The sequence below is a fragment of the Pteronotus mesoamericanus genome, unplaced genomic scaffold, assembly GCF_021234165.1.
Source record: "Pteronotus mesoamericanus isolate MK-2021 breed Mesoamerican mustached bat unplaced genomic scaffold, CSHL_Meso_final contig_24, whole genome shotgun sequence".
Lineage (NCBI taxonomy): Eukaryota > Metazoa > Chordata > Mammalia > Chiroptera > Mormoopidae > Pteronotus > Pteronotus mesoamericanus.
In genome coordinates this window covers 24583721-24727899 of record NW_026555100.1, presented here as the reverse complement: position 1 = coordinate 24727899, position 144179 = coordinate 24583721, and the positions used below count along the sequence as shown (strand labels likewise).

The following is a 144179-nucleotide window of genomic DNA, read 5'->3' as shown; positions in this document are numbered from 1 at the left end:
TTTAAGGAATCCTTTCCCTTTCAGGGTCCAGTACATTGAATGACATTGGCTGTAGAGCAAACTAACCACACCCCCATCCAACTAGCACAAAGGGGAATTTAGTTCTACGGGCTGGCAGGGAGAGGGAGACCTACCATAAACTGTTTTAAGAAGCATTGGTTAAAAATATAATAATTATTTTTAATGTCTTGATTCTAACGACCTCAGAGGGAAGGCCCAGAAAGTCTCCAAAAAAAAATGTATTGTTAAAATTTTCTGATTAATATTACACATAATGAATTATTTATTGAGCCCCTACTGTGAGCCAAATATGGTGTTTCATGCTGCCAGGGATTATATAAAGCTATCCTGGGTTGAAAAGCATATGTTCATTCTGCTCTATTCTAAAAGAACCTACTTGATTTAGTGATTGCTAGAAGTGAACATATATGATATATGGAAAGGCAGTAATTTAATCTTTTAGGGCTCTGACTTAGGAGGCTTTCTAAGGATTTGCTAAATGAAAATTATGTCCAAAAGGTATAGGTAGGTCTTTGGTTTACAGCCATGCCACAGGAAAAGGAATGAGCAGCAGCATTTATCTGGGGTCAGGTAGATTCTTTATGATCAGTCTTGATTACTTTGTCCAACAATTGCTATTCCTATGCAATCATACCCCAGTATTAGGCAGATGAATTGAGACTAGCTGCAACCATATTGGAAGTTCCACTTCATTCCAGAACTCACTCAGGATGTCCCTAGTAGGGTAACTTATTCCTTATGATTTGCCTGAGACTTTTTCTGTTTTAGCACTAAAAGTCCTATGTCCCAGAAACCCCCTTAATGTCAGACAAACTGGGTAGGTTGGGCACTGTGGTCCTTAGAGCAAGGCAGGCGAGGTTCTTAGTTGACCTAGTTTCACTCAGTGAATGAAAATCCATTACCACCTTGAATTTCTCAGCTCACTTTCCTTACTAGATTACCCTAGCAGGCCACAAAGCATAATGTTATTTCCTTCAGTGATTTCTACCTTTTAGTTCTGTGAAGTCATATTCCCATGAGCATTCAAAGCAATCATTCTCAGATTGAGAATAATCCCAGGGACACAGGAGAGAATATCTTCCAAGAATTCTAAGACTGGTTTACCGGTGGCTTGTGTTTTTTTTTTGGTAACATTGTTCAGGTCTCATAACCATCCTGTTTTTCACAAAGTTCTATCTTCCTCTCTAAATAATCAACCTAGTAGTATAATAATATTTTTTAAAATTATACTATTAATATCAACACACATATAGAGAAAAAGGCCTGGATGTAAAACATGAACCACTTAGAGTAAATTCCAAAATGGAATTTGACTCTTGTCAATGACTCAAATAAATTTTTAAACATTCACATATCCCTAGTCATCTAAAATTATGATTTTGTCATTTCATGGTCTTACCTCTTTCACCTAGATTTTAAAATTTAACTGGTATTAAATTACTATCTCAAAGAGAATATGTAAAGTGTAGGGTTTCAATTAGATCTAGGTGCCAATGAAATTTTGCTGCTTATTAGATGTATAAATTTAAGAAAGTTTATTTAAGTTTAAAATGTGCCCATCTATAAAAAAGAAAATAAATACTATTTTAGAGAACTAGGTTTTTTTTTTAAAGGAATTTAGATTATGGATACGAAGCACATAGAAGCATATTACCTAACACCTAGTACTGACATTCAATAAACTGTAGCTATTACCCTCACAACAGTATCCCAAGCTTGCCAACAACAACGGCATTCACCGTATCCAACGATCATGCTGCCGAATTTTAGCCATCCAAGATAATGCCTAAAGCAGAAAGGCACAGGCTGCCTTTCCTAGGAGGGTAGGGAAGGAAGCCTCATCACGTCTGTCTCACCGTCTCTATCTAAAGAGCTGGTTCTTATATCTGCGGACAGTGTCTAATGTCGTTTCGCCCCTGGCAGTGTGTTCAGGAGGCACTGGCTTTCAAGTTTGCTCCCTTGGGACCTCTTGTGTCACGTCTCTTATTCTAGAAAGGGGAAGGGATTAAGAAAATGGGAAGTCACCGAAATGCAAAACCTGTCCTGTCCTTTCCAGCAGAAAATGCCCTATTCTGTCCCAACTCCCAGGCCCGCCTGGGTGGGCTACACAAACATTTGGCTATTTTCAGGCGTCACTCCCAGGTGTGTTTCAGCGCAGATAGCGAGGAGGAGGAGAAGTAAGCTCACCCTAGTTACTGAAAGGCAGATGGTGAGGGTTGGCCATGCGCGTCAGCGCTTTGGCTGAAGGATAGAACAGCAGCGTGCGGGTTTGCATGAGGGGCGTAGGAGAATGAGGAGCCGGAGTATGGATCAAGCAAGAGTCAGAGAACTTCTTTGCGGAGACACAGAGCATTTCTTTGCACTCTCAAGAAGGATCCCCTATTTGTCAGTGGTGCGCCCAGGGCCCGTGAGCAGGACAGGGACTTTGTGTGACAAGAGCCTTCCCTAATTCTAGCTATTTAGCTAGACTCAATAGCTAAACTTGGAGCTTTGGCGAACGGTGCGGGTAGACAAACACACCAGCTTCGCGGAAAGCCTCAGCGGATATGCCTGCAATGCATAAGCAGCAGGTGCTCGACCCCGTTCCGGCCCAATCCCGGGACCAGTTCTAAAACGCCGAAACGTGCCCTTTACGGCCGTCAGTAGCGGATCGCGCATGCTCGGTGCGAGGGGGCGGACCGCGGCCCCGGCCGGAAGCGTTCTCTCCCGGGCGGCGTTTCCTTCCCGTGTGATACTAGTTAAGGGCTCCTGCTGCCGCTGCATATGCTCGGAGGTGAGTAGCGGGGCCCGCGGGCCTCGTGGGAGGGACGCGGGATTCCGCTGAGCTCCTTTAGGCACTGGCTCTGGACTAAGGAGCCCAGAAGGAAAGCTCACCTTGGCTACCTCCCATGTCCCATCTAAGTGTCGCCCCCAACTTCCCCCAGCCCTTGTATTTAGCGGATTAACCTCCAAGGGCGTCCTGGGCCTCCCCTTGGCCTCCCCTTGGCCTCCCCTTGGCCTCCCGCCCGGCCCAGGCCCTTTGGTCTGTGTTAGCGATGTTTTCAAGAGTTATGCCATTTCCTGTAGGGAGTCTCTGCACACAGCGGGGTCACTGCTTGGGTTTGGGGTCGTCCAGGGCCACCGCAGAACCTGGGTCGTAGGCGAGGGCGGCCGGAATGAACTGGGTCTGATTGTTGCACTGGCACTGCTACTACCTAGTGCAAAAGCAGAGGTGTTTTTTAAGGCCTGGGCACACTTTGGCAGAGGATGATGCTAATTACAACTTGTCGTTTCTGTGAAGGTTGGCAGTCTTTCATTGACAGAGCCTGTGTTCATAGGACCTTGATGTCTGCGAAACTGGGACTTTGGGGTTGAGAAAAACTTTGTAAAACATTGCAGTGAATCAGGAGAGAAATAATACAGTAGTGTGAGAGTAGTAGTATACTCTCAGCCCTTAACCTGTCAGTAAATTGCTCAATGACTAGGTAGTACGATTTCAAAGTTTTCTACCCTGAAATAGGGAACTCTTTTTAAAATAAAACTTCTTGGCGTTGTGTTTCCCTAACAAATAACTGAATTACAGTGTTGTGTGATATTTCTTAGTTGTATATAGTACCATCTATGTTTATGTACATAAATGTGTGTTCATTTTGTTGATCCTAATGTTTATACAAAGTTGAAGTACATCCCCTACTGTGTGCACATGAAGCTTTTATTGTATATTCTACTGTAATGGTATTGTTACTGTAATGACCTTACATTGCAGGCATATCAATGTCATATGAATGATAGATGAGTGTACAATAAAGTATATACAGTTACAACCTACAAGTAGAAGTTTCAGTTTCATTTCAGGATTTTTAGGTCATCTTAAAAGAGAGTACAAGGCATTATTTGAAGGTGAGACCTCATCTCCCAAAGTATGATAGTCACATTGTCCAAAACAAACTTACTCTTCTGGGTAGTCATTGCCTTTGATTGGGGTGTACATGCCTCCCATAAGCCTAGCTGCGACTGATGTTGCTGTTCAGAGATAATGTAAAAAGTAGGCACATTACTTTCTTTTTCCTATCTTGGGTGTGTGCTGTATTATTGTGGTTCAGAAATGTGTGAAGCCTCTGTTCAGATACATCTGGGTTGTTGGAAACAATAGTATGGCTCAAAGGAATAAATGTTGCCTATTAAGGAAATGGATGTTTAAATTTAAGCAGGCTTTGGAAACCTTTAAAAGTAAGTATGAGGAAATAGTTCACAATTTGAATTTTACTAAAAAATTATCTGGTTTACATTACACTTAATAGAAGAAATTCTTACCATCACATTAGTAAAGAATTTCATTTTGGGGCTGCCTCTCTTCATTTAGCTTAGTGTTATAGCCAATATTTTTCGAGACTCTGAAATAGTTATTTTAAAGCTGTTTGAAGAGTAAATGCCTTAAAATGTTTATTGCATTTTTCAAATAGAATTATTCTCTACTTCTATGAGCTTTTAGGAAAGTTCATTAAAAACTAATATATTCAGTTTCTAATCTGTCCCTTCAGTTTCCAAGGGGAGCTTAAAATGTGTTTATCTAACATTTAAAAATCCATTTCTCCTCAAAATAAAGTACTTTTTTAAGGTAGGTGATGTTGAGTTCAACTAGTAGTTTTTGTTGCTTAATTTAAGGTGCTTATCAGCCTCCCAATTTTAATGACTAGATACTACCTAGTGACATTTCTGTTTGTTTTTTAAGGATACTGTCAAGATGGTACATGCTGAAGCCTTTTCTCGTCCCTTGAGTCGGAATGAAGTTGTTGGGTTAATTTTCCGTTTGACAATATTTGGTGCAGTAACATACTTTACAATCAAATGGATGGTAGATGCAATTGATCCAACCAGAAAGCAAAAAGTAGAAGCTCAGAAACAGGTATGACTAAAGTATTTGAGGATTATTTTTCTTATGCCTAGCGGATATTTTTCCATAAAACTAAGGATATAGTAGAATTATAAGTTAATGAGAAGTTCTGTAAGATTCACATTAAAAAATTATGTCATATTTAATTTCATTTCATTTTGATGTATTAGCAACTTAGAAGAGAAAATGATGAAGAATAAAAATATTATAGTGTTTGGTTGTGAACACTCTCATTAGATTATTTTTGTCAGCTATTTGTACCTGAAGAAATCTAGGTAAAATTTTTGAACAACTCAAACAAAATTTATCTTATTTAGGTATACATTTTGCTTAGTATGACATTTGAAATGTGGATAATACAAGCTGTTAGTCTTAGACTTACAAACTATACTAATTTCCAATTAAGGAATTGCTTAAAAATGTTGTTGTTAATATAAGTCGTTATTTTATTTTTCAGCTACTGCCTCCTGTGGTGTTTTCCCCATTAGGATGATACGTTTATTTTGGTTCCTATTTTTCTTTAAAAAACCAAAGCCTTCAAGGAGTCTATCAAATTTTCTCTTGCTATCTGGGGGCAAGATGTTTTTATTCATGGATTTTTAGATTTCTTCTGTGACTTGGGACTCCTGCATTCAATAAACCTTTATTAAGCTCCTAGCAAACACTTGGTGCCAGGATAAAAGAGGAGTAAATCTTGTTCTTCCTTCCTTTCTGTTTTTTTGTTTGTTTGAAAGTATTTTATTTTTTTTATTGTTGTTCAATTACAATTGTCCCCATTTCCCCTCCCCCCATAACTCTCCCCTGCCCTAACTCACTCCTCATCTACCTCACACATTTAATCCTTACCCCCCCTCCCCCGTTATCTTTGTCCATGGGTCCTTTATACATGTTCTTTCAAAAGCTGTAGGCTGATGTAAGAAATTGGGATGTAAAGAAATGACTGCTTTACAGGGTTGTGCATAGCTCTTAAATCAGTGAAAACTGTAGTTTCATGAATACTGTTTACTGTATATATGTCTGAAAAGCAGTTTGGACAGTTGTGAGTTTATTCCCTGAATTTGATTATAAAATAACAAACTTGGGGTCTAGGTTATATTATCACATCAGTCAAATCATAGTTCTCTATGAGTCTGACTGGTATAGATTTTTTCAAAAAATGATTTTGAGCGTATCCATGTGTCATCGCAAGTGTAGCAATTCTCCCTGCCCCACCTGAATTGTGAAGGCCAGTTTAAGTCTGAGGTCAAATTATTGATAAGTTACATATATTTTTATTTATTGATTTTACAGAGAAAGAGTGGAAGAGAGAGAGAGAAACATCGGTTTGTGGTTCCATTTATTTATGCATTTATTGGTTGATTCTTGTATGTGCCCTGTCCGGGATTGAACCTGCAGCCTTGGCATATTAGGATGATGCTGTCACCAACTGAGCTATATGGCCAGGGCTGATAAGCCACTATGTTTAAAAAAAATTTAAGAGTAGAATGTGACTTTAAATAGGATTTTTAAAAAACTTTTTTTAAAGATTTTAGTTTATTTATTTTTAGAGAGGGGAACAGAAGGAGAAAGAAAGGGAGAGAAACACCAATGTGTGGTTGCCCCTTGAGTGCTCTTCCCACGCCACACTGGGGACCTGGCCCACAACCCAGTCATGTGCCCCAACTGGGAATCCAACTGGCAACCCTTTGATTCACAGGTTGGCACTCAATCTACTGAGCCACACCAGCAAGGGCTAAACAGAATTCTAAAAAAAAAAAATTTTATTTTTATTTTTGATTTTAGAGAGAAGGGTGAGGGAGAAAGAAAGGAAAGAAACAGCGATGTGAAAGGGAAACAGCGATTGGCTGCTTGCCCTATGTGCCTGACTGGGGACCTACCCTGCAACCCAGGCATGTGCTCTGACTGGGAATTGAACCCGCAAACAAACTTTCAGTTTGCAGGATGACACCAGCCAAGCCCACACCAGCGAGGGCTTTGAACAAAATTTTGTCATTTATTTTCTTGGTTTTTAAGAGCCCTGGAATACCCATGTGGAAGACATGTAGAAAGCCAAATATAGACATTTAAGTGATACATAAATACATTACATTAGGCCTTTATTGAAAACTATGTCTGTAGTATTGTCCAAAATAGCAGGTATGTGAAATATTAGATACCACATCTGTCCTCATAGTGCTCATGGTAGGGAGAAAAGACTTGTTCATGACAATATAAATTATAATCATAAATAAATTATTCTAATTGCCTAATGAGTACTGAAGGCAGAAATTATGGCATTTAGAGAAAGCACTCACTGAGGGTTGAGGCAGTTGAAGATGACTGCATGAAAGATCTTGGCCTCCAGAATATAGAAAAAAATCATGAACAGAATCATGATGGAGGTAGAAATAAGACCTGTTAAAGACACAATAAATAGACCAAGTCAGGTTGGAATAGAATGTTTATGCAACTAATAGAACATGGAGGGGGAAGGAAGGGACTAAATGATAAAGGTTGCTAAGTATAAAGTCAGAACAAAGTTCTCCTTTTTTCTTACTCAGTCTTTTTAATGTTTTGGTGAATAAACAGTGCTGATAAATGCCACAGCATAAAGTTCATCAACTAAGAAGGAGGCGTGCCTTCTTTTTGGCTAGCGACTTAGCTTCTCTGTCACCCTTTCTTTTCTCCTGCCTTATTTCCCTGGCTAACTATTGAAATATGCAATTGACCATTTGAAGTCTTCTGTTTAGGCAGTGCTAAACCATTAAAATTTTTGAGTCAGTGGATGATACGGAAATAGTTCTGGCAAAGACCTAGGTAGAGTAAGGGGGTGCGAAAAGGAGTTAAATGGGTAAAAAGAATAATAATAATGAATGCTGCAAGGACTGTAATAATACGGGAAAAGAAAAAAGACATCTTACAAATGAAACCAACATTTGTCTGGAGTCCTCAAAGGCTCATAGTATCTTTTTTTAAATTATATTGTATTGATTATGCTATTACAGTTGTCCCAATTTTTCCCTCTTTGCCATCCTTCCACCCAGAAGCCCCCACTCCCTCAGGCAGTCCCCACACCATTGTTCATGTCCATGGCCATGCATGTAATTTCTTGGCTACTCCAGTTCCTATACTGTACTGTACATCCCCATGGCTATTCTGTAACTACCTATTTGTACTTCTCAATCCCTTCACCTCTTTGCTCATTCCCCCACTACCCCCTCCCATCTGGTAACCATCAAAATGTTCTCTGTATCCATGATTCTGTCTCTGTTCTTGTTTTTTTAGATTCAATTGTTGATAGATATGTATTTATTGCCATTTTACTGTTCATAGTTTTGTTCTTTTTCTTAAATCCCTTTAACATTTTGTATAGTAAGGGCTTTGTGATGATGAACTCCTTTAGTTTTTTCTTGTCTGGGAAGCTCTTTATCTGCCCTTCAATTCTAAATGACAACTTTGCTGGGTAAAGCAATCTTGTCTGTAGGTCCCTGCTTTTCATGACTTTGAATATTTCTTGCCAAGCCTTCTACTCTGCAAAGTTTCTTTTGAGAAATCAGCTGACAGTCTTATGGGAATTCCCCTGTAGGTAGCTAACTTCTTTTGTCTTGCTGCTTTAAGAGTCTCTCTTTATTTTCAAACAAGATGAATGCAAAGAGGCCCAGTCCAAGGCACATCATAATTAAAAAGCCAAAGGTTAAAGACTCATATCTTTATAGAGGTTTAGAAACTGGTAGATAGGGCAAGTTTGTGTGAAGATGATGATTTGGGCATCTTACCCAGTAACTTTCAGAATACGTATAGCAAAATCGGAAGCAAGGGATATACCAGTAAGTGCACTAACCCTGAGGTGATGGTCTTCACATGTCCAGAAAAGAATATTTTTTGGAATTCTAATGTATATTTGTGATAAAAGCTGTAACTAATGTATGAAGACAGTTACTCAAATTCTTTGATTTTTCCTATTTAAATGTATTTTTGAAAGCTTTGTGCCAGTGATTTCGTCTATCTACACTTATATTGGAGTACTATAGCTCTGACCTCTGTAAAAAGGTTTTTAACTTACATTTAATTAGGTCCTCTCTCTTTCTTTACTCTTCATCCATTAATTCTGTCTCTAACTTTTTTCAAAAAGAACAATTTTAGTAATCGAATGAAATGAGTGTTTGTTTTATTCTGCACCTTTTCTCCACTTCCTCTTTCCCCAGTATAGGCAAAAATATTGGTTTCCTATTTTCTACCCTGCTTCTTAATTTTTTAAATCATACTCCCCATGGAGAAAAAAATGAAATAGCCTGAAAGGATAAAAAACCCTCTGAAACAGTTAAAAGGTGTGTGTATAGTAAAATGCAAGCTTCCCTCCTACCTCTTACTCCCCTTAAAACCCAGGTCATTTTCCCTCCATAAGACAACCACTTACAGAGACCCAGTTAAAAATCAAGCAAATGTTGGTGACTAGAAAGTGTGGTTGTTATTAAGCTGTGAGTGATAAACCAACACATGAAAATAAGCCACTTTTAGAATAATTCAATCATAATTTTGTTTTTCCAGTTAAGACATTTTAGAAATAGAGGCTTAGTTAAATGTGTTGAAGCTAGACAATTGGGTAACTTATTCTTGGAAAAGAGTTTGGTAGTGGTATGGTGTTTTGGGGTGCTTTCTTTTCATTTGTTTTTTTAAACCATGTTTAGCTTTCCCAAATGAGGAATATTACTAGTATTTCAGATGAATGTCAGCTTTGAAGTTAGACAACTTAGGGTTTGAGCTCTGGCAATGCCAGATTCTAGCTTTGTAGTCTTGACAGTTTTAATTTCTTTGACCCTTGAGCTTCTCATCTGAAAAATGAGAATAGTAACAGCTGTTCTCAGGATGGCTTAAAGGGTTGATTGTAAAGTAACCAGCACAGTACCAGATGCTCAATGAACGTTAACTTTGCTTTTTTTCTCAATGTTATTAATGCAACCTGAAGACATTGTTAAATGAGACTGCTGCTGTGAGAAAAAGATTCTAGGAAACTTGACTAGAACAATTTCTGTTTCTGTAGAGTAAAAAACATAGCTGATGATTTTTTTTTTTAAAGGAAACCCCAGATATAAATAAAAGTTATTATTTAAAGCAAGAGATAATTTTGGCCTGGAGTAAAATTTTAAGGTCAGCTACCTAATGGGGAAAAAGGCAGCATTTCTCAACTTGGCACTAATGACATTTGGAACCAGATGATTTGGTGGGGAGAGTTGGGACATGCTATCCTGTGCCTTCTAGAATGTTTAGAAGGATCCCTCTCTCTGCTGACTAGATACCAATAACACCCTTCCCCTCACCCAAGTTGTCACAATCAAAAGTATTTCCAGACTTTGCCAAATGTCCCCTTGGGTGCAAAATCATCCCCATTTGAGAGCCTAAAAAAGAACACATGTGGGATGGCTTCACATTTATAGAATCATAATGAAAAAGAAGAGTTAATGTTATTATAGATACTAAAATAGGACACCTTTCATAGCTGACACATTAAAGATTTAAAGGCAGTGAAAGAGAAGATACAAGAAAGAAATAAAAGGACCTGGGTAAGGCAAGTTTTTTATAATTTTATAAAAAATTTTATAAAATTTTATAGGGGCATGGCTAAATAGGAATAATGGTGTGGTTCATAGCATTTTAAAAAATGTTATTATTACCTGGATATGGTCCACACATTTATCCTAGTTTTTAACCAGTCTGTAAGCTCATAATGCTGTGTGATTTGAATTTCCTTTTAGAGCAGCAATACATGCCCCCGACAAACAGCAAGATCTTATATAATCACACATATTTAGGAAAAGGTAACAAAAATTTAGGTAGATACGTCATTTAGCAGAGCACTTTGATTTCTAAAAATGTTCACTTATTTGAAATTTGAATGTTATTTATAGGTCACTAAGGACTCTTCTGTGGTCTCAAACTTCCATCATATACTTTGGGAAACAAGGGTAATAGGTGTGGTGGTTAGAGTATGGGCTCTAGTGTTGGACTGGCTGGATTCGTATTTTGCCTCTTTCATTGACTAACTTTTAAACTAAGGCAGTTACTTAATCTGGGCTGAACTTCAGTTTCTTTTTCCATGATGGGGAAAAATTGTGCCTAACTTACAGGCTCATTCTTGGGATTCAGTGAGTTAATCTGTTTATTGTATTTTGACATAACATTTGGCACACTCAGTAAATGTTTATCATTATTTTCATGATTCTTATTTTAATTGAAAGCTTTGTTGCATTGTTGCATTGTTAGAGCTCATAGGTTTAAGGTTAGTTTTGCCCATCTCTAAAAGTATATGTAAGTATGCTTCTAATTCACAATCATTTTTATTATATCTGATTGTCTGGCCCCAGGAATTGACTTTAACTGAAAGGGACAGCATCTCAGAACAATTTGAAATTAGATAGGTGTGAACACCTGTCCTTTTCTTGGTATCTTTAATCCGTCAGTCTTTCATCTTGAGATTTAATCTATACCTGTATGATCTTCCTACTGGGAAAGAGAAATCAATTAGGACCTTAGAATCTCATTGGAGCAATGTGAGACTCTATATATCTCTTCAATCACATACCTATTTTCTCATTTCCCCTCATTTCCCAGGAGCTGGTTTAAATTGCCCTTGTTTCTGTGGAGTAGATCCTCAAATTTTCCTTTACCTAAGGACTTACGATGGGAAAGGAGGAGATCAAGGGGCCTAGGATATTCCTGGAAAATTCTTGTATGTCTGTTCATTGCTTTTTAGATTTCACAGATACCTGTTTTGAAGTGCCAATATCTAAATATCAAAGTAAAGAGGGTTGCTTGTTTTTTCTTTCTAGGCAGAGAAATTAATGAAGCAAATTGGTGTGAAAAATGTGAAGCTTTCAGAGTATGAAATGAGTATTGCTGCTCATCTTGTAGACCCTCTTAACATGCATGTATGTATCTTTAATCTTTTTTAATGCAGATTTTATTTACTTATTTAAATGTCAAAATCCATTATATCTCTAATTTTATTTAAGGTTTTTTCTCCTAGAGTTTTGTGTCAGCGGTCTCACAGGCCATAACCAGGTTTGATTATTCTCTAAGGATCATAGGACTCAGCATAGTGTTACTCACGGATACGATTCATTGATTATTGATTGATTGATTTTTAATAGTTTATTTTTTATTACATTTTGTTTCCCATTGCCATTTATTCCCCTTATGCCCTCTTCTGCCTCCACTTCTTCCACCCTGGATATGATTTATTACAGCAAAAGGATACCAGGCAAAATCAGCAAGGAAAGAGGGTCATGGGATAAAGTGATAAAGTCTGAAGGAAATCAAGCATAAGCCTCCAAGAATCTTTTTTCAGTGAAGTCACATGGGATGCACTGATTCCTCCAGCAACAAGTTTTAAGAGCACATGTAAAATGCTCTCCATCAGGGAAGCTCATTAGAGACTTCATGCCCAGGGTTTTAGTTGGTATTGGCTATGTAGACTTTTTTTTTTTTTTTAACATCTACCTGAATTCTGAAGGAAAACAAGTATTCACCACAAACCATATTTTTCGTTGAGGCACATACAGTGAGCTCTTCTTATCAGGGGAGTTGGGAGCCCTTCTAAAACCTAAGTCCCCATACTCAGCCAAGGGCCTGCTTGGCAAGCAGGGCTTTCTAAGGATGATAACCTCAGTCGTGCTATGTTAACTTTAATTCTGTGCACATTCGTTACACTGGTACTTTTTTTATATTTACCTTTGTGGCATATAAATGTATTGCTTTAAGTTATGTGGATATTTGATTTGGAGTTTAAATCTAGATTTTCAGAATGAGGTATGGTAGGCAATGCAAGATTCTGAATCCTGGTTTTCCATTCATGGCCTTGGCAAATTATTTCCTCTTTGAGTCTCAGTTCCCTCATGTATAATCCAGAGAATTATACTGGATTAGATATGTATAATGTCTGCTCTCTCTACTTAAGGGTTATTCTGAGGATCAGACTAGCGTAATTTATGAACTCTAATATCCTATTTGAATATTTTGTGAGAAGAGGTATAAATAAATTTTATAACAGGAAATATGAATAAATAGAATGAAATACAATATTCTATTCCCAATACTACAAAATAAAAATCTACAATGTCTATTATCTGTGTGCACAAAGGCATAAATACCCTCAGAATTAATCCTCCATTTTAATTTGATTTATAGATTTCCAATGATACCTTTTTGAGGCCATTCCTATGTTTGCTTTTGAGTAAAGTATACTGATGGACTCAGTTTTTTGTTAGAGCTACAGTGAAAGGTGATTTTTTTTTTTGATTTGGCTGCAGTTTTTCACTTTTTAAGTTGTAAAGACAGTAAACCTGTTGTAAATATTGCCTCTGCTTGGTTCCACATTCAGCCCCATTGCTTAGCCGTGTTAGAGTTAGGTTGACTTTTTTTTTTTAAGTTGTTTTTTTTTTTAAGTTAGTTTTTTTAAGTTAGCTTATTTTTCCAAAAAAAGTTTTTTTAAGTTGAATCAGAAGTCTTTAAAATATATAAGCTGTGTCTATTTTGAAAGTATTTATGCCCTATTCGCTATTTATAAAGACAAGTTTTAACACAGTTTACTTTTGATTCAGAAGTGCAGTTTGGTGGATATGGACTTTTTTTCTAAAATCCATTCCTATTATGTTTGACAACCTTATATATGAATTAGGCACATTCTGATGAGCTCTTCCCAATCAACAGTGCTGAATTAACTGTGCTGGTTGGTTCTTCATCTTCTTGGCAGGGGACTGTATTTACTCCTCTTAGATGGAGTGAATTCAGCCTAAGTCCCTGCAGAGTTTTGAGTGCCAGACCGAGTGCCTTTTTTTTTTTTTAAATACTAGGGAGTTGACTATTAATTTTTTTTTTCAGTGTCATGGTAGTTTAATTTCATTATTGCTATGAAGAGGCTTTACTTACATTAATATATAACTTTAACATTTTATTATGTCTAATCAGATTAAATGTTGCCATTTTAGGGGGATTTTTTAAATTATTTTTTTTACATTTATAAGTATACATCACCTGTAAAATTAATGTTGACTTTTTATTAGGTTACTTGGAGTGATATAGCAGGTTTAGATGATGTCATTACGGATCTGAAAGACACAGTCATCTTACCTATCAAAAAGAAGCATTTGTTTGAAAATTCCAGGCTTTTGCAGCCTCCAAAAGGTAAAGTGAAAGTTTATATTTGCTACAGCATTAATAATCTTGGAAACATTGAAACTTTCTGTCATTAAAGAACTGGTGGTTTTGAAGTTAGATTTTCAAGAGAATACTGAGATCTGGTAAACTTTATAAATAATAGTTTTGATGTAATTGCTTATTCTTCAGCTTCCCAAATGCAGATTTTTCCCCCTATAGTTATGTTGCAAAATTAATTCCTTTCTTTCAAACTCTTCTGTTACTTCCAAGTAAATGAAAATTAGGGAAGTCAAGGGTAAAAAAAATTGAAAGTCAACAGTATGGGTTTTTTTCCTTTTGTTTTCAAGATAAGACTTTTTAAAAAATGAAATGTATTGGGGTGACATTGGTTGGTAAGATTATGTAGGTTTCAAGTGTACAGTAAGACTTGTTTTGTTGTTTCACAAATTCTAGTGATTTTTCCCCCCCTTAATGATTTCCACTTAATTATTTTTTGTGCAGTGATTTTGTTTAACAGAAAATACTGAACTACAAATGAACTAGAAATTAAATACATCTTATTTTTAAGGGAAATTTTTTTCTTGTTCCTAGTTAGTAATCACTTTGAAAGCCTTGGAACTCAAGAATTGAAAAGGCTTATAATTGCATCCTTAAGTGTAATACTTTGATTCTTGTTCATTCATATATTAATCATGTTTAAACCTTGTTAAATGTGTCTTAAATGAAGCTTAAGTAATACTTGACCTGAGATGGAGATGTGTTACCATGGCTTTCAGATACCAATGCTACAGTGTAGCTTATTTATTTTCACCTAGTGGAAGCAACTCTTTATTGCTTTGCCAAAACTAGACAAGTTTGATTTACGTTGATAATTGAGACTGAACTCAAATTATTAGGCAAGTGCATTTTTCAAAAAATAGGTTCTTTAGAAGTATCGAAATAGCACTTTGTGTAAGTTGTAGTTGCTTATAATCTTATTTTGCAGCTATATGAAAAAGTGCATTAATTTATATTTCAAAGGTAATTGAAGCTGGTACCTATACGTTTTAATGAAGTAGATTTTTGTTTCTGGTAAATAGAAGATGACAAATTATCACCAAAAATATCATGTTCTTTTCATTAACTAAAGCAACAAAGTTGTTTATTAGGTATTTCTTTTTATTTTCTGAAGCAACAAAGCTGCTTTTATTCTCCTAACAGAAAACATTTAAGTTTATTGTGATTTTTTTTTTCCCAAAGAAAATGTCTAATGGTTTATCTGAGCCTAGATCAAAAGGGTAAGGTAATTACTTACTCAGTTTCACAATACTAGTAAATTTAGGACAGACAAATGTTTTTTATATGTTGTTAGAGAAAGATCCTTTTCTCATCAGCAATGTCTTAGTCCAGGTAATTGGGTGACTTCACCAATTGGACTTGGTTTAAAGCTCCAATCAGCACAGCAGATACAAAATTATGAAAGGATACTTCAACAGTTTTGTGTAAATCTGCTTATTTTGAAAGCTTTATCCAAAATTAGAGGTGGCTTCTATGTGTATTTTAAAATTTTTAAAGTTTACATGAGTATTTCCTGATTATATAATCTGAAGTTTTACTACTTGAGGTTTTTCAGCTTTGCATTTTTGGAAAGCTTTTTTTTTTTAATATCACAAACAAAGGTTTGAAAAATCATTGATTTGCTTTGACCCACAATATAAGTAGAATATTAGTATACAAAAGCAGAGTATAAAATCCGTTGTATACCACACTTGTTCCATTTTTGGACTGGAAGCAGGTTACCTAGGTTAGAGTCATTGCTTTATTGCCAACTTTGTTATTCTTAGTTCATCGCTATCTATGCTGAAAGTGATAACTGCCTCACAGACTACAAAATAATAATTTTAGAATTGACTTGCTATGTATTATTCATTTAGCATGTGAGATCCTAATAAGATCACAAGAAGACAAAGTTGGAGCAGTCATGCCACTAATTGGTTATAAGAACATGCTATAATATATTAATGGTTGCATAAAAAAATATAACCCTTATTTCATCCAAACATTTAAAAATTTACAACAGATGAAATCACATTTGAATACCTGGTGGCTCCCTTTATAAACTCTGAATTCAGTAATTATTATTTTGGCACATAAGTTTTATGTTTGTGAATGTCATCATATTTCATGTTTCGATGCATTCTTAAAAGTGTAGAAAACCTAAAAGAATTTTTGAAAAACTGATTTTCTAGGACCATAAAAGTGTACAGTAATTTCCCCCTTCTTGAGAACATTATATTAAAATAGATTTAATTTTTACAGATTATTTTTCGACCATTTGGACAAATTTTTAATTTAAAGCTTGAAAGTCAATAAACTAGTCCAGGAAAGAAAGATAATATATTTGTCACTAATAAGGATTACCTCAAATTTGGATCTGTTTGTCCCAATGTGTGTTTTCTTTGTCATCCTAAATCTTTAATTTGCAAGCAGTACTTATGACATAAAGCCCTTAACTAAAATCATCCATTTTAAAAATGGGTTTGAATTTTTAAGTGTACCTACAGCACAAAATAATAAACACATTTTTACTTTGTTGAGAATGGTTCTAAAAGTATCAGACTAAGCTCAAAAAACTAATTAAAAGGTTGCAAAATTACAGCTAAATGCCTCATATTCATTTGCAGAACCACTCATTCATCACTCTTCATAAATATAAACATGTGGAGTCCACTTCCAGTAATAATATTGCTAGACTCACTGATAACACATCCGATAAGACAGCGTGAATCTTAGTGAAATTTAACCTGCATAGGGAAATGGGGATAAAGCAGTTGAATAATTATAAAGCTCACACTCATATAACTACCATCCAGTTCAAAAAGTGAACATCGACTGCTCCACATGTGCACCATATCTGTCTCAGCTAGGTTAGGAAATTCAAAAGCTGTCGTTGCCTGTTAAATTAGTAGATAACTACTTGATTAATAACACATTTTATAATCCCTGAAGAAAAATAATTGGAAACATTTAATCCTGCTAAGAAGTACCAAAACTAAACTATTATTAGGAATAAGTATTTAAAGTGATAAATAAATACTTTGAAACAAATATGACATTGTAAGAGTACTGCATAAAATTATGAAGTGATGGTGTAGCTGCACAATCAAAATATGAGAATTGTTGCATCAGTCGTTAGCTCCGAACACCCTGAGATTCAAGTTAATATGTAACTAAAAGTTTGCTAATAGATCTCCATTCCGTATTAAACTGTTATCATCAAAATGGTAAATGTAATAATAATTCCAAGCTTCTGCAGTCATTTCACTTTCAGTTTTGAATTAAATGCAGTCTGTATTCTTTATACTGCTAATCTGTATTCTTTACATGAGACATCCAAAAGAAGAGTATCAATATTTTGCTTCAAGTTACAACTGACTTAATGAATGAAATTTTTAGCACTTAGCTAAATGAATTTAATTAAAAATGGCAAAGACTGCTTGAAAATATTAACATGTATTGGTAAAGGTTATGGATTTAAGTTTTAAAATAAGCTTTTAATATTTTATTTTAAAATATTAAACTTGGTTTAGTTCAATCTTGCAGATTCTTACAAAGAGCACTAGAAAATTCTGTGTTTGAGGAAAAAGTTTGAACATTATTTTGAAATGCTTCATGTGAAAAAAATTGTTAGGTTTATGGAAACAAACTCAAGTTTATCATTTTTTTAAAAAATGAAAATTTGAGGGAGGATTTTATGTAATATGTCTATTTTCTTTCTATTGTATTTCGTGTTTTATTTTTATTACATAAGAATATTTGTAATCCTCTTCATCTAACCCTAGCATGCTACCTATAAATATCATCATTATTTAAGAAGCTGAATTAAGCAAATACTTAAAGAAGTCTGCAGTTTACAATTTGTGTTAGGCCTGTCAATAGCTGGTCTGTAGACAAGGCCATAATTTTAGTGTTATATTAGCCTAGGAAAATGCTACCTCATTTTATTTGAAAAACAGTTGTTGATGATTCCCAAAATGCTCAAGATACCAACCTGTTTAGAAGTACCTTAAATTGTACTTAGAGCAAACTGCTGTCAATGGCGACTATAGATTAATAATACAGTTTTATTTCTTGGGAATTAAAACAGCAGTGACTGGTCATTTGTACTTCTTTAAGAAGAAATAATTATCTGTTTGGAAAAAGGCACATGGCCTTTTGGGTAAAACCTAAATTTCTGAGCAATAGCAAAACAGTGTTTGCTATAAGCTGTTTTGAAGCTGATTTTCTCTGGGCTGTTAGTGTGCTAGAGTGCTGTTAGCTTGTGATGGTAGAGAGTGGTAGATGATTTTATTTGTCAGTCATTGATTGAGTGTTGTGAGTTTGGATGTCAAAATGATTGCCTTTAATATCCTGAACTGAACCTTTTCGTGAAGGCAGGAAGCACAGGGTGCTATAATCCCAAATACTTGTCATCACGGACACTGAATGCAGAATATGGCTCTTTTTTCTATTAAAAAATATTAATGAAAACAAGTGAATTTCGGGAAAAAACTTAATGTGGGCAGGTTAATACTATGTTTATTATTACATGATCTAAGGTAAATATCTTGTTCTTTTAAGGGAAATAATAAAATAACATGTTAATTTCCAGGTGTTCTTCTCTATGGGCCTCCGGGCTGTGGTAAAACGTTGATTGCCAAGGCTACAGCCAAAGAAGCAGGTTGTCGATTTATTAACCTTCAGCCTTCAACACTGACAGACAAGTGGTATGGAGAATCCCAGAAATTAGCTGCTGCTGTTTTTTCCCTTGCCATAAAGCTCCAGCCTTCCATCATCTTTATAGATGAAATAGGTATGCTATGTTTTTTTATGGGAACATGTTAAAACACCATTTTTAAGGGTGGTATTTAGATGACCAGATTGAGTGTTAAAAATTTTTTAGGCCAAATAAGTAAGACAAAAGAGATAACCAACATCCTAATATGCTATGTATAATTTCTGTGTTGGAGAATGAGTCTGTTTGTTAACCTACTTGATTAGTTTTTTCTGTTTTCCCTCTTACAAACAGAAAGCAGAAGACATCCGTGTTCATGTTTCCTCACGCACACATTTGTCCAGGATAGACACCTGGAAGTTGAACCATTAGACTGTGTGTTGTGTTCATCTTCAGCCTCACTAGAACTACCAGTTCTTCATAGTGGTGATACATGTTTTCACTTTGCTGTGTAGTTTGTATCCCCAGATACTCCCTAAAATTTGTTTTTTCAGACATTATTGTTACTTTTGCCAGTTTAAATAGCATGAATTATCTCATCATTGTTTTAATTTGGGTTTTACTGCTTACTATTAAATTTGAATGTCTTTTTACATGTCGATTAGTTATTCGTTTTCCTTTGCTTGTAAATTGCTGTTTTGGGGGGGTGATTTTTCTTGGTAATTCTTTGTTGATGTTTGTTACAATTGCCAATATTTTCTAGGCTGGCTTGTCTTTTCACTTTCATAATAGATTCTTTTATAGAGATTTAAATTTTAATGTATGTCTTGGTCAGTGTGGTCAGTTGGTTGGGACATCATCCAATGGGCCAAAAGCTCACAGGTTCAATTCCCGGTCAGGGCACATACCCGGGTTGTGCATTCGGTTCCTGGATCAGGGTGCTTGCTGTATGAGAAGGCGACCAGTCGATGTTTCTCTCACATAATTGTGTTCCTCTCGTTCTCTCTCTCTAAAAGCAATGAAAAGCCCTGACTGGTGTGTCATCTCCCCACACAACAAAAAGGTTGTCCGTTCACTTCCTGGGTTTGCAGGCCTGGTTCCCAGTTGGGTGCCTGCAAGAGGTGACCAATTGATGTTTCTCTTCCTGTATTTCTTTCTCCTTTCCTCTCTCTCTAAAAATAAATAAAAATGAAATCTTTAAAAGATAAGTAAATAAAAGCAATGAAAAAAATGTCCTGAGGCAAGGATTAAAAAGAAATTGAATGTAGTTACATTCATAAGTCATTTTTCTTTATGATTTATACTTTTTGTGTCTGGTTTAAAAATCCCTTCACTATCTTCATAAATATTCTCCTTTTAAAAAAAATGTAGCCTGAAGTAGCAATCTAATTTCATTCTTTTCCATATGGACTCACAATATAGATCATCTTTTCGTGTATGTCATGACTTTATTATTAGTGGGCTTTTTCTGTGTTTTATGGATCATCAATATTTTTGTTCTGTTCCTGGTATAATAAGTTTTATATATAATAAAAGCTGTAGTCATTAAAACTATAGCTTTGATACAGCTTTGAGTTTAATTATACTGTTATAATAGGCTATATAGAAATACAGAGAAAGAAAGATCTAGATAATATAGTACTTTGATTACTTGTTTGCCTTATGTATTTTCCTCATCAGTCTACTCCAACTGTTTTGGGTTTTTGTTGTGCATTTTGCACAAAAGAGCATGTCGCTGGATTTTCTGAAGTTTTAATTTAAGATTCTTTACTCTGGAAGTTTGCCTTCAGTTTGCCTTCATTTTGCGTTCATTTTGATAGCTGATATCTTTAGATTTATTTCTGCACATTACTGTGTGCTTTTTATTTACCAATCTAGTGGACTAGTTTGCTTTCTTTATTCCCCTTTCCCTGCTACAGGTTTAAAAATTATGTATTCATTTTCTTTTAGTGAAATATTTAGCGTACCTACTAGTCTTAAAAGTCTAGGCTAATCATTTCTACCTTCCTCCTAAAAAATACAAGGACCTGATGGGAACTCTTGAATACTAATCATTCTTCTCATCTCTTCCATGTTTTTGGTAACTAATATTTTTTATTATACCCTCCATATCTGCTGTTACTTTTGTATTGTCGTTGCTTGTTTAGAGACCCATCTTTTCCAGGTTTTTTGCTCACTATTGCTTATTGCATCTGCTTTTTCTGTGGATTTAATTTTCTTCTTGCAGAAGTCTGTTGAAGTTCTTCAGCAAAGACTGTGAATCCTGTCTTTCTGTAAAAAAATTTGTTAATCCTGCCTTCATTATTAAATAATAGAGAATTATTTTCCTTTAGCATTTTGCAGCTATAAGTTCATTGTCTTCCAATCTTTCTTGTTGCTTTTGAGAATTCTGTTTGTAGCCTAATATTTCTTTGTAAGTAATCTCTCTTTCCTCTTCATTGCTATTACGTTTTGCTCTTGTTCTGCTCTTTGTGGTTTATGTAGGTCTGTATTTATTGTAATTTTTCTAGGACTTAATGTGTTTTTAATTTGAGAATGTGTGACTTTTGTTATGGAAAATTTCTTGCCCACTGTCCATATGTTTTTCAGTGTTGCAAGGCTTTTGTTTTACATATAAACTATATTCTTCAACTCTACTTAATTTCAAGTCATTTTCACAGTTTATTACCTAGTCCTCTACCATATTTCATCGGTTCTGAAACATACTGTTTTCTACATTTAATGTCCCTGAAATTGGGATAGCATGTTATAATTTAATGGGCACAGTTTTTTCTTTTGCATCATAATTTAATTGGCAGCATTTATTTGTATTATTAGCACATAAAATAATGATGCAACTCAGATACCAATTTTTTTAAAGATTTTATTTATTTATTTTTAGAGACAGGAAGGGAGGGAGGGAGAAAGAGAGAGAAATATCAGTGTGTGGTTGCCTCTCATGTGCCCCACACTGGGGACCTGGCCTGCAACCCAGGCATGTGACCTAGATTGGGAATCGAACCAGCAACTCTGGTTTGCAGGCTGGCACTCAGCCCACTGAGCCACACCAGCTAGGGCTCAAACACCAATTTTTGAGTAAGTTATAAGAAACAAATCTTTGCTTGACTGTATTTAATATCACAACCATTGGGTTTTTGTATACTGTTGATTATATTTAAACTTCAAAAGTTTTATTTGGTTTCTTTTTCAAATTTATCTTTTTTCAGTATAGTGTGCTCTTTTTCTAGAATTTCAGTCCCTTTTCTGTCTTCAAAATTTTAAACATACTGTTTTTGTATAGTTTTGGGTTGTTCTTTTGTCAGAAGTTCTAATTTTCCTTTATATTGTTAGCTATCTTTTATAGTAATTTGTTTCCTTGTGTCCTTTCTTACATTAGATGGCTTATGGCTTGTTTTTATTTGAGAATTTGGTGTTGCCTGAGAAGATCCAGAATGGTTTTCTGTCATCCATTTAGACCTTCTGGGGTCTGATCACTCAGGACTAATTTTTATGATAATTTCTGAATTTGGATATTCCTAGGCTTGAATGGCAGTACAAATTTAGATTTCAAGCTTGTTAGAGAACCCCACCCCTCCTTAGAACCCAGGCTAAGACAGACACGCCAAGCCTTCTTAACTCCCTATAGTAGGGAGCAGAATTTTTTTTCTTTTTCATTTTTTAAAAAAATAATTTATTTATTTTTAGAGATAGGGGAAGGGAGGGAGAGAGAAAGGGAAAGAAACATTGATGTGAGAGAAACAGATAGGTTGCCTCTCATAAGCGCCCTGTCTGGGGGCTGAACCTACAGCCCAGACATGTGTCTTGACGGGGAATCAAACCACTGACCTTGTGCCTTGTGGAACGATGCCCAACCAACTGAGCCGCACCAGTCAGGGCCAGAAGTTTTTTTTTTTTGGTCTGCACTTTCTATAACTACATCTTGGCTTCAGCATGGATATTAACTCCAAAGCAGAACCTTCTGATGCTACACATGCATATCTGTTGTGTGTGTGCGCGCGCGCGCACACACACACACACACACACACACACACAAAATGGCATAACTTTTTTGTTTTGAGATCTTACAACTCTTACTTTCAGTTCCCTTATCCCTAAACTCTGGAGTTTTTCTTCTTTCTTGCAGGATCATATTTTGTAACTTTTTTTTCAATTATTAGACTTTATTTTTTTAGAACAGTTTTAAATTTACAGAAAAATTAAACAGAATGGCCAAAGTTCCAATATATACCCCTCATACAGCTTTTCACCTACTATTAATACTTGGCATTAGTGAGAGATATTTTTTGCAATTAATGAACCAGTACTGATTCATTATTAGTAACTAAAATTCATAGTTTACATTAAGTGTTTTATTTGTGTCGTACAGTCCTGTGGGCTTTGACAAATGCATTATGTCATGTGTCTACCAAAGTAGTATCATACAGAGTAGTTTCAGTACCCTAAAAATTCTGTGCTCTACCTATTCATTCTTCCCTCACTTCCTCCCAAACTCCTGGTAGCCACTCTGATCTTTTTACTATATCTAGTTTTGCCTTTTATAGAATGTTATATAATTGGAGTCATATAATCATTCCTGACTGGCCTTTTTCACTTAGCAATATGCATTTAAGTTTCCTCTATATCTTTTTATTGCTTGGTAGCTCATTTCTTTTTATGACTAAATAATATTCCATTATATGGTTGTACCACAATTTATCCATTCATCTGTTGAAGGCCATCTTGGCTGCTTACATTTAGGGTGATCATGAATAAAAGTGCTAATAACAATGACATGCAGGTTTTTGGGTGGATGTAAGTTTTCAACTCAATTTGATAAACATCTAGCACAATATTGCTGGATTTTGTGGTAAAACTATATTTAGCTTTGTAACAAACTGCGAAAATATCTTCCAGTGTGGCTATACCAGTTTCACTAGCAAAAAATAAGAGGTTTTGTTGCTCTGTATCCTCATTAGCATTTTATTGGATTTTATTATCAATTTTTTGGATTTTAGCTATTCTAATGAGTTTGTAGTGGTGTCCTATTGTTTTAATTCGCAGTTCCATAATGACATGTTGTTGAGCATCTTTTCATACCCGTATTTGCCATTTGTAGCTCCTTTGGTGAGGTCAGGTCTTTTTTGGGGTGGTTTTTCTATTGTTGAATTTTAAGAGTTTTTTTTTGTATATTTTGAATACAAGTCCTTTATCAAATATGTGTTTTGTGCATATTTTCCCTTAGTCTGTGCCTTGCCTTTTCTCTAAACAATGTCTTTCACAGAAAAGGATTTTTAATTTTAATACACTCTAACTTAACCATTTTGTCTTTGATGGATTGTGCTTTGGTGTTGTATGTAAAAACTCATTATCATACCCTAGATCAGCTAGATTTTCTCCTATACTCTCTCTTTAGAGTGTTTTACATTTAGCTCTGTGATCCATTTGGAGTTAATTTTTGTGAAAAGTATAAAGTATGTGTCTAGAAGGGTTTTTTTTGCGTATGGATGGATATCCAATTGTTCCAGCACCATTTATCAGATATGCATTACATTTCTACAAAAACATTCTGTTCAGCTTTTAAAAGTGTTTACATATGTCTTTTTCCATTCTTTTCAACATTCTGAGCCCTTATATTTAAGTATGTCTCTTGTAAGCAGCACGCAACGGTGGGTTAAGTAAGCAGTCGAACTTAAACAATTTATCTTTAGAAAATAAACAGTTTAAAATGATTAGATTTTACTTATTTATTTATTTTGATGAGTTGTTTTGATACATAGTCCAACAATGAACAGATTTGACAAAATTAGAACTGTATAAGAATATCCAAAATAGGTTTGACCTCGCGAGACTGTCATGTCATAGTAATGTGTTTTCGACTGTTTGGTTTTTGAGGGTTTTTTTTTTTAAAGCTTGGACCTAGAATATTACAAAGCATTTGGTGTCATTTCAAGTTCTAGTTTTCAAGGCTGAAATATGAAAGTTACTTAGAAATGCCCGTATTTTGAAGGGATATAATACAAAAACATTGGAAATAGGGATTGCATTAGAAAATCTGGGATTGATTTTTGCTGTCTTTTTTTATTCTTAGGGTGTACCACTTTTCACTTTTTTCATTACCACTTTTCACTTTTTTCATTCTAGAAGGAAAGTGTTTCCCCACTTCTTAAAAACATTTCGTGATTATTGTAGATAACTTGGAGGAAAAAATAATCCATAACAGGACACTAAAGTTGTTCTTAAGTCTATCATTGAGCAATAACCAAAGTTATTTGCATTTTTTTTACCATGATATACATACATGCTATCTTGTATGTTTTAAACCATTTTCTGTCCTACATTTTCCCACTTAATAGTGTTTTGACATTTTATAATGTCATTTTATTTATTACCAGGGAAAGTGAGGAAAATATGTGACCCCATAATTAAGAGCACAAAGAATGCAGATAATCTGGAAAGTTAGGGGCAAAATACACAGATTTTCCTCCAAGATGCTACTTGATCCTTCTCTAACCTCTCAGTACTGGATTCTTTACTTCTATTACAATGTGTTGGCATAAATTTATTTTTAGGAAAGAAATGAAGATCGTGAATTGATTGTTTTTTTAAAATTTTCCCAATAATTTGCCAAAATTGTTAAATCAAAATAATATGTGAAAAAGCATAGTGGAATCCCTTTCCTTATAATTTCTCATGAAGTTGTCAGCTTTAGGTTAAATACTTTGAAATTACATAAAAAAGAATAAATAATTTATTAATTTTTAATGTTAAGAACTTTTTCTTTCTAGACTCCTTTCTACGAAACCGTTCAAGTTCTGACCATGAAGCTACAGCCATGATGAAAGCTCAGTTTATGAGTCTCTGGGATGGTCTGGATACTGATCACAGCTGCCAGGTATCTGAAAGAAATGTGCCTTAAACTTGTAGTGTGGTGGTGATGGTGTTAATAGGAAATTTTTGGCTTTTTTTTTTTTTTTACAGAAGTCTTTTTCATAACTAAACTTACCCGAATGAATATGGTTTATATACATTTTCATCTGTTTTGAGGGCTTCATGTTTAACAAAATGTTAATAGATTGCCTCAGTGCCCGAAACAAATGTAACAGAAGAAGCCTCTCCTTGGAATTTTTAGGACCGTTATACCAAGGGGGAGAGGAAGTGACAGTGGCTCTGAGTATGTTTCTTTAGTGTCTTTTACCATAAGTCCTTGCAGTCTTTATCCTCAGTTCTTAAGTTACTTATCTAATTTTTATTTTACCATTTACTTTTAAAAAAATATTTTATTTATTTTTAGAGAGAGGGGAAGGGAAGGAGAAAGAGAGGGAGAGAAACATCAATGTGTGGTTGCCTCTCAGGTGCTGCCCACTGGGGACCTGGCCTGCAACCCAGGCATGTGCCCTGACTGGGAATAGAACCGGTGACCCTTTGATTTGCAGGCTGGCGCTCAATCCACTGAGCCACACCAGCCAGGGCTATTTTACCATTTTCATTAGCTACTGAAACATAAACACTTTCCCACTTCTGTTAAGTGCAACTTCATTTAAAATTCCAATTTTATGTAAGACAGCCTTCTATCCTAGGCTTTACCGCTCTTTGCTCCAAAACTGTGAAAACCAAAGCTAAGGTACCTTGGTGTTCCCCAATGGAGAAAGCCAGCTATTATTCTTCAGTTTACCTCTTTGGGTTCCCATTTTTACTTAAATCTTCACCTGTGATTATGTCATACTTTCTTGCCAGATCAATGATTTATTTTAAAAGACAACTAAAATTAAAAATAATTATCTGGCATGCTTGTTTTTTTTTGCCATATTGCTGGAAATGGAAGTTCTAGAGCCTTTTACTCTTTTTCTTTTTTGGTGAATCACCTATTTATATCTCTTGGAAAAGTTTTGAAAAATTTAACACTATTGTTTTGTTGCTTTAACTCTATTAGGTATTTTTTACTTTGTAATCTGTTTTGCCCTTTTTTAAAAAAACTATATTTGGAATCACACTTTTGTTACTTGTAAAAAATTATTTCTTCAGTTATTGTTTCTTCTCCATTCCCCATGTGCTCTCCTTATGGAGTGCCAATTGGATGTACCTTATTTATAATCCATATGTTTTAACTTCTTTTTCATATTTCCTTTTTCTTTGTTGTGGTACAATTTAGGTAATTTCTTTACCTCTTCTAATTTGATAATTCTAAATTCATTTGGCTCTCTTATGTTATTTAACCCTTACATTGTGTATATTATTTCAGTCATTACATTTTTGAGTTCTAAAAATTTTCTTAGATTCTTTTTCAAGATTGTCATATTCTTTCTATGGGCTCTTGCCCATCAACTCATGTTTCCTACTGAATTAGAAATCTAGAGCCCTGGCATCAACTCGCTGTGTGATTTTGACCAAGTTATATAATCATTCTATCAATAGAGGCAGTTAATATCTGTAAAAAGTGAAAAATAGTATCCACCTCAGGATTATTGTAGGGTTTTAAGGAAGTCACACAAGTAAGGTGCTTATATAACAATGCCTTGTATCTATTTACTAAATATATTTTTGAATGTGATATTTTTGATTCCTCCTTTATTCCTTTACCCATGTTAATATATTTATTTTATAATCTACATTTAATAATTGTAACATGAGTTTTGTGTATCTGTTTCTGTTATTTGTATGAGTTTATGGTGGTTATGTCCTTGAGTGTTTTGTTATTTCATGGGGGGTGGTAAACATCATATTTGGTAGAACTTTGTGTGTGAGTTTTTGGAACCTGTATTGAAGGTTGGTTGCTGTAAGAGGATTTTGTGTTTGTCTTTTGCCAGACTTTTTTTCCTTCAACACAAACAGGTAAAATTGGATCTTCAGGTCCAAGATCCATGTTAGCTGACCAAGAACCACGGAATCTCAGGGATTTCATGTGGGTGTATGTCTTTATATGTCTTTCTAAGGCTAAGGCTTGACTCTGCTGAATAGGTTTTCTAATATTGCACCACTTTTTCCAGCTGTAGTACTTCATGAGTTCCAGCTCTACGTCGGGTGGCCTCTCATCGGGCTCTCTGGCCTGCGCATACCCCACTCTGGGATCTATACATTTTCATAATGTGGTCAACTTCTACCCTTGCTTCCCTCTCTTATGCATAGGCTTCACTACTGGCCTCAGCTTAATTCCTGTAGTTTTTTGCATATTTGTTGATTAATTTATGAGTTTTTAAAATATTTTGTTACTTGCCTTGGTTGGTGTGACTCACTGGATTGAGTGCTGGCTTGTGAACTGAAAGGACACTGGCTTGATTCCTAGTCAGGACACATGCCTGGGTTGCTGGCCGATCCCTTCCCCTCTGTCTCTAAATAAGTAAGTAAGAAGTAAATAAAATGCTTTATTATTTCTGTATGTTCTGTAGACAGAGAGGTAAAGGATCTCCTTTATTCATCACATTACCATGAATCGAAAGTAGAAAACACATTATTCTCAAGAGGAAAATTAAGCCACATACCCTCCTTCTATACCACCTTTATGAAAATATAATTTCATTGAAGGAAAGTTGCCTATAGTGTTTGTTAGATAATTAGAGAAGATAGTGCAACAGATAAACTTAGGCAACATTAATAGAAACCATTTTTATAAATTGATTCTAACTCTCTTCAATGGGAGTAATTTACAGGTTTCCCAAAACTAATATCCTCCTAAGCAACAGAATTTAAAGTACTTAGACAATTGAATAGTTTAGGCCATGTAAGAGAAAATAGCTTAATATTATATCCTATCACATTATAGTTTCATTTTTATTTTTTTAAAGATTTTATTTATTTTTAGAGAGAGGGGAAGGGAAGGAGAAAAAGAGGGAGAGAAACATCAATGCATGAGAGAAACATCGATCAGTTGCCTCTGACATGACCCCAGTGGCCTGCAACCCAGGCATGTTCCCTGACCAGGAATCGAACCGGCAACCTTTCCATTTGTGGGACGACGCCCAACCCACTAAGCCCACTAGTCAGAGCAGATTATAGTTTTAAAAGCCAAGGAAAACGACAATTGGATGTAGTTTATACTCCAAAGCTACTTTATTCAGATCCCCACAACATGGTTCTGATAAAACACAACCTAAAACTGAATTTCCAGAAACATAGTTCCTTATTACACTAGTAGTACTTGTTTTCATTATAACAGATTTTTATTTAAGGGAGCAAATAAGGATGTTACTTTTTTATTAAGCCCCAGCAACAATTTTTATTACCTTTTTTGTGTTGAAGGGGATAAAATTGACATTATTAATTTGAGTAACAGTCTTAGACATACTCTTCTTTGATATGAACCAGTTAGTTTTTCTGTAAGTGTCTGTTCTGTGACTGTGGATGGAGCCTTGTGTGCCAGCAAGCTTTCTTGTATGTCTGATACGACCACAAAGGAAACAAAAATAGTTGAATGGTTCAGTTCAACCTGTCACCACTACTGGAAGTCTGAGTTAACTGACAGACATCTTCTTGACAGACATGCAACATAAAAGAAGTGTTTTTAGCATAGTCATTGACATAAAGTTTTAAGGCATAGATTTAGATCTTATTATTTTAAATGTGAAATAATAAAAAGACTTTATCTTAATATTTTATCTTAAAGATTTTTAGAAATCTCAACTAATACCTAAAATGTGCATTAATTTTGTTGCTTAAATACTAAAAAAATATTGTTGCAGCCCATTTTGAATTTTAGCTCATTTACACTAGATAAAGATAATGTATGTGTAAAGGTTCCTTTTTTCGCTCCTGAAAATTTGCTTCTTGCCCTGGTTGGTGTGACTCAGTGGACTGAGCACCAGCCTGCAAACCGAGAAGTTGCTGTTTTGATTCCCAGTCAGGGTGCATGCCTGGGTTGGGGGCCAGGTCCCCAGTTGGGGGCGTGCAAGAGGCAACCGATCAATGTATCTCTCTCACGTTGATGTTTCTTCTCTCTCTACCTCCCTTCCTTCTCTCTAAACATAAATAAATTTTTTTTAAGAAAAATTTGCTTCAAGTGAAACTGCAAATAGTTTCCCTCTTGATTTTTCATAATGAATATCTACTATTATCCTATATGTATTCATTAGACCATGTTATGCTAGATTTGTTTGGATTTCTTGATCCTAATTTTAAGCATTTCATCTTCCATACTGGCTTTTTGTTTTGTTTTGTTTTAGGCTGTTTGTTTACTTAGAATGTTTCTCACAATACAGCCTGGTTCCTGTTGTTGTCAGGTACTACCTCATCCACAGTACCTTTTGTGAGTCTCTACTACCTAACGTGGTCAGTCTTCGACCTGCTTCCCTGTCACTTTGCATCTCTCTTTAAACACTTAGAGTCTATCTCAAAATGTACTTAACATTTATCCTTTACCTTATGCAGTTCACTTGATCACTTTAAGACTTTTTTTGGTTTTACATTGAGTGGAAAATTTCCTTATTAATTTTATAGAGTTGCAGATAGTCAATAAAGAAAACAGGTAAGAACATTAATATTTTGATTGTTTTAGGGACACTTAACCCAAACACAAAATGGCATTGTAGAACTAACTTCTCAAATTTGTATTTGTAGTTATATTTTTTCCCTCTAGGTGGCAACCTCTCACAGTTAATAGAAAGTAATTTGGCTCTTCAATATTATTAAATGTAGAATAGAAATAGAATATAAGATTTACTAGACCTTTCAGCATGTTCTGGAATTAGACTTCTGGTGATTTCAGAAGTCGAAGACCTCTTAGGCTGAAATAAAGTAATATTAAAGAAATAAAACTTTCCATTAGAATACCAATAAATTTCGTTTTGGATAGCTAATGTGTGCTGTTATTGGACTATTTGGGAATATCAACAGTAATGGTAATATTGAAGCCTTTCAAAAATTGACTTGTTTGTACTTCTTTGTCTTCATTTGTGTTGATTTTTCATTTCCACATCCTTTATAAATAAGGGACATCGACCCACAGGTTGGCAGGGTCACTAGCATTTAAAAAAAAAAAAATTCTACCCAGAATTTCGATGTTTACTTTTATTCTGTTGCCCTTGTTTGAAGCTGGATTGCTTGAGGCTTTATTGGCATTGAGAAGATGTCATCTGTAGTGCTGATATGCGCCATGGGATGATGATGTGAAATGTAGAGAAAAACGCACATATCTGTTACTATTACCAGTATCCTTAGATTTAGGAGAAATGATTCTTTCCTTAATATTATTATTAAGGGACTTGAAATATTCTCCTGTATATATTCCCAAGCTATAACCTAAATGGCTTTCAATTATTCAATGTGTAGTCATTGAGTATGTAACCATATTTTGCAAAATACAGTACTTAAAAAAAATCTTAAAAGCTTTGTTATCATCTGATCTATGTAGGATTAACTTTGATTTGTATCTGTAAATATTTGAGTAATACATACTGGATTAATACCTGATTTCTTATAGAAGATTTGGTTTAAACGCCACTTAATTTTCTATATTTTCTAAGCCCTTTTAATAACAACCTAAAGGGAATGTTATTGTTGGATTTAACACCTTTGTTTTCTTTATATATTTAGGTCATAGTGATGGGAGCTACTAATCGTCCTCAGGATCTTGACTCAGCTATCATGAGAAGAATGCCTACAAGATTTCATATCAACCAGCCTGTAGGTGGTTTTGATTGATGTTATGAACAGTGAAATAGCCACTTTTTTAAGGTCTTTTCCTGTGATTTCAAGAAGGGAATGATTTTTTAAATGTACTTATTTATGATGGGCAGGGAAGGAATAGGGCAAGAATCCACATAATTGCTTCTATGTTCATTCTACTCTCTTGCTTTTTTGTCTTACTTCTTTTTGTTTTTTCCTGAGATCAGTATTACTTGCTTCTCCTCAAAGTATATAACTGTTTTAAGATTGCCTAGACACTTTAGTGGCTTTCTTTAGACTGTAGCAAGTTATCTATGAAAGTTCCATACAAAAATCTAAATTATAGTTTTGGTTTAGCATAGGATGAACTTTAGGGGCTTTGGGGCCTGACAGGATAAACAGTTGGGATTTATTTGATTAATTATTGATGGTTATAATCAGTGCTTTCCTTTGACAGGATTAATGATTAAACAGTAGCTAAGATATTATTCTTTAACTTAATGGGAATGTAGGGTGAGCCTGAACTAGTACTATCTTATTTCTAGCATTCCTTTGTTAGTTAAGAATTACTTTCAAGTAGATGATTATAACTTATTTATACTCTAATTTTTGCACAGAATAATCAGAACTTGAATTTTCTCTGCCTTTAGATAGAAGAAGAAAGAAAACAGTTAGTAATAGAAGATGTGTGCTATACAATCGGCATGATACATGTATAGCTATGTAGAGAAACTTCTGGAGTTGTTCCTTTCAAATTTTGAATTAAATATATTTAGTAAACTTTACTAAAGTTATAAGTTTAATATGGTGAGTTATCAAAATCAGTTGTAACAGATTTAACAAATTTGTGAGAAATCTGAATACTGTTAATGTACAAACTGGGATTTTGCAGCCCTCTTCTCATTTTGTTTTTAGAGAAGATGGTTGTTTTTTTTTTATTGCATAACTATATGATTAACTTTTCCTTAAAACTCCTCTCCAAGTTAAATGTTTATTTTTTTAAAAAGTAGTTTTTGGTGATCGCTTAATACACCAAATTAACCTTCATACTTAACATATTCAAGGTACAGAAATGGCGGAGTTTGATTTTGTTTTTGAGGTCATTTGATTTGATATTTATTGTAATTGGGTCTGTTTTTTCAATGGTTGTGGTTACAGGGATGAATTCAGCCATAATTATTCTTAAAAGCATTTATGTTTACTGTATGTAAGGCATTCTATAACAGCTTCTATTCTCTGGTATAATATGAAGCACCATTGGGGGGAAACATACAAGCATATGAACAAATGTATTATAAACACTAAGAATTCACTCATGTAAATTAGTGAACATGGAAATTATATTTTAAAGTGAAGGAACTGAAGGTGTATTGTTGCTGTCTCTTACTGATAAAAATTTTATGGCAGTGGTGTTTTCAGAAGTTTCTGTTATGAAGAAAAGGATATTTGCAGAGTGGTAGGGGAATGACGTTGGTCGTTACAGGTATTCGTCCACTCACTCATGAAACATTGAAGGGCATGTTATCTCCCAGACAATTGTTCTAGGCATTAGGGATTCAGAAGGAGAAGATAGTTGAGTAGGACAACCGCACACAATTACTATAGAGGCTGGAATCTAGACCTTATTTTAGTCACTAGCTTCCATAACCTCTGTTACAGTGTCTGTCCCTATAGGGATTGTCAGGCAGTTCACAGGGAAGGAAGAAATATTGGGAAACCTAGTTGATCCTTATTTATTTATTTACTTATTTGCTTATTTGTTTATTTTTTTTAAAAAAGCTAACTGGAAATTATCCTGGTTTTAGGCTCTAAAACAAAGAGAAGCAATCCTGAAACTCATCTTGAAAAATGAAAATGTAAGTAGAAAATTATATTTTTTCCATCCTATAAATATCATGTTTGTGTTCATTAGAGAGAAATGGAAAAGTAAGTTGAGAATAATGGAGCTTTGAACTTGACTTAAATTATAAAACTCTTGGCTGGATCATGTAATTCAACAGCTATGGTATCCTCGAACTAATTAAAGATAATCTGATCTTTAAAAAGCCATGTGTTTTCATATCTACAGTTCAAAATCATCTTTGACATTTTTCAGGCTGTTTTCCAGTAATATAAGATGTTTATTTTTGTACAGAAATATGAGGGTTTTGTTTTTTTATTTAATTGCAATATATTTGAAGGTGGAATTTAAATTTTAAAAGATGTGGTAATCAAAATCTTCAGTAGTCTGTGTTTTAGGTTTTTAAACATACTTTAAAAAAAAATTGATTCCAGGGAGAGAGGAAGGGAGGGATAAAGAGAGGGAGAGAAACATCAAGGCGAGAGAGATAATGGGGGAAAGAAGGGGAAGGATTGTCCAGGAACACGTATAAAGGACCCGTGGACAAAGACAGTGTGGGGAGCGCTGGAAGGTAGGGTTGATTGGGAGGTGGGGTGGAGGGGAGTGGTGGGGAGAATATAGGGGCAACTGTAGTTGAACAACGATAAAAAAAAATAATAAAAATAAAAAAAAACATTGATCATATGCCTCTTGCACACACCCCAACTGGGGACCGAACCCGCAACCCAGGCCTGTGTCCTGACCAGGAATAGAGCCTGTGACCTTCCGGTTTGCAGGACATCATGCAACCAACTGAGTTATACTGGTCAGGGCTGTGTTTAAGGGTTTTTTGGTTTTAAATGTAATATTGTCACATGTTTCAAAAATTAAAATATATGTATCAAATGGTATGCAGGAAAAGGCCTCTGTCTCTCCCCCGTATTTCTTCTGTATCCTTTGAAATGGCATCATGCTTATATGAGCAAACTAAAATATACTGTTATTTTTCTCACCTTTCACATGAAACATATTAAAAACCCTTTGTACACTGTTCCGTGCATTGCTTTTTTCACTTGTCTCTGAAATCTTTCTATATTAATAGGTAGTTTTCTTATTGTATTCTCTCTTTCACTGCATAAAATTCCATTGTATGGATATACCGTAGTTTATTTAAACAGTGACGTGTTGGAGGACATCCTGGTTGATTCCAGCCTTTCGCTGTTATAAAATGCTGCATCGAATAACGTTGTACATGTGTCATTTCACACTTGTGCAGGAACATTAGTAGGGTGAGTTTTCTGGAAGAGGAGTTGCTAGACATTAGTAATTTTGGTAGCTATTGCCAGATTGTTCATGCCCAGTTTATTGTTGTACCAGCTATATTAGAGTCCTTCTTTCCCTGTAGCCTTGCCAACTGAATGTTATGGAACTTCCTGCCAACATGATAAGTAGAAAATGGCATGACATTATAGTTTTAATTTGCATGCTTTAGGGATGAGATGAGCATTGTATGTTTAAGAGCTACTTGAGTTTTTTCTGTGAAATACATATTTTTATTTTTTTATTTTTCTATTGCAATGTTACTTTTCTTAGATTTTTAGGAACTCTACTATATTAGGCTATATTAGCGAGTTTGCCCTTTGTCTATATGATTTGAAAATATTTTTCCCAGTTTACCTTTTGATTTTACTGGGGTATTTTATTTTTCCCTTTATGGCTACTGGGTTTTGCATCTAAAATAAAAAAGACCTTTTCCACATTTACAAAGGAATTTTCCAACTCTTGCTACTTTTTTTCCAAAAACTCTATTACCAAATAGATTTTAATGACATGGTGTTTTTCTCACTATCCTAACATTCTTAGTTAAACTCACTATTTTAACTTACTATCCAAACTAGGAAATAAAGTAAGATTCCCATGGTAAGAGATGTTTGTTTTCCAATCACCATCAAATCTATGGCCAATTTTGCTCCATACATAACATGCCTACTTCCTCACCTCCTGTGTTCCCCATCATAGCTCACCTGTAAATATTTTAGTTTTATCTCTAAAAGACAGAATTTTTCTTTTTAACCTAAATATCAGTACCATTATTTTATATAACCTAAAAAATGACAGTATTTTATTATCATCATTGAATATCCAATCTGTTCAAATGTCCATTTGTCGTCTAAATGTCTTTTTTTAAAAAGACTATGTATTTGTTTGATTTAGGACTCATAAAGTTCATAATTTGCAATTATTTTATAGTTGTAAAATCTCTTTTAATCTATAGGCTATGGGGTCTTCATCTCTTTTCTTGCCCCCTCCTTTAAATATATTTGTTGTGGGGGTGAATCAGGTTAGGATTGTCCAGATTTTTCACCAGTCTGAATTTTGCTGATTCACAAGGAACAGTTAGTTTTTCCTCCAAAATTGGTAGGTGAATCAAGACACTAGATGATATTCAGGTTCAGGTTGTCAGGAAGGGGAAACGGCTATTTTCTTACATAAAATTTTATTCTTTCATCAGAAAAAACATATATAGATGTCCTTTATGGTTTTATGTTTATCTTTAAATCTTTATTTAGCATTTATTTGGATATACCATATACAATCTGAATCATACTTTGCTTTTTTTTAGATGGATACTCAGTTGTCCAAACCCCATTTATTGAATAGGCCATCTTTTTCTCAGTAGAGGTGCCATTTTATTATATATTAAATTCTCATGTACTGACTATGTTTCTTGAATACAGCTCATTGGTCTTTTGTGTCTTTATGCACCAGTACCACAATGATTTAATTATTGAGGATGTATAAATTTTAATAGCAAATAGGGCTGGGCATCCTGTATTTTTCTCCTGGCCCAAAGTTCCCTGGTAATTTTTGCTCAATTATCTGTGTAAATTTTAGAAATAATATGTTGTACTCCAGAAAAAACAAACACTGCTTTGGGAAGATGATAATTCAAGAGAATTAAGATCTTTTTGATGTTGAATCTTTCTACTCAAAAGCATGTATGTTTTAATAGCTGTTCACATCCTCCCTTGTATCTTTCAGTAATGTGCTGTTCATTTATTTCTTTAAAATATATCAAAATAGCATATATGGCATTTTGCAAAAGTTTAAAGAACCTAGCAAGTTGCAGAGATCAGGTCATTGTTTATTAACTATTTTAAAGATCTTAGAGCCTTTAAATAAAGCAATAAAAGCTATGTATTCTTTTCTTAAAAAGTATGAGTTTTTTTTTGTTTTGTTTTGTTTTTACAATTTCAGGGAAAACCCTCCATGCCGTCTAGGTAAAGGCACTCCTGTCATAGATGAGCAAGAAATCAACAGGTTACATTTTGCCTTTTAATTGAGTATTTCAAAACTGCTTTCAAAAAGACATTATGTAGTTGTACTACTGTTTAAATAAAACACACTTACTTGGTAAGCCTTCAACAAGGATAATGTTAATGAACAGTTCAGAGAAGGAAACAAGGGGATAAAATCATTTCCCAAGTTCTTTTGAAGTAGAGTGGCTATGATGTGGCTAGAAATGTAATAGGTATTAGAAAGTATTTGCTGACAATTTTGTAAGGACTTCAAGTTAACGATTGCTATTGTTTAATTTAAAATTTTTAATGAAGGATCGTATTACATGACTGGAAGTTAACATTTTCAAACCACTTATATACAGTCCAATGTAGATATAGATGATTTACGTAAGATAATGAATATAAATAATGAGATTTAAGTTTTTGTCTCATAAAATAGTCATACTTTACACAGACCATTAAGTTTTCACATTTACTTACACTGTTCATTGTGTCTGATTTTATCTTTGAATTCAGTATTCTGCTATTTAAAACAGTAGTTATATTTGGGAATTTTTAGAATTATATTTGTCATGGGTACAGGGAATTTTTAGCATTCTGTTTCTTATTCATGAAAGCACAAAAGATTACTCTCTAATCAGTTTTATAATGCAAAGTATGAATGAATGCTCTCTGGATACCTGCTGACATGGGAACATCTGATTTCCCACTAGCTGGCATTTATGTGCTGAAGGGATTTTGTTACCTCAATAGAATATGAAAGAAATTAATGTAATTTTGCTAAAAGATGCCTCAAATCAATAGTACACAGATTTATTTTATAAAATGAGCACCATCATGTATATACATGGCTGAGCAGAATTAGGGTTTTTAATGCAAATAGACTAGCAGACTTTATATTTTATGAGTTTTTATTCTCTGAAGAAAAGAAGCTTTTGAAATGATCGTATTTTCTGACCTTTCACAATTTATTTTTTAAATCTACTTTATTGATTATGCCTTTACAGTTGTCCCAGTTTTTCCTCCTTTGCTCACCTCTACCTGGCACCCCCTTCCCTCCAGCATTTTCACGTTTTAGTTCATGTCCGTGGGTCATGCATATAAGTTCTTTGGCTTCTCCATTTCCTATACTGTTCTTAATATCCGCCTGTCTGTTTTGTACCTACCAATTTGTACTTCTTAATCCCTGCACCTTTTCCCTCATTCTTTCCCTTCCCCCTCCCAGGTGATAACTCTCCAGATGATCTCCATATCTATGATTCTGTTCCTGTTCTGCTTGTTTGCCTAGTTTGTTTTTTTTAGATTCATTTGTTGATAGTTGTAAATTTGTTGCCATTTTAATGTTCATAGTTTTGATCATCTTCTTTTTCTTAAGTAAGTCCCATAACATTTTGTATAATAATGGCTTGATAATGATGAAATCCTTTGGCTTTGTCTGGGAAGCACTTTATCTGCCCTTCCATTCTAAATGACAGCTTTGCTGGATAGAGTAATCTAGGTTGTAGGTCCTTGATTTTAATCACTTTGAATACTTCTTTCCAGTCACTTCTTGCCTGCCAAGTTTCTTTTCAGAAACTCACTGACAGTGTTATGGAAACCCCTTTGTAGGTAACTCTCCGCTTTTCTCTTGTTGCTTTTACGTTTTTCTCTTTCTCTTTAATCTTTGACATTTTAATTATGATGTGTCTTGGTGTGGTCTTCTTTGGGTCCAACTTGTTTGGGACTCTGTGTGCTTCTTGAACTTACATGTCTATTTCCTTCACCAAATTAGGGAAGTTTTCTTTCATTATTTTTTCAAACAAGTTTTCAATTTATTGCTCTTCCTCTTCTCCTTCTGGCATCCCAGTGATTCGGATGTTGGCCCTCTTGGAGATGTCCCAGAGTTTCTTATTCGCTCCTCATACTTTTGAATTCTTGGTTCTTCATTTTGTTCTGGTTGAATGTTTCTTTCTTTCTTATGTTCCAAATCATTTATTTGAATCCTGGCTTCCTCCCTTCCATTGACGGTTCCCTGTGAATTTTTCTTTATTTCACTTAGTGCAACCTTCATTTCTTCCTTTATGTTGTTGCTGTACTCAATGAGTTCTTTGAGCATCCTGATCACCAGTGTTTTGAACTGCATCCAACAGGTTAGTCATCTCCGTTTTGTTTAGTTCCTTTTCTGGGGTTTTGTTTTCTGCTTTGATTTGGGCCATATTTCTTTGTCTCCTCAATTAGGCAGCCTCCTTGTGTGGTTTTTTGTTTGTTTTTTTTCCTGTGTATTAGGAAGAGCTGCCTTGACTTCCTGTCTCAGTAACATGGCCTATTGTAGAAAAGGCACCTTTAAATTATGGGAGCAGAGCCTTAGGTAATTGCCAGGGTGGAGCAACCTGCTTCACCGCTTTGTGGCTGTGTGTCGGGGGAGGGATGAGAGAGGGGACAATGCCACTGCCTGTCTTCTGGAGGTTTGCCTGGCACTCGCCCTTTATAGTCACTTTGCCCACTCCCCATGTACGATTAGCACCCTTTAAGTTGTCCTGTTGGTGAATCCCAGAGTGGGTGGGTTTCATACATTCTAAGTTTACACAGGCCCTTTAAGCCAAGTCTCTTGAAAACCCAACTTTTTCTTCTCCTCCCCTAACCCCCACTGGCTTTTACAGCCAGAAGTTACGGGGATTTATCTCCTTGGCACTGGAACCCTGGGCTTTACGATCTGGCCTGGGGATGGGATCACTTGCTCCCAAGGATCCCTCCTGATTTTTATCCACCACATGTGAATGTGGCATCATCCATTCATTCCACTGTCACCGCTGCCTCTCCATCTCTCTCCGTCACTCCACCCTTTCAATCTGTTTGGATTAATGTGGCTTCTTTAAATCCTTGGATGTTGGACTTCCATGCAGCTCAATTTTCTGACAGTCCTGGGTGTTATTTGTTTGAGATCTAGTTGTAATTCTTTCTGTAGTTGCATGAGGAGGCAAAGCGTGTCTACCTCTGCCTCCATCTTTACTGGAAGTCTCCACAAGTCTTTGTTGATAGATCGTTAACATACTTGCTCATTTAAAAAACATAGTGTAATGGTTTTGACTTACAGTTTTAAGTACATAAAGAATTAGAACTAATACAATGTAGACCTTATACAAGTATCATGTTTTGCTCAACAGGAAAGAGATAGGTTTTTGTTTTTACCTATACATACCAACCTAAATTTATGCCTTTTGGATAACATAGCAGGAATGGTTAACAAGCATGGACTTTGGAGACAGACCTGAGGGTTTCACATTCTAGCTTGACCATCCCCTGCTGTGTGACCCTGGGCAAATATTATTTAGCATCTTTATGCCTAATTTTTCTCACTTGGAAATTAGAGATAATGCCAACAATCTGATAGCACCATTTTGAGAATATAAAATGCTTATAGCACCATGCAAATATGCAGCCAGTGGTAGATATAACTTTATACAAGTACTATTCTTTCAGGTTATTTTAGAAGTTTGTTAACATTCCAATATTGTTTTCAGTATTTAAAACCTTTTTTAATTTAGGAATTGCCTTCATATTTGTGTATAGAAAACAATCCTCATTACTTCATGGTTTATCTAATAACTGTTATCTTTTTAAATTAAAAAAAATCCTCACCTAAGGATACACTTATTAATTTGAGAGAGAGAGAGAGAGAAACGTTGATGTGAGAGAGAAACATTGATTGATTGCCTCCTAGTGCCCTCGACTAGGGATAGAACCCCCAACCTACATATGTAGCCTACTCGGGTATTGAACCTGCAGCTTTCTGGTGCATGGGACGATGCTCCAACCAATTGAGCAACCAGCCAGGGCTAACAGCTTTTACCTTAGGGGATTCTCTTAGAGTGTTTGCTATGTGCCAGGCATTGTGGTGAGATATTGACCTGTGAACAACATGAGTTTGAACCGTGTGGTCCATTTATATGTGGATTTTTAAAAATAATTACATATAATGCTGTAAATGTATTTTGTCTTCTGATGATTTTCTTAATCCTTTCTTTGGCTGGCTTTATTATTCTTATGTATGTATTACATATAACATACAAAATGTGTTACAGAACTGTTCATGTTATTAGTAAGGCTTCCTGTCAACAGTAAGCTATTAGTAAAGTTTTGGGGGAGTCAAAAGTTACATGTGGGTTTTTGACTGCACGGGGGTTGTTGCCCCTTAAACCCTCATGGTGTTCAAGGGTCAACTGGACATTGTTTTATTTAATGATCAGTTCATATCAAGAGTCCATGTTAGTACTATTTTACAGTTGAAGAAAGCGAAACCCAGATAAATTATATTAAAATATGAGTTGCCCAGGCTCACAAAACAAAGCAGTGGTGGAGCCTTTCTCCTAGATGTTCCAGTATGCTACCTCTGTTAGCTAATCTTGCTTCCGCATGACTGGAGTCTTCTCCGTTTTGTTCTTTTCTTATACTTGTTTTGTTTACCTTTGTAACTTTATCACCCTGTCATGCACAACATTTGTGAGTGGTTAGAACATAGTGTGGTCCAACAAAGGAGGCTTCAAAGGATAGGGTGGAAGTATTGATTCATGTAGGGATCAAGACAAATTTTTAACATCTCACGGCATAATTTGGGAGATCTTTCTAAGTAGTTTTTTAAATTTATGAAAGGTTTGAAACATAATACACAAATAACCTTATGTCCACCACCCAGATTTAACAGGTAATCTTAACATGCTTTGCTTTGCATCTCCCTAATCACCGTCATTGGTAGTCTGCGGTCCTGAAGTTGGTAGCGTGAGTTCCAGTGTTGGGTATGGATAGACGCGTTAACGCATGTGTAGGTGTAGGTTATTTTTACTTGTTCACTCTTACAAACAGTAGGGAAATTAGATCACTAGCATGTGTCTGATTTCAAATGTACACTTGTAAAAAGAGTTCCTCAGATACAAAAATGTATAAATTATAATTGAAAAAGAAAAAAGTGAAAGGACAAGCTCCTGGGAAAAACATTTGCAACCCTATAACCAATGAAAGACAATATTACATAAAATTACTGTAATCAGTTTGCCAATTTTTATTTGTACATTATTAGATCACAGGTGCTAACTGTAACTTTCCCTAGGGACTTATTGTCTGCTATATCAGTGTATGAAATGTAAGTTTAAAATCTCCCGGTATTTTTGTGGACTTGTTCATTTTTCTATGGAATTATGTTAATTTTCCTGTGTATGTTTTGAGACCACATTATTACATGTGTACCAGTACAGAATTGTTATATTTTGCTGATGAATTATTTTTTATCATTATGCAATGATTTCTATTCCAAATTATGCATTTCGAGTAAAAAAATCTGTTGATCTGATGTACACGGAATTACATTAGCTTTCCTTCCTTTATGTTTGCCTTATACATCATTTTCCAATCTTTTACCTTCAACTTTGGCTTTCTTCCTTTCAGATGTAACACTAAGCTGGTTCTCTTTTACATTTTGACAAAATAGCTACATTTTTTTATACAGTCTAATCTTGTCTTTCACCAACCTGGTTTACTCTGTTTGCATTGTGATTACTCATAAATGTAGATTCATTCCTTCTCATTTTAGTGCTTTCCACTTACTGAGCTTTTCTTGGCTTTCTCTCCACATAACACACCCCTAACCTGTGTTCTTTAGTTTTGCTCTTATAGTCTTTATTCCTCTACTGGTTTGGAAGTTACACATTCTCTTCAGTTGGGTCCCTTAAAATTTAGTGGTACCCTTAAAACTTTTTGACATACATACTTAAAGTTGAAGGTAATAAATAGTCTTTCCAATAATTTTAAGACTTCAGAGTGCCTTAATGTACGTGTCCCCTGCGTATTACATTTTCTTACTGTCTAACATTTTAGTTCTACATGGTTTCTCTACCCCAAATTATTATTAATACTGCTTATTTAGATATATCTGTGTGTTTATTTTCTTTGCTTATCTTCACTGTTTGCCTCTCACACCTCCCTTCTGTGTTCACTTTTCTTTTTTATCAAAGGCTGTGATTGCTCTTTATTTACCCCCCCTCCCCCCTTAGGAATCAGAACACTGTCATGTGAAGTCACAGTTGCAGAGCTGACCATAGACCCCATGTCCTCTTAACCTCCAAGTCCCTTGTCCTTGTGAAAGTTGCTCTTCTTTCTGAAACAGTGGGTTTTCCACAAAAACAAATGGGAATTTAGTAACTAATAAAGGTGGCATTTCAAATCAGCAGGGCAAAGTCAATGTTAAGACAAATGGTTAGCTCTATGGGGGGGGGGGATATAGCTGGGCCTCTACTACATTGTGTTCAAATCATCCATCTGGCAATGGTGTGGCCTTGGGCAGTTTATTTTGGGCACTGTTCTCTGAAAATGAAAATGAGAATATTTAAATGGCAGGATTAAATGAGAATAATACATGTAAAGTGAATGACACAATCATTTAATAGATGATAATTATAAGTACTTTTTTCCTTGCCTTTTTTCTCTCTTCATCTACATACAAGTTTGGTATGATTATATTTTCATATTATCCCAAGTCTATTATATGCCCAGGACAATCACTTGATTGGCTTGACTCTGTAAGTGTAGGTTGGAGAGCAAGACTGTACGTGCTTAATTAACATTGAGGTAGTAGAATACCAAAGCATTACAGTTAAAATGGATGTTAGAGTATTTCAATGGAATATCTTTTTTGTAGTGGACTTGGGACTTAAATGACACAGGCTATTTGCCAAGTGCTTTGAATATATTATAGAAGTGTTAACTCGGGATCTTCCTAGAGTTACTGAAATGAATCCAACATTGTCTGATGTTTCTTCACTATCACTCCATGATATATATATATACTGAGATTTATTTCACTCAGTGGTCATAATGACAATTAATAAAATTAGATGTAAAATTTTAAGCTTTTATGGTTAAAAAAAACTTCTAGAAACTGAAAATACTCTTTAATGAATGTTCTTGCATGCTGTCCTAGTATGCTTACCATTCTTTAATTCTTAAGGAGTGTGTTTGGATGTAACCTTTGCAGTGTATTTTATGTGGGTTAAGTGTGTTTTTTGCATATTTGTTTAAGGTGGATAGGCATGTGGACCTGCTAGAAGTTGCCCAGGAAACTGATGGATTTTCAGGAAGTGACCTAAAAGAAATGTGTCGAGATGCTGCCCTCCTCTGTGTCAGGGAGTATGTTAATTCTACATCAGAAGAAAGGTATGTGTATATAGAGTTGATCTCTAATATTTATCAAATCCTTTTAGAGCTTATAGGTTAGTTTCTTTTATTTTACCTCACAATATCAAATCTCCTTATGGAATAAAAGGTAAATTGGAATTAACAGTCTCCCCAACTGTATTTATTGTCCTTTTTTAAAGGTGAGTTCTGAAAATGATTTTGGGGGGAGCGGTCTTAAAGGGGGTCTAGAATGAAGAGGTAGAAATAAAAGCTAAAATTCTACTGAAAACCCATGGACCCAAATCACAGAAAGCTGACTGAAACTTAGGTTTGTGCATCTCCACTGGGAAAACCAGGTCCTCTGGTACACCTGCATTGCTTTGCATCTTAAATCCCTCCGTTTCACTTCATATGGAAATGAGTGCCTTGTTTTCCAGAAATTTTTCACGTAACTGGGTAGGCCTTGCTAAGGACTAGATTTCAACTAGATTTCAACTAGATTTCAATCTAGTAACTAGATTGTTACTAATGATGTATTTACTAAATGAAGAAGCCATTTGTCAATGCAGCGAATTTCACTTGAAACCAGTTTCAGAGTATGAGGAGCTTGAGAAACCAATGTTGTGCAAACCTTATTCCAGCAAAGAAACTACTGAACTTGAATAACTCAGCCCTGACCAACCACGTCCCTTACGGAAATTTTCTAAAAGGCTGCTTGCTCTGAGCCAGTATAACACTGCATTTCTAAACCCCTGTTTCAAAGTATCAACCTTCTTAATGAAGAATTCCTATGACTCTGGCAGGCTAGTGCTCTTTGGGGGCTTGTGTTAAATGAGTTCTCCATCTCTTGTCCTTTTGTTTCTCAATCTCCCTTCACCTGGCTGAGGCATTCACTCCAAGTGACTTGGATTTACCTCTTATATTCTTGTGTTTAATTACAGCATATTGCTGTACCAAACGGCTTCTCTTGGTACAGAAAAGTTTGCATGAAAACTACCCTTTTAGCCCTAGCTAGGTGCATGCAAGTTCTAGACCTTTCTTTAGTGTTCCCTTGAGCCCTGTCATGCAGAGGGCAACTTCTTTTATTAATTGCCAGGTTGATCCAACTACTACGGTGCTAAAGTTGGGAATACTTTTCACCTCTGTAGCCAGTCTATTTGCCAAAGGTTTTTATTCTTGTAAATAAGATTAATAGGAGAACAGCAGAACAACTTATATATAAATTTTGCTTAAATAAAATTATTAATGAAAGTTCTGTTTTTCTGCTGTCATCAAAGCCCTGAAAATTCTATACAGGGTCTGGCACAAGTAACGCTCCTTTTTTATTACAGAATCTTTCATTACAAAATCATAAGTTTGTAATTCTGTAACATAATTATCACACTCAAGTACACCATATGCCATTTTAGGTGAAATGTTCAAATTAAAACTATAAATTATTACACCCATTTTATACCCCACCAACCACACTCAAGCAGGCGTCACTTCTGCGAGACCGTGTATTTCTGTGTTAAAAATCTGGCCAACAGACTTGGGTTATCAGAACTTTTTCCCCAAAGGTTTTTCCTAAGTGTCTGTAAGTTACAAAGGAGACACTATATACTGTGCTTTGTTTTTCTTCTTCTTATTGAACCGGAGAGGACTTAGATTAGTTGGTTTTTATTAATAGCAAAGAGTTTTATTTTCAGTTTGTCAAAAGCTAAACATACATGAATATACATGTAGGAAAGCTACTTTCTAATTCCAGTTTTCATGGGGATAACATGTGACTCCTTGATTGGAGTTAATATCTCCACTTCGGTAAACTGACACACCTTTATATAACATTTTCACCACGTGGTACTATACCGCACTTACATTCTCAGTGGAAAGTGTTTGATTTTCATCACCATAGCTGTAATGTTTACAGCGGCCACTGTCGCTTCCTGACTTTTAGCAGCCAGTGCTTTCTAAAAACCTAAGACTTGTGTGTGCATCGCTAATTCCTGAAAAGGGTTCACCTGAAGCTTTTAATTGTGGTGGTCTTTGGGGTCTTGGATGGGAAAGAGATTTTATTTTTTAACCATGGTAAAGTATTTTAGGAAGGTGTTTTCTAAAGTTATTTGAATATTTGGTGGTTTTGTTTGCATTTTAGTCATGATGAAGATGAAATTCGGCCTGTGCAACAACAGGACCTGCATCGAGCAATTGAAAAGATGAAGAAATCAAAGGATGCAGCATTTCAGAATGTTTTAACACATGTTTGTTTAGATTAAGAGTAAAGGTCATTTGTACAGGTCAGTGGTTGGTGTGCCCTGTTATCATTAGGGAAACAGAATGGAAACAGGAGTGTTCTTTAAACAGTAAGGGAGTTGAATGACACTGGTTTTATACTCTGAATTCTAAGTTATTGAGATATAGTTATATAAACGGCATTACCACTTGTCAGAAATCATGAGGAGGAACAATTTAATCCAGCCTGAGTGTAGGTGCTTGTGTTTGACCTTTTTAGCCATATGTTGCAGCCTTATTGCGTCTAAGCCGGTCTTAAAGTAACAGATGATTCACTGAGTCATTAGTGAGAAATGGAGATGTGGTTAAGTGCTGCTTTCTAGATATGTGAGAGAGAGTGTGTGTGTGCGTGTATTAAATGTATATATTCACACATTTTATATTGACATTCTGTAGATATGTTTGAATACAGAAACTTTTTTTTTTTTTACCCCAACTACTGAATCAAAAAGTACCAAATACTATATAGAGAAAATAAGATTGAATGTTGTGTCTGAAAGGTACAGCGATTCAGCCATTTTCAGTTGTCACTTTTTTCAGCTTTTTTTTTTTTTTTAAGATGAGTGTTTCTCTGCAGTTGAAGAGTTGAAGTCAGCCATAGCTGAATATTTACATGTGGCTCAATTATTATGGTTGTCAGGATAATAACTGTTCAGGGGTCCGCATTGAATGGCATCGAATGGTTTTCAGTCAGTTGCATGATCAACACTGATTCATCTGTCAGCAAGCACACTGAGTATAGACATTTTTAAATTGATAGACATAAAGGTGATTGAAAGCCATTCAGAAGAATGGCTTTAAAAATCCTCAGTGCCATATGATATATGTAAGTAACTTTTCCTTTCTTCATTTAATGTTGCATAGTTCTGTTGTAACCATGGTTTTTTAATGTTATTTTAAAGTTATATGTTCTTTTTTTTTTTTATGGTCAAATATAATTTGGTCATCAAAAATAAAATGGTAATTTAAAACAAGTAGCTTTTATTAAATGTGCTAAAAAAATACTCATTTTGTAACTGAAATTTTAAAAGTTTTCTCAGCCTATTACAAATTGTGCCCCAATCAGTACAAATACACACATAAAAAAAACCCATATTGTGTCTGTAATCACTGATGCTATGTGCACTAGAATTCTGTTATAGGCACTTAAACACACAGCATGAGGAACATGGCACACTATGATATTCAGGCGCCTTCTGAATCATCAGAAAGATTAAATTGTGCTTAATATATTTTTGTTTTATTTCTTTGAAAACTCAATCTTTATTCATGATTACTGGATTAATGTCTTTAATAGTAAGTCTCTCACTAGAACCTATTGAATAGTTTGCTCTTGAGTTGTGCTTTGAATGGTGGGTGGGGTAGAGGTTGTGGGAGAACACTTTGGATAACAAAAATCAAATTTTGAAAAATTGTGAAGATGATTGGAAAATTGAATGCAAAACACAAGATACCAAAAAAAAGTCTCCATTTTTAATAATTATATTATACTATTATTTTATAAATGTGTAATAAAGAAGTCCCTCTTAATTGATTTTTCTCTACTTACGCCTTGTCTTTTTCAGTTATGTAAAATTTTCTGGGGTCGTTTTGGTTTATAGAACTTGCCCTCAGACTGTATATATCTTGTGTAGCTTTCACATTTTTATAGCATACACACTAGTATTTGATCTTTATTTTTGTTCTAGTATGAATTTCAGTAATCATTAATTTTAATCTGATGACATATTGATAAAAAATGAGGGTGATATATTCCGTCCCATGTCCTTTCTTTTTAGAGTCTCTTAAATTCAGAATATCCAGTAGTAGTAGTTACTAAATTTGTCATGGTTTTAAGCATCAAATAAAGTTAGAGAAATAGACTAATACCAGCAATTATGACTCATCTAGGCATCTTAATGCCTTAAAGTAATTGAGGAAACTTTATTATTATTTTGCTGACAGTTTCTGGGTGAGAACATGCATCCCCTCAGGTGATAAATGTTGGGAAAGACCTTCTTATTTGTTTATTTATATTTGTTAAAATATTTTTGGGTGCAGTATTATATGAGTTTCAAGTGTACAACATAGTTATTCAGTATTTATATACCTTACGAGTTGATCACCATGATAAATCTAATAACCATCTTCCACTCTACAAGTTACTACAACAGACTGTATTCCCTTGTGTTGTATATATTACATCCTTGTAACTTACTTGTTTTATAACTGGAAGTTTGTAGTTCTTATCCCCTTTCACCTCCCCCATCCCCTGCAATCATCATCCTATATGTACGAATCTGTTTCTGTTTTGTTTTTTAGGTTGTGTGTATACGTGAAATAGTATAGTTTTTTTACCTTTGCCTGTATTATTTCAATTTAGCATAGTACCCTCTAGGTCCACCCATGTTGTCACAAACAGCAAGATTTCATTCTTTTTAATGGCTGAGTAATGTTCACACACACCACACCACATCTTTATCCACTCATCCATTGATGGATACTTAGGTTGTGTCTACATCTTGGCTATCGTGAATAATGCTGCAATGACCACAGATAGGGGTGCATATGACTTTTCAAATTAGTTTTGATTTTCTTTAGATAGATACCTAGAAGTGGAACTGAGGAAACTTTATTGTATACTTTTGAAGAACATTTAGTTTATATGGTTTGTTATTCTGACATAGGCGTGCATGTGGGATATGTAGTTGGAGTCTAGGTTTTTTCATTTTGGGTATCGTTAGGAGCACTGGGTCTAGAGTTGGACTAAGTTTAAATCCAAGCTCCCCATTAACTGCGTGTCCTTGGACTGGTTATCTAACTTCTTTGAGTCTCAGTTTCTCATTTATAAACTGTAATGACAGTGGCACCCACCTCCCAGGACTCTGTAGTGAAATGATGTATATAAAGCACCCAGCACAGTGCCCGGCACAGTTAGACCGCCCAGGTGTTAGCTATCACATTATTACCTTTACACACTGATGTACGTGTCTGGGGACCAGGCTCAGATTTTGAGCGTTCTCCATGCTTAAATCAGTTCCATGGTCCTGAAGCCTATACGTAGGATTGAAATGGAACATATGTAATGTTTCCCTAAAAGCCTCACTGTTAGAAGACTTCTGATATGTCTCAAACTTTCCCCTTTTAAAAAATATATAGTTTAGTACCTCAATACCTGAATCAATTCAGTATCTCCTTTATGACTTCTCTCCTTTCTATCTCATTCAAACCCCTTCCGCCCTCAAACACACAAACCTGCAGGGTGACCCAGAATTCACCATGTTATCAAGCGTGGGGCTGGTATAATCTAAATGCTCTATGTGGACTATAATAGCCTCATGTTAGTAGCTATAACTGCTCCTAGGTTTGGTGTTAGGCGAGGCTGCCTCAAGCCTTGAGTATACCTGTATAAATATGGCAGGTACCTCATTGGCAAAGGTTTTGTTTTTTTGTTTTGTTTTGCTGCATTTGTGTTGTTTGTGCACAAATGGTGGAGTGTTCTTTTGGATAAAGAAAATAAGTCAGATGGTGTATATTTTAGGATACTCTTTTTTAGTTTCTCTTAAGGTCACTATCAGAATACTGAATATTCTGATATGCTGAGCATATATCTTGCATGACTGAAACCTTTAGCACTAACTAGAAACCTCAAATAAAGCCATTGAATCATTCCATTTAGAGCTGACAGAAATCTTGAGTGCCTTCATTATTAAATATGTTGTTGATTTAGTCATCAAAGACAGAGTTCCCATATTGTCTCAAAAGTTAAAGCTCTCCTTACATGTACAGATGCAAATAAGATCAAACCTAAAAGAAACCATTTAGCAGTGAGTGCAAAAGCAAAGTATTCTCAATACACTGGTGTAAAATTTACACTACTATAACTTTAACAGCCTATAAAGCCCTCATTACTCAAAGGCTGAACTGGGAGTATATTTTTTTTTGATTGTCTAACATTTATAGTTATAAATCTGCTTGGGAATACTTTTAAATATAAGTTTTTGTGCTTTGAAATACGACAGTGCCTCATTAGCTTCCAGAAATTCCAAGAATAATAAAGGTACTCAAATAGAGGATGATACTACATTACCCAGTGTAACAGAGTCTTTTACAGACATGTCTGAGGGAAATGAGCTTTGTCTGCTGGGCCGTAGTGTTGTAAAGAGCACCAGTGAGGGTTCTGTTGCAAGCAGGCACCTCCAGCTGACCTGAGCAATAAAGCATTTATTTGAAGACTGTTGGGAGCTCATAAGATCAAAGGAAAGCTAAAGAACTGGGTTTAGGCTGGAAACTCAGAAAATTCTAAAAGGTTTCTGTTTTTTTTAAAATCAGAAATTGCGTAAGAATCTTGCTTTTATTTCTGCACTGGATTAAATGAACTCCCAACTGTTCATCTTTAAATTAGCCATTCAAGATTCAAAATCCTGGAAGTCAGCATGTAAACCCAGGTCGGAAATCACCCCCGGCAGTCCTGGAGCTTTGGGGGAATGGCCCTCCATGAACTTGGCTTAAAGGGTTTGAGAGCAAGTATCTGGATTTAGTGACTCATCAACACTAAATGCCAAAGGAGAGCCATACTTTCACCCAAAGGAAACTTGAGTGTTGTGGGGAAGGTGGCTGGACACACAAAAAATGACAAACGACCAGCTGGTCACATGGAGCCATAAGCGTATGCTAAATGAAGGACAGTATTGTAACTCAAGTGCGCACGCTGGAAGAGTGAGCAGTGCACACAGTTTGTGTGGACAGCTTCAGGGACAGCTTGACCCCATCCCATGAGCTCTTAATGATGGTGTGCTGTTGGGCATGCCCAGCTCTTTAGCTAGGTGATCAATTTTTAACTTGTAATAAATACGGTTCCAGGTAGTGGGTATAAAAAAGAACAGTGGAGATGGAAGCATAACATTGGTTTTTGTTTTATTTCCAGGGAATGTAACTCCTTTCCTCTAATAAGCAGAGTGAAGGGCTGATTATTCCACTTCCCCCTACAGTCCAGTTAGGCTGGCTCTGGGCTGTAGGTTTAACAAGGTTGAGGTGACTGGGCATACTCCAACCCCTATCCTCACATGCAGGTGCCTTTTGATCTTAGCAGTGTTTGAGCTGGGAGGAATTTGGGTTGCAGGGGTATACGTTTGTGGTTCTTTTTGTTCAGTTATGACAGGTTTCTGGCATCCAGTCGTCGTAAGAATGCACAAGACTTCCAGCCCCTCTTCTGTCATTTTCTCTGCAAAATGCAGGGACGGGGGATTGTCTAGCCTGGCAGCTTGTTTTTGAATGTTTCCAGGTTTCAGTCTCTGTTGTCTGAGTGTTGGCTGAATTCTCATCCCTGTTGAAGTCTCTCCTTCTAGTCAGGCCTGTTCTTCCAAGTGCTACATCCAGACTTAGGAGTCTACCCTGATATAAGCAAGTACCAAGGTTCTCTGCTCACCTCTGAAGGGCTTATTTCTCCCTGGAAGGAAGTTGGTGAAGAATTCTTTGCATCCACTGTTCCTTGCTAACCTCATAGAAAAGCACTCTTTTTATTTTTTTCCGGATTTTTCTTATTACTCTGGGAGTGAAGGTTTTTCACACTCTTCTACATTCTAGCAGAAGAAATTGTTTGGGTATTCATTATGTCTTCTAAAGTTCATTTTCAGCTGTCTAGGTTTCAACCCCAGCTGTGGACTTTTAGTATACATGGTAGTGTGGCCTTAGGCAAAATTCCTTCTGTGGACACCTGTTCCCTTATCTGTAAATAGGAATCATAATCCGTACCTTCTGGGATTGTTTTAAGAATCATATGAAAGGGTTTTGGAAGCTAGGAAGTGAATAATAAGGCTATAGGTTATCATGTCCTTACACAAGTCATCTTTGATTCTGGGCTCTGTTTCTTTATCTATGCAGTAATGGAAATGCTGAAATAGATGTGCTTTTCACTAAACAGCACACTAGTCATATTGATAGGCAGATGTAGGGCCCTTAGCAGTACTGACCTGATCATCAGGACTTTTAAACTGGATGGCTTCCTTAGCTACTGATGGTTGTCAGCCTTGGTAAATAGACTTGTTTTAATAGTGCAAATTATGAAACATGCCATTAGGTAGATAAGTCATAGATATTCCATGGACCTGGGGTTTCTGTTTATTAAACTCATTTATTTCTTTTGCTCTGTTGGAGCTGTAAGTTTTTCTTTGGTATTAACCTTGAATATCCAAAGATCTGGTACTTTCATAATTATTTTTTATGATTTGAGGATAGGATGGGGGATATAATTTACCTCTGTAATGGTTGATGGAATTAATTCCTTTCATAAATGTAGGTTCTTGGTGAATATACTTAAGCCAATCTTTTAACTAATTTAAAATATCAGATCACTATTGGAGTTGTTTACATGGAAATAGTCCATTATTTCAACCCGTGCTAAGCTGAACTTTACCTTTCAACTATTTATGGAAAGCAGGGTTATGCAATAAGGATAAATCAAGATCTTTCTTCACCCATAAGTTCTTATAATAGACTGCAGTTTATAAGAACTTTCACATTATTTTAGTAAAATAGGTGCAGAGCAAGTTTAAATTCTGAAACAAATCAACCATATTTAAGAAATGTACCAAATAAAGTGTGTATTATTGACACCAGCAATTACAAATACATACTATAACATTAAAAGAGCAGTGCCCATCAGTTAGTTGCTTATATTTTTGAAGGTAATAAAACTACTTTTTAAAACATTTTATAATTTAGATGTCTTACTAATTGAGACTGGCTTTCCCTGCAATTAATTCAAATTAGGAGGTCTATGGAAAGGGTAATAGGCTTGGGTGGTGGGAGGGGGAATAAGGGTAGCTAGGGGGGAATAGGGGAAGCCACCTCACTTACAAAAGATAAGCCACTGAACAACTACCAGGGCTCACCTACGAAAGGCTTCTTCCTTAGTTCAAGACTTCCTTCCGCCATTATTCTTCGCTAGCCCCGTGGAAAAGCATTATTTGATTTTGTCTTGGTTTTTCTGTGTCAAACTAAAATGTCTAAACTCTAGCTAGCGACCTATTTATTTTTAGTAATAATTTCAATACAATTACAATATAAACAAAAAAAATTAGGTAGCTCTTTGGAGTGTATATTAGTGATTTGGTTGTGTATCACTTTTCATTATTTGGTCTATGTGTATTATGAATGGTCCAGTACATAATAGTTAGTATTGACCAAGGAATTAAATGCATGCTAAGGGGAAGAAAAAAAATAAGAGGTTACTCTTTCAATATCTATACAGTCAATTTTGATAACTTACGCATTTTTGGTAATGGGGATATGCTTAAATAATAGAAACCTGTATCATTGAAAATCTCATAGGCTAAAGCTGTGCTGTTGTTTCATCAAACCTTTAGAGCAGCGATTTTTAACCAGTGTGGCGCAATAATTTTTAAAACATGCAATACCTGACTGGTCAGGGGCACTGACGTCTTCCCTTAGCTTGTCAAGTTAAAAAATGACAACAGGAAACACAATAGCCATCTGCTGGGAGTGAATCAAAAATACCTTTTTTTTTTGTCAGATTGGCAAAAAATATATTTTGGGGGGTGCTGTATAATTTTAGTAAATAGTTTATGTGTGCATGAGATAGAAAAGGTTGAAAATCGCTTCTTTAGATATAAGAATAGTTGATCGATCTAGTGACCATCTGATTTCCTGATAACCTGCCAGTGCTTGACCTAAAAGTCAGGTAATAACAGAAAGGAGGAAGATGAGGAAAAAACAAACTTTGCTGTTCTCAAGTAGCCAAGAGTGTTTCTTCTTGCAGGGACTGTGGGTTGGAAAGAAATCTCGTGGCCTTATACAGTGTTGATGTGTTTATAAGTGCACCATTATCTGACCGAAGGATTTACATAGATGCCTTTCCAGGATCTTCTCTCACTGCCCTGTCGAGTTGGGCATACCCCCTCAGCACCACTTACATCTTCCCGGACTTACATAGTCCCCTGCCCTACTCTGGCCTCTCATCGTCACTAGGATCCAGCAAGTAAGGATCTGGGGAGAAGGAGGGAGGGGCAACAAGTGGTAGCTTTGAGTTGGCGCTCACACCAGTCTTGTGTGGAGTGAGGGCTGCCAGCAGTCATCTTCATTCAGCCTCAGGACAGAGAGGAGGGGACTCAAGGAGGAAGAAAACCAAAATGCACGCTTTTCGGAAGGTCACTGAAACAATGGGTGGAAACAGGCATCCTTTCTGCATACAAAAGTAGCAGCTGCTGAGGTTAGTGAAGATGTGGGTTACTGTGAAAAAAAAAAAAAACAACTGCTTCCAACCCTGCTGGTAGTAAGTACTCTTTGATGACACTTTGGGAAAAAGGGAGCAAGTTAGGAAAAAAAAAAAATTCAGATCTTCATGCAGTGCAATCGTGGGGGGAGGTCCCTGAGGAACCCAGTCAACCTCTGAAAATACTACTGTAGTGCTGTGTCACTCACAGCTAGAGCAGTTGCTAAAGACATGGGTAAGGTCAACAGCCCAGTAATTATAGTCTGAAACAGAGTCACTGCTGTTTCCGATTATATGAAGTCACAAAGCTCTCAACGGTCATGTGGTCAACCCACACTCTGTTATAGGCAGAAAAGACTCAGCTTTCATTCTGAGAAATTTATTAAACTAAGAATAAGCATCAGTTATACATACCACTAGTCATTTGCACTGTGTGGCACTAGGGCAGAAGGGCAGTTTTAAATATTTTTAAAAATCACAAAATACATGGGTTAAGGCACTACTGGTTGTCTCATGTTTTCAATAAATACACTTTTTTTTTAAAGGCAGTTGTGAGTACCTCTGATGAAATGAATATAGGCACTCTATTATTAAAGAGTTACACTTTTGCTGTGGCCATTGTATATTATTCTTAAAAGAACCTTCATTAGCTAAGATTAGCATTTTTAAAAAACAATGTTTTTAAAAAATCACAGTTTTCTCTTCCCAGTTTAAGTCTCTTCCAGAGAGACCTATGTATATAAGGTACTGTTTCTTCAAATATCCCTTAGCACCAGGAATTATGCATAAAGTACAAAAATTGCCTCCCAGGAGGTAAAGTCATTGAGGTTAGATGTCTCAGAACAGCAGTAAGTCTTTGAAAAAAGAAATTTCTTTTCCCCCTAATAAAATCAGCTGGATTTAAAACTCTGGGCCTTTCAGCACCCAAGAAGGCTGCTGCGTAAGTGCCCTCTATTCACGGAGCTTCAGTAAGCAGCTGAGGCAAGTCAGACCTGGCTTTTGGGTTGTACTAGCAGATGGAGGTCCAGACAGAGTCACGTGGCCTGGTCAATGCCACCAGCATTTCCCAACAATGCCAGTTTTGGGTTTTGCTGCAGCACTCAGTAGCTCACAAACATATGCTTGTACATTGTCTTAGTCTGGTCACCTGTAAGGTGAAGGGGTTGGATTTGGTGTTTTCTGCGATCTTTCCCAGTTCTAGCAGCTCACGAGTCTGGTGGTGTGAATGGTTTTTGGTTACAGCTGATGCCGCTGCAGTCTATAGGCACAGCTTCTTCACAGGACACAATGACCACAGCAAAGAGGAGAAAAAGTCACTTTCCACAATATTGCCAGATGGTCCTGGGTGGAAATCTTTCATCAAAGCACTCTATGCTATTTAATGAAAAGGCACTGTTTAACTGGAGTTATATTATTCACAGAAGTGCAATAAGACTTCCCTTATTAGATAATGTAACTTCAGTGCCATAAGTAGGTTGCACAGATCTCTGAGATTACATTCACATTGTCACACATTTGGTTTCTCCACTCAGGTCATCCTTCAGCATATAAGAGACCTGAGCAGTAAGACTGGACAGAGCATGAGGTGAAATATTAGGAAGAATCTTGACATGAGCCACACCTCATTCGGGATGAGAAATTTTTTTTGTCATTTGTATAGAAGAGGTTGCTCTAATGATTTATTTTTTTACTGGTATGTGACATTGGGAGAGTGTAGGTTGGCAAAACTTAACCTGGAAAATATGCTTTACTTCCTAGCAAGTAAATGAGACACATGGTCAGAACTTTACAAAATCTGGGGCCTACCTGCTCAGGTGCAGTAGACAATACAAATAATTTCATTCTAAAGTGATAACAATATTGCTTTTACCTGCTAAGATTTGGTCTTCGGTTTGACATTTTCCTATATATATATTGACGTTGACTTTAAATTTTAAATAATTTTTACCTCATTATAAAACACTAAAATCAGTTATTGAGAAGCAATTGGATGTGAAAGCATCTGATCACAAAAATAGAAGAGGGAACCAAAAAGCACGTGAGAAAGAAACTCTGGGGCATTTAGCTGCTCTTCTCCAGGGACCTGTAATAATCTGTCAGGACCTTCCATGCTTTGGGGGCCATGAAGCCATCTGGGGGGTTCTCTCCTTCCCGGGCCAGCTTCCTCATACGGGTTCCTGAGATGAAGTCAAACTCGCTGTGCCTGTCACAGGGTGGGAACAGAGAACTCCGTGTAGGTAAATAACATCTTCCGTAAAGGTTCCTGGATTATGTTATGGGTTCTAAGACCACATTTTCTCCTTCTGTAAAGTGCTGCATCTTCTAAAGTGGAAAGTTGCTAAATCTTCAGCTTAGTTAGGGAAGTTGCAGAAGAAGGGGAAATAATGGCAGCTGTGCATTCACTATTTCCTCTTTATCTGCTCGTGGGAAGTGTCTCCTGTTGCTCGGCCCACTTCTCTGAGCTCTGAGCATGGTGAGTACGCCCTGACGCTCATTAAAGTCTTTTTCTGCATGGACTTCCTTTCACTTAATGTGCCAGGCACACAGTCCTGGCGCTCAAGAAATGTATGGTAAAAAAGAAATATTTATGGACCATCTACTCTATTCATGGGCTGTGCTACAACTTTAGGGAACACAAAATATGTAAGACCAGGTCTTGGCCTTCAAGGCATGCCCACTCCAGGTAGGAGCATTAGGAGCATGTAGAGGTGCACTGGAGTCTTCCAAAGGGCCAAAATTTTGCTTCAACATTCCAGTTGTACAGATGTGGACTACAGAATCTTCCTTTGAATACCTACCTTTCTGGATCGTAGAAGTCCATTGCCTTTTTGACTTTGTTGTAGGCAGCCACCCGGAACGGAATGATTTCCACAGAGGTGAGGCCAGGGGCCATGCTCAGGACCTTGCCCCCGTGAGTGGCTTCATACAGGTCTTTCTTGGTCTCAGGGTGCGGCATTCCTGCAGGGTCCCGGCCCACAATGTAGAAATTGGCCCCAGCGATCATTCGGGACCTGCAGTGCCACTGGACCTAGGAAACATTACATAAGGGACATGCTGGTCATCACTGGCCAGGTCTGGGGGTCCCTGTTTATACCTTTATTCCGCCTTAAAAGTAATTCAGTAATGTAATAAATTCAGAAATAATTCCAAGAAACTCAATGAGGTGTCTAAAGGCTCAAAGCTCTCTTCACCTGCTTGGTTACGTTGGGTAGGACGGGAGCTTCAAAGGTCAGAATACCCCCTGTTAGAACCTGAGATTACATTTCCTAATCTCTCCAAACAGGCTAGCAGACCAGGAAAACTCCGATCTTACTGTTCTACAGAACTGTGAATTTTACCTGCCTGTCTCTCTCTATTAAGAATAAATCACAGTTTAAAGGAAATTACAAACTTCACTCTCTCTTATCTGACTGCCAAGAATGAGCTAATTGCATTTCATATGCAGATAATGACTCTAGTTCAACACAGCAATGGAGTTTCAAAATGAATGGTCCTTAGATAGAAATACAGAGGATGGAGAGGAGAGCGAGGAGGCCTGAAGCTTTGATCTGGTTGAAGAGAATTAATTTGTTAAACTCAGTTTGGCGCATTCCAAAGGGCTGAGACCCTTTCTATTCATCATACTTCCCACAAACGTGTTCAAATCCACTACACCCGTGGTACGGTGCGACAAAGAAGGTCTCTGACTGATAGGCTTGCTGCGTGATTGAAAGGAAGATACTAAGCTTTTAAAGGCATACTCTCCATGAGCTTATAATGCAGCTCACAGAGCATGGAGAATCACTTAGAGTCGCTGGAACTTTGGACATTGAATATTAGGTTAGACACCACTTGCATTGTAAACCAGTTAACTTGCATTATCCACCTCATTTACATGCACCTTCTGTATTCTCAGAGGCAGTGTATAGCAGACTTGATTTGATGTTTCTAGCACTTTTATAAGCGCTAAGTGGAAACATAATTAAATTGGATAAAGAAGAGAGAACAGAAGATTTCAGAATCTGCTCATGATGAGGAAGGAGCCCAAAGACTCCTTTGATCTCGTAAGTATAATTGGAGCCTGCGCTTTTGAGTCCCATAGCCCAGCTCAGGGAACTGCTCACCTCTGTGGGGCCAGCATACAACATGGGAGATGGGAAGATGGCAACAATGGTTGACTTGGGGTCCAGGACCCCTTCCTCCAGCACAGCTGCATGCTGCTTCATCCGCCAGTCCAGGGGCACGTCGTCATCCTTGGTCCAGCCACCCAGAGGGTGGAGCAGAAGGACCGGGTTCTTGTAGCCCCGCTCCAGGAGCCGGCGACGGGTGTCCTGCATCAGCAGAGCGTGGCCATTGTGCACAGGGTTGCGCAGCTGGAAGGCAAACACCACATCTGGGCAAGGGAAACATAAAAGCCAAGGTCAGAGATGCAGTATCGTTTGTCTTCAGGAACCGAAAGGAAAGGTGAAGCTGTATTTATTGTTCAGTGCGTTCATTATAGCCACTTGATTTTATTATCAGCTGGAGAATCCACCTGGTGGATCTTTAGGGCTGTCACTCCAAACGTGCCAGCCAATGCCAGGCTGCTTACACAGGACTCAGAAGCAGGGAGCCCCAAGAGGGAGAGCCTGATTCAGAAATGAAAACATTTGTTGCCAGTATCTTCCCTGCAAACCAAGGCTCAGGCAGGTACACACCCACCTTCATCCTCTTGGCCCCTGTTCCAGTCTCCCTCCCCCAGGGGGTGAATAACGATGAGGGACATTTTCTGGGGCCTCTGCAAGGTCTCACCAATCCAGAGATAAAAAATTTATTTCATCTTCAAAACTACTTAGGGCCCTGGTCTCGTAGCTCAGTTGGTTAGAGCATCATACCAATTTGCCAAGGCTGCGGGTTTGATCCCTGGTCAGGGCACATATAAGAACAACAAAATAGAGGTGTTCCTCTTTTGCCCTTCCTCTCTCTCTCTCTCTCAAATCAATTTAGAAAAGAAAAAGAAAAAAGGAAAAAACCTACTCCACTTAGTGATGGATACCTGAGAGTCTTAATTTTTCTTCCTGGTTACAAAATAATATATAGCCATTATGAAAACTTGGAAAATACAGAAAAGTCCAAACTAGAATATAAAAACCATCCATAATCCTATCATTTTTTTCTCTCTTTTTCAAAATACGTGAAGTGAGAATCTTCCCCTCCCCTGGGCCCAGCTCTACCCTCAAGTGGCAGCTGCTGCAGGAGATGCTCCTGCTTCTAGACACAGAAATAGCGCAGCATTTTAAAAAGTTACTTTGTTTTCCAAAATTACATTATACATATGGTTCTTCAAGTTGCTTTTTCACTTGATAAATATACTCGGTATCTTTCTGTGTTGGTGCATGTTTTTTAACTGCTGGATAGTATTCCAGTGTATGGATGTGATTCAACTTTATAAGCTGTTTCTGTATCAACAGACATTTTGATAGATGTTTCCATCTTTTTAATACCATAAACATGCTGTTCCTGATATCCTTAATTCTATAACCAGAGGGTGGGAAGCAGTAGTAACAAATGCGTCAGAGCCAGCCTACATACCAGCATTCATTTCCTTAAATTTCTGTTTGAGCTCCAGAGGTGTCAGGCGATACTGGTCCAGCCCATCATTCCACCTTATTCTCTCCAGCACTTGAAGGTCTCCGCCAACCAGCCAATCCCCACTTTCCATCACCATCTAGAAAAACAATTATTAAAATTAGTAAATGCTGATTTCTGTTTATCTGAAAAATTTTCTCTTTCTGGACCAGTCTTGGGTTACTGTTGAAAAGCTGCCTTGAGTTCTTCAGCATTTCTAGCAGGGTATTTATCAAACTTTTTGGTCTCTCAACCCCTTTATACTCTTAAAATTTATTGAGAACCATCAAAGAGCTTTTGTTTATGCAGCTTATAGGTATCATTTTCCATGTTATAAATTAAAGCTGAGAAGCAAAACAGACCCAGAGTGCCTTCCTGAAATGGGTCAAGGCCACGCACAGAAAGGGACGGACGGGTGGTGTGCCAGCCAGGAGCCAACTTTCCACACCACCGTGTTCTGCTGCGGAACCAAAATGCCTAAATCTGACCTTCCAGATTGTTACCAAAACATAGTTGTCAAAGTAGAAAGATAAAAAAAATTTTTATTTAAGTTTATTAGTTAGATATGTAACCTTTAAAGATAATATGTGGGCTTCCGTTTGTATTTCTACTGTGGGACCCACAAATACGAGGTGTGAGGAGTGGGCAAAGTAAGGAAAAAGAAATCCGTGATCGCACTGGATGAAAGGAGAGGGGGTCAGCACTCTCCTTGCGGGGCTGGAACGAGCCCTCGGGCCTGACAACACACAGTTAAGGCATTGCCACCTACCTTGTGGCATCGAAGCATGGTTTTTACCTCTACAGTCTAAGCTTACACAATGTATTATGTCAATTACATCTCAATAAACTCACACAAAAAAACCATGACAACCTTTGTTTTTTCTATAAACAAGTATGTTGCAGTACAATGAATTACAACTCAGAGCAAGTGTCCATACTCAAGCATTAAGACAAAAGAGAATCTTATTCCTCAAATAATGGTCTTAACAACCCTTTGTCTGATCAGATTCCATAACTGCCTTTTGCCCTCCACAAGGACGATGTGGCCATCTGAAATGTCACCAGAGGGGAGGGAGGCAAGAGTGAGGAGAGAGCTGATTTGATTGCAAACAGTGGTCAGAAGACACCAAGGTGGTGATGGAGTACCTCTGGTTCACACTTCCTGTCATGGCCGGATGTTGGGTTTACAATGACTTGCCTTCCACAAGGGTTCAGGGAATATGGATGAGAATAGAGCCACAGTTCTCAACAGTGGGTGGGGAGGGTTGGCATCTCGTGTGTAGAGGCCAGGGGTGCCACTCAATATCCTACATTGCACAGGATAGCCCCTCCCACAACGAGGAGTTGTCCGGCCCAAATGTCAATAGCACTGTGGCTGAGAAGCCCTGGGTGGAGAGAAGGTGATTGTATGAAGGATTTGGTTATGTTTTCATGGCCCCTTTCAAAACTCGGTGCTCAGAAAAATCACTGAACAAGAAGATTTTCAAATAGCTATGCCTATGCATTTACTTTCTCCTCATTGCTTAGGTTAGACTACAGATAAACTTGTGAAAATTCTAAGACTCCAAATCCCTGAGAGTGTAGTAACTCATTCTGGACACGAGGGGTCCACCCTATACTGGTTCTGTGTGTAAGGCAACATTGAAGCAATTTTGTTCACTACCTAGCCTAAAGTGTGCCTGTTTGAAAAGCAATGCTGAAACTATGTTTTTGGTTTTAATGGAGAGGTATCAAGGTCATCTCTCTCCCCAAAGTGATTCAACGGTCCACAAAACTGTGCTTCTGCCTTATTTCCTAGAAGTCCCACCTCCTGCAAAAGACAGACAGGAACCACAACCAGCTAGAGAGTTTGCAGAACTGTACACACACAGGGAAATGAGGAACAGGCTTTCAGGGAGGCTAGCGAGGCAGTGAAGGGGGAATTGGGCTCGGAATCACAGACAGCATGAACGCAAAAAGGAGGAGAGGGTGACTTCAAACAGTAGGAGGAAGGCTGTGAAGGGGTGAATGTGCTCAGAGAGGGTAAGGAGAGGAAGACTTGAACGGGACAACCTGGAGGAGAAGAGGGAACATGCAAATCAGAGAGGAGCAGCTGAGGTCAGGAAGGTGCAGAGGTCAGCATGAAACGGGGAGAGGAGAGGAAAAAAGCAAAAGGAAGGGAAGAAGTGGTGAGTTCAAGAAAAGAAGGTCATGATGACAGTGTTCGGAAAACAGAATTGAGAAGAAAGAGTAACGTGATATAAGTGGAGAATATATATTCTTTTCTGCGATACCTATCTTAGTCATGGAATTCGGCGCTGCAAGGAACTTGTGGAATTAATGCCCTCACTTTCGGAGGAGAAGGCAGTTTTACAGAGGGAAATGGCAGAGTTCAAGTGCAAACAGTTGACTCCTTCAAACAACGCTCTCTTCCCACTGCACCCACTGCCCCTCATCAGTGGTCTCCATGCTGATATTCAGTGTGACCTTCAGAGGCATCTTCCGTTCATCCTCCATACAGGCAGCAATTACTATGTGCCAGGCCCTGGGCTTGCTGGTGGGGATTTGATGGTGAACAAGACAGATCAAGATGTGGTCCTTGATCTCATGGTTTGGCAGTCTGAGTGGGCTGACAGAAGAGTAAATACTGTGGGACAGGTGTGGACAAAGGCAAAGTACTCTGGGAGGACAAAGAAGGGACACCCAGTCAGGCTCATAGGTCATGGGAGTAAGACCAACTTCTTAAAGGGGAAAGGAGTAACAAATAAGGTGAGGAGGCAGGGGTGAAGGAACAGTGTCCTAGCTTGAGGGACTAGCATGTGCAAAAGTAAGAGAGAGGACGATGAGTGGCGAGAATGCAGGAGGAGAGACTATGTTGAGTGTTGGTGGTAAGGGGTCGTATGAAGTCATATCTTTACAAAGAATTCCCAAATAAAGCTTCAGTCGTTCACGCTAGCCAAAAGATGGAGAAAGGATCAGAGAGGAGAAAGGCAAGAGACAGGGAAGAAATGAAATGTCCTGGCACAAGCTGAAACGGAAGAGAAGTGGACAAATTCAAGCAACACAAGAGGCAGAGACATCCAGATTGGTGGCTGAATGAACAAGGGAGAAGACAGAGGTAAGAATGACATCCAGGTGTGGGACGTGGCCAACACTGGGGTGGCGGAGCTGCTCACTGAGCTGGGGGACACAGGAAAAGAATCAGGTTTGGGAAGAGGGTGCACATGTGCAGTGTGAGGTGCTTGGAGGACACGGCCAGGAGGAGCCGTACAGGACAGAGCTCCGGATAGGTATCTAATGTGCTGGTTCTTGGCCTTCACAGTATGATAGAATCACAGGGAACTTTAACCCCCAACACCCAGAACTGACCCCAAGGCAATTAAAATCTGTGAGGGCAGGATCCAGTGATGGGTGATTGTTAAAGCTCCCCAGGTGACTCTGTTGATGAAAGTGACCATACGGTCTTCACTGCAGAGTTAAGGGGAAGTCATACCCTGTTCTCTTGGTTTCTACATCTGTAAAATAGGAGTAATGATTCTTAGCTACTTCACAAGAGTGTTGTGAGAAATAATCAGTTTGGAAAAGCTTTGAGAGCCATGGATGAAAGGCAACAGGTCTCCTCTGAGCATTATTTTAGTAAGTTTAACCTGCTCCTCTTCATGCTTTCATCTGCCACCATGTCACATGGTTCCATCTTAGTGACCTGAGAGAGGGTCTGGATGACTTGGATGGAAGGCCAAGGTGACTTCCATGGGGAGCAATGCAACCGGGGCAGACCATTTCCCTAATGACTGACCATTTTTCCATGGAAAAATCATTCCCAGTGCCATGTGGAAATACAAGAAGGCCTATGATTACTTTGGGAAGAAACTACTTTTGGAAGGTTTGGGGTTCTCAAAAAAGAAAGATATTTAAGCATTATGTGAATTTCAAGGTATTAAAAAAAAAATGCAGTTTCTTTCCCAATAAAACCCATATGTTGTGAGTGTGGTAAACTCACCTGCCTCACGTCAAGTGTAGTGTGTACAGGGGGAGTGGCTTTCTCTCTCTGGTTACCCATGGACCATTTCTCACAACCAGACAGCACACTGGGAATGTTTACAGGGTCCCCCTAATAACCTCATGGTACAAAGTCACTGACTCTATTTTCAAGGCCACAATCACATGACCGCTCTCCCTGGCTTCTCAGAAATTCTGAGCGCCAACTGCCAGCCCATATGACAAGACAAGATGAAAAGAAACAATTGCTGAAGAGTGTCCTTAGGTTCTGTTTGGTTGGTGGATGTCAGGCCCATACAGTGGAACTATCTCAGTGGGCATGGTGACAGGCAACCATTCCTTAGGTCACTAAGTGAAGATGAAACCACAAACCTATGTAGGATTATAATCAGGGAAGGAATGAAACAGGCATAAATTAAGGCCCAGAACACAATTCCTCAAATAGCACTTAGTGTCCAGCCATTTCCAGGACAGTCTGCCAACCTCTGGAAGAGCGATGGTTCAGATGGCTTTGAGCTGGACATGCGTTAAGATTAGAGATGCTTATCTGCAGGGTGGAGAGTTGGGTCCAATAAATGAGAAGCCGCTTTGCGGCCAACTGACCTCTTGTTATCAGGGGCTGCCAGCAGCAGCTTTAAAAAGGCTGCTGCTCTCTTGCAACATTTATTTTTTTCAACTGGGGAACCAGATTCTGACAGGTTTATTTAAACATCCATTTTACAGGGTCTCAGGGCTGAAAGAGATCTTGGAGTTATTTTGAGTCTGGACCCCTCCTTTTATAAATGAAGAAACTGAGGCCCTCAGAGAAGATGTGCTTTTGAGAGTCTCCTGGACCTCAAATTGGCCTCTTCCTGTGAACTTTCTGAAAATGAGTGACCACAGCTAGGGAATTTGACAAGTCAAATTAGAAGTATATGTCTTTTTAAATTTCAACCCTAATGCTTTAATCTCAGATGAGGAATCATTTCTGGAATCAATTTCACATATTTTTCTTTATGGGAAATGAACCACCTCCAGCAATTCCATAATACCTTCCACTCCCACCCTGCCACTAAAAACAATTAGAAATTGTGATGGAATCTGAGGAGTTTTAGTCTATTTTGCCTTTAGGCAGGACAGACTTGAAATGATCCTAATCAGATGAATACAGTTTTCAGTCTAAAAACTATCCACTAATGAAAATGTGGTATTTTCCCTCTGGAAACTCTGCCAATATCTGTACCGATTTTTGTTTACTGAAAGGATGTCACTGACCCCTGCCCTGGCCACAGAACATGAACTTTGAGTCTCTTTCTCATGGTTGGTTGGAACCCTTCTGTATGAAGAAATTGACTTCCCTTGTGAATTTTCAAGACAGACAGGCCTGCAAGGCCTGGCTGTGGTTTCCTGCACAGGCACAGTTATTCATGATGCTAAACTAAACTACCTGCCCGGCACAGTTGCTTCCCATTCAGCTGAGAGAGCCACACATCACTGAATCCAAGGACACAAGAGATCATTTAGACCAGCCCTCAACATAAAGACATTTTTTTGCCCCTTTCTAAAAAGATTTCTAAAGCAAAGCCTGCAAAACCTCCCTTAGAAATGTGTTCTTCCATCTAACCCCAGTTTTTCTAAGTCCTTCATGAAGGAATTAAAAAGAACTATTTTTGTCCCAAGTTGAAAGAGATCAAGGAAATTTTTCCAAAGGTTTGGCAACTTACTTTGATATGAGGATGTTTCGCACACATTGTCCCCCACACACGGGAGCAACGCTCCTCTTTTCTATGTTCGTAGAATTCAGGATCTTGTAAGATAGCCACCCTCCGTCCACCGTGGGTCAGGACAAACTTGCTGCACCCTTCCAGCCGCGTCTTATCATCCGCAGAGACGGGCAGTACAATGGGAATGCTCAGGTTGATCACTCCGTCTACAGAAAGAGCCAAACAGTGCGTGAATATGGAATACAAAGTGTGCTGTCCCGTAACGGCGATTCGGTTGTGCACAATGTGCCTTCCAAACATTTCCTGCAATAGGCATTGAGCCCTAACCCCAACACTCTCGGGTTAGCTGTACCAGTTTCCTTCGAGTCTATGATGAGAAGTCCTCGAGGGGCTTCTCAAAGCGGGAGATGGGGCATTTGCGAAAAACAGGTTGAGTTTCAAATCATGGAGGTTGCTTCAGTAATTTGGGTGACCAACAAGGGGTGTCTCCCCTCTGGGTTCCCCTTTTAAAGCTTGGTCCTAACCTCCATGCACTTGGAAGCTTGAAGCCTTTAAGATCCTAACTAAACAAAGTAAAAGTTGTTGAACCAAACCAAACCAAAAACCTCCAGTCTTTCTTGGAAATAACCTTGTAACAACATTGGCAAGACTCCATGATCCGTGTAGGCTCTAACTGCACTGCTAACACACTGAATTGAAAAAGAAAAAAAAAAAATCAGACAATATTAATCAGTAGAACCCCAAACAAGCAGTCCTCTGATGTTGTTTACTGTGGTGCTGGCACAGCATCACCTTTAGATGTTTTTAGAAAGATTTAGCTGGGAATCACAAATCTTGCTAGCTCAGCCACAACTGAGAAGCATCAGTCAGAGAAACAGGGAGGAGTGAAAAATGACATAACATTTATTTACTAAAACTCCTGCACTTTCTCTGGAGAGGGAGCTCCTTTCACCTTTATGCTGTCTCTTTCGTTAAAAGGTATTTACGTAAACTGGATATTCTGGCTTCTGAGCACACAACACAACAAACTGGAAGATGTGGAATGTGGTGTTCAGAAAATTTACATTTTCAGCTGCAAGAAATGTCAAACGATAGCTTGACCATAAAGGTCAATTTAAGATTATGAAAATTATGGGTCTTAGTACCCAGATATATGGTCAAACATTATTCTAGATTTCAAACATTTCTTTGAAGGCCTTTTTAGATGAGATTAACCTTTAAGTCGGTAGACTCAATAAAGCACATCATCCTCTCTGACGTGGCTGGCCTCATCCACTCAGCTTTACTAGAAAAAGCCTGACCTCCCAGGACGCAGGGGGAATTCTGCTAGCAGACTGCCTTTTTTCCTTTTTATTGAACTGATTGGGGTGACATTGGTTAATAAAATTATATAGGTTTCAGGTGTACGACTCTATAATACAGACTGCCTTTGGACTTGAACTGTAACTCTTCCCTGGGTCTACCGCCTGCCAGCCTGCCCTGCAGATTTTGGACTTGTCACACCTCTGCAATTACCTGAATTGATTCCTTAAAACAAACAAACAAACAAACAAACAAACAAACAAACAGTCTCTTTCTCTCACCCCCTTCATCCCTCCCTGCCCCTCTCTCTCTGTACTATTTCTCTGAAAAAACTGCATTAATACAGAAACTAAACACACAGAGTCCTGGGGCTCCTTTAGTGTGAGGCCGGCGACCTGCCCAGTCTCCCAGGCCTCAGCGCACCATCCCGTCAGAGCTCAGCTTAGTAACTGGGAGAACCGATGAGAGTGGAGTCATTTTTTAAAGTTTCCTTTCTTCTTCTTTTTTTTAAGTGAATAAGAAGTTGTTTGGTTTTTTTAGAAGAACATTTTTAAAAAAATGTTTCTAGATAAAATGGTTAAAAGGTGTAGCTGTGTTTTTTTAGTTTGTGGCTTAAAAGGATGCAGTTTGGCTCCCTGGAAACATCTAATGTTTTAATGAAGCCAGATAATTAATGTAAAAAAAATTACACAACTGTTTCCCCCTTCTGTAGTGATGCCCTAACATTCTAACACATAAATCAGTTGTATTTACAAGATAAGAAAATGGAAGCACTAAAGAACATTAGGGAGATTTCTCGGGAGTTTCAAAGTTCAAAACTCAGAGGAAATGAAAGGAAGGTGAATAAAGAAAATATTGAACTCCAGAGAAAACAAATGTAGTTATTTCTGGATTTGAGGAATATACCGTAGATTAATGAAGTTATTTTAAGGCTAATTTTCAAAATCCAACATTTAGAATGCCTCCAATAGAATTAAAGATCTGAGATCTGAGTTCTGTTTTGGTGGGTAAAATACACTCTCTAGTAGCTATGAAACCAAAATCTCCAGGCTTCTCACTTTACACCTTTTAAATTCTCTCCAGAAGTGACGAGGACGTAAAAAAATGTCACAAGATATAGACAGAAACTGCCAGAAATAAAGAAACCCTATCATAAAATCCTGTAACCTGCTCTGGGAGTCCTTACAAACCAGAAAGAAGATACTGTGCACAGAAAATAATGGGTTTTGTCATTCAAATAACTCCTTTGTTTCAAAGTCCCGGGGCAATGAGAGCCGGCCAAGCCCTGTGCAGAGAACACGAAGCTCAGCCAGCCGTTCTCCCCTTTGCTACCTGAGTCGTTCACCTTCTCTGTGCTCAGTTTTCTCCCTTGAAAACTGGGATAATAAATAATATGTATCTCTCTGGGTTGCTCGTAGGACGTATACTGTAAAGCCTTGTACCAGTGGAGGTTTATGGTGAAAGATAATTAAACCAATTTTCATAGTCTACTTGAGACAAAAAGAGGGAGATTAACACCTTCAAGGATACGGATGATCTAGTTAGAAGTCATGCTTTCTGTGGATTGTGGATTACTGACCGCACTGCTTATAAAGAGTGACTTGACCAAAATAAAGTAAAACAAAATGCAAAGCCCAAGATGGGCAGGATGCTGGGGGAAGCCTCGCTCTGACTGCCGCACACTTGCAGGGGTGTTTTCCCTCAGTTATTCTGGGTTGAAATCCAAGGGATACTTCACTTTCTCGTTGTAAAAACTTCCTTCAGTCCCACTAGGCTCCTGCCCAGGGTAGCCTGTGATCCGCTTTTGCCTTGGCCTTAAGTGAAAATGCAAACCAAGGAACCAGCACATCCCAACAAGAGTGTCAGGACAGTGAGCTAAGCTGAGAGATGCTGAGGAAAGAAGTTCTACCAAATAATAATGTCATCTGTAGCTACAACTCCATACAGGCATAAGCAGATTTACTGTGGTATCTGTATTATTATCTTTATTACATTTCTAATACAAAAACCTAACCAACAATTTAACTCTCTGCTGAAACATTTTCCATAGCTTTAAACACTGACGGGCTTTTAGCCTTGTCCCTCCGTGTGCTTGAACCTTGGGTGAGAACGGCCTTGGTTATTTTATGGCAGTATATCTCACTTTAGAAAAGAGTATTGTGGTTTTTTAGCCATGGTTAGTCCAACTCATAACTCCATGTTCAGTTGAATGATTTTGTTTTTGCTTTATATAATTTTCAAGCCTTTTGTTTTATCCTTGTAGATCTGCTTACCAGTTGTTTGGGGCTGTTTCTAGGAAAGAAACTAAATTGCTTTTTGTTGCTTACCTCCGCTTTTTAAAGAAAAAACAACAATGGTGAAAACAATGCCAAAGATAAATATCTTCAGAGTTCAACCTTTTCATTCTGGTACAGAGCATTTAACAGTCACAGCAAGTATGAGTTTATGCCTAGCTCTGTAACTGTCAAGCATCAGAGCTTAACATTAAGTTCATGCATAATCACACATCACAAACAAGTGAAGTACAATCACAAAATCCAACCAGGAGCATCCACTTTAAATTGCATCTAAAATTGATTTGTCCCTCTGCAATTAAAAATGTTTAATAAATTCTATTGAAAAAAATTTCCAGATTTGCGAAACTAAACAAAGACCAACCTCAGAAGAAGTAAGTAATGGAGAACATCATAAACTTAAAATCTCAGACACAAAATGTGCAAGAATTTAGAGACAAGTTTACTCTTGTCAGCCAAATGCAACATTATAAACAACAGCTGCATCTGATCCAGAAATTTCCTGTTGTTTGGACTCCAGTCAAAAGAAGAACATAGCATTATTTTATTATAACTGGTTGGATCACAAACTGTAAGTAATTCCAACCAGTTCATCCGGATGTTTTGTAGTTAGGTTGTCAACCATTTCTAATTAATATAAAATATCTACTTACAATAATTGAACTACCCTTTTCCAAGAGGTACTTGGAAAGTTAAAGTACTACCAGAAAGGACCAAATCTAGACAAATGCAAACACAATTAAGAAACATGTTTTCAGCTCTCTATGAAAATAGTCTTCAAGCAATGTCAAGTAACAAATTCCTATTATAAAACTTCACATATACAACAAACAAATGTACTGAGCTTTTTGCTACTTTTATTTTAGAAAAAATAAAATATATAATAGCAAAAACTTGGTGACACCAGATTTGTACTAGACATTATTCAATACAATTCAAAAGCATTATTTTAGATGATTATTTGTTTTAAAAATAATTTTAACATATGTCAATGGCTTCTCCAACTTTGGAAAGAAACTGTCTTTTGTAAATATGTGATGGTGTAAGTATTGCAAATAGTTCTATACCACGCTTTGGGAGAAGATAATGAAACAAACTTCTCTAGAACATCTTAGAATCCCAGATGTTTAGAGGATGTGAAAATATGTTCTGTAAAATAAACACAAATGCTAGAGCCAGGATAACCTGTATTTGAATCAAGACTTCAAGTGAGTTATTTAATCTTTCCAATTCTTATTTCCTCATGTGCATATCTTCACAGTGGTATCATATAGATCAAATATGATGTGCGATGTCAAAAGCCACGGTCAGACCACATTAAATGCTAAATAAATGCTGGCAGTACAGAAGGAAAGCCCTCAAGCCCTGCTCTGAAAATTCAGAGCCACCGAAGACAGCTTTAAATGATCGAGCCTCACAAGACTGCCATGGTTTGACCCTGCTAGGGGCCACCAATCAAGACCACAAGTGGTATATTTTCTCTGGTATCTCTTTTTATTCACCAATTTCCATAGGAGTTGAGGAGACTCCTAAAGGGTATGAGGAATTTCAAACCCTAACTACAGCTGGGGTTACATAGCCATGTCCAGTGGACTCTGGTTGCAGCGGCAGATGGTAAAGCGAGAAGAGAATTCGCACAGGGCTAAAGGGAGTCTTGCACAGAGGCCCAGAAATAGGCCTATAGGTTGGAAGTGGGTGCAGATTATGGAAATAGCATGACATCTGGTCTTACCCTGCCCCCAGCATAGCCACACTGGCAACCACAGGAGAATAAAGAGGCGTATACAGATTGCAAGAGTTGTTTCACTCGATTCTCAACACCGTAGGACATAAGCAACCTCCTAAGAGGGTCCTTCCCACTTGAGAAGAATGTATGTGAACTTCCACAGCTCTCTGGGTACAAGGACAGTGGTGGCTGGAGTGAATGGGTAGGATCTGTGCCTCTGTGGGTGCAGAGAGACAGAGAGATCTGCGTGGCAAGTGGCACATGGCTGTGGGCCTAACACTGGAGCACGGGGAATAGCCCTTGAGAATTCCTACAAACACTTAGGGGTAGGTTTTGGGAAGAACGGGGATTTCTGTATGAGCAGGGAGGGGTTGGGAACTAGTGGATTCAGTATTAATGCAAAGTGACCTCATTCGTATCCCCAGACCGGTGGGCTTGGGGGAGGGGAGTGATAAATGCCTGGACTACACGGGAAGGGAGAGCAGTCATCAGTGCTTCACCTACCTCATGGTAGTACGAAACATGAGAAAAAGAAAAGCAACATACCTTGCAAATTGAAGAACCCCATAAAATGAAACCAAAATGGTGTGAGAGGGAGGGTAAGAGATTTTGCTTAAATTATCTAGATGGATTATCTTCATTAGCTGTTCTTCATCTTTTTGGATCATAAGCTCCTTTTAGAATCCATCAAAATCTAGGATGCCCAGGAAAAAAAAAATGCCCCCTTCTCTCCTTCTTAAAACATAAACTACTTGCCTACTGTAGGATTTTATTGTCCCCGCATCCTGAAGTCCTAGACCCTAAGTTAAGAACCCCTGGCTTCTATTAACATTGACCTCTGTGACCATACCCCCCTCCCTGGTATTTTCCTTTAAAGAACAAATACTAGGCAAAAGTTACAGTACTGTGTCTGTAATAAGGTCCTTACTTTCAAGGTGGCTCACTTTTCTTTTGGCCACAGCTCTGGTCTGTATGCTCATGGTCAACCTCTGTATGTGGCTGGCTGCTGAGTTCACGCAGCTTGTGTTCAGCATATGTTGCAATTAGAACATCGAGGTAAAGGTTCAGCTTGTAACTGTTTGTTGTACAAACCTCATTACCTACTAACTTCTATTGGAAAGGACATCCAGAGAGCAGCCAGATACAGAAAGAGCCCTGAGCAGGCAGTCAGGAGACTCTGGTCTCTGGCCTTGAGCCCCTCACTTACCAGTGGTGTGAGCTTCAGCAAAGTACTTAGCCCGAGGTCATTTTCCTCATCTGTAAAGTGGGATAAAATAGCTGCCTGTCTTCCAGGACATCCATGAGGGATCAAATGAAATAACGCCTGAGAAAATGCTTTGCAAACAGTGAAGTGCTGCACAGAATATGCATTATAATTATTAAGGTAAACTATAAGAAAATCAAGTGTTTTTGAAATGTGATTTCATCTGAGAAATGAAGGCCTCAGTTTTGGGGGCACTATCAGCCACAGCTGGTAACGGAACAGCTGATAAAAGGAATGAGGGGAGAGGGCCCATTTTGACCAGAGTCTTCTTTTGACCTCTAATTCTGGCTTTATGCCCCATTCCCCAGGCAGAGACACAAGCCCAGAACATGAACATCCTTTCCAAGAAAGAACATCTGATTTGATTTTTTTCTTCCTAAAAGGCCGAGCCCTGCTCAGTATCACAAATTCAGAGTGACTACCACAATTCAGAGTGACTCTACCACAATTCAGAGTGACTTTACCACAGTTCAGAGTGACTCTACCACAATTCAGAGTGACTCTACCACCATCCGTCCCACTTATCAGCCGTCCTCCAGAGTCTTGAAACAGGCAAGTTCCATTTGATAAGCTCAGGCAGTTCAAGGAAGGAAATGATTATAGAAGGGTCCGGAAGCTTTCTGAATAACACATGTTTCCGACCTTGACCAGATCAGTACTCTGAAAGCTATTCAGCTTGTGCCCAGAAAGCTGCCTTAATGCCCCCTTGTTAGGGGTTAATAGATGAAGCCATCCTAATGTACAGGGTCTGGCACAAATAATGCCCCTGATTTTTTTATTACAAAATCATAAGCATGTAATTCTGTAACATAACAATATCACACTCAAACACACCATATGACATTTTAGGTGAAATGTTCAAATTAAAACTATAAATTATTACACCCATATTATTACCCTACCAACCACACTCAAGCGGGTGTTACTTCTGCCGGACCCTGTATTTCATGTATGCGCATGAATGTTGACACTGTAGCATCTGCCAAGGAAAGCAGCTGCTTTTTGATGCTTGACAGAGCAACCTGGAAGATACATGGTGCCTTGCAGGCCAGCACTGTGTGTTGAATCATCCTCATTGGCCAGATGGTAAGCATCTGATTATTTGCTGCCACCGTTTAAGTGTCCAGGGCCAACGATGGGCAGGTGGAGGTGAAATAGACTTAACTATCTCTTGGCTTCATGTGCAAGGAAACCCTTTAGTTCCTTGGTTTTAAACAAGCAATAATCCTTTGAGGATAATTAGAAAAATCCTTAAAATGGAAGCTTATACATAATAGAATCAGACATGCCATAAGTGATCTAAGTATTTTCACAGTAAGTTTTATAAACCAAAGGTTGGCATTTCTTGCTTCTATGAAGACTTTGAGAAAGATTTTTCTCTTTAATAATAAAGAGTAGAAAGAAAGGGAAGTCCGGAGGCTGGGTAATGCGACCTTGAACAAGCCCTGAACCATTTGGAGATGGAAAGTTGACAGAAAAGAGAGGAAATGAGCAAAATCAGTAGTCGGAATTGTACAGTGTCTAGAAATCTAGTCGGTGAATCAGTCTTTAATTATACAATGCAGGGTAGTGATGACACACAAACTAAAGTTCTAACAAGTTAAGTGACTTTTCCAAAGCCACAAGAATATGTGGCCGAAGTAGGTTGTGAACGCTAGGATCTCTGAGTCCAGAGCAAGGCCCCTTTCCCTAATAGTATGGTAGCTGTCCTTCAGCTGTTGTCTTGAATGCACCGATCAAGAAGAAGAATAATAGAACTGGTATGATTTGGAAAATTTCATTGAATTGGCCAAATAACAAAAAAATGATAATAAAGAGTAAGAAACAAACAAAAAAAAAATACCCATACCATCTAGCAGGGTGCCGAAGTGTATAACCTGCAAGTACTCCTTCTCTCGCATAAAACCTCTGAGGGGAGTGGCCCAGCCTTCACTCAAAACTTGGACCCACTGAAGATCCAGCTGCAAAATAGGAAAAGCAGGTGAACATTTCCATAAACTCTGTTGTTCAGCCATCTGGCTCCAGGGCAGTCCTTTCTTATTCAGTTGACGGGAGGATGAAGGCAGAATCTTTCATGTTTTTAGTGTTCCCATATGTTGGAGCCAGATAAGTTTGAGTCTAGAACTTCCATACGCGGAGTGGTGAAAAGATTTCAAGTGGAGATGATTTATCCGAACACTTCAGGCTGTATCTATCCTTATGGTGTGCAACTGTGTTGGACATTCACTGTTCATTCTTTTTTTCTTTTTTCTTCTTTCTACAGACATTCTGGTTTGGCTACATTTTTTCACCAAGTATACTATGAGGGGGGACCCCCTGAAAAATGGAATTACTTTATAAAAAATTGTGTATTTATTCTTACACGTTTAAACCTCAGTCACCTTAAAATCCTCTCCATTAGATGCAATACACCTATTGAGACTTTTTTTCCCACTGCTCAAAACAGTTTTTGAACTTGTTGATTTTGATGCCTTTCAGTGCTTCTGCCGTTTTCTGTTTCACCTCTTTCCCATTGGCAAAATGTTTCCTTTTGAGGGCTCTTTTCATCCAGGGAAACAAACCAAAAAAAAGGTTGCTTGGGGCAAGATCGAGTGAATAGAGAGAGTGTCATGTTGTTTTTGGATAAAAACTGCTGAACACTCACTGCCATGTGTGCAGGTGCACTTGTAAATCACCCATCCTGAAATGGGCAAGTGTGTTGAAAGAATCTTAAAAAAAAACAATTCACTGAAGCCAAATGCAGCCCCTCACAGCAACACCAGTTGGTCCACGGACACAGACGGGTTCCTAGAACACTCATCTAGTGGAGGGAAGCCTGTACTACAAGGGGCCTGCACTCCAGAAAATAATTCTGGTTTTTTTGGCCTCCCCGCCTGTATTTAGTTGACTTTAAGATAAAATTCCAAAATTCTTAGCATGATATTGCTAGCCCTTCAAGCTCCAGCCCAGGGGGGCTTATGTAGAGACTTCCACCTCTTCCCTTTCCCCACTTGGGAGCCTATTCACCGACAATGCCAGCCAATGGATAGTCTATACACACATGTGGTTTCAGGCCTGTCCTCCTTCCCACCTGAAAACTATTCGTCCTTTAAAACCCAGGTCCTGGATCACTGCTCTGAACCCTTTCCTATCATCCCTAGGACTAAAAATAATTACTTATTAGATTATTTGTAGGTTTCTTTTTAAACCTTAAAGTCCGCTTTGTTATTGGAACTATGATTTCACCCTGTAATTACAATTATGTTTCTAATCTGCCTGGAGCATTGGAACACTCAGATTTTATTTTGTAGAGTCAGGGGTTCTGTCTATAAATTTGTCATGACTTATTAGAGTATTGGGTCTTCCTGGGCTGAAGCAGGTTCTCAATTCATTCTGTCTCTTATAAAAATGTGCAAAGGTTTTAATAGATAATAAAAAGATACCAATGAAAACATGGTCGACTTGTATGGACCAACTAACATACAAGGTCAAGGCATACGCAGCACAATCAGCTGGGGTTGGATCTGTACCTCCCAGGCAATAAAATAAATGCAACTAAAGCCGTCTCCCTCTCTCCTAAGACTGGATGGTCCCCAGTGAGGGGACAATGGGATTTGCAGAGTAGAAAAAGACTGAGGCATTCATATTACTTTAGTTCAAGGTTGTTTGTTGTTTTCCCCAAATTCTTTCTCAATTGCCCAAGAAGCTCTTATATTCAGGACAAACAATCCTCCAGCAGCTGCCAACAGCTCTTGCCTACAGCTTGGTATGACTGAAAGTATGAAGGCAGTTATATAAAATTGTCCTATGGAAGTATAGATGCTACGTTCCTGGTCTGCCTCTGCACACAGCACTGATCGCCTACTCCACGGCAACTCTTGGTGACAGGTGGTGAAAGATGTGTTTGGAGAAGAGGTTTTAAAAAATTGAAAATATGAAGCATTTTTCTTTACGAACTTTGCATTTCCCTTATTCATACCTTCCATATTATTAAGGGCCATTGTAAATGGAACATAATGACTAATATTAAGCCTAATTTGCCTTGGCCGGTCTGCACCCTCTTACCTTGGTGATTGACAGTGAAGGGAGAGCTTCAGCCTCAGCTTGGACTTGGTCCAGTTTGTTTTCTGGTACAAAGAGCTCATGGATGCCATTGATTACAGTATGGGGTACAATGTTCTGCAATGAGGCAGAATTGGTACAATTTGAAATAAAAACTAGAAACAGATGATCTTTCATAATTTTATTAAATTTTAAAAAAAGAAAGAAAAGACAACCAATATACCCACCTGCTCTTGCAGAAGTTCCACTACCTGCTGGACACAGTCGCTCACTGAGGACAAGTTGGTTTTAAGCACAAGCTCAGGTGTTTCAGGTTTCTCATAATCAGAATCTATGCCTGTAAATCCTGCAAAGCAGAAGGGTTAAAGTCACACCTGCCCCGACAGAACTGTCTTTTTAAATCAAGAAGGCATAATAGATGTTGGAATAATGTGTTAAACTGAGAATTTGGATTATAACGGAAAAGGTCAACCCGCCATCCTTGACCTCTATCTGTATATGAGAAAATATACAGCTGTATTTTCAATAGAAAAAGCCTCGAATTATCCATAAAATCTGGCTAGCCAAGTCCAAGCCCCCTGCAGTTGGTTAGAATTTTAAAAAAGCAAGAATATGGAGAAACTCAGACACACTCCACCTACATGCTCGCTCACTTATATGCATCCCTATTAATTCCCTGAGCTTTATTGCTTATCACTGAGGCGACAGCTCTTGAAAAATATTTTATTAAGCCCACGGACATACTGAAGGTATTATGGTGGGATAAAAAGTTGCGTATGCTATATGCAATTTTGGAAAACAGCTTTAGAAACTTCCGGCAGGTTTCGGGGGACAGACCAGGAAGGACTGGTGGCCTACATAAGTGGCAATGGTGCCACTGAGCTGTTTTTCCTACCTTTGATCTCCCCTGCTCGGGCTCGTTTGTACAGGCCTTTTACGTCCCTGCTTTCACAGATATTTAGAGGCGCATCTACAAATATTTCGAAGAACTGCAGTCCAGCTGATTCGTGGATTTTGCGGGCATTCTCGCGATCCTGGAAAAAAAATTATGCTTTTGAACGTAAGAAGAGTCTCTGGAGGGGTAGCTCAGTTGATTAGACTGTCCTCCCTATACACGCAGGTTGCAGGTTTGATCCCTGGTCAGGGCACATACAAGAGTCAACCAATGAACACATCAGTAAGTGGAACAACAAATCGATGTTTCTCTCTCTCGCTCCCTCTCTCCCTTCTTCTTACTTTCTAAAAATCAATAAATAAAAATAAAAAAGAACATAAGAAGAGGTTTCACAATTAAATTCTTCATCATAAAACATTGTATACTCTGATACTCTGTAGCCTGCAGATAACAGTGGGGGTCTGTGCTTTGCAGAGGTGGCAGGAAACTTCAGAGAAAGTCCAGAAACTTTGTTTTAATAAACACCGCTCTCTCAAGGACTTGCAGAGAAAACCATGGAAAAGAATCTCTGCTAAAGTTCAGGGCTGGCAACCGGGGAGCATTTCATTCAAAAGGCATGTTCAAAGTACAGGCATCTTATTTGAAGCTCACAGAAATGCTCTGTTTAAAACAAGCAGAGCGACACTCGATCTCAGTGATTTCAACATTAAACACCCAGAACCTGGTGCTTTGGAAGTGAACTGTTGTTTCCTTTAAGCGAGCCAAGCATTCTGAGTTTTTGGTGAAATGAAATTATGGAGCTTTAGGGTTTTTCTTGTTTAACTTTTTCTTCCTTTCAGCTCTGGCCAAGTGTACCTTACAATTGTGAATGTGGAACGGTTGATGTCATCTGGTGCCCTGGCATCTGGAAATGAAGGAACGCTCTTTACATAACAATTTATTAAGTAGAGGAAATGAGGAAGCAAGTGTGGGGAGGAAGAAACAGTGGGGGAAATTGAAAATTTAACATTCCTCTGCTCCCTTCCCTCCTCCCCACTCCTTTCCCTGGCAGTCTGAGCACAGGCGGTATGTGAGAACCAAGTGCAGGACCAAGTCGGTTTACCTTTGTGAAAGGAGAAATGAAGCTGGTAATGCAGACCAGCCCAGCGTCAGCAAACAGCCTGGCCACCTCGGCAACCCGGCGGATATTCTCTTCTCTGTCTCCGGAAGAGAATCCAAGGTTTTTGTTAAGGCCATGACGGACGTTGTCCCCATCTAGAGAGTAGCAAGGGATGGAGTGGGAGACGAGGTACTCTTCCAGGGCAAAGCTGATCGTGGTTTTTCCAGCACCAGAGAGACCTGTTCAGAACAGGCAAGACAAGACAGGCATCGTCCCTGATTGTTCAAAATGACAAATTGGAACCTGATCTTACTTGTGGCCTGATCCTAATTTTTACCTAATTGAAGTGTAATTACACCCTCATTACAATCATTTGATTGATGTCAAATGAAAACCCTTAAAATCTAGAAAAAGCATGGTTTACTACAAGTCAAGTACTTGCGTTTGTTTCAAGTCTTGAAAGAACTATTTGTTCCTTATTTGGACTATAGCCTTTCCAAGCAAGGGAGGTTCATAAATGGGGAAACCTTGCGGGGCTGCCTTTGGTTCTTGCTATGCTCTATTTTGCCTGCGGAGTGTTTCAAATATTAGAAAGTTACACACAGAAATCCAGATTTTGGCTTGAAATTAAAAAAGCACAAGAACAACAACAGAAGGCCTGGTAAGAATGTTCTCATATCCTCTTGTGACAATAATCAGCCAGAGTGAAGAGACAGCCAGGCTGGATGGCCCACATCCCTTGTATATGTCGCTAAACAGCCATCTACAACAGAGCCCGTATACTGTCCTTTGTTTTCAGAATTTTTCCAAAATGACTTTCAAAACATGAAGGCAGAGAAGCATCCTGAGCTAGGCTGTGGATGTATTTAGAACTGTCATGCACTCTTAGGAGTTTGGAGACTTTACCAGAGAACAGAGTTACCAGGTACCTTTTACCATGGTTCCAAAGCACAATGGTTGGGAACATGCTTTATAATTTCTGTATGAAGGAGAACATAAGGAGAAAGGGAAAGAAATGCTACCTTCCAAAATTACTTAAGAGCTCAAAATATTAACTGCCCTGGAAAAGTAGCACTCTAAAAACTCAGTTGTCCTAGAGATCTCAGAATCTGAAGAATATTCCATCGTGCCAAGCCACGGTCGGACAGCACCCAGGTATAGAAGAGGAAAAGTTAGGGGTAAAGAAAAGAAGGTCAAGAGGCTACTACAGTGATGATAGCAGGTGAAAAACAGGGCAAAAAGAAAAAAATATGAGAAAAGTAGGGACAGGGACAGAGAGAAAAGGAGACTTGGGAAGAAAGGTGATATATGAAAGGTAAACAAATACTTTCCATATTTCAGTTATGTTTTAAAGTCATGCCCCTGGTGTTGACAAAGGATCATTAGAAGAAGTGTTTACATGAAGAATGTGTTGGCAATCTCTATAAATCATTGTTAAAGATATGGTCTGTTAGGTAACTTTGTCTAATATGTAACTCATTGTCTATTAGAAGTTTTGTCTGGTTGTGGGATAGGAGAAATGGGACTCCCGAATCTCTGGTATATTCTCTCCCATCAGAAAATGAGAGAAATAATAGAAATTTCCTTTGATTTTTGTTTCAGCTCTCAGGAAACTAAGTTAAATCACAGTAACTGTATAAAACTAGATTGTTGCCAAATTTATTTTTTTTCAGTGAAGTAACACTAATTACACTTATCGAGAACTTTACCATGGATTAGGCACTGTGCTAAGTGCATATCTATTCTATTTCATTTAGTTTGGAAATACTGTGTCATTCCTTAGAGAGGAGTTAATTGGCTTGGACAAAGTCACACAGTTAATGTAGGTGAAGCTGGGGCCCAAATCCAAGTCTCTGGACTAGAAGTATTTAGTTTCTTCTAATTGGCCTGGTCAATATCCTATCTCTGCAATATGAGAATAAAAAAATAAAGTAGGAAAGTATTATTTTCTAAGAGTAAGACAGAGGAAGTATAGTTTTTAAAAATTTTCCCTTCTTCTACCAGTTTTCCATTTTTCAAGGGTGTTCCACATTAGAAAAAATGGACTCTGTGTAGATGTCCCAATAAAATTTGGGCAAATACATGAAGGCAAACACCTCATGAAGATAAGCCATAACAAGAGAGAGACATCTGGAACACAGCTGTGTTTTATCTACTGCTGCCCATCATGTCTCAAGAGGAAGTTGGAGAAAACATTTCAGAAATCACGATAGGTGGATACTGCCTTTTAGAACATGGCAGGCTCCTTGCTCATTGTCTATCCTCACCCTGGAAGCTGGAAGAAGTTGTTGGATCAGGGAGGAATGAAACCAGAAGACCAAAAGCAGGTGCCAAAGTCACTAGGAAAAAAAACTTGAAAAAGAAGAATGAAGCTGATTTAGACACAAATGGAAAACACTCAGGATATCAAGAGAAGAGGCAATGCAGGTCCCTGCCTGCCATATTCATTAGAATTCTCTTCAGATAAAAATACTTCAGCATTTTTGAATAGATAATAACACATAAGTTGATTTCATAACCTGTATGAACATATCTTTGCATCTGGGGTCGTCTGTACTTGAAATATTATGGCTATAAAATGAACATAGTTTTTTCTTTTGAATACAGGCTATCTCAGGATTTCCCCAGGAATCAACATCCTCTACATTGTACTCAAAGAATGAGGTAACAGCCCAGGACTAGTTCCAGTTCTGTCACTAGCTTTGACATTTTGTGGCTATAAAAACACAAGAAAAGGGAGATTCATTTGGTTACCTCAGTGGGAGTGAGTTATTTCTATATACAAAGGGCAATCGTCAGGTAAATAGAAATCACCAGTTTTCCTTCTTGCAGAGAGTTTAAATTTTTTTTTTTACATTAAGTACAATAGTTTCCTAGAATGCTAAAATATCAGAAAACAATATCTCTAAACATCCAAAACTTTATGCTTGATGCCAAACGCTTGATGTCAAGTTAGGAAAGCTCTGTGCATAACTTCTGGTAAATGTGTTTAGGCATAAAATTGACTATTGTGGAATTTCTTAGGCTGAAAGGAAATGTCACCATCAGCTTGTCCCATCTTTTCCTGACAAAGGGGAGAAAACAGAGAACTAGAGACTTTCCATGACGTGATCAAAGTCCTAGTTTTCACTGAGGGTAGAGTTAGCAATAACACCCAGCCAGCTCTCAGGCTCCTTCTAATGTTAAAAGTAAACATGCAATTATGTTACATTAATTTTTCCTTAAAATTTTGTGTCACACATCTATTTTTGATTAAAAAAATATATATATATTTCAACATGGCATACCTGTCAGCCACACGGTACACCCTCGGAATCCGCCCCTTGTTCCAACAACCTGCCCTCTCTTATTCCTGCTCACGTGGTGGGCCTGATAGATGACATTGGTGGATTTCTGCTGGTTCTCCTACAAAAAAACACACAAGATAAAGTACAACAGTTAAGAAGATAATAAGCATAATATGTATCATTGGCATATGGAGTAACATTAATTCTATTAGAATACCCATCATGACTCTTTGAAAGTATAATTTGAATGAGATTATTATTGATACAATGTAAAAGTTCTGGTTCCATGACATTTTAAATTGTGCAGTTTTTGGTGAAATGTTTTTTAGTGACATGTGGTCCAAGGAGGGTAGGGTAGAGGGAACCCATGATGGTGGTTAAATAAAAAGGCTGGAAACTACCCACATGTTTTTGATGTGGTAATTGAATTTCTTATGACAGATGTAATCCAAGTTGCTGAACTATAAAAATCTATGGATCCCTTTAAACACCGCACATGTACACCCATCAGAGCGAAGAAAGCACTGATACTCTTTGCGTAAGACCCAGAAAGTCTTAGAAAACTCCAGGCTCCATGAGGGCAACTTTTACATTCTGGAGCAAATTAAATCCCCTCTTCATGCTCCCTTACTTGGGAAAAACCAACAAAGAGGGATATAAACAGGACTATTTGGAAACTATATGAGGTAAAGGATGCGAACGTGCTCTGTAAATGGCAAAGGTCTCTATAAATGTGGATGCTGACAATGATTATTCAGTGTATACCCCCAACAGGAAAGGCTGGAGCCAGCTGGATTAGGACCAGGAAAACCACTTCCAGACCAAGGGGGAAGGAGCCCCCTGCCGGCCCCTGGTGCAGAGAAAGGCAGGGTAACCAGCGGGGGCAGACCTGCTGGTGAGGGGCAGAGCCCCCAGGGAAGGGCCCGTCAGGCCAGTGTCAGAGGGAGCCGACAGGAAGCTGTTGAAAGCTGGGATCAGCTGGATTGTCTAAAACCCTCCAAAGCTAGATGCTCTCTCATCATCCAGTAAGCAAGCCTGGTGAGACCCCAGGACTTGGAAGGGGTGGGATATAGTCGCAGAACGTAGCAAGTTAGTGGTGGCTTCCACTTGTGGGTTCAGAAATGGGGACCAATGAAGCTATTTCACGAGATATCCTAGCAGTATTTCCCCTGGTGAACAAACCCCCTGAAGGTATCTCAGTCTTTCGTGCCAAGTGTACTTTATAGCTCAAGGGAAGCATTACTTCCTTTTTCTCTATATCCTTGTTAATCACTGCCATTAAATTCAAGAACATTGAGTCTGGATATTAAGCTCAAAAGTCAGCTCATCTGTTCATTCATTCCTTCAGTGGAGGTTTATGTAAATGACCTCTAACAAGGAGAAAATTCTGACAGGTCCTATATTAAATCACCCCAGGCCAGAGCATGGGAGGTTAATCAGGTAAGAGCCACAGGATAAAACCAACAAAAGATTGCTCACACTCCTGACTATATGTTGAAATTTTGAATCAACTTCGAGGCTGCTATGATAAACAAACAAACAAAAAAAAAGCCAACCACTTGATGCCACCACATCCTGCTTATGTATGAACTTTCTAGACTGTTGACACAGTCAACCAGAAGTAGGAACTATTTCATCCTTAGGGACTATACACCTGTCCTGGAACTGCCCCCATTTCACCTTTACCTGCCCTCCCACAGCCAATGTAAATTCTTTCAAAACAACTTACATCTTTCTTCCCCAAGCCCATTGTATAAAAGAGCCCATCAACTCCAGGACAAAGGACGTGTTCATAATCTCCATCTAGTCCTGCTACAGGTGCTTTAGATCGCGGGTCCCAGGCCCTGGTCTTTCTTCTGGCTAGCAGATGGGTTGATAAACCCTTTCTTTCTGAAAAGCTTTCCAGTAGTTTAACAGCTACTACTATTACGTGCCGGGGGCCGTCATAGGCACTAGGAGTATAGTACTGTACTAAACAAAGCAGAATCCCTGGCATCATTTTGAGGGCAAATACAGCCAAAAAGATCAAGTAACGGGGGCCCCACTCCTCAGAGGAGGTGGAGGGTCTCGTATATATCTGTATACTATATGAAGATATATGAGTATAAGGAAAACCTGCAACTCAATAATAAAAAGACAATTCAATCTTTAAAAATGGGCAAAAGATGTGAACAATCACTTCACAAAGGAAGAGACACAAATGTGGTAAGCACATGAAGAAGCACTCAATGTTCTGAGTCATGAGAGAAAAGCAAATTAAAACCAAAATGAAATGTGACTACTGATACGTGCAACATGGATAATAAATTAAAGTATTTTGCTGAGTCAGAGAAGCCTTACGTAAAAAAACCACATGAGATTCCATTTATATGAAGTCCCCAGATCGGGAAAACTAATTAAGTCAGATCAGCGGTTGCCTCTGGGTGACAATGTTGTATGACTTGGGAAGGGCTGAAAGTACACAGGTGTCTGCACCCCGGCTGGAACTCATGGAATGTACACTTCAGGTGGACATCTTCTCTATAAATTTCACCACATGCCCCAAACAGCCACTTAACAAATAAACCAAACCAGAGCATAAATAAAATTCAGATAGTGGAACTATATTGTTCAATATTGTTGCTTTTATGGAAAAAGGCGGTGATTCCCAGTCGGTGTCTTTACTTAAGGGGCTGCTGCCCACCTGTGCACGTGAGTGTGCGCACCAGAGCTTAATTTTCCTCTTTTAGCTGTTTCTTCTCCCTATAGGGCGAGATCCAGAATAAATTCCAGGCTTTGTTAGTCCTCTGTGGCAACTTTGTTATGATTTTGTTAATCACCTCTCCAACAAGGGCTTGGTTTTCAAAAACAGTTCAGAAACTACCAGAAGGAACTACTCTAAAAGTATGCAGTAGTAGCCCAGAACGATGCGGCTCAGTTGGCTGGGCATCTTCCCACAAAAGCGAAAGATGGCCAGTTCAATTCTGAGTCAGGGTCTATGCGTAGATTGGGGGTGTGGTCCCCCTGGTCAGGGACATGTGCAAAAGGCAAAAGATCGATGTTTTTCTCCCTCTCTTTCTTCCTCCCTTCCCCTCTCTCTAAAAAGTAAGTAAATAGATATTTTTTAAAAAAGTACTTAATAGTTCAACTCTGAACCTTTGGGTTTTATTAGCTGATCTTAATTATGGGGGTTTGTATAGATTTTCTGCCACTCCTGCAATGTTTAAACTAAAGAAATTTTTTCAGATGGCTGAGTACTGGGGTTTTTGTTTTACGAAGATATTTTGCTTCTTATTTATCTCAAATTTACCCTTGACTTTCTTCAAAAGGCAAACAAATAAAACAGAAGCAGATGTTTTGAATGATATTTCAACTGCAAAGGGACCAGGTAGCAGAAAACTTTTCCTTGCTGAACCCTTTACTCCTTTCAAAAGGGCATATTCGTCTCCCAAGCTCTGAAAGGAAAGTGGCTGTCAGAAAACGGACTCTCTCTATGGGAAACAAAACACATGTTAAAGAAAAAAATCCTTGCCTCCCTGTGTGTAGAAACAGAGCACACAGACACTTCCTGGCACCTCGCCTAAAACTGTCATTTAGCAGAATGTGGCCCAAAAAACCACAAAGCTGGTGGTATACTCCCATTCCGGGTCCTTAAGGACAACTTCGCAAAATCCGTACCTTCTTTCAGCTTCCCGGCTCAGAAAAAGTCCTTTCAGCATGCATGGGAGTCGGATGAGTACGGATCTTGCAGTCAAGCAAACCTGAGTTTAAAACTGCTTTGCAGCCTACTTGCTCTGTGACCGTGAGCCAATTATTAAATTGCTGAACCTCTGTTTCCTGCTCTGTAAAATGGGGCTGTCGATGAAAAAGGGGCCACATGCTAAACTGGACAAACTTAGGGGAGGCCTGCATGGTGGCCTTACAAACTCAGAGACCTAAAGTAACCACATAGGATGCTCTTATCATAAAAATTCCTAACTAAAAGTGAGACATGGAAGGTAGTCACATTCTAGGCCTGTATCTTCCTTGACAAAAGTCAATCTTCTGAGTTAGTGTTTTGTGTTTCTTTGGATAAATTCCCAGAAGTGGAATTGCTGAGTTATAAGGCAGATCCGTTTTTAACTTTTTGAGGTATCTCCACACTGCTTTCCACAGCGGCTGCACCAATCTGCATTCCCACCAACAGTGCAAAATGGTTCCCCTTTCTCCACATCCTCACCAGCACTGGTTGGTCGTTTGTTGATTTATTTATTTATTTAAAGTACATTTTATAGATTATGCTATTATGATTGTCCCAATTTTTCCTCCTTTGTCCCCCTCAACCCAGTTCCCCCATTTCCCCTTGCAATCCCCAGCTTAGTTCATGTCCATGTCCAGCCACTTTCCTTTCAAAGCTTAGGAGACTCTATGCCCTTTTGAAAGGAGTAAAGGGTTCATGTAAGTTCTTTGGCTTCTCCATTGCCTACACTGTGTTTAACATCCCCTTGTTAATCATACTGTTGTGAATTTGTTGTCATTTTAATGTTCATAGTTTTGATCTTCTTTTTCCCAAATAAGTCCCTTTAACATTTATATAATAAGGGTTTGGTGACGATGAACTCTTTTAGCTTTACCTTGTCTAGGAAACACTTCACCTGTCCTTTATTTCTAATTGATAGCTTTGCTGGATAGAGTAATCTTGGTTGTAGGTCCTTGCTTTTCATCACTTGAATACTTCTTACCAGTTCCTTCTTTCTTGCAAAGTTTATTTTGAGAAATCAGCTTATAGTCTTATAGGTACTCTTTTGTAGGTAACTCTCTGCCTTTCTCTAGCTGCTTTTAAGATTTTCTCTCTTTATCTTTAACTTTTGGAATTTTAAATACAATGTGTCCTGATGTGGACCTCTTTGAATCCAACTGGTATGGGACTTCTGTGCTTCCTGGACTTTGCCAAATTAGGAATGTTTTCTTTTATTATTTTTTAAAATAAGTTTTCAACTTCTTGCTCTTCCTCTTCCCCTTCCGGCATGCCTACGATTCGGATGTTGGCCCTTTTGGAGATGTCCTAGAGTCTTCTTAAACTCTCCTCATTTTTTTGAAATCTTGGTTCTCATTTTGTTCTGACTGAATGTTTATTTCTTCCTTATGTTCCAAATCATTGATTTGAATTCCGGCTTCCTTCCCTTCACGGTTGGTTTCCTGTGGCTTTTTCTTTATTTCCCTTAGTAGAGCCTTCATGTCTTACCTTATGCTTTTGCCGTATTTAGTGAGATCTTTGGACATTCTGACCACCAGTGTTTTGAACTGTGTGTCTGATAGGTTGGCTATCTCTGCATTGCTTAGCTCTTTTTCTGGCGTTCTGTTCTGTTCCTTCATTTGGGCCATATTTCTTTGTCTCCTGATTTTGGCAGCCTCCCTGTGTCTGTGTAGTAGATATAGCTGCCTTGATTCCATTTTAGCACACCTGTTAAGTTTTATGGGGCGGAGCCTTGGGTATTCGCTGGGGCAGAGCAACTATGGCTCTGGGTGTGTGGCAGGGTGGGGGTTCAAAGACAGGGCAATGCCGCTACTGGCTGTCTTCTCGGGCCTTGCCTGGCCTTCACCCCATTTCCTATCACTTCATCCACTTCCCTTATGTGACTGGCACCCCTCCAGCTGCTGTCCTGGTTGTGTTTCCCAGGGTGGGTGGGTTTGCTGTATGTTCTGGGCTCTCCTGAGCAACCGGCAGTTTCTTCTGCCACCCCAACCACTACTGAGTTTACAGCTAGAAGGTACGAGGCTTTCTCTTCCCAGCACTGGAGCCCTGGGCTACGCAGTTTGGCCTGAGGCTAGACTTGCAAGGTGCCTCTCTGATTTTTATCCACCACATGTGAATGTGGGGCTGCCCATTCTGCCGGCTGCCACTGCCTTGCCACCACGCCACCCCTGCCCCTGGCTCGCTGCCACCACACCTAGTCCTGTCCACACTAACTCCCCATCTCCACAACCCTCTGACCCATCTGGATAAATAGAGCTTCTTTAAATCCTTGGTTGTCAGACTTCCGTACAGCTCTGGGTGTTCTTCTGGATGCTTTTCTAGCAGTTCTGGGTGTTTTTTGTTTTTTAGTTAGTTGTGTTCCTTCTTATGGTTGTGCAATGAGGCAAGGCATGTCTACCTACGCCTCCATTATGAATTTATTTGCACTAAACCAACAATAACTGCCAGGAAGCAAAATCTCAACAGATTGAGAAAATGATCCAGAGGATGGCAGTTTTGTAGCTTATTTTATATATTAAAATCAAAGGAGGAGACAAAAGGAGGTTGCATGAAATTCGTTGGTGATAGATTAGGGAGACAGAAGAAAGCAAAGCAAAATATGGTTTGAGGTGAAGAGTCTCTCTCTCACACACACACACATGTACACAGGCACATAGAGTCATTGTTGCTGCTCCATTTGTTATTATCTTTGACCCAAAGCCCAGCCAGTATGTATGGCAATCTGGGATTCACCAGTTTGAAGCCTCCTCATTCCACCCCCAACTTACTGCTCTCCCGCTCTCTCAATCATAATCCTTAGTCTCCTGCTTGACGATGGCCTTTGCTCAAGAGCTATCAGAGTTGGGACCTCTGCACACAGCCCAGGATTGCTGTGTGTCTCTCTGCCAGGTCCACCCCTCCCCTGTTAATGAGGCAGAAAGGGGAGTGCTAGGGAAGCTTCTGGGCCTCGGGATGGGGCAGGTTAGGTCAGAGCAGGCACCCTTGATCTTGATTTTGCATGACTAGAAGAAAAGAAGCAACATGGGGAAAAAACTTCAGATAGGGCATCCTCAGGGCCAAATTCAAGCATATGTCACAGTGAGCAGTATTATGAAAGCGGGATTCTCTGGAGGAATGTGGAAGCTGGAAACCACGTGTCAGGTTATAAGTTTCCCAATGCTCAAAAGTCTTTTTTAACATGTGCATCATCTATTCAATAAAATTGAGTAAGCAGATTTGAATTTATACTCCCCTGGCTCCCATGCAGGGACACTCTGACCCCTTTGAATTTAGCTCTGATTGCTGCAGATTAAAAGTGTTCCAAACTTCCATGGCTTCAGTGTGCAGGTTGAAGATTCATTTAAAGGTTCATTTTCAGAAAGGAGCAACTTCTATAATTGCTCTCTCAGGTTCCTAGCAGAAGCTCCACTTTCCCATGCATTATCTTGCTTATTGTTCAAAACATGGGAGCTAAGGAGGCTGGGCATGGTGACCCAGTTACAGATCAAACACTACTGGCTGAAGTCCCACACCCGGAAGATGCAGGACGTGGAGCTGGGCTTCCTGACTCTTAAGTGCCAGTCTTACTCCTGCGTAGGCACAACTCCTAGTTTCCAGTCCCAGCTGTGTGACCTCTGTGTCGCCGCTTCCTCATCGTGGACTAAGTGAGATCATGTATATTAAGGCTTTTTTTGATACTATGCAAAAGTGTAAACAAAAAACCATACTCCATTTTCATTAACATGAGTAGCTTCAGATGTTTTACGGTTATCAATCTTTATTTATATTTCTTTCCTTTCAGAATGTTTACTTGGGGTGTATAACCCAAAGTGAAATAATCAAGTATTAAAAGTTAAAAACTATTTAAAAGATCTCATTATGTATTGCCAGTTCATTTTCTAAAGGACAAAGCCAACTTACCAGGCTACCACAATATACCTGTTTCTAAATATTCTAACTAATTTGTTGTATTTGTAATTTTACTGTTTCTCCCCTAGATTACTTTGTATTTATTTAATTACTAGTAAGAATGTCCATTTTTCCATATAATGTTACTTATGAATTTGTGTTTGTCTCTTTTGATCTTAATTAACTGCAGTCTGGACAATGACCTCAGTCACTTTTTTTTCTTTTTTGTTTGTTTTCTCTTTACCTCGTCTACTTAAAAAAATGTTTTTTTCTCTTTTTTTGGTTCTTTTTCTGTCTTTTGTGTAGCAAAAGTTTAATTAATTATGTTTGTTCACTTGCTTTCCTTTTGATATATACTTTATTATATACCACATAAAAATATATATCATACCAAATGGTATATTAAGAATGTATAAAATATTCCTGTTGTCTTTGATGTGCCCCCATTTGATCATTCAGTATAGCTGGTCCAAATATGCTCTTCAGACTTTATCTGTTTTGATATGATTAAACTTTATTAACTTTGTGATACATCTGACATTTTTATAATGAGTCATGTGGTTATATAGATCAATTCTATTTATTTGCCATCATTATATCCAGAGACTTCAAAATACGTTATAATTCATTTCCTACTTAAAATTTTTTTGATAGTTTGAATCTATTTCTAGAATTCTTTTTTTTAAGATTTTATTTATTTATTCATTTTTTTAGAGAGAGGGGAAGGGAGGGAGAAAGAGAAGGAACGAAACATCATTGTGTGAGAGAAACATCCATCAGTTGCCTCTCACATACCCGCCACCGGGGGCCCTGGTCCACATGTGGGAATCCAACCTGTGACCCATTGATTTGCAGGACCATGCTCAGCCCACTGACCCACACCAGTCAGGGCTAGAATTCTTATGTATGGTTCTGATCATTATTATTCTGTAGTATGTTTTAAAATTTTGAAGATAAAAAGCTCTTTTACAAATTTTTTTCAATTTTAGTTTATTCTAAAACTCATACTCCCAATGAAAAAAAAATTATTCAAGTTTTGTTGAGAACACACAATGCCTCACTATGATTTTTCCCTGCTAGTCTTGCTAATTCTCAAAGAACCTCAACATTATAATACAGAAAAAGAAATCATTACCTAAAAATGTTCATGCTAATATGTTTTAAAATAGTGAAATGAGAAATAATCAAAATGCCCATCAATTAAATATGATGGCACATCCATATGATGAATATGCACACCTACATTTATTGACTTAAAAATATACCATGATACATACCCCAATGAAAAAATATGTTACAGAGTAAACTAATGTTAATTACATTTTTAAATATATATGTTTTTATGTACAAATATATGTATTTATATGTAGAAGGCTACAAAGAAAAAATATGAAAAATAAAGAACGAAATGCTAATAGTAATTGTCTTGAGGGTTAGGTAATTCCAGGTAATTATTTTTCTTCTGTCTCTATATTCTGATTCTTCTATATGCAACTTGGTAATGAATATATTTTTTAAATGTGAAGAATTTCTCAACCAGAAAATGATGAGTCAAATGGTTTGATGCTCAAAAGGTAACAGATACGTGAACATAAATGAGTCATGAGGTACAATACAACCAAGAGAACAATAACCAGATGACACCAACATATTAAAAAACCATTAGCTCTGATATCTTGAAATAAACTTAGTGACAACTAGTCCCTCCATAAGACATAAGGAAATACAGTAAACTCTAGCAGACAAACTCTAAAGTACAGTCCATGTCACTTGATCACAGTGGTTGTTGGTTTTGGCATTTAGTCATTTCATGCAGAGAAAAAATGCCCATGGAGAATCTTTTGTGGCTTTTGGAAGTAGGTATCACAAACAAGAACCTCTGTTCACTCTTCTATACATTCTGTTTGGGAAACCTGAGTGAGCTGGAGGCGCTTCACAGGAACCTCTTAGAGAAAGGTGTCCTAATAATCTCAGTAAAATCTGTAAATAGCTAAACAGCAGGAAGGGCAACTTACTCAACTTTAATGCAATCACTGGACATTTAGGGTTCAACTCCAATCCTGTGGTTATTGGTAGATACGGAAGTTTTAACTGAAGAAGTGTCACTGAAGTTAAAACTTTTAAAAAAGAGTTTCCATTGAGGAACATAAGGTTCTAAGGTATTCTGTATAAAAAGAAATTATAGATTATCTTGAGAGAGCCAAATCCAATTTCACAAATACAGTTTTCATTCCAAGCTGTATATACTTCTTTTCATGCTAACCATGCCTCCCTAAAAATCACCAACTTCATGAGGACATATTTTGTGTTAAACGATTCTTGAGTTAAAAGAGATATAACCGTATCAAGTAGCCAGTGACAAAATACCAGTTGTGTGAATTGAGACAAATGAGTTGACAAACTCCTGAAAAGAACAAATTAAATCATTTGTCAGAAACAGTTATTGGATGATACAGAAATGACCCAAAACTGGAATTTATAAATTAAAAGTGTGATTTCATGAAAACAATTTTAGTTTGGATGTAAAATTTCTTTAAGACCAAAAATGATCATTTTTCACCAGTTCCTACCACAGAAGAAATTATTGAAGAGGCTAATGCTATAAATAATAAAATAATTTAAGAGGAAAATATACCCAATAACTAAGTTGACTTGCCTTTTGGAAGTTACCACCATGAAATAAATCACAGACTGATGTCACATGGACAAGAATTTGAATGCTATGAAAAAAATGACAACCAAGAAAATACAAGGGGAGGGCATAGTTAAAGTGTCCTTAAGAAGTTCCACATGGCTTCACTTACTAGAATATTTGCAGTATTTACTTATTTTTGAAGGATCTTAAAAATACGCCAATTATTTGAAAACCCAGGATGGCAAATTCAGACAGTTTGCATGCATCATCCCGATGTTTGCCAAGGAAAGTAAAGAAGCCCCTCTCCTCCTGGGATTGTACGTGGTATTAGAGGTCCTCTAGATTCCATGCCTATGGAGCAGGATGGTGGGAGATTTCAACATACTACTTGGAACTGTGTGCAATTTTAAAATGTATGAACCATTTATTTCTGGAATTTTTCATTTAATATTTTCAGACTGAGGTAACTGAAACCACGGAATGTAAAGCCTCAGATAAAAGGGGGAACAACTGAAATAGTTCTGTGCTTTCGGTCTTGCCTCTGCTTGCTTCCCGCTTCTTCTACTTGAGTGCTCAGGCCTATCTCCACGTTATTCGGCGAGCAGGCCTCCAGTGGCCTCAGCCTTGGTCCCGAACCAGGCACCTCATCTGTGTCATGTTCTCCAACAGAACTTGTTCTGGGTCCTCCTGGTTCATTTTTCACTTACAGCCACATTTCACTCCTCAGACCCTCCTGATACTTTGCTTGTCTCCTTGACCATGATTCGGAGTCTCCTTCTGGTTGCACTGTCCTCTGCTGCTGTGCGTAAATGTCCCCCTTGGCCTGGCTTGGCTATTTGGATCTTATTCCTGAGCACGGTCCCCCAGGAACTCCTCTCCATCTGAGCCTCCTCTAGGTTGTAAAGCGTCCAACAAATGTTATCTCTCCCTTTGCTCAGAACTCCGTTAATGATCTCCAGTTCTATCACTTCCTCCCCCAACTGACAATCAGATTAATTTTTCAAAACACTTTGTAATCAGGTTACTTTTATATTCAGAATCTTGGACATTGCTTGTAGCAATATAGGCAGGAAAATCTTAGACATTGCTCGTAGCAATATTTTATTAGCTATATCTCCCCAGGCATGGGAAACAAAAGAAAAAAATTAACAAATGGGACTACATCAAACTAAAAAGTTTTTGCACAGCAAAGGAAATCATCAACAAAATAAAAAGACAATCCATAGAATGGGAGAACATATTTGTTGATACATCTAATAAGGGGTTAATATCCAAAATTTATAAAGGTCTTACAAAACTCAACACCAAAAAAACAAACAATCCAATTAAAACATGGGCAAAGGATATGAATAGACACTTCTCCAAAGGGGACATGCAGGTGGCCAATAGACATATGAAAAGATGCTTAACATCACTCATCATCAGAGTAATGAAAATTAAAACCAAAGTGAGATACCATCTCACAGCTGTCAGAATGGTTATTATTAATAATTCAACAAAAAACAAATGCTGGCGAGGATGTGGAGAAAGGGAACCCTTTTGCACTGTTGGTGGGAATGCAGACTGGGGCAGCCACTGTGGAAAGCAGTAGGGAGATACCTCAAAAAATTAAAAATGGATCTGCCTTTCAACCCAGCAATCCCACTTCTGGGAATATATCTGAAGGAACCCAAAACACTAATTTAAAGAACATGAGCACCCCTATGTTCACTGCAGTGTTATTTGCAATCGCCAAATATGGAAACAGCCCAAGTGTCCATTAATTGATGAGTGGATTAAATAACTATGGAACATTTACACAATGGAATACTACTCAGCCATAAAAAATCAGAAATTTTTATCCTTGCAAAAGTATGAATGGACATGGAGAACAGTATGCTAAGTAAAATAAGCCAGTCAGAGAAAGACAAATACCATGTGATTTCATTCATACATGGAATCTAATGAACAAACTGAACTAACAAGGAGAATGGGGACAGACTCATAGATGGAGAGCAGGATGACATCTGGTGGGGTGAGGTTAAGGGGTGGAGAGATTGAGCAAAAAGGAAGAAGGACTCATGGACGTAGATGGCTGGGGGAGGGAAGTATAAGGGGACTAAATGGTAATGGGAAAAATACAATAAAGATTAAATGAACCTTTTTAACTAAGATTAAAAAAACCTTTCAATGGCTTCCTTTAACTACAGAATAAAGTCCTGATTCTTAGGATATCCTTAGACAACCTCTGGTCCTCATCAGCACATATGTTCTAGTATCAGTACTCAGTAAAATACCACATTCCTAACTTTGGTTATAGGCACCTTTGTGTGATGTGCTTGTCTTCTTAGAGCGAGACCTGCTGTGCCCTAAATCTTCTCATAAACGCCACTACAGAACATAGCTGAAGCAATCCAAGCATTAAAATAAACTCAGCTCCTATTCACAAATGCATTTGTAAAATACTCTTTGAAATCTGCATCAAGAAACTATGTATAACAATTTGTGGTTATAGTTTCTGATGTTTCTCATATTTTTTGAGAATCAAACTGATGTGACTCAATGCATTTCAATTAGTGCTGAAGTTCAAGTCATCACTTTATATTAAACTGGACACATATAATATACTGCTTGAATCAGTTAAGTGAGTCATATACTCTCTGAGCACATCTTTACATGGATTATTCCACTGCTTGTTCCTCCACAAATATGACGTAAATAATCCAAAGATAGCCAACTAAAATGTGTATTATCGTGGACTAAGAGTCCTTTAGCTTGAAATAGTCTGAAATCACCATTCTGAGAAGTTTACATCAAAAAGCTGACAAACATTGTTTATTCTCTGTTTAAGTACAACTAAGTTAAAAATTTATGTGCTACACTGCCTATAGTCCATGTACAGTGAGGGAGAATGCTAAAGTAAGAAAGGTCATGAATGCCGCCATGCTCCGGAATAAACAGAACCATAGAACTTTATTGTGGACATTCCTGCCCAGTTCAAAGACCTTTTTTTAGGTGTAATATTTTGGTGATTCAATTAGGAGAACTCAGGAAATAAAAACGAAACTAGCAGGCACAATCTCCCATTCAATCAGCAAAAGTGGACTCTGAGAGGCTTCCACCTCTGTGAGGAAGAGCAAAGTAAAGTGTAATTGTGAAAGAGCCAGATTAATGCCATTCTCGAGACTCATTGTCATTAGTAATCCGAAGAGGGAACTCTAATCCATTGCAATGACTCCAATGCCAACCAGTAGGTTCAAAGAGATTAAATAAAGTATTTCACATAAAGTATTAAAACGGTGCCTTTAGACGTCACGGCTCTCAGCGTCCGTCCTCCAGCACCCTTCTGCTTTTCTCCTGTACACACCCCAGTGACTCTCATCTGTTCTCAAGGCTTTGTCTCTCGTCACTGGCTGTTGCGGGTTGCCAAATCTTTATCTTCAGACATCCAAATGCCTAGCAGGTATGGTCCCCCAGAGCCACCGAAAATCAGCATGATCAAGACAGAATTCACCTTCTTGTCATCAGCCCTCGCTCTTCCCCAATACTGCTCACCACTTGTGATGGCTCATACTTCTCTCCATTATCTAAACTAGGAGTCAGCCTACTGCTCCTTCCCTCATTTACACAAAGAAAATCAGTCCATCAGCAAGTCCTGTCCATTTTAGCTAAGGAACACCTCTCAAACCATCCCACTGATGCTAATGAGGACTTCGCGGCAGCCTTCCAACAGACCCCCCCCGTTTCCCTCCCCTGCTGCCGCAAACTCTCTTGCCTAAAGTTCCTGTGGCTTCTGTAAAGCCCACAGACATCCCATTTGGGGCCATGGCCTTCTTTTTCAGCTTTATCTTCTGCCTCTTTTGGCCTTTAATTCCTTGAAGCTGCCACATAAGTCCTATGTCCTAGTCCAGAAAAAACTGTTATTTTTTATGTTTCGCCCACATCCACTTGAGTTGGACTCCCCTTACTCATGAAGGTGTGATGTACACATTGCTATGACACTTTGGCTAATATTCATGCCCACACACAGACTTAACTTCTTTCTTTGACCCCACAGGATCCTGTTTTTACTGATAATCTCATTTCCCAAACTTAATTTATTGAAGACCTTCAAGGGATATTTGTTAAAAATATAGATTCCCAGAACCCTCCCCAAGAGATTCTGATTCAATCAGTCTAGGGTAGGACCCAAGAAACTGTAGTTTGTTTTTAGTGCTTCAGGTTATTTGAATGCTTAGGCAAATCTAGGGCACACTAACCTATATCAGAGAATTCATGTCAATTATAGTTACTTGCTGACACGTCTGTGTGCTTCACCAGATCAGGAGCTCTGTAGAGTGCTCTACCCATATCTGTCTTGAAATCCATGTGCCTGGGATATTACAGAGGTTTCAGATTTACTGAACAAATGGTAAGTATTTTCACTCAAACTAATTTGTCATGCCTATGATGATTCATAATACTTGATTAGTTATTCAAATATCTATTATGGGCAAAGATAGAGGGACAGGTGTTGAAATAGTCTTGGAAGAATATGGTGACCAAGGCAGGAGAATTGGGTGGTAAGAACGGTAAAAATTTTTTCAAAATCTTGGCTGAGTTACAGATTTGGGGACAGCAATACCTGTTAGTACTGTCAGATGAACTCAACAATATTAATTAAAAATCCCTGCGCGGACAGGCAGACACTCTTGCCCTCCACCTCACTTCCCTCGACAGGACGAATGTTCCCTTGAAGAAGCAGAGTGGCGTCAGGGTGGAGAGCATGAACGCCATGGCGAGAGTGACTGGTTGTGCATCCTGGTTATTGCAGCTGATGGCTGCATGCCCTTGAGCGAAGCGTTTCACCTCTCAGCTCCTTCATCTGTAAACTGATTTTTATGACAGTTGGTGCCTTACTGACCTCTTAGGAGGATTAATTAAAAAATGCACATAAAACAGCACATGGCCTGGCCAATAGTTAAACCCTCACTAAATGTTAGCTAGAGTAAGAGACATGGTTGTTAATGATAATTAAACTATTTATTATTACTAATAAAAGAACTAGAATAATAAGTGAATGACAGTAGTTAAAATTACTGACAGCCCCACTGCTTCCCTCTGCTCAGCCTTCCTCTGCCATGCAACGTGTAATCCAGAAAGAAATCTAATGGTTTCCCTCAAAACGCAGGGACTTTCTTTTTTATCATCGAGCTGTAAAAGCTCCTCATGCATGGCAATTTCTAGCTCAGCACAGAGCAAACGGCTCATGGCCCTCTCACCCACATGCAGAGCACGCAGTTGTATCTGGTAACTAAACCATACGCAAAGGTAGCAGCAACGGTCGATTCCTTACCTGTCACAGAAACTAAAGGCATGCTTGGGCCTCACAAAGCACAGCAGAGCATGGTATGTCTCACTGTGTCCATTTTACAGATGGCAACACTGAAGGTCAAAGATGTTTGTCCAAGGTCACACAGCTGGCTCCTCAGACCAGTTTTAAACCAGATAATTAAAAAGAGTACATCAAATTCAGGTAAGACTAAATAAGTAAAGTTAAAAACAAATTCAGATAAGACTAATGTTCACTTTCCTCTTCAATTATCACCTGTTAAGTGGGAAGAATATTTCTCGTATTTAGAATTTTGACCCTTAAGTGGGTTCGCCTAGTAAGTAAATTAACCAATTAAAGTCCAAAATAAGAGCATTAGTCACATTATCTTTTTATATGGATGAGCTTGGGTTCCCACGTAGGTTATAGGTGTCATAAATTCATCATTTTCTATACCTTTTTTATTCCTTTGGTTAATTTTTTCAAAAAACTATCCATTGCCCAATATCGTGCTAGGAGCTAAGGGGACAGCGGTGCAAGAGACACACGCAGGCCTGCTCCGGGGCTCCCAGGCCAGGCGCAGGCCCCGTCACCTTGCGGAAAGCACTCGGGAAATACTGATTGATTTAGATGATCTGAAACCGTATTGAAAACCTCGTTAAAGCTGCTAGGTTCAACAGATAAAAAAATATAGTACCTCCGTGCAATATTGAGGATCTACTTATACTAAATTATTTGTTGTTTATCTGAAATTCAGACTTAACTGGATATCTTATTTTATCTGGCAGCCTATTAGGTGTTTACTTCTCAGGAAATAAGGGGTAGCCTTGCATTTATATGTACCTAAGCTTTTTGAACACTGATGTTTATCTCTGCAACTCATTCTTTTTGATACTCCGCTTGTAAAATTCTCTCTTTAGATATCCTTTTCAAAGAAATGCCTTTCTCCTCTGGTCTCAATCAGAGGGGAAATGATGGCTTGAAAGTCTTGGTTCCAAACTATTAGCTGCTAAAAACAACTACATTACAGGAGAATAGTAGGAGTCACCTCAAAAGACAAAAGTTTGACAACCAGTTCTGAAAGTTCAGACATACTAACTTTTCAAAGTGTAGGTAATTTTTCCAGCAACACCTAATACCCTGTATTAAGAACACACTGCTTTTACACATGACCTTGAAATTAGTGGTGAGCAGGCTCCTTGGCTAGTGGTGACTGAGATGGAGCTCGGAATTGGGGGTGGGGGTGGGCAGGGGTACATGGCGGGGCACGGGGAGGATATGAAGACAGTAGGGGGAAGAGAAGGCTATTTCAGAATCAAAGAAGACTGAACTCAGGCATTCCTAAGTAGCCAGCTGCACCCTCCCCCTTATCAACCAATGAGCAAAAGAGCCTTTTTGTTGGAAAACTGCCACTCTCCTGGCTGGCAAGTCTCACAGATTCCACAGTGGAAAGGAGGGTCTGGAAAAAAAAAAAAAAGATGATGTTCTACAGAGGACAGCATGCACACTCAACTTCTCTAAAATGTTCTTAGAAAAAAAAATTTAACCTCTCTGCCCTTATGTACACAACCTACTCTGTCATTGGGGAAAAAAAAAAAAAAAAGGAAAGAAACAAACAAATCTTCCATTCAAATTTGCAGACTGTCAAAATTATTTCTTATTTTTCAGATCAGGAAACAATGTGCCTTACCGTGGAGGAACTCACTCCCTGGCTTCAAGAGAGAAGGAGATGTAGGCTTCCTCAGTGCTCTCTGTCTCCTCATCACAGCAAAAATCCCACAGACTTCTGCACTGTCCTAAGATGGCTAAGGGAGCGCGCAGGGGCAGAACAGCTCGTTTCATTGGTAGTGGAGTTTGGGTGTGGGTGGCCATGCTTATGGCCCTCCATGTCCATCCGGAGAGGCCCAGAACTGACCTCCCATCACTCCCCTGGTACTGGGTTGCTGACTCAAGGCTAGGAAATTGAGTTTTCTTTTTCCTGTTAATCTGCAGCCTCTACTTGAATGGCTTTCAGGAAGCAACTGACAGAAAAATGCATTCATGAATATTTTCTAAAAAAAACAAAATGTGAGTTGATATTTCTTTTCTTACAGACGGCTACATAAGGCCTAAATATAGGGAAAAAAAGAATTTCTAGTATAGGAAAAACAAAAATAAAATAAAAAACTCAAAATAGCCCTCAGATCTCTTCACACTTCACTCTTCACACTTCATGTGACAAAAGTAGCACCTAACTAGTTATAGGCAAAGATATACTAACAAAAAAACGCGCTAAACTCTCTTCTCGAGTCAATTTAGCTTTTAAACATGCTTTTGAAAACGGGGGCAGGGGGGCACACTTAAGCCTACAGAGAACTTGCCAGGGATTTAGACCTGGCAGGTGAACAAATGGGACCACCTGGCAGAGCCCTTACTCTAAGCACAGTAAACTTGACCTAGAAACAAGTCTCCGGGGAGGGATGAATCCATATATAGCCTGGTGACAGTGATGCTTTTCTGGTCCAGCTCCTGCAGCCTCACAATTGAATGCTTTAAAGGGCTAGAAGAAAGGCAGAAACAGATCAAAGACCTCCTTCACTAAAGAGCTCAGTCAGGCGTTGAGGCGTAATAGAGTGAGTGAGGTGGGGGCATGGGCTCTTGAGTCCGCTTACCTGAGCTGGAGGCCTACCTAGACCACAATGGCCTGTGTGACTTGAGGTAAATGAATTCTAAAGCTGCTCAAAGCCTTAGCTTACCTATCTCCAAAATGGACAAAATGATATCACCTACCTCATGGGGTTGTTATAAATATTCAAAGACACCCAACTTCCATTCAACAGTAGTCTGGTAAATAAATCATGGTGTCTTTACACAAAGGAATACTACACAGAATTGAGAGTGAACAAAATCATCACAACACACAACAAGAATAAGTCTTACAAACACAATGGAGAAATATAAGAGTGGAAAATTTTAACAGGGAATTCTAACCCACCCTGCCATTCTTTTGACATTGTTTCTGTAAGTGCTGACTCTGACGAATACGTAGCTTATAGATAAACAGCATGATTATATAAGAATCCTAAGAACTAACTTCAAAAGATACAGACTCTGACCATCAGGCATCCCAGCTGCGGGAGATTTGCTGACCTTCAACCGTGGAGCCAGGATGACGTGGACCCAGGATGACTAAACCAGGATGAGGCACATGGGACCATCACTTGCCTTATCAGCATGGACTGTGCTCGTCTGCACATAGAGAACTTTCCAACCCCTTCCCTTGATCTCTTCGTTCTGTTTCCCTCTCCCTCCTCATAAAAACGTCTGCCTCCATGGAGATGTGGGGATGGACTTTGAGGCATGAGTCTCCCATCTTCCCCATGAGATGGGTTTTGAGATTTGAGTTCTCCATCTTCCAGGGGGCCGGCACCTGAAAATAAACCACTTTCCTTTACATCAGCGCCTGCCTCTTGAGTACTGACTTTCGTAGTGGCAGGCAGCTGGACCTGCTTTCAGTTACAGAAAGAGGCCAGGCACGAAAGGAGTGATGCTGTATGATTCCATTTATCTGAAGCTCAGACACAGGCAAGCAAAAAATCTAGTGTTCAAAGGCAGAGCAAACATCCTGAGTCAGCTATGCATTAGACATGTCACATCATCCACTGGACCTGTCACAAGCACATGTGAGCTGCTTCCTGAGGTCTTAAACTAAGCCTCAGAAGGCTGGGCGGAGAGCCTGAGAAACACGGCTTACCATGGAACTACAACTGGAATGACAATATGGTCGACTTTTAATCACATACCCCATAGAGACTTTCCCACAAGCAGAAGGAGACTCCTGCAACAATTATTCGTCTAGTCAAGTACAAACCCTAGGTTCTGCTGGGAAAGGCTAGGATTTGTTTTATTTTAAACAGAATTAACCTGATGATCTGGCTTCAGTCTTTATTGATCACACACTAAAGGCACTGTGCAACTCTTTATTTTGCTATATTTTGTAGTTAATGTGAATTGACACAAAGTGACTGTTAAGTAGATTAAAAAATGGCTGTGCAAGTGGCACATCAATTCTTTACATACATTTATTTATTTATTTATTTATTTATTTATTTCTAGAGAAGGGAGGGACAACGGGGAGAGAAACATTGATGTGCGATACATTGATAAGTTGCCTCTCACACACCCCCAGCCGGGGACCTGGCCCCCAACCCAGGCATGTGCCCTGACTGGGAATCAACCAGTGACCTTTTGGATTATAGGCCGGCACTCAATCCACTGAAACACAGCAGCTAAGACACTTTTTTTTTAATCCTCACCTGAGGACATGTTTATTGATTTTGGAAAGGGGGCAAGAGAGAGAAATATTGATGTGAGAGAGAAATATTGATCAGTTGCCTCTCCTATGCTCCCCGACCAGGGACAAACCTACAATGCAGGCATGTGCCCGATGAAAATGGAACCCACAACCTTTCCATTTACAGGACAGCATTCCAACCAACTGAGCCACACTAGCAACCTATCTTTTTTTAAACTATGTGGTATATGCAAGACATTTCCTCTGATTAAGTGGAAGAAGCTTAAAGTAGTTATTAGTGAACCTGCTTCTCAGACCATGTGTTTAAACCTTCATGAATCCACACGATGACAAAATATTTCTGACCACCATTATGTAGGACGGTCATGAAACAACCTGGCACATTTGCTCTGTGGGGTAAAGCGCAAATTTACACCATAGAACTCTCTTCTTATCAGGTGACAGAAACAGGGTGAATGTAGGCATATTCCCTCAGCTACCCACAAAGGTCCACATTGTTGCACTAACGTGGTTCTGGGCCTAGTTTGCATGTGAGAAGCTACACAATTTGAAATATTCCACACTGCCCTCAGAATCTATGGGGAAAGCACAAACTGCATCTCAGGGCTTAAAACCCTCCTCACCTTCTATCCCAGTTCCCTGGATGGAGACGAGGGGTTTACACATGACATACCTTTACTCTCGGCACAGTCAGCTGACTCAGCTCTACCTCTGAACCTCTCAACCTGACCATGTTTTCCTTTGTGTTCCTCTTCCTGATGGTACCCTGTTCCCTAAACGGGAAGCATGGCAGCCACCCTACTTCAGTGTCCTGCATATCTTCTGATATCTACGCTGTCAGTAATAGCTTCATCTGATGCAGATGGCTCGACATTGATGGTAGGCCTATTCTTTATCATTCCATGCCCATTTTTAGTGAAATTCTCTTTCTTTTTCTAATACCTTTTAAATTCCGTGCTTTATAACTTTTCTCAAACCCAAATATTCTGTGTGACTATCATACATGTGCTTTCCATCTTAAGGACTCAGTCTGAAATCTCCAGTTCAAGAATGGAGAACAATTCCCATTGAATTAAAGTTGTTTTATGGCCCTAGGAAATCCTGTCAGAGTGTACACTATAAAAGTGTCTTGTTTGAATGTTAGTTATTAAATCTGCCAAGAGTTAAAAAAAAAACCAAACGGTCTTCTTGGTTCAACTGGAAAAATAAGACTCAAAGCTATGCCAACTGGATTCTGTGTACCTATCTAACAGTGTTCATTTGTTTACTTGTGCCAGCAAGACTAGGGGAGCGAGGTGGAGAGTCGTACTTTGTTCTTCTGCAGACCGCAGGAAGAGCTCACCTCGCGAACCTTAAGCAGAGATACGGACATGACTATCAGAATGGAAACCAGACCAGGCTGCTTCTCCCCACCCCTCCCCTCCCATCTCTCCTTTTTCTTTTTCTTTTTTTCTCCTCTTTCTTTCTTTCTTCCCTCCCTTCCTTCTTCCTTCCTTTCTTATATAGGACATTTGTTGAACCTGGATAGAAATGTAAACTTGAATTTCTTTGAACTGACGCAATAAAAGTAAGATTTAAAAAACATGGATGTCATTTACATTTCCCAGCATTACCCTTTAATTTTTTCTGTGTTACTTACATAGACTTCATTTTTTATGGGAACCAGAGTGCCGGATAAAGTTTGAATACAGGCACACTAAAGACAAAAAATATGTATTTATTCAACTAAATTGGGCAATTCAAATGTTGAAGATTTTATGACATGTAATTTATTTGGGTGCAGTAATGTTGGTTCATGAATTGTGCCAGATGCCATATTAGTTGTGATCACCAACAGTAGAAGTGGCCCACTTCACAGGATATATCTGATAGTTTATTGAGTGGAAAGGGAGTGCCACTCAATTTCTCTTCTAAAATGACCGATTTGGTTCATCTGACAGGTTAATCTATATGGGAATAAGAAGCACACCATAAATGATGAAATTTGGCTGCATCAACATTTCAAAAACTTTGTCCTCAGACCTTCCCTTGATATAATATGGTTTTCTATGGAAAAAAAAAAAAAAAGTGGACAATGGCTAACTAAGCTTAGGAAACTCTAAAAGGGTTGCCAACAATGTGGGCTTGACCTTCAGGTATAGTTAAGTTTCCTTTCCAATAAAATGAAAAACAATAACTTATTATAACAAAAGATTTCCTTTTTCTTAATTTTTAAAAGAGTTTGGCTTCATTTTGCCCTATTGAGAATGTTATATATATATAATACTGTATAAACAAATCCTTGAAAAGGATATCATTTTACAATGTGTAAAGTTCTTTACCTTGTTTATTCTGTTGCAAAAAAAAAAAGAGAGAGATATTTAGTTATTATGTTAAGATTTTTGTTTAGTTATATGAAGAGTTTTCCCTTGGAAGGAAGGAGTGAGGAGAAGGGGAGCAAAGGATAAAATAGTATAAAGTGTGTTGACCCTTTCCATCCTCTCCTAACACTTCATACCCATAACTACAACATAATTATTCTGGTAATAATAATTCTCATAATAAAATGAGAAACTGTCATTCAATGAAGCCCCATGATCCCACAGGGCTAATGAATAGGTTCCCACTGTTTGAACACCCTCACTATAAAGGTGAAAAAGGTTCAGTCTGGGCTTCATTACTTTTCGCGAAGCTCATTCCACTGGCGTTTTACACAAATTCACCTCTTTGGAGGCAATTCTGCCTCTAGGTGACTTCTTTGGCTCTCAGTGTCCACTGTCCATAGGAGAGACCTCAGAACCTTACTTTGCTCAATAACAGAAAGCCCTTCCATCTGTATAGAATGCCTTTTGATTTAAAGAGTATGTACTTTCATGCTACTCTTGTATTTGATCTTCACGGTCCTGTGAGGAATGAACCCTGGTGGTTCTTTCTCTCTGCCATACTTTAGTGATGGATATATTGGTCCCACATGTGTCTGCTCTTGCAGTGATCTGTCCTTTTGAGTTATTTATTTTGTCATACATCACTAACATGTGGCATGTTTACTGACTTCTCTTAATGCAACCAAAGAATTATCTATTATCCTCTTTAAAGCAGAGCTTTGCTGCCATGTAGCTTAGCCTTCTTGGTTATAAAATGCCTTCAAAAACGTGAGTGTCTGGATGGGTAGATATCAGATGTCTCTTTCTATGTAAGTCTAATATTCCTTATGTCATTCTCTAGTCTTTCCCCTTTCCTATCCTTCTTTTTTAGATCACTCAAATTATCCTTGAAAATGATATAGATCATCTGGTCCAGAATCATATCCCTTCTTGAAAAGCCTATTTGTGGTAGCCATATACACAGCTGGGCTTCGAAATCCTCCATATCCATTTTCATAACAGCCTCAAACTGTAAACAGCTCAGATGTCTATCAACTTGTGAATGGATAAGCAAAATGCGAAAAATCCATATAATGGAATAATATTCAGCTATTAAAAAGGATGAAGTAATGAAACCTGTTGCAACATGAATGAACCTTGAAAACATTATGCTTAACTGAAAGAAGCCAGAAACAAAAGATCACGTTTTGTGATTCCATTTGTAGGAAAAATCCAGAAAAGGAAAACATTTAGAGACAGAAAGTAAAAGACTGCCAGTTTTTTGGGATTCAGGGTAGGAAAAGGAGTGACTGCACAAGGAATCTTTTTCATGTGATAGAAATGTTCTAAAGTTAGATTTTGGTGATAGTGTTCAACTGTAAATTGACTAGGAATCTTTAAATTGTACACTTAAACTGGGTAGGTTTTACAATATGCAAATTATACTTCAATAAAGCTGTTTTAAGAAAAGTCCTTCACATTTTTATTCTTTGATGAAAACCTTGAGGTAGCCCATTTGATTCAGAATCTCTTCAAATTCTTGTAGTGGTTCTACAATATACAATTGTTGTCTATGACCAAAACTATACAAAATAATTCATTTTTACTCTAAAACTTATCTTAAATGTAAAAACATCCCGTGTTTGGTAGTTTCTGTATTTTTTTTAAAAGTTTTTAAAAATATTTTATTTATTTATTTTTGGAGAGAGGGGAAAGGAGGGAAAAAGGGTGGGAGAGAAACAGCAATGTGTGGTTGCCTCTCGCGCGCCCCTTACTGGGGACCTGACTGGCAACCCAGGCATGTGCCCTGATTAGGAATCGAACTGGTGGCCCTTTGGTTCACAGGCCAGTACTCAATTTACTGAGCCACACCAGCTAGGGTGTGGTAATTTCTTTATTTTGATGTGACTGTGATAAGCATGGTTTCAAGAATTTCAAAGCTAGGGCTAAGGTGGGTAATGCTAATGAATGCTGAAGTTGAAGCTCTAAGAAATATGTGAGTAAATAAATTGTGCTATATTCACACCAGGGAATACTACTATAAGCAGGGTTTCTGACCCTCAGCATTACTGACATATTGTGCCTTGTTGTGGGGGCTATCCTGTGCACTGTAAGATGGTTAGCAGCAACTTTCCCCCCATCGCCTTGTGACAACCAGAAAATGTCTCTAGACATTACCAAATGCCCCCAGAGGGGCACAGTGACCCTGGTTGACAATCACTGTTATGTGGCAATGAGAATGAACAAATTCTAATCAAACACAAACACTATGGACAATATGGATGACTCTCACAAATATAACTTGTGGCAAAAGAAGAGTGTATAATATACAATACCATTTATATAAAGTTCAAAACCAGGCAAAACTAATCAGATAGTTACCTTGAGAAATAGTAGTGTTAGTGACTCGAAGGGGCTTCTAGGATTCAGGTAGTATTCTGTTTCTTAATTGAGGTGGTGGTTACACAAGTGTGTTCACTTTATGAAAATTCATTGGGCAGCACATTTAAGATTTATATATTTTTATATGTATACATTATACTTTAATAAAAAGTTTAAAAACATGGACTATTGTTGCTATTGCAAAAAGAGGGCATTCAAGGTGATTCAGGAGTAGCTCAGCACCTTTCTAACAGGATGCTCATTCATTCCTCCACAGACCCACTGTGGCTCCTTCTGCCCACCCCGAAGTGTAGCACAGAAATCCAGTGTGTTCCAGTGATGAATGAAAGCTTGTTCCTGAGGTACTTTGTTATCCAGGTGCCAAAGCTGAGGAACCACACTCAGCCCATTTTTAATTCACACATGTCAAAGGTAGGCCGAAAACTGATTTCAGTGTGAAACTGAGCTAAATGAAGCCAAATAAAGTAAGGCTCACTCCAGTGCTAAAGAAAATATGGGTCTCGTTCCCAAACCTGAGAGCACTACGAGGGCCCAAGGTGGCAACTACTATTGTCAGTTACAGTAGTGCAGAATGAATTGTGATGATTCAGCCATGTCCTCACTGTCATGGGACTCCTCGTGGCCAGTTAGTTGCTTTTGCAGGTAGTAGACAGGGTCCAAGAATGGAGTATTTCAATAATGACCTTTAACCTAGGTGGAGTTAGGTGACTTCAGACCTAGGCCACATCACCCAATGACTAATGAGTTCATGCTCCAAACAACTTAGCTGAAAGCTTCAAAGTATCAGGAGTTACTATCAGCCTTCATATTTTGTGCATGTGTGTGTGTGTGTGTGTGTATTTATAGATATATAAATAAGAGACAATTTTCGACAAGTCCTTTGTGTTTCCGCATATTTTGTGAGTTGGGTACTAACTGCCATTTATTCCAGACTTTCGAGGACTTTTGTACAGTGAACAGAATTGGACAAAAGAGATAATGTGTCCTTTCAGAGTAGAGGGTCAGCCTTCCTATTGCCCATTATAAAAGATTCAGGTTCTCACCCTGACTGGTGTGGCTCAGTTGGTTAGGTGTTGTCCAGCAGAGTGAAAGGTTGCCGGTCTGATTCCCAGTCAGGGAACATTCCTGGGTTGTGTGTTTTGTTTCCAGTTGAGCAGATATGAGAGGCAACTAGTCAGTGTTTCTCACATAGATGTTTCTCTCTCTCACTTTCTCCCTCCCTCCTCCTCTCTCTAAAGAGACATACATAAAATCTTAAAAAAAAAAAAAGTCAGGTTCCCTCAGCTTAGAGTCCCTGTAATGTAACTCACTGCTTGTGTGGGTATTCATCTAAACACATCCATACGACCCCCATGGGAGACTGGGCACAAGAGAAACGAACGCTCATGCTATGTTTTTACTGCTTCCTGTGCTATGAGGAATACAGTCCTTCGTCTCTGACCCAGGAGCCTCATGCTTCCCTCCAACATCCATGAAACTACGGCAGGCTAATTGATTAGATTGCAAGTGGAATAAAATCACAGACCCTTTGCAGTTCTTGACTATATAATTGATAGATAGAGTTTTCTGTTTTTGAAAAGTAAATCTCCTACCCAGCCACATAGTTCTCTTAGTTTACCATGTATACTTCCAGAGATAGTCTATGCATTAATAAATATATGTATTTTTCTCCCCAACAGGCTATCGATACTGTTTTGCAATTTGTCTTTTTTTTTTTTTTAACTAACAAAATGCTTGGAGTTCTTTCCATGTTGTCATATTTAGGAAATACTTCATGTTTTTTAAACAGTTGCACATTAGTGCTTACTATGGATATACTGTAATGACAAAATAGTAGGAGTATGTACTTAAACAATCTTCTTATTGATTGATATTTAAATTGTTTTCAACCCTTTGTTACAGAATGCTGCCAAGAGTATCCTTGCACATATGTCATCTTACCATTGGCAAGATTTGCATAGAAAAAAGCTCTAGAATTTGAATACTCATTTTAATTTTGATATTTTAAAAAATCTCTATGGAGATTGTATAAAAATACATCTCCACTGGCAATGTATGAGAACAAGCATGAGAATGCTTGTTCTTTTATGTTGAACACAACAGGTTGGCTTAAGTTTTTACCTATGCCAATCTGATGCATGAAAAATTCAATCTCATACATTGAATTTTTTATAATGAATGAGACTGAGCATTTTTCATATGTTTTAGAGCCATTTGTATATATATCCCTTTCTGTGAATTTCATATTTTTCCCACATTTTTTTCTTATTAGATTGCTGATTTTTTAAAATATTGATTCGTAGGAGCTCTATATATTTTGGAGAGCAGCCCCACATCATTTATAAGTTACAAAATTTCTCCCAGGTTGTTGTCTTTTGACTTTAATTAAAAAAAAGATATTTAGACATATAATTTAAAAGTGTTTTTATATTCAACTGTATTTCTTTTTGGTGGTATCTGAGTTTGTATGATACTTAGGAAGGTCTTCCTGATTCTGAGATTATAAATGATCCATGTTTGCTTCTTGTAGTTTTATGGTTTATTTTTTTACAGCTTAACACTTTGCTCCCTCAAACTTCTTCTTTTCAAAATTAATTATTAAAATATACATTAAAATGTTTATCTTTGCCCTGGTTGATGTGGCTCAGGTGATTGGAGCATCACCCCATAAACCAAAAGGTCGTAGGTTTGATTCCTGGCTGGGTCATATACCTTGGTCGTGGGTTCATACCCCAGGTCAAGACACGTAAAAGAGGCAACCTATCTCTGTTTCTCTCTCACATTGAAGTTTCTCTCTCTTCCTCTCTTCCTCTCTCTCTTAAGTCAAAAAGCATATCGGCCCATGAGAATAAAAAAAATGCTTATCTTTATTCCTAAGGCTAAGCATAGTTTTAAAAAAGATGATTTTCTCAACTCTGTAATCACATCACTTTTTTAATCTCCATCTTTTGGCAGGTACACAGCTAGATTTGGCTTTAGACATAGAGTGGTTCAAAGTATAATCCACGTGTGTGCACATAATATGAAACTTTCATAGTTAATGTTGCTATCCAATAGAGATAATGGACAGCTTTTCAGTAGTAACTTGATAAAGGGATTTTACTCTACAAAATTTTGAAACTACATTGCCTAGGAAAATCAAGATGATCCAGAGGAAGCACACACATTGCTTCTGTGGGAAGGCAATTCACCTGACAGTTCTCCGTCTGGTTCTGTACAGGGTTGGGGACAGGGCTTGGCAGGAATTCCTTTTCTTATCTACCCTGGTTATTAGACATCAAGCCATTTTCTCTTTGACATTTTGGTTTCTATGTATCCTGATCTGCTGTAGGTGAAATTTATTTTCCATTCTAAGAGTTGTATAGAAGAATTATAGGAAAAGAAAAAAAATGTATAGTCATGTAGTTTTCAAAACAGCTATAACCAAATTCACTTTAAAATAAGACAGAAGAAAACAGAAAATAAAAGAAAGTTGCTGTCCCAAAGAAACCAATGGTGTCCTGGCTATTGTGGCTCAGTGGATTGAGCATCTGCCTGTGAACCAAAGGGTCAGAAGTTCGATTCCCAGTCAGGGCACATGCTTAGGTTTCAGGCCAGGTACTTAGCAGAGGGCACTCAAGAGGCAACCACACATTGATGTTTTTTTCCCTCTCGTTCCTTATCTAAAATTAAATAAATAAAATCTTTAACAAAAAGAAACCAGTGGTAAATCAGAAAACCTGCTGTTAATTTAAGAATTGTCGTGAGGGCAAGATGGTGGAGGAGTGAATGGAAGTCACACTGACTTCTTCCCAGGACCAATCTGGAATTACAACTAAATTCTGGAGAAATCGACTGAACAAACAACTGAACAACAGCAAAACAGAAACCTCATAACCTTGGACAGAAGAATCAGTTTTAGCACAACCTGACTGGTAAGGAGTGCGGCACTTTTACAGACTCGAAAAGGTGGGCTGGCCACCCAAGGGCAGCAGTGCCAGAGGGATATTTAAAAGGCCAGTTGGATCCCCCTGAGAAGAGTGGGGTCTAAACCATAAGTGGGAATCCCCAGCCTACATCACCAGAGCTCAAAAAAATACACAGATAACAGCCAGCTGCAAAAAAGCGGCAGTGTTGCTCTCTGTCAGAAATGGGCCGCTGGAGATGCAAAGAGCCATTTAAAGGGCCAACGCATAAATTTTTATTTGCAGCCACTTATCCTGGTCTTCAGCAAAGGCTGGGGCAGAGTGGGCTAGAGATGCCTGAGACTTGGCATCTGAGGAGAGACTTGGGAAGGAGGCTCTGGGGAGAGAACAGAGAGAGTAGCGGGCGGGATCCTGGTGCTGACTCATCCCCCATATGGCAGCAGCCGTCTTGCTCAGGCACAGCACTCCCGTGAGCAGCATCGGGAGAGGACCCAATAGCCCCACCCCCAGGAGGGACTCTGCCCTGGACCTGTGGTGCTTAAGCCTGAATGCTGAGTGCAGAGTGAACTAGATTAACAACTGAATGAGACAGCCACAGACAGTAGATTCCTGGAATTCTCGAACAGACTGCCTAAGGTCAGATGGGGTCAACATCTGACATCATCAGAGGCAGATCCAGGAAGAAAAAACAGCAAGAGCCAACATAAATGGCATAAAGAGCATCTAAGGAGCAGCAAGTTCAGGAGCTCAAGGAGACTGCACCACTGAATCTCACAGATCTCCTACCATAGAAGTTCACACTACAAAGTCAGGAAGTCAAGACAGATCAATTTAAGAAGCAGAAGCAAAAAAGAAGAGTCTCACAAATAATGGGAAGACAAAGAAACACCCCCTAACCGAAGGGAAAGGAAGAATCCCCACAAAGACAACTAAATGAAATAGAGGCAAATAAACTATCAGATACTGAGTTCAAAACAACCATTCTAAGGAAGCTCAATGAGTTCAGTGAGCTCAGAGAGAATTACCAGAAACTACAGGGAAACTATGAGGAACTTACCACAAACTATATCAGCATGAAAAAGGACATAGAAACTATCAACAAGAGGCAAGAGGAAATGAAGAATACAACTCCTGAATTGAAAAACACAGTAGAAGGAATCAAAAGTAGGCTAGATGAAGCAGAGGATCAAATCAGCAAGCTGGAGGACAACGTAGAAAAAAGCTCCCAGAAAGAGCAAGAAAATGAAAAAAGACTCAAAAAGAATGAAGAGGCATTTAGGGAAATGCAGGACAACCTGAAACACAATAATATTCATATAAAAGGGATACCAGAAGGAGAAGAAGACAAGCAAGAGATAGAGAACCTGTTTGAAAAAGTAATGATGGAAAACTTCCCTAATTTGAGGAGAGAAAAAGTCGCACAAGTCCAGGAAGCACAGAGAGTCCCATTCAAGAGGAACCCAGTGAGGCCCACTCCAAGACAAATCATCATCAAAATGGCAAATATCAAAGACAAAGAGAGAATCTTAAAGGTAGCAAGGGAGAATGGATAGTAACATACAAGGGAGTCCTGAAATGGCTAGCAGCTGACTTCTCAACAGAAACAATATATGCCAGAAGGAAATGCAAAGAATATTACAAGTAATGAAAAGCAAAGGCCTGCAACCAAGACTACTCTATCCAGCAAAGCTCTCGATCAAAATGGAAGGCAAAATAAGGAGTTTCTCAGACAAAAGAAAGCTAAAAAATTTACCTCCACCAAACCAGCACTTCAAGATATGCTAAAGGGACTGCTTTAAGAAGATGAAGAAAAAGACCAAGAAAGAGAGAAACACAGGTACAAAGGGAAAAAATGAATAAGTACCTATCAATAATAACTTTAAATGTAAATGGACTAAGTGCTCCAATCAAAAGACACAGGGTAGCTGAATGGATTAGAAAACATGACCTGCACATATGCTGCCTACAAGAGATCCACCTCAGAACAAAGGACCTACACAGACTAAAAGTAAATAATAATAAATATAGGACAACATATTATTTTCAAACCTAATAAGGTAAAGTTAGTCAAAACCTATAATCAGAATCTTTATGTATAATCAGAAATACATTAGCTTGGGTAGAAAAGGCACAATTATTTAATTTGATTCACTCAAAGTAATTTACATGGTAAGTATGAAATATACAAATAGACAGCATTTCTGCCAATGAGGTATTTACATATTTCCTCAGAAATGCTAGAAGTACACCAACAACTTACAAAGAAAAGAAAGACCCATTTTTGGAGGGCTCTTTCAGTGTGAGTTCTTAATACTCCACTCCACCAATGTTTGAAGGGAATTCTTTCATACTTATTCCCATTGGAACATACCAGGTTCAGGAGTGAGATCTGGAGACTTACAGTATCAAGAATCACAAGCTACTTTAAAAACTTGGGCCACTCTCTTGTGATTAGGAATGGGGCAAATTTCCAGGAATAAATAGTCACCACAGCCAAGAACAGCTGACTATGATAGAATGATCTCCAGATTTTTCCAGAAAGCTGTCTGCTCATTAGGTAATGGTAAAATGGACAAGAATGGCAAGCTTTAAAACATTCCAGCTGGAATATTTAATTTTAAATATTCCATGAGGAATGTAGCAATTACTGAAGACTGCATTAACTGGTAAATGGCCTAACACTTTTGGAGAGGAAAAAAACCTGAAAAGAGCAAATATCATCCTGAAGAAGAGAAACCCTCTCTTGTTATTAGCTAGTTGGCAGCCCTCAAGCACATCAGAGTGCACACATTTTGTATGCGAAGGAATTTGGTTAGGCTATGTCCTCAAGCCACGCTGAGCCAAAGTACTTCCTAGGCCAGCTTTTAAAGAACACAACACATATCAATTCAATCAGATGCTCCGGGAGTAGGATGTAGCCATAAATATTCTGTGAAACTTAGCAAGGCTGAGAAAAACTAGGCACGGTAATCTCTAAGGTCCCACTAAGACCTTAATAAATTAAGGGAGGCATTCAGAACTTGTGTGATGTATGGAATATAGGAAAGCATAAAACCCACACAAGTGTAAAGAGAATCCTGACTAGAGACTTACAACACATAGATATTAACAGCGAATGATATTCTCAAATATATGTCTTGGCTTCCCTACGCATGAATAATAAATGTGCTTGATCAATGAAACCATGCACAACGAAGAATAACATGAAAGGTATTATGTCATTAATCTATGGTGGCATTTTTACTTTTTATCCAATTCTAAATTTATGAAATGTATACCTATCAAGCTCTGAAAATTCAAAGATGTGAATCTCTTAACACAAACTACAAATCGAAGAGTATAAAAGCTGGAGGAAAGCTCCTTCTCACTTAAAATTATCAAGAGTGACTACTGGAAAAACCAAGAGAATTATTTCATGAGGACATACATACTCATTATTTATGGAAAAAAGAGAGAAAGACTCGTTCATGACAGTCAGAACCAAGAGTACTTGAGAAGGCATTGTAGGTCAATTCCTATCAGTGATTGACTTGAATGAGGCCTTAAAAAATAAAACAAAAATCCTCCTTTATGTGGCCTGCTATCTTGAATTTTAGCCAATAGGGTGTGAGTTCTTAAACTACAGATTTTAGACACTGGACTTGCGTGGGTTGGGGGTAGTCTGTGAGTCCTCTGAAACTACACGGAAACACTGGGCATGTGCATACGTGGGTGTGCCCATGCACAGAGGTTTCTTATCCTTTTTGAGTCAAGAACCTGTTTGGGAGCCTGTGGTTCTTGGGAGCCCCCTTCTCAAAAAAACAAATTTTAATGCATAAAATAAAGCACAAGGGACCGTAAAGAAAAACAACCAAATTACAGTTATCAGAATAGTTAAAAAAATTATAGCACAGTAATAAATATGCTTCTTTATCAATGTATTAAATAACAGGATCTAGCAACTTAGGTAGACAGCTATAATAACTACCTTAATTTTGTAGTAATGAAGAGCACGGACATTTTTGTGATAACAACAACAAAGTGACATTAAAATATCTGTGATTTCTATTGGTGACATAATCACAACTACTGTTAATACTACTGTGGTTTGTTGTCTAGGTCCATCATGAAAAAAAGTAATATAATTCTGTTATAGGTTATAAAAATATTTTCCTCATCCACGTTCACAACCCTACTGAGTTCTCTGGACTCGAGATGAAGAACCTCTGATCTATGTCTTTATGCATCATGAAAGCATTTGTTTGTAAGCCTCCAGGGAAGGACTCGATGGGCATTTCGTGGACTGGTTTCTCCAAGGCCCGGTGGACATAGACCCCTGGACAGTTACAAAATAATTTAATATTTTTTAATGTTCTGCATCATTCCTGAAAAATGTACAGTGGACTTACGAGAGTCATCAAGTACAGCAAAAGCTTGTCAATTAGAAGGAGACGAGAAAAATTAACAAGAAAACAACATAGGGGCACCAAGCAAAATGGCATCACGCAGGAAACTGGTGCAATAAATGGAAAGTGAGCGGCAAAATTTCCTCTGATCATTCTGGCAGGCACCTTGGAAGGGAAAACCTGGCCAGTGCCAGAACTCACAGTTTACAAAGGATTATACTAAACAAACAAAAACAAAACTCAGAAAAAGTATTATCCTCTGGCTCAAAGCCCAGATAGAAATTTCTCCCATGGATCTTTATAAAGAGAATATCGTGTGTTGTAATTAATGAAAACAACTGCAGTAATATCATTACAGGATAAATAACAATGAGTTTCATAGAACTTTTTTAAAAAACGTATTTTAAAAACAAAACAATGGCAATACACCGAACACAATTCAACAGGGGCTCATGAGGTAAAGCTAGGTACTCAGCTCTCTGAATTCAAATGTGGGTAACATGCTGAGAGGACAATGACCCAAGTAACTCAGAAATGACCACTGGCCCCCAACTGTCAACAGCAGGAGGTGGGAAACTTTCCTTAAATGGTCAGATAGAAAATGTTTTTAGCTTCAGAGGCCATAAGGTCTGTCACAAATACTCCGCTGTGAAAACAGCCACAGACATGTGGAAATGAAGAGACATTGCTGTGTTCCAGTAAGTAAGTTTTATTTATAGATACTGAAATTTGAATTTTGTATACTTTTCACAAGTCATGAAATATAATTCTTCCTTTGATTTTTTTTAACCCAACTATTTAAAAAATGTAAAAACCATATTTAGCTTATAGGCCATGCCAAAATTGGCAGGGAGCTGAACTGGGCTCACAGCACATGATTTAACTAACTGCTGGTCTACAGGATCAAGTTCCGCTCAGACATTTCCTTGACTCTCGTACCATTCTCCTACCTCAAGCTCTGTCTATATCAACTTTAAAAAGGTAATTACTGTTTCTACATTTTATATGCAACTATACACAGGCCAACCAGGATGAGATCATGCAGACAGACATGGCTTCAGAATTTTTTGTTCCATGGAAATAAGAAGGTAATCAGGATGAATGAGCAGCGAAGAAATGGTTTAGTTCCCAGTTTCCTCATTAAACTAAATGTACACTCACCAAAAAAGAGAAATATTTGAATGTAGAGCTCTTCCTATTTTCAAGCTCAAGTGTTCATTTTTAGAAGCATATAAAAATACATATAATTACCTGAACCACTTAATTCATGTGTTGTAGCATTTTGCAACACTAGATTTCCCAATGTCAATGAAGCCATATTACATTTTGCAGCACACAGTTAATGTGGTATAATCCCAGTAAGAAACCCTTCATTCCAAACATCCTTCAGAGGTCCCTGAGTTTCTGTCTGTTCCAAGACAAAATGCAGTGTTAAGCCACTGAATCTGGCAAACCTGGGTTGCCTCTGCTATTGTGCTAGTTCATAAGAAGGCCCTAGAAAATTTATCTCATCTCTTTATTTTGCTGTCTTCATCTATGATTTGTAAAACTTATAAACTATGTATACTGGGGAGCTGCTAGGATAATGAAGAAAAATTTATGAATAAGCTTTGATCAGCATGATGAAAGAAAGGTACTGTGCATACCCAGAGGGACCCCACTATTATTCAGGGAGATGGCAATTACCCTCAAGGGAACACATGCATCTCAAATCGAGTCTCCTAGAAATGTGTAACTACATGCAGAAGATGCTCTAATCCTTACAATTCTAGTGTCAACACAGGTCTTAGCCACCCTTCTGAATACCTGCCCTGTAAGTGGTCCACTGGAGGCTGCATTTTGTTACCTCTGTGTATTTTCTTACACTTTGGCAAGTATATGACACAGGATTCTTGATCCCTGAAAGATTAAAATTCTGTGCTGAGCTGTGGAAATGCCAATGAAACCTCTAGTAAGTACATCCAGAGAACAGGCCTGTAGCTTGTGGGGCTTTGGGAACTTGTAACTCATGAATGCTTGACTGTGCAGCGCTTGCATAATGAACAAGGCAAGGTCTAGGGTTACATGTAAGTCACTGCAATTATTTCTAAGGACACTTATTCTTGAGTGTATGCATTCACCCACAAGAACACTGAAGCTTTGTATTATTAAGGTGAAACGTTGGGTTCTCTTCCAAACACTACTGCTCCTAAAACTGGCCACAGAGCCTCATCCAAACTAACATTTACTGCCTTTTAATGGCATTTGCTAAAACCCACATATTCTAAAGATCATACAATATTCCAAAAAGCTCCTGAGGAAAATTACTTTCAAAGCAACCACATCCTCTTTTTAGATTATTTACTGCAATAATCTGCATCCACAAAGAAACATTTAAATGTGTATTTAAGTGATCAGAATAACCTTCATTCTGACAGTCTTTATATCAATTAATACATGTTGCACTAACAGAAGAAAAAGAAGAATGATTGAAAACATGGCATTCACACTTAAGAGAGAGTCACTTCCAACCCTGCCACTTATGGTTGTGCCTCCAAAGGCAAGTTATTTAACCTCCATAGCCTTACAGTTCTCAACTATAAAATGGGGACAAGAACATCAACTACTTCATAGGTATTGTGAGGGTGAGCTTAGACCTTGTATGGAAAGTCCCTTAATAAATGCTTGTTCCTTTCCCCTGTTTAGGGAACCCAGTTGGATCAACAAGGTACCTTCCTGAACGCCAAGGCAGACTTAAAATGTCATCAAGAATGTCACCGTGTGATGTTTAAAAGGCTTATTAAATAACAGCCTCAACACTGAGAAGACAATAGAAGAAACCAGGAGTTTATAATAACCCAGATTTTTCCATTCAATAAATGTGGCTAACTGTGCCGACAGTGCTTTTGACATTGTATTGATTCCAAGGTGTCTTACACTATGAAGACATGGATTCTGTGATTTAATTTATATATTGTCACCGCTCCTCTCTTCTTTTAAATAATGGAACCGCTCTCCAGTAAAGGACTTCAATCTCATGCCCTATGATCACATCCAGGCAGTGCTCCTTCACATGAGCATAGGCTCCTGTGATCAGAATCTGGGCCTTCAAGGTGACTAACACTGAGGCTATGGCCCAGGATTGCTGAAAAGGCGGGCTTCCTGACCTATGGCGGTAGGAGGAGACGATTCACCAAGATGTTCCTTCCAAACCTCATGAAAGGTGCCTTTTACAGTCTCACAATTTCTAGGCGCTTTATTGGTCGCTAATGAAAGGGAAGCATTATCTGGTGGCCGACATCCTTAAGCTTTGACCTCAAGTTGGGTCAAATTTTCATTGTGTGACAAATGCATTGGTGGCCCAGTTTCCTTTTATCATCTACAAATCGCAGTTAAACCTGGCTCACGTATTAGCAGCTTTAGTGGAAATAAATCCTTCCAATCACTGACATGGTTGTTAGGCTACGCAATTAAAACGATTACCCATACTTTTTAAGTCTGAGAACAAAAAAAAAAAAATTCATTTTCCAATTACATACTTTATGTCACCATAAGGAATGAAATACGTGCGACGGTGAGGGTGACGTGCATTTCTTAGCGTATGCCGTTTCCTCTTTTTTAAAAAGTTCTGCAAAAGGTCTCCAAATAGAATTCATTATTATTATCTTGAGATATATTAGCAGTAGGCAGCTGCCAAAATATTTTACAAACGAAGCAGTAACACTTTACTAGTTACCTCACCCAGCCGTTTGCTACTTGGCTTTAAATCTCACTCCCTCTATGAAATAAACAACTTATTAACTACAGAGGACTGGATAAGGTTTTATCGTCTGTGGGTAACTCTCCAAAGACATTTCAGTTAAATGAGTTCCCTTCGGAGTTCACAAACGTGCTGTATGAGACAGTGAGGACTGAATGAGTGAACGTGCAGGGACCCCCTGGAACAGAGCCTGCCATGGAATAAGCGCTCAGTGCTGGTGATAAACAAGTCACAACAGAGTAGGAATTTTCTACCAAAACATACTCTAAAAATAGAAACTCACGAGAAATATGCAAATTCCACAGTTGGAATATTAATGTCTAATTAATTAATGTTTTGAGAGAGGGGAGGGGAGGGAGAAAGATAGAATCATCAATGTGCGAAAGAACATCGATCAGCTGACCCCAACTGGGGTCCTGGCCTGCAACCCAGGCATGTGCCCTGACCAGGAATCGAACTGCTAACCTTTCAGTTTGTGGGACAATACCCAACCCACTGAGCCACACCAGTCAGGGCAGGACTGGGAGGCTTTAGTGTATACTGAACTTGGTCTAGCTTTTGCTTAATATAATTTTATCTGTGTTATCTGCATTGCACATTCTGTAATCACTGGCATCTTTTCTTTCTTTCTTTCTTTCTTTTGATAAAATGATTAAACAGTTCAAGAAGGCTTAAGGAAGAATGCATAAGGTTGGGGATGGGGGCTGAACTTTCTAAAGAGAAACAGGCTAGCCAATCAAAAAACACTTCAAAATGGTATAGTTACATTTTTCAAACATTGTTCTTTGGCTTGTATATTCGATCTTCATAACATCAAAACAAAATGCTAAAGCTAAGTCAGGCTGCAATGATGAATCACTGATAACCAACGTGGAAGTAGGTTTTTCATAGGGGTGTTTTGTTTTGTTTTGTTTTGTTTTGTTTTTGGTATGGAAAAATCTTTCCCAGTTAAAAAAAAAAAAAAAGAGGACACAAAGCTGTAGTAGATGCAGTAAAAACAGACAGGGCCTCCTTCAGAGGGCGTGTGATGAAAAGAAAAGTGCTGAGAGAGCAGTTAGGTGACAGGAGTTCTAGCTCAGCTGTTGCACCACCCGCCTGTGGCAGGGGAAGGGGTGGCAGGGGTGAGAGGAAGTGGCAACAGGAAACTGGGGACAACTGTACTTGAACACCAATTTTAAGAAAACAACATGAAACTCCATAAACAATAAAAAAAAGTAAATAAAAAAAAGTCAATTGGAAATTTTATTGCTGGGCCCAAGGACTGTAAGACTGGGCAGAAGACTTGAAAGAATATCAAGGTTTTGGGTGGGGTGTTGCAATTAGAAAAAGGAAATGCTTTGTTTAGAAGAGACTTAGAACCCAGATTCTGAGCCCCTCCCAGACAGCGAGCAGCAGCCTTCCCCATGGAGCAGCTGAGCATGGCAAACACCAAGTTTGCAGTGGACCTTTTCCGCACCCTGAATGAGGACAATCCTACTGAAAACATCTTCATCTCTCCCATAAGCATTTCATCAGCTTTGGCCATGATCTTTCTGGGGACCAGAGGCACTACTGCGGCACAGATGTCCAAGACTCTTCATTTTGATGCAGTTGAGGATATTCATTCAAGATTTCAGAGTCTGAATGCTGATATCAACAAGCATGGAGCTCCCTATATTCTGAAACTTGCTAATAGGTTTTATGGAGAGAAAACCTATAATTTCCTCCCTGAGTTCTTAGCTTCAACTCAGAAAATATATGGTGCTGAATTGGCCAGTGTGGATTTTCAGCATGCCTCAGAAGATGCAAGAAAGATGATAAATGAGTGGGTCAAAGGGCAGACAGAAGGGAAAATTCCAGAATTGTTGGCTGCAGGTGTGGTTGATAATATGACTAAACTTGTGTTAGTTAATGCCATCTATTTCAAAGGAAGCTGGCAGAAGAAATTCAGTGAAAACGCCACAACTGATGCACCTTTCAGATTGAATAGGAAAGACACAAAAACAGTGAAAATGATGTACCAGAAGGAGAAATTTTCATATGGCTACATCGAGGACCTTAAGTGTCGTGTGTTAGAAGTGCCCTACCAGGGCAAGGAGCTCAGCATGCTTATCCTGCTGCCAGATGACATTGAGGACGAGTCCACAGGTCTGAAGAAGATCAAGGAACAATTGACTTTGGAAAAACTGCATGAGTGGACCAAACCTGAGAATCTGTATCCCACTGAAGTCAATGTTCACTTGCCAAAGTTCAAGCTGGAAGAGAGCTACAACCTCAACTTACACCTAGCCCGCCTGGGTGTAGAGGATCTCTTTAATAGCAAGGCTGATCTGTCTGGCATGTCAGGAACTAGGGATCTTTCTGTATCAAAAATTATCCACAAGTCTTTTGTGGAAGTGAATGAGGAGGGCACAGAGGCAGCAGCCGCCACAGCAGGCATCGCAGCCTTCTGCATGCTTCCGATAGAGGAGAATTTTGTGGCTGACCATCCATTCATTTTCTTCATTCGACACAATCCCTCAACTAACATCCTGTTCTTAGGCAGATTTTCTTCCCCTTAGAGACTGTGGAGATACAAGGCTAAGCTCAGAGCTTTATTACCTGCACTTTCAATGGTAATAGTTTCCATGTATCTTTAGCAATAAAACTACCATCCCAAAACAGATCTTTAATTTCCTTTATAAGGTCAGCTCTGTGATGTCACTGCATTCTGTAATTCAGCTCTGTTGGCTGTGTGCACCCATTAACTTTGGTATGGGTTTCTATTTCCCTTTTTAAATATTGAAAATTTTCTGTGATTGCTTTTGATGCATCAATCAGATGTGCAGAATCTTGACAATATAGTAATCTATGAAGTTGCTATACTTTCTTGATAGCCATGGGAAAAATTATAATACTGTAATTTATTTCACAGAGAAGTCTATTTCATAGACTTCTCGAAGTTGTAAGAGAGACACTCTGATTGTCAAAGGGAGGCTTAAAAACAGATATTCAATTGAAATATAGGAGAATAGCCCAATTAAGGGTTGGGTTATGAAGACAAATTTGCCTTGGTCAATGTTTATGACCCTTCATTCTATAGGATTAGTATTTTATTACAGCCCTCCAGCTTTTAAACATTTAAAGATCCACCTGGTGATTAAAAAAAAAAAAAAAAAGAGACTTAGAGACAGTTTGAAAGAACTAAAGAACTACAATTAAAAAATATAAGGCTTTAGTAACTATAGTTAATTATGACAAGCACAGTTCCTTGTTGGGTCATTCAATAAATATATGTTGAACAGATGAAGTGAACAAATACATAAGGAGATGTGACAGGAACTAAAAAGGGAAGGGATTTTAGAGACTTTAGGAAAACAAAGTAATGTCCAATCGGACCACCAGCAGCGGACCAAGAAGTTAATTCAGGTTTTTAGCAGTAGAAAAAATATGCAAATAAAAATCATCACCAATGTCTTGAGTTCCCGATTTTCGCTAGAAGTTGGGAAGGCATGAATTATCCATAAATAATGACTGAGGAAAGGTGTAGATGAATGAGGTAATGGGGATAAATTTCAGATTTTATTGTAGGCAGTTTAACTTGCTAAGTAAAGTCTGCAAATGATTTTTAAAGCACACATGGGGCATAAATTAAAAAGAAAAAGGAATAGAAGCTTAGTGGATAAAAAACAATATTTTTAATAACAAATCGTATAAAGCAGATGTTAACTAATATTAACCTAGCAAAGAAATGATCATCTTTAATGATGCAGCTTTTGATATACTTACGTAACTGTCTTAAAAACCTTTATAACAGGTATATAGGTTATATACACTTTTATTGCCAAAATTCAGTATTTGGTGGTCAACACATTGAGTCTGTCGTGTTCATGTTACAGTCGTGTTTCCACAATGCCAGTTATAGCAAAATCAACTTGTGGAGTAAATTTGAAATGCAGAAAGAGTTGCTGATAAGATTTTAAGGGAAGTCACATGAGCCAACTGATGGAAGTCACTTTACACACCATGTGTTTTCAGAGGCAAGTTATACTTCAAGTTTTGGCCAAATACAGTGGCTCTTTTGCAAAGAGAAAAGACATTTCCATCTTGTGCACCAATTTATTCTAAATTAAAAAATTATTTGGCGATCTAAAAAGCAGGAGAGAAGAAAATAAATACCAAGTTTTTAACAAATACCATGTTTATGATCAACCAATTAACGTTCACGAAAAGCTTGATTTAAGTCAGAAGGGAAGCAAACGGAGCCTAGATGCCAGTGTGAGTTTGAGGGAGGGGTTGCTCCTGCACCTGCTGCTGGGCTCGGGGAGACAGGGGCCCAAGAGCCTTGGAGGCTCCGCAAGCAGGGGGCACTGGGTGTGCTTTTGACCTCAAATAGACCCCAGAGGAGAAGGAGCATTAGATTCCCTGCAGGCCACAGAGCCCCTAAAAGTCCCAGCATGGTTTCAGAAGGCAGCAGTATGCTGGGAGCGTGGAGGAAGTATCAGATCTCACTGAGTTCTCCTCAGGAGTTGCACTAAAGCAGCACAGTGACCTTAGGGCCTCCAAAGAGAGCAGGGAAGCAGCAAGAGGAGGTGCTGAAACGGGAGGGCACTGTCGGATAGGACTGCGCTTGTCCTGGACCAGCGCTAAGGATGAGACAGGACAGCGCACGTCCCTAAGGGTGCCTGCGCAGGCAGAGGCTGCCAGGGCAAGGTGAGCATCCCCGCTCCCGGCCGCAGCAACGTTAGCAGGGAGAAGGGTTAAATTAAATTAAACATCCATGACTTAAGTTTACTTGTTCTTAAAGTGCTCCCTTAATAAGAATGGTATCGCTATGATACGAAACATTACTGGCACATAGGAATCGAGAGGAGGCAGAGATTTTTGTTTCCAGCAACGATGGTCTAGGTTATACATACTCATCCTCCCAGGAAAATAAATAAAAAGTGGCTGGTTGTCAAATAACATAATCTCATTCAAAACATCAAAAAGTTGACAAGACAGTAAGAAACTGCCGGGCCAAAATCTGTAGGAAAGCGGGAGCCTAAAAGGTAAGCAAGCAGGGAGGTGCTTTTATCCTGATAAGGGCAGATATGAACTGACTTTAACAGCCTCACCAGGGAGGTGAAACGAATCAGGGCCCAGAAGCCACCCAAGTGGGGAGCATAAAAGGCCTCCCTCACACTAAGCTGAGGCTCCTAAGAGGCGCACCCTAAAAATAAGAGTGAACCAGAATAACCCCCGCCTCCCACTCTGAGAGGCTGCAGGGACAGTTGCCTTGGCATTGAAAGTATACATAGGGAGGTGGGGTTCCCGAGAAGTTGTATTTACAGGCTGGCCCTTGTGTGCAAAATCACAACTCAAACTGACATCACCTGGGTGGTCCAAAAAAACTTTGAGTGGTACATTTAGGTTAAAGTGGTCCTAGACTGGTAATGCCGCCAGACACCTGGCAGAAACAAAAGCAAATCTTTAGTTGGGGGGAAAGGCCATTCATCCTAAGCTTCAAAGAATCCCTGAAAGTAATTTTTCAGGGGTAATGACAAAGACCCAGGCAAAAATAAGCAAGCCTACAAGAACAGACAGGTAAGAGGGGGGAAAAAGGAATAAAAGAAAATTCTGGATCCTAAAAGCAAATTAATTTGCTAATGAATTCTGTAGCCATTTCTGCAACAAATATTTATTGAGCACCTACTCTGTGCCAGGCTCTACGCTAGGTTGTGGGCATATATGCCATTTCAGCTGTTATGTGAACAAGTCACCCAGGGGGTGAAGGTTTAGTTGAACTGCCATTATATTTATGTTTATTTACCTTTAGCTTCTGTGTTCTCCTAAGACTTGCAAACACAAGGACTGATGAGTGTTCATTACTACTTAGTGATAAATTTTGAAATAAACAGTAATCTCCAAGGACTGAGATTGACATGACTGATTTCTTTTCTCAGACTCTGTGCCTAACAGTTCCATGTCTGAGCCTAATTATCCCTTCAGCAAATCACAGACCCATGTGCATTAACAGAAAAGTGATGAGAGACTAAGAAAACTATATGAGAGACATAAAATTCAGAATTAAGTACATTTATCTTTAATTATAAAAGTCCAAACAGATGATCTTAGAAGAATAGTGTGAATCAGGCATTAATTTTAAGGTAGCTACAGAAACGCCTGAAGGCACAGGAAGGATGGAAAGAGTTTAGTCCAAAATTTACTTATACATATAGGTTGCCTTTCTTAGCCAAGGTGGTTAGTAAACTCTTGCTGATATTTGGGTTACTCTGGTGCATTTACACTAATTACCAACCTTTGTCTTCTGTCTAGCTTTTCACAGTAAGGATTCAAATAGTCAACCTATACACTTCTGCATTTGTTTGCTCTTATCATTTATTATATAAATGTTACGGTGGTTGACCTTTGCCAAGCCTTTGGAACAGTACAACTTGGGCTTTCTTCTCCATGTTTGCTAAACCACAACAGTCTGGTGTAATAATAACAATAGCTACTTACTCTGGGCCTGGAACTGTGCAAGACACTTTTTAGTGTCTCCTCACAAATATAAGGGGTAAGTCACTGTTACCCCCCAATTTTGTGCTCATGGTTGGACAGACCTGGATTCAAATCCTGCCCTTTTGTCACGTCTCCCTTAAAGATGAGGCTCAGTTTTCAGGGTGGAGGCTGCCATTGGATGAAATGAAATACAGCATAGCTGAGTTCCTGGCCCCTAGGAAGTACTTGTTTCTTCTTTCTTGAAATGGTTCCCCATCCTGAAATTCATGTCTTGCTGTAGGCAGCATCTTCAAATAAGAAGACAATCTCTACATTTATGAAGATTTTTATGCTTTCAATACCACTTCACTACTGTCCAACCACTGGCTGTCTGACCCTTTGGAAAACACTTTAATACCTTAGTTGACATTTTAGATTTGTTGTCTTCAGGATGTAATATAATTGTCAGCCTTGAAAAATGCTAGTCCAGGAAGTCATGCAAGAGGAAAGGACGAGGACTTTGCCTTTCTTTCCAGTCCTATGGAGGCAATGCCTCCTCCCTCCTCCTAGGTATCTAAGTGTGTGTGTAAGGGGTATCGGGGTGGCTAGTGCTGGAGGTAAATCAAGGGAGGGATGTGACACATAGGCATCCCGGGTTTCCACAGTAAGGATGCCTAGCACAGAAGGAATGCAGCGCCTTCCCTTATAAAAGAACATTGCGTTTTTTCCCCCCTCAAGTTTGTGAGAAAAATCATCCTACCTTCTCTTATTTAAACCAAAACTATGTACTTACTCTTCTTACAGTGGTTTGGATTGAGAAGATTCATCAGTGTGACAAAAAGTCCTGGGAAAGATGTGTTCACTCCAGTATACCCCCTGGCACACAGTAGGGACTCAACAAATACTCGAACTTACTGCAGTGCTTATAGTGTGTCCTCTAGTGTGCAATGCTTCCTCATTTCTAGGATAATTTTCTAGATCAGCAAGATTCACTTGTCAAATAATTGACAAGTTGAGAGTTCCCATAGGTGGACAGCTTTTGTTTTGGCCTATAAGGTTCTCAACATACATTTTGAATTAACATTTAAAGCTGCGGAGATTTCATATACATTTACAGCTGGCTTGCTTTATCCACTAGTATCCATCTGGCCCCTTTGGGAACTTGTGCTGGTGCCTGGATTAAAACTCTGTTGGCTAAATAAAAGTTCAGAAGTCCTGTTAGCTATATCAGGTGTTAATTTAATCCTATAATGAACACACCCCCAAACACGCCAAACAAAAACTAGAAAGTTGAAAATGTGTAAACACAAAACCCAAACCCTTGGGCCCTCAAATTTCTCACTCTCTGAGAGCTGACTGTGCAGTTCCACTATCAGCTTTTAAACTCCTCTTCTCAAAACCTCTTCTTCACTGGTTCGTGCTAACTAGGGGAATGAAGGGGACGGGCCATCTGGCCTTTCATGACTAATGCTTGGAAAAGCCCCCCTCCATCCGAACTGGAAAGGAATTCTTTTTTTAAAATTTTTTAATTGTTGTTCTGTCAGTTGTCCCAACTGTCCCCCCACCCCCGGGGCTCTCCCCTGCCTCCTCACTGCCCCCCACCCCCACTCCCACAGTCAATCCCCACCCTGTTGTCCATGTCCATGGGTCAGTTACTGTCGTTCTTTAACTAGTTCTGGGAGGAAATTCTTGATGCAAGCAGTGAGGAAGCATTCAAACTTCACTGACATAAAAATCTACTAAATGCCATAGTAGCTTGTTATTTAGCAACTGCTAAAATTCAAAAGAATTTTACAGAAATTAATAAAATTAAATAGCCATAAAAAGCAAGTGATTTCACTTGACAATATATTATAATACTGAGAGTCTCCCCACTTTAAAATTATTTCTATAAAAGGCAAATAGATCCTGACCGTTCTCCCTTTTCAAACTGACCCTGCCTCCCTGCTGGACCCTCCTTTGTTGGTCCATTGTGGTCCCCCAAACCACAGAGCCCCCAAACTTTTCCCTTGCTGCTGAAGCCCACACTTCCAGCCCCTGCATGGCCCCTTCATTCCCCTTTCCCAATTCTTGTTTTTTTTCATCTTTCCCCTGGCCCACCACAAATACACCTTAAATACATTTCAGTAATAAGCATTATATAATAACAATACTGTTATACATTACTAATATATTACATTAATAATACATTATTACTACTTACAGTAATTAACATTTATTGATCACCTACTATATGTCAAGCACAAGTTTAACTATTTAAGAAAGGTCCGTTCATAGAGTAGCCACCTGTGGCTTGTAGTGTGGTAAAGGTGAGTGCTGAGCAGTCAGTCTGCAGGCTAGGATGCTAACAAGGCTTACAGGCTCCCTCTGTGGTCCAAATGCCATCTACAAGGCTCCTTCCAACTCTTAAGACTTTATGAGTACTGCTGCCATATTTAAGGATGTGAAATTTATAGAAGCCCCTACTGTTAAGTGGGTATGGAACTTTTGTCTTTGACAAGCCCACTATTTCCCATAAAGGGGATGCCCCAGATTAATTCTGGATAAACCAGCCTCCTCAAAACAATCCTCTCATCTTACTCCAAGACGAGGAGTCTCCCAAGACTGAACTTGAGGTGCCATCAGATACCCACAGGGAGCTGAATTAAGCTAGGGGTTAAATCCTGCCAGTGTAGAATTTCCTCCAGTAAGTCCAGATAATTGCAGTTTCCTCTACGAAGGTCTGTCATTAAAGTCCACCACGAGGAGGTTCAATAGACAGAGTTCCAGTGACTGTCGCTGACGTGTGCCCAAGCGACCAGACCTGGCAGAACCAGAGTCAGCTGAGCCCGCCACCCACTCGAAGAAAAGGAGGGTCTGGAAAAACTCTTGGAGAAAGAAAGGAAATTTCCTACCCGTGGTCCTTTCTTTTGACTGGGATCTACTCTGAGAGCTCTGGAGGTCTAGCCGGGAGTGACCCTATGAAGGAGGGTAGGTTCCTAGAGGCGCGCGGCGGAGGGGGCCGGCGGGCGAGGGCTGTCCCGGGAATCCCCCGCCGAGCCTCGCCCGCAGCTGCCCTCCTCCGCGCCCTCCTCCTACTCCTCCTCCTCCCGCCCCCGGCGCCCGAGCCTCCGCGCCTCGGCTGCTCGCCTCCTCCCGGGGCGGGTGGGATCCAAGTGCCCCGGGAGGTTCGGCGCCGCCCGGTTGGAGGGGAGGAGGAAGGCAGGCGACTCGAAGCCTACCGTCTTCTGCTTCTTGGCCCCCGACATGCTGGCTGGCTGCGGCGGCGCCCGGCGCGCTGGAACTCGGAGCCGGCTCCTGGAGGCGAGACGCTAGGAAGCACGGTGGCGGTGGCGGCGGCTGCGGGACTCCCGGGAGGGAGGTATAAAAGGGCTCCGCAGACACGTCGCACTTCCCTTGACCAGCCCCCTCCTCCTACCCCTCCTTCCGCAGCGCTCCTCTCCGCCCAGTCGGTTCCGCCAGCAGCGCCCAGCCCAGGAGACCCGGCCGCCGCTTGGGCGGGGTCCAGCCGGGCTCTTGTTCGTCGGACCGGCTCGGCCCGCTGGGGCCGAAGGCAGGACAGTGCAAGCCTGCCGGGCGGCTCCCGGGGTCAAATTCGGCCTGCCCTTGCCCACTTCCAGCTGTTCCCAGAGCATCCCCCACCTCCCACGCCACCCCCGCGCCTTTTCAAGGAAGTCTTCCTGACTCTGGGACCTGAAAGGTTATTTGGTTAAGGACAAGGATGCTTGAAACCGCCAGACTTGTTGGCGTGGTCCCCAGCGGACACCGATGCCCAGCTTGCCTTCATTTGCAGTACTAACGGCGACGGTCAACCTTAACTGATCCTCACGCTGCACTCTGCTGAGCTTTGCCTTAAGTCTCCTGTGCCCCCGCACCAGGCACTGAGTCCTCATTTTACAAATGAAGCAGTTGAGGCTTTCAGACTTTCTCAAGCGGACATTCCAAGCGAGGGGAGTCAGAGCCAAGCTGTCAGCTTGGACATTCCAGGCTTCACATACTAGCATCATCACATAGGGTGATGATAAAATCATTAGTCCCGTTGCTTGCCTGTGTATTACCAGGCATGGTGCTAAGGGGTTTATGTGTATTCACTCCCCTGGAGTTCACAATGTTTTCCTGTGTCACAGATGGACCAACCGAGGCACTGCTGCTTTCATGAAACCAAGTAAGCAAGGCCAGCCCCAGAAGGTGGCCAGTGGTGGCCCAGTGACTTGTCTCAGTCTATCCTCCAAAGGATTTTTACAGTATTTCTCTGTGGTCAGCAACTACAACGGGCTCTGTGGGAGAGTAAAAGGAGGTCCAAGGTGAGAAGTCTTAAGGCTAGACCTCAGGGTTCAGAGTTCAGCATGAGACAACTCTCCTAAAGAACCCAAATGTCAGGGACAAGCTGAGGTATGGAAGAGAAAAGCTGTGATTAGCGACGGGCACCTTGAAGGCTGTAACAGTCTCACACCCCTTAGTAGCTTAACTCCTTGCACAACCGCCACAAGGCAACAGAGCAACAGTAAAGTGGGAGGAAAAGAACCCTGAAGATGCACAAGAACCACACTGCTCATTCCAACTTGGTCTTCTGTGGAAGGGCTGAGAAGTTACACTCTAAAGGGGTGAGGGATGGAAATTTTCTTTCCTAATTGTGCTTCTGGAAGACTGCCAGCTTTCCAGACAGACACGCAAAGACCTGAGTGTTCATTGACTGCCCTTCTCCATGGAAAGACGGGAAAGAAAAATAAATCAGGAGTGAAAATCTTAAAAGGAAGCCTACATGTTTTTACAGTGTTGAAATGTCGGTCTATTTATTTTTCTTACTCATTTTGAGTAAGCTGCCACTGCTCCCTTCAACTGTGAGCAGCTAGAGGGCAAATACTGGGTTTGAATTTCTGTACTGCACACAAACTAGTACATTGTCAATTTATGTGGTCTAAACAGGTATATCCCATTCTAATTTCATTGGAAAAAAAAAAAACAAAAACAAACCCCCAACAACTTTTGTATCGGTTTCAAACATATCTTGAAACTGCCAGATCCTGCCCTAAGAGAAAAGGTAAATTGAGTGTGGATTGAGAAATAGCAATTTGCATAATTGTATTTTTTTCATATGGCCTTTGAAAGAATTTATGTTCTTGAAACTGAAGGCAGTTAAAGGCAACCCCCTAGGGCTACCCCCGCTTTATTTTCTAGATGGGCAATGCAACAGGGGCTGCTGAGAAAAGGAAGTAATCGGAACCTAGTCACTAGTTGGGCAGAGTTGAGGCTCCAACCCAGGCCAGCTGGCTCCCCAAAGGCTCTGTGCATGGCATCACTCACCCTCTAGGGCAACTATTTCAAAACCCATGATAATCGTAAGTTAGACTGTTTATCTTGTTTTGGATTGGATTAATTCTCAAATAGTACTTTGGAACAGACATTCTTTTACTCCTTCTGAAGGCTTGTGAAATAGAAGACCTGTGCTCCCTTGGACCCAAGCTGTGGGTTGTTTAAGATCCTTTAACGTCACACATCATCAGTTTAGTTGTAGTGCAGCATGGCAACTCACTGAAAACTAAAACAATCACTCTTTTTTTCTCTCCCAGGGTTTTTCTCTTAAAGGGGATGTTTCGAATTCTTTTTCATCTCATGACCCTAAGAGAGGACATTCTTTCTGAAAAGATATGAGCAACTAGCAGCTTAATTTTTGGAGTCTACGATTCCAGCCCACCAGAAGTGGGAGAAGACTCATTCAGGGGACAGGAGGAAGAGTTGAGGATTGTCCTTTCATATGGATACACTCTCTGTATTTTTCTCAGTACTCTTCCCCCCAAGACTCCACTGTAAAACACTGGGGCCTACATCGATTATACCAACTCAAAAGCCTTGGTACTAATCACAACATTTGCATGAGGGTGTGTTTTTTTTGTTTGTTTGTTTCTTTTTATTGTGTTATTTCCAGAAACTGACTGGGCTTTAATAATTAACTTCAAATGAGGTAGTGATTATGGTCCTTTTATTGTTTAGAAAAGATGAAATCAGTCACTTCACTCAAATAAACCAGAGCAATACATATACAAAGAATGACAGTGTTGGTGAGACCTTTATGCCACAGGTTCTCCAACCCATTTGGGTGGGGTGAGGTTATCACATGTTAAGGACCCAGCTTGGAGGCACAGACCCTGGACGACCATTCCAAAGAATACAAGCTGCATTACCCCCTAGTGGCTGTGATGCACAGAGACCTAATGGTTAAAATCCCCTGTACAAAAACAAGTTCATTCAGTTCCCCTTGGTCAGGAAGCCCTTAAAGAAAGTCTGCTAGGATCCAAACACTCTTTCCAGGCACAGTACTACCAGGATCAGCAAGATGTAGTCCCTGTTTCCAATAAATTCACGATCTAGGAGCAGAGACAGACTCTGTCCCCCTACCCTTACCCCAATTATTTTAATACAATACATGACTTGGAGACGGGAAAAAATGATATTTTATTTTGACTTAAAACGTATGCATTTCACTAATCTTTGATGGAGGGCTAAGGGCTTCTACTGTGGTATGGATATGCTGGTAGGAGTCACAGAAGCCGCTCTCATAAGTCACCTTCAACAATTTCCAGTTTGGGATTTTATAAGGTGGAGTTAAGAAGAGCACTTAGATAATCAGAGGAGATTCAAGGTTTTTACATACCCTTCCCCCATCTTTGTCTGTTCTCTTGCCTATACCTAATTCAACAGCACAATTTTCAGCAGCTTATACTTCCAAAGAATCTGTCTGTTCCCATAGAAAACACAACTCTTTCCCACTCATATGCTATTTACTTAAGTCATATCTACTAAATGACTTAACTATACTAACAGGTACAATTGGCATAGATGGGTTTGGGAACAAACACAAGGTATCTTGGTAACCATTCGGTTTAGGGAAAGGGATGTGGAAGTATGTGGGCATTCCAGGGCTTCCGATTGTCAAAGAACATTCAGTTTGCTGTGGGTATCAATCATTACCTTTTCCAGAAGAAATGGAGAGCATAGGTTAAACTGGTTAATTAAACGATATTGTGGGAACACAGAGGAGGCCTGTTTATTAACAGTATAATTGCTTGAATTTTGAAAGGAAGGGGAATGGAGAGAGATGTCAGCTTTTCTTGGGGAAGAGGATGATACATGAACTGAGACTTGAAAGGACAGGTTTTGCCAGCTCTCCCCTCCCCCAAGTGGGGGTGTATGTGAATTTGAAAATTTAAAGGCAGAGAGCCGCATGAAATAACCTGGTATGTTAGAAAATTATAAGTATCTGTATCGCTGAGTTTAGGAGATATAATAAAAGTGGGGGAGGTTGTAATATAGGATGTGCTGTCTACAATCAGGATGCTATGTGATGGTGTACGTTCTCTTCCTCATGCTCATCAGAGAGCATCAGCCATGTGGCTGGCCTTTGTTCATTAGTCACTATGGGACACTTCTAATGTTCAAGGACGAGAAGCCACTGTCCTGAGGTGTCCATGGCGTGGTAGGGCAGATGGATATGTACACAAATAATTACAATGGAATGTGGTAAGTGCCCGAGAAAAGATATATTTGAATTAGTAAGGAAAGCCCATAACACACAAAGGCAATGACTGCTGGACTATAAAGAGATTCCAATAGGTGGTGATAATTGAACCTGAGTTTCAATGATAAAAGAAAGCTGGGTAGGAGGGTGATCTGTCACCACACTGATGGCAGAGGCTATCTCGTCTGTTGTTCTTGGTTATCTGAAGCATTTATTTCCTACCCTGTCGTTCCCTGTGCCACCTTCCAGAACTGCTCCAGCCTGTCACTGAACACCCAAGTAGAGCAGAGAGGAGCTGCTGACTGCCAGGCTGCACAGCAACGCTGACCCTGTCTCCAAGGGGCGGCCACAGAGCTTACCCAGCCAGAGGAAAAGCCCACTTTCCCAGGCAAAAATAATGCGCCTTTCCCTCTTCTTGGGTGGAAGCCAGTTCAAAGTTTTGGTCTGCTCTTTGTATTAGTTTAAAAGGAAGGGCAATTATTAGTATACACACACATTTTTCGAAGTAGAAACAATTAGGGAAATTCACTCCAAAATTCAACAAACCTCAGTGAAAATAAGTTACATTTGTTTAATGTCAGACAAATCATTTACTTCAGCTAATTAATTGCCTGAATTTTCAGCCTTCAATATGTTCTTTTAAAAGATGTTTAGCAAAGTGGAAGATAACTTAATCCATGTCACTTAGAGGCTTTAAATTATTAGAAAAATATCAAAGTAAACTTAGTTAGATTTTAAGACATTTGATAGGAAGTAAAGAGGGAAAGAGAAAAGGAAGGAAGAAAGAAGTGGACATTGTGATATCCGGCCTAAACTTGGGAAAAATATCACAAAACATGATATTTTCACAGACATTAGAGTTACAATTAGAGAAGTTTGTCTTTAATGGTAGGGCAGAAATATTCCATTTAGGAATAACTTATATGGGGTTGAAAGGCCAGTGCTTTTTTTTGCAATGTAACTGAGATATCTGGTGATATAATAAATTAATATTATAATTATTAGAGGATACCATAGTACCATAAATGGATGGTAAATTTGCAAAAAGAAAAAAAAATTGAGTATAATGTGTTGGACATAATTTAACTTATTAGTGGTCCCAAACCTTCTGAAGGCATTTTATAAATTTGGGCAGTCACATCATGGAACAAGAAGCAGAAAAAAAAAAAATCAGTATAATCTCTCTCTCCCTCCAGCTCTTTTACATGAAAGTATAAAAATCCTAAAAAAAAAAGTATAAAGTCCTTAATGGGCCTCAGGCATCCTGAAAGAATTGTAAGAAAGTTTTTATGGATACTAAGCACTTTCTGGAAAAGTAATATTTCTACATACATATTACTATTTTTAAGTGCATTTAGGTGCAGCAGTAAAGAATAAAATGGATATTCATTTAAAATGAACCATCAAATACAAGAAATACAATGACAATCATAGGGGTAATCTTAGTCTCCTAAAGATAAATGAGGTAATAGTCCCATTATAGTAAAACCATAATATTGGCCAAAACTGTTACCTACACTGCTAAAACAAACTTACATTTGAACCTTGAAATCCACTTATTCATAAAACACTGCCTTTTCTGCACTTAAAACCCTCCACACATGTTATTCTCTTCTTCACTTTTAGTTAAGGAGACAATTCTGCTCTGGACAGGGGCAAGTTCTCAAAGGTCTCAAACTTTGCTGTATATTATATTAATGACTTAAGAATCATCCATCTGACCAATTAAATCAAACTCTGGGAGTGTATCCCATTGTATCAGCAGTTTTTAAAGTTTATATTTAAGAGATTCATTGGTTCTCAAAAGTGATGGATCATCAAGATGGCCTGTTAAATTACAGATTGCTACCCTTTCTCCACACCCGGAATTTCTCATGCAGGAGATCGAGGGTAGGACACTGAATTTATATTTCTAACAAGTTCCCAGGTGATGCTGAGGCTGCTGGTCCAGGGATCACATTCTTCATATCATTGCCTTAGATATAGGCCTTCAAACTCACCCACACCTTTTAATTTTTCATAGGAAATGTAGAAAATACGGAAATTGGGTGTATTGGGGAGACAACTAACGCCGGATCATATTCTTAAAAATCACTCGCATTATGAATAAAATGTTTTACAAGGTTAATAGGGACGGAAACAGACTTTATCAGGAGTTCCCAACTCCGACTAATCCTTAAAATCACAATTGGAAGCTTGAAAAGAAAATTCAGCTGCCTGGGCTGCCCTCCCTCCCTCTCACGCCCCACACCCCTGGGAATGGTTCCGCCTCGCAGCCCCGGAGACTCGGTCCTAGCCCACTGGTTCTCCCATTTCCCTGCGCGCCGATCCCCGGTCCCCGGCGGTGCTCGTGACAACGCACATTCCTGAATCCCACCCTTGAAATTCCTCTGTGAGATCGCTCAGCTCAATTCTGGCGGAGGTTCTTAATGAGGCCTTGGTGCTTTTCCTCCCTGATGTTTCGTTTATTCAGAGTTCCTTCTTTTTCATAAGGGCTTTAGGCTTTCAATCCAGAAGATTCTAGTTATATCTTCTACTTTGTATCCTGAGCCCAGAATGGTCTTACTTGAATAGTAGAGGACCAGGAGGGGAAAATATTAGGTATGAAAATCAGTTAATACTTTAAAAATATGGTTGTAGGATACCATTTTTTTCTAACAATTATTTATTGAATAATTTATCCATTTATTTATTTATTTATTTTTGGGGTGCTTCCTCCATGATGCATATCTTAGCTGGCCGGGGTCTCTCCTAGCAATTATTAGCGATAGGTCATAATAAATCCTTATGACTCCCCACCAATAAGCCTCTATGGGAAGCAGCTCAATTACAGATTATAACTTGGAACTTTTGTGCCCATTTGCTCTTCCATACTAATTACTAAATTATCTTATTAAGCTCTTTGCCCTGCCCCCTAAAATTGTATAGGGTTTCTAATAAATTGTTAATAAATAAATTATACATTAATTTGGGAATAGTTGACATAACTATTATGTTTCTTTTCTAGCATGCTATCTTTATTACTTCCTTCGGCAGTAAAATAACTCCTATGAAATTATAAATCAAATTTCTGATGCCAGTCTTGTTTTAGAAGAATGCTATGGATTAATATATTTAATTTTTTTAATGTAGGTATTTATTTAAAGTAATACAGTTACATCTTTCCTCCTTCCCCTCACATGCAATTCAGACCACCCTTTTAGAACAGTGACCTGGAGAGTGGAATCAGAGGCTGGTTGAGGGGTCCTTCTGAGGCGGGTCAAGTTGCTTCCTAGAGTGTCACCCTGGACAGGGCTTTTACTTGAAATGGTCTTTCGCCAGCTCTCTGAGCTATGATACTCCATGAAAGAGCTGTGTACAGGACACACCAAAAGAATCTTAGGCTTGGAGTCCAAAGACATAGGTTCATATCTCTTTATTTGTCTAAGTAGTTCCTTTCCTCTGTACCTTAAGGGTAGACAGGGGACCTGGGCTGAGCGCAGCCCCAGAGCAGTCCCAGGACCTTTCCCTTCTCAGTTAGGAAGGGTCAGCACTGTATATAAGCCCAGAGATGCTAGTGGCCACATCTCTTCCCATGTGGAGAAGATTTAGAGAGTGACAAAGGGTTGGGGAGGAGGTTTCCTAGTGTTGTCAAATTCTTACCCTCTGCGTCACGTTGGCAGAGCTACCCTACTTCCTGAGACTCGTCTTGTAATCCTGTGAGTTACCACCAATGGCCTTTCAACAAATATACCTGCTTATTTTGACTAAGATAATTTGAGCAGGGTGGCCTCTGTTGGGACCAAAATAGGCCTGATTTATTTAATGATCACCCTTTTGGGCCGTTGTGAAAACTGCATGAAGGAATATGTGTGAAATTCCCATATGGTACTGAGCAATGCTCGGTAAATCTACTGAACTCAGTTGACTCAACCTTTATTATCTAGAATTACTTTTACATTTATGATAGTTCAGGACTTCAAGATTCATGGAAATTTTTACTATAACCGCTAGGCTTATTTCACACTTTTAAAGATATAAAATAGAAATAACTTGAATTCCTCCCAAATTTAAAGATGCTCCAAAATATGGAAAATTGGTGAAATTTTCAGTTTATCATGAAAGTAACTTTCAGCTAGCTTCAGGGTTGCCAGTTGTTGTAGTCTATATTATTTACTGCAGTTTATATTAAACAACAGTTTATTGTAGAGCTATGCTTCCTTTGAGATATGATTTAATGATTTTCCATGTAAAATATTTCTGCTTCTTCCAACTGTGCTTCAATTTTGCTCATTTAATTTTTTATGTTATTTTACTATAAATGACATCTGTTTCTTTCACTCATGCTCTACCTGTCATCATGATAATTTACATCCAATTATTTAATTAGGTTGTCAGCTGATTTGCTAGTGATCACTTCTATAGAGTTGGTCTATTCTGCAAAAATAATGTCAATTTATTGGGTTATTTTGTTTTTGGTCTTTTTTTGTTTTTGTTTTTTTTGTTTTCAGCCTTCAAAAGGAACATGTTTCCTTTATCTACCAAGAACTGAACACTGAGCTCTTGGTTCTGTGTAATGTCCAAAATTTGTTCCTTCAGCACAACAGAGTCAATGGTAACTGTTAATGAAATTCTGATTTCTGGTCATCTTGATTAGAAAAAAAAAAAAAAAGACCTAGCAAACGGATATCATATGCATTTAACCTATAGCGATAACTCTCAAGTTAATGTAGGCCTGACCTTTAATTAACTCTCCTTTGAGAAATGTATGTTCAATGTTCCCTTTCAGCTTCAAGCTCCAACTCTGGTTTGCAAAGTTCAGAGGGGTGGCCTAATGGGAAGTCAAGAATTGGTCCTCCCACTGTGCCACCAAAATGGGATCAATAGCGGAGTACAGGGCTCAAAGTATGACTTCACCTGAGAAATTCTTTATTTCCATAGGCAAAAGCATGGGGGCTGCTTTGGTGCTTTCAGGAATAACCCTCAGGTTTGTTTTTCTACTCAAAGACTAACTTTAGAAAGTTTCCAATTTACTAATAGATTCTATGCCACATTTTACTTATTATTCAGTTGTCTAGAACTTTGAATAATTTTGAACAGACACAATGTTATATATTGTGTCAAGTTCATAGCCTAGGCCTTTGCTCACCACCCTTCAAGAGAAAATATATTGCATCAATAAAACACCAGAAATTTGGTACATTTGCAATTTTAAAACAGAATAAAATATTTCTTATAAAATGCATAAATATAAAAACCCTTCAACTTACAAATCACTCTTTTTTCTTAATTTGAATGCTGAGGTTTGTAGAAAAGAGGATTAACTAGAGAAGATGAATATTAGGTGAGTTTCAATAAGTCTGGAGGACTTTTTGTGCATTTTGAAAAATTTTCAAAGTTGGTGATTCTTTATTCTAACCCCCCCTCCAAATACATACCTCCATCTAATTATGAGGAAACATCTGACAAACCCAGTTGAGAATATTCTACAAAATTACTGATCAGTACTTTTTGAAAGGGTCAAGGTCATGAAAGACAAGGACCACCTGAGGAACTGTCACAGACTGAAGGTGACGAGAAGATGCAGCAGCAGAGAGACTTTAAGGTGGCCCCATGGCTCCTCCTTCTGACATGCACGCCTTTGTATTACCCCCTCCACTTGGGTGTAGGACAGGACCTGTGGCTTCTTTCTAACCAATGAAATGTGGTAAGAATGGTAGGAGATATGATTCTGACTGTGTCCATGTGATTACATAAGAAAGTAGCCTCTGTCTTGCAATAGAGTCTCTCTTCTATGGCTTTGACGATGTAAGATGCCATGAATACTACAACCCCAAAGAAATGAATTAATTCTGCTAACAACCTGAGGGACCTTAGAAGAGGATCCTTTCCCATTTGAACCTCCAGATGGGGACCCAGGAGACACCTTCATTGCAGCCTGTGAGACCTGAGGCAGAGGACCCAGCTTCATGACTCCAACAAGACTCCAGTGAGATAATAAGCATGTGTGGTTTTGAGCCTCTGAATTGGTGGTAATTTGTATGCAGCACGGAACATTAACACAGTGATGACAACTAAATGAATTATGGGATCCTTGACTGGAGCATGTAACACAAAAAGGACATCAGTCTAAAAACTAATGAAATCCTAAGAAAGTCAATAGTGTCTTAGTTTTAATAGGTGTACCATAGTTATATAAGATAGTGACTTATGGGCAGCTACGTGAGGAGTATGCCAGAACGGCCTGTACTGCTTCCATAACTCTAAGTTTATTTCAAAATAAAAAAATTAATAAAATGTATCACCGGAAACTATCACAGTCTTGGGAAGGGTCCTATTTTATTTTATTTTATTTTACTGAGTTTAAAAGGAAAAGAAGGGGTATAAAGAGACAAAAGAGGAGAAAAATGGGATGATTAAAAAGTATGTGTCCATTTTTTGGTGAGAAAGACACTATGAGTCAGAATTCATTGTGCTGTGAGTGGTGAGAGCCCAAGGACCACGCTGAGCTTTGCCCGCCCTCACCTGAGGTTGGTGGAAAGGACAACGTGGAAGCTGTGGGGCCGCTGGGTCAGCACACCCAGAACTAGGTCGTTCCACCAGTCCAGTAAAATTGCTGTGAAGAGGGCCAGGCAACTGCTCCACATTTGGAGAAGGCAGAAATTTAAATGTGAGACAGAGGAACTCAGTATTGGCAGCAGAAGCTGAAAAATGACAAACCCAGAGAAGCCATATATCAGCTGTCATGAGACAATGGAATCCACGAGTAAGCAGAGCTTTGAGGGAGAGAGGGGAAACACAGACATTACAGAAGCAGAGACCTGGAAAATCTGCGTCATGAGAATGTTGGACTTTGGGGAGCAGGGAGCAAAGGGCTCTTGGTGCTGCTGGAATGCAAAGTCCTGCCAATGTGCCTCTCGAATGCATCCAAGTACTTTCTGATCAGATTAGAAAGGAAGTTCCTCAAATCAGAAACTCTGGTTTGCCAGCAAGATGTCCTTTCACATCAGCCCCACGAACCACAATAAGCACCTTGGGAAGCTGTCTACCCAACGTCATTGTCGTTTCTGGGCACTGCACCAGGAGACTTGGCTTGGTTCAGGTTTTCCTTAGGCTCTAGATTGGGGCAGTTTGGGAAATAAGCCTTTGACTGTGGAACATACCAAATTCCAGTTGAAACATGTGAGTTCATCTCTCTGAGAGCTGGTGCTTGTCGATGGAATCTCTCTGTCCACACTTTTCAGTTCCACTAAAACTTCAGAACTTTCTGCATGAGCACTTAGGAGTTTTCACCAATTATTGTCTTTAGCTTCCTACCATGTACTGTGCAGACTTGGGAATGAATGGGGGTGAACTGAGGCCTATGCCTTCAAGCAGGAGGTCATAATTTACAAGTAATATCAAATATCCATACTTTCTCTAGTAAATTCCATAGAAGCAATCAATTCTCACAGAATGTTTGCTTGATTTTTACCAAATTCTTCAAATCTCAGCCAATTTAGAGGTATAATTCAAGCATGATTTGCCAAATGGGATTGCATCTTAATCTGTTCACTCTTTTCCCAATAAATTTATTATCATTAGATCTGATAGGTGATCTTCAGTGAAATTATTCAAATTAGACATAGAAAATGAAGCCTCTTGTAGCTTCAGCATTACATATGCCAGAACTTCACTTGTTCATCAATGACATGAGCAGCTTTTTTGCTGAATAGTAGCTTTTGAAAAGCAGAATATTTTTCCCTCTCTCTCTCCTTTGGTGCTATTCACAATGTAGCAACTATAGACATGGCTCATTTTAAAGTTTAATTTTAATTATTAACATTTACTATCTTAAATCTATACCAAAGATCAACAAAATATGGCCTAGCCCAAGCTAAGAATGGTTAGTTTATTTATTTTATTTTATTTTTGATCCTCACCCAAGGACATGCTTAGTCATTTTAGAGAGAGAGAGAGAGAAATATCAATGTGAGAGAGAAACATTGCTCGGTTGTCTCTTGTACGTGCCCTGACTGGGGACCAAACCCACAACCCAGGTATGTACCCTGAACAGGAATTGAATCCTCAACCCTTTGATTTACGGGACAATACTCCAACCAACTGAGCTACACTGGCCAGGGCTAGAAATGGTTTTTACATTTTTAAATGGTTGAAAATATTCAAAAGAAGAATAATATTTCATGATATATGAAAATTATATGAAAGTCAAATTTTGGTATGTATAAATAAAGTTTTGTTGGAAACTAGCCAGGGTTATTATGAACCAAAGATATTTCCATATTTTTAGATGGGAGTTTTTCGAACTTACAGCATGAACAACTGGCTCACCCCATATTCAGCATGAGCAACCTTATAGAATAAGCAGAAGAGCAAGAGCACTTGTAGGAGTTGTGATATTGACAACATTCCTTCCATCCTGAAATATTACTACATTATGAAGTGCAAAGAGGGCTTTATCAAAATGCAATTCTGGGACTCCTAGCTAAATCAATTATTAAATGCTTTCCTTCCATAACTCACTACTCACTACTCACTTCTCCGTTCATGCCAGTGTGTGACATTTTTGCTTCTATTAAAATGAGTCAGTCAAGTTGGGAATGTTTTTTCAGAAGAACTGAAAAATAAAATGCTAATAAGTTGAACCTGTTTGTACTTGCATCATAAAAAAAGCACTTGTGTCTATTAGGAGTTGTGAAATAATACAATGTGCACAACCTTAAAAAGCTATTCTAACAGAAAGCAATTATTTTAATTTATTTGTCACATTATGAGCCCGGCAATTTTGACTTACATGTACGTGGTAGATTTGCACAAGATCCGAACTTCCTAAAAAATGGTGGAGACATGAGTGTCTCTCAAAGCTAATACTCAGTGCTCTTTTTAAGCAAGTTTGGAAAAAAAAATCATCTGTAGGATTCTGTAAACATTTCCCCTCCTGAAAAACTATTCTCAAACTTGATCCTGATTTCCCATTCCATTCCTTAATCCACTTAACCATGGACACCTCTCTTCATATTAGGATTTGGCTGAGAAAGCATTAAGCTTAACCCAACCATGGCTTAACAAATGGGTTCTTTTACAGATACCAATTTTCAAGGTAGTGCAACAAAGCAAGGTTGAGCTGTTAAGATTAATGTTGTTGTTTTAGGCCCAGCGCCCAGTTGGCTAAGTCATGACAATAAAGCTAATGCACGTCGCACTTAACACTATTCTAACCACCTTACATATATCAACTTAACCTTCACAACAACCTATAAAGCAGTTAATATTGCACACTCACTACATAAAAGAAGAAATGAGGTGCAAACAGTTTAGGACCTAAGTAAATGGCAAAGCCAGGATTCAAACCCAGAGTGTCTGGTTCCACAGACCATGCCTCTAACAGCTATGCACATAAACCCTCCTGTGCTGTGGATGCAATATTTGTCTTCAAAAATGTATTAAACAAAATAAGGTTCATTAACCTGGAGTTTTTAGTAGAAAAGTCATTCTGCATAAGTGAAAAGAGGAGCTTAAGTGGTTTTAGAGACTATACCAATTTTTAAAAATTTAATGATTTTAATCAAATTGTTTTATACTTTTTTCAAATACTTCCAATGACGAGAATTAACTTCCAGCTCCTGAACTATGTTTCCAGACAAGACCTTGCTATGGAAAGATAGTTGTTTTTACTAACTTTGTTCCTACATGTTTCAGTGGTGAACTTTAAAAACAACTTTTTCTTTTAAGTAGGTTTAATGAGTCGGTGAGGATGTATTCATAATGTCAAGTTGCTTAGCAAACCTTTGACTGGAGATTGTGTTTTGGCAGGTATATCTTGAGTGCTGCTGGAAATTGCATATCAGCTGAGTCCAAAGGAAGGAACTTGAGTTCTATTAAAAACAAACAAATGACAAAAACAAACAGGCATCAGAGTGTTTTATTGACCAGATTTCTTTCCTTGCTAGCTTCCAGGGCATAGGAAATGGAATAAGCATTATTGTAAAATCATAAATAAACTCTCCTTCTTATTGAATGGGATAGAGTTCTTTAAATAGATTACCATATCCTACCCAAATTCTGAAAAATGGTAAAGGCTCAGCAACACAAGTCCTTTTTAGGCTTGCCATTGTCTGGGTTAGGAGAAGTGATCCTGTTCCTTACTTTTACTCCATAGTAAAAAGAGTATCAAACCTTTGTAACTTCCCTGGCTGACGTGGAGGGAGGGGCAGATCAGATGGGGCTTTGCCGAGCCTGAGTCTGACGCAACCTTGTGGAGTCAGGAGGTTTGCAATGTGGTTTTGGCTGTGCCGTGAGACAGAAACAAGGCTGAGAACAATCTCTTCTTTCTGTCTTTTTTAAAAAATAAAAGGCTTTATTGAAATATAATTCCCATACCATAAAATTCACCCCTTCAAAGTATATAGTTCAATGGGTTTTACAGTATTCACAGAGTTGTGCTGTGTATCCTGCACCAAAATCAAATTTAGAATATTTTCATTATCCGCCCCCCAGAAAAAGCCCACACTCCTTGGCCATCACCCCAAAATACCACCACCCTTTAGTCCCTGGCAATCACTAATCTATTTTCTGTCTTTACACACTTGCCTATTCTGGATATTTCATATGAATGGACTATTATAATATGTGGTCTTTTGTGTTCGGCTTCTTCCAGTTAGCATAATATTTCAAGATTCATCTGTGCTGTAGCATGCATCAGTACTTTATTTCTTTTTATGGATGGTGATATTCTATTGCATGGAAATACCACATTTTCTTTATCTATTTTTGGTAGACATTTGGGTCTCCACCTTTTGGCTGTTGCAAATAGTGTTGTTCAGAACATTCATGCACGAGTTTTTGTGCAGACATGTTTCCATTTCTCTTCTTGGGTATATACTTGAAGTAGAAGTGCTGGTTCATATGCTAATTCTCTGTTTAACAATTTGAGGAATTCCAGGCTATTTTCTGAAGTGGCTGCCTTGTTTTACATTCCTACCAGCAATGTATGAAGGTTCCAATTTCTCCACATCCTTGCCAACAATTGTTATTGTCCAGCTTTTTAAATTATAGCCATCCTAGTGGATATGAAGTGGTATCTCATAGTGGTTTTGCTTTGCATTTCCCTGAATGGTTGATGATGCTGAACAACTTTTATGTGCTTATTGGCCATTTGTATAACTTCTTTGGAGAATCTCTTACCCATCGCATTTCTTATCTGCTTAAGTTTCCCCTTTCATGGGGTAAGGTATGGTACTGTAAGAAGATACTCTATCTCTGGCTTTGCTCACTTTCTGACCATATTCAACCTCTAGCAAATCATGGAAATGTCAGCCAGTGACTAGTTGCATTATCAAAGTATTGATTTTAATAGAGTTCAAGACTTCAGTACTCAAGCTAGAGCTCAAAGTCTGCCAATGGACTTCTCTTAGGTCTAACAGACATACCTCATCCAAAGTCCCCTTTGTAAACTTCAAGGCATTTTTCTTGAGCCTATCACTCAAAACAATATCCAGTCACAGAATATCAGAGGAAGCATTTCAAATAGAGAAATCAGTGAAATAAGATGGTCACATCATGTGACTCAGAGCCTTTCAAATCCCAAATAGAGTAATAGGCCACCGCAATTTGCCTGGAAAAGTCCTAATTTTAAAAGTGGAAGTCGAGGGAAACCCTTTAGTTCTCGGTAAGCCCAGTTGGTTAGTCACCCCAAAGCCATTCTCATTATCCCAGTAATATAGGCAACAGAATTTTAAAGGAGGATGCAATAAAGAACAGAACCTGCATCTTTAGGCCCTGCTGGCAGCATAGTTTTGAACTCTGGCCCTGACCCTTCTTTATTGGCCTGTGAATTTTGGTATGCTACTTTACCTCTGTGAGCCTCTGGGAAATTCCGATGAGATACAGAGGGTCATATTCAACATGGTTTAAGATCAACTGCATTGTGGGTGCAATTCATATCTAGTCAACAGTAACCTTGAAAATCCTTCAAATACAAAACCAGATACAGTTCTAGTGCATGGCTTGTTGTGATCAGCATTGAAGATAATTTTACCAGGTTCTTTAATTCTTCATTAATTATTCTTAATGAATTGCTCACTTTCTTCTATCACCATTCTTATACACCACCAGGAACAATGGTTTCACTTTTTGAATCAAACCTTTACAGTCACTCATAGTTTTTCCAAAGTTTTCAACTGTCATGGGCTGCTGGTTTCAGGCACTACTGTGCCTTCTGGCACTTCTGGGTGCATGCTCCTCTGGTAGTCTAGTGGGCCATTTTTCGCATTATATGAATTCTCTTTTTCTAAGAACACTTGACAGAATTCTTGCAAGGTAAATGTGCATATGATGTGACTCCTCTGTGAAGAAGTCAAAGCCTCCAAAATCTTTTTGTGTTTGAGGTGTCCGCTCCCAAGTTTCCCCTCTCAAGAGAGTGTGTTGAGAGTTC

The 144179-nt window shown here is 38.7% G+C and overlaps 3 protein-coding genes and 1 non-coding gene across 4 annotated transcripts; 3 read left to right on the top strand and 1 right to left on the bottom strand.

Annotated features, from left to right (window-relative positions):
- The first annotated feature begins 2727 nt into the window (after positions 1 to 2727).
- On the top strand, positions 2728 to 47345 carry ATAD1 (ATPase family AAA domain containing 1). Its single transcript, XM_054572804.1, has 10 exons — positions 2728 to 2794; positions 4733 to 4906; positions 11701 to 11799; positions 13933 to 14053; positions 18657 to 18857; positions 25484 to 25590; positions 31221 to 31310; positions 33098 to 33148; positions 43462 to 43595; positions 45691 to 47345. The coding sequence occupies exons 2-10, from the start codon at positions 4745 to 4747 to the stop codon at positions 45809 to 45811; spliced, it is 1086 nt and encodes a 361-aa protein (XP_054428779.1). The 5' UTR covers positions 2728 to 2794; positions 4733 to 4744; the 3' UTR covers positions 45812 to 47345.
- A 6631-nt stretch (positions 47346 to 53976) lies between these two features.
- Positions 53977 to 127678, bottom strand: PAPSS2 (3'-phosphoadenosine 5'-phosphosulfate synthase 2). The gene is made up of 12 exons (XM_054572802.1): positions 127473 to 127678; positions 81215 to 81332; positions 77931 to 78166; positions 76829 to 76967; positions 76161 to 76279; positions 75937 to 76050; positions 73742 to 73853; positions 65307 to 65512; positions 59590 to 59725; positions 58143 to 58411; positions 56838 to 57067; positions 53977 to 56242 (listed from the first exon to the last, which is right to left on the bottom strand). The coding sequence occupies exons 1-12, from the start codon at positions 127497 to 127499 to the stop codon at positions 56101 to 56103; spliced, it is 1848 nt and encodes a 615-aa protein (XP_054428777.1). The 5' UTR covers positions 127500 to 127678; the 3' UTR covers positions 53977 to 56100.
- Positions 60300 to 60420, top strand: LOC129070076 (U6atac minor spliceosomal RNA). The gene has a single exon (XR_008529088.1). It is a non-coding gene; the product is annotated as a U6atac minor spliceosomal RNA (small nuclear RNA).
- LOC129069989 (leukocyte elastase inhibitor-like) lies at positions 119211 to 120476 on the top strand. Its single transcript, XM_054572803.1, has one exon. The coding sequence runs from the start codon at positions 119214 to 119216 to the stop codon at positions 120348 to 120350; it is 1137 nt and encodes a 378-aa protein (XP_054428778.1). The 5' UTR covers positions 119211 to 119213; the 3' UTR covers positions 120351 to 120476.
- Positions 127679 to 144179: the final 16501 nt, after the last annotated feature.

Excerpts from the sequence above, each read along its gene's own strand:
- PAPSS2 (XM_054572802.1), bottom strand. The coding sequence starts at position 127,499 with ATGTCGGGGGCCAAGAAGCAGAAGACG. Across the intron at positions 65,513-73,741 it reads CTTCGGCACCCTGCTAGATG|ACGGAGTGATCAACCTGAGC; the intron begins GTATGGGTATTT and ends CTCTTTCTGTAG. Across the intron at positions 56,243-56,837 it reads GACTTCTACGATCCAGAAAG|GCACAGCGAGTTTGACTTCA; the intron begins GTAGGTATTCAA and ends ACCCTGTGACAG.
- ATAD1 (XM_054572804.1), top strand. The coding sequence starts at position 4,745 with ATGGTACATGCTGAAGCCTTTTCTCGTCCCTTGAGTCGGAATGAAGTT. Across the intron at positions 11,800-13,932 it reads TAGACCCTCTTAACATGCAT|GTTACTTGGAGTGATATAGC; the intron begins GTATGTATCTTT and ends ACTTTTTATTAG. Across the intron at positions 14,054-18,656 it reads GCTTTTGCAGCCTCCAAAAG|GTGTTCTTCTCTATGGGCCT; the intron begins GTAAAGTGAAAG and ends GTTAATTTCCAG.
- LOC129069989 (XM_054572803.1), top strand. The coding sequence starts at position 119,214 with ATGGAGCAGCTGAGCATGGCAAACACCAAGTTTGCAGTGGACCTTTTC.